This window comes from Leucopleurus acutus (assembly GCF_964270905.1).
Source record: "Leucopleurus acutus genome assembly, chromosome: 20".
Lineage (NCBI taxonomy): Eukaryota > Metazoa > Chordata > Mammalia > Artiodactyla > Delphinidae > Leucopleurus > Leucopleurus acutus.
This window is the reverse complement of record NC_139162.1, coordinates 57,424,441-57,546,336: the sequence shown is the minus strand read 5'-3', so window position 1 is coordinate 57,546,336 and position 121,896 is coordinate 57,424,441. Positions and strand designations below refer to the sequence as shown.

The window sequence follows — 121,896 nt, the reverse complement described above, 5'->3', positions numbered from 1 at the left end:
GGTGTGGTCTCATCAGTATTTACACATGGTGAAACATAACACGTTTTACACTTTACATATTCAGTTTATTTCATGTCACCATACCTTAATGAAGATGTTAAGAACTAAATGTTCCCTATGAAAATCCATATTTACCATTCCTCTTGGAAAGTCACATCTGCCAACTGTTCTGGTTCTAGCATATCCCTCTCCCCACAGTTTAGGGGGATGAGCCCTGCCTCAGTATCAGCAATGAAGTCCACATCCACTTCAGTCACTAGAAATGTTGGCTGGGTCAGAGAAGCCTGATCCCTGGATCTCTCATCAGTGCTGGGGTTCCTGCCTGTGCAGTGATGGCCATAACATCAACAGCCCAGGGAGGTACAGGAATCCACAAATCTTTAGATTATTTACTGTAACAGTGCATTGGCCGCAGGAGACTCAGACGTCTGAAGGTCCTGAGAATTTCTGTACGCTTTCATGCCATACAGCCAAAATCACATGGATGTTTATAGATGCCACTGTTAGAATAGACACACATCCTCTCACTAGCCACAGTCATCCCCACTCCATTATATCAGTGTTTCTGTACCAACTATGATTCCTACCTTGCCCTAAAGGGCTAAAGCCTTCCAGTCAATGATACTTGCCTATGAGACTCTGGACATCAGGGACTGGCTCCTGTACAGGTCCAGGAGACAGAAATCCCTCAAAAGTGCTGGGGAATATGGGATATTCCCTAGGAACAAAGGACCCAATTCATGTTGCTTCCACAAGCACTGGAGATTTCCACACCAACTGTGCCCTCCTCAGAATGAACTCTAGGCTCACAGGAAATCCTGACTTCTAAGCCACAGGATTAGGTGCATAAAGCTCTTCAGACTTTTCTAGCAAGCCTTGGGCAACAATGCAAACTAGGCCAGACTAGACTGAGAGCTGTTCTCTACCACCCTGCTGTCCCTTCTGAGGCACATAACATTGGTGTCAACATAAGGTGTTCCTCCCTTCATGTCAGTAAAACCCAATTTTTTCTCAATCCATTAGACACAGTGAACTGACCTCCCATGAGTAAAGACTGCCACAGCAGGCCTTTATCACTGCACAAACTAGAGTAGCACAGACAGGGAGTTCCAAAGTTGGGTGACTTGGGAGCAAGACAAATAAGTCACAGCTATCATGTGACAGTCAACATTGTCCAGGAAGAAGTGAAATCTTGTCTGGAAATCTCCAGTAGACTCTGGTCCTTTCGGCCAGACCTAGATCATGGTCACTCAGTACCCAGTCATGGGGAAGGAAATGAGGACCTTCTGTGCACTCAGAACATTCACAATCCCCTAGAGGGATCAGGAGAGACAGCACAGGGCTCCACCTTTGCTGAGCATATTGGAGTAACTGACAGACACTGTGGGAACTTAACAGCAATGAGATGGCTTCCACCACAGGCACTGGCAGTGATATAACTGTCAAGAGCCCTGGACAGTTGAGGAAGTGCAATGCACCTCATGAGAGCTTCTCACCTATGTGGTACTTATCGGGAATCTCCCCGGGGTGGATGTACGATTGTACAAGGTTGACCTGCTGGCTCCCTCACAAAGGGCACTCACAGAGCTCTTCTCTGGTGTGAGTCCTAATACTTTGAACAAGGATACAGCACATTTTCTGCATTCATAAGGCCTTTCTCTAGTGTGAACCTTCTGGCTGCTAAACAAGTGTAACAGATGCAGCTAAAGGGCCATCAAAACTGTTGCATTCATGAGGCCCTTTGCCAGTGTGAACTTTCTGGTGCCGAACAAGATGGGAGCTTCTGCTATAGGCTTTCCCACATTCACTGCACACGTAAGGCTTCTCTCCAGTGTGAACCCTCTGGTGAAGGATGAGGCTAGAGTTGCGGCTAAAGAATTTCCCACATTCACTGCACTCATAAGGCCTCGCTCCAGTGTGGACTTTCTTGTGCTGAACAAGGTGGGAGCTACTAATGTAGGCTTTCCCACATTCACTACACACATAAGGCCTTGCTCCACTGTGAACCCTCTGGTGTAGAATGAGGCTAGAGTTGTGGCTAAAGCATTTCCCACATTCACTGCACTCATAAGGCTTCGCTCCAGTGTGAATTCTCTGATGCACAATGAGGTTGGAGCTATGGCTAAAGAATTTTCCACATTCGCCACACTCATAAGGCCTTTCTCCAGTGTGGATTTTCCGGTGCTGTACAAGCGTGTCTTTACGGCTGAAGGCCTTTCCACACTCACTGCACTCATAAGGCCTTGCTCCAGTGTGAATTATCTGGTGCTGAACAAGTGTGTCTTTGCAGCCAAAAGCCTTCCCACATTTGCCACACACATAAGACCTTGCTCCTGTGTGGACTCTCCTATGTTTAATGAGGCTGGAGTTATGGCTAAAGAATTTTCCACATTCTATGCACTCGTAAGGCCTTGCCCCAGTGTGAATTCTCCAGTGCTCAATAAGGTGAGAGCTTTGGCTAAAGAATTTCCCACATTCACTGCACTCATAAGGCCTTTCTCCAGTATGAAATCTCTGGTGCTGAACAAGTGTGTCTTTACGGCTAAAGGCTTTTCCACATTCAGTGCACTTATAAGGCCTTTCTCCGGTGTGAATTCTCTGGTGCTGAACAAGGTGGGAGCTTCTGCTGTAGGCTTTTCCACATTCGCTGCAGTCATAAGACCTTTCTCCAGTGTGGACTCTCTGGTGTTGTACAAGCGTGTCTTTGCGGCTGAAGGCCTTCCCACATTCACTGCATGTATATTGTCTTTTCCCATTGTGAAATTTCTGGTGGGTTTTTAGGTGAGACAGGTGAATGAAGGCCTCTCCACATTCCTTACACACATGTGATGTTTCTCCACTATGAATTTTTGTATGATGAATAAGAACTGATTTCTCCTTGGACAGATTTCCACATGGTAGGCACCTAAAAGCTCGCACTTCAGCCTGAGTTATCTGGTTGTCAAGGAGAGTGAAGGTGTTCAGGAACGTTTTCCCATTGTCACTGCAATTGAGAAGCATCAGTTCATCATGGTCTCCCTGGTGTCGCCCGAGTCTGGAGCTTTGTGGAAAAGGCTCCATGAACTCAGCCTTTTTGCATGGACTCATTCCATTGTAAGTGCTTTGGTACTGGAACAGGTCAGAGCTACCTGGCAAGTCCATCCCTTCCTCCCTGCAAGTAAAAGGTCTCCCTAACATGTGGACAGCACAGCTCTTCACAAGTGAGGCCCCATCATCACCCCTTCTGACAGGATTCTTCCCACTATATTGCTTCTGGTGCTGATAAAAGTTTTCACTGAACAGGAATCCTTGCCCACAGGGGTCACATGTGTACAGTTTCTGTGCAGGGCATGATCCCTGGTGTTCAGCCAGGTGCAAAATGTCTTTCAAGAGTGGGTCACATATCTCACACGGCTGGGCTTTCTGGATAAATGGACATGACTCAGGAGTCCTGACCTCTGACACTCCTTCTACAAAAACGCTCTGCTCAGAAGGGGCCTCCTCATTGTCTGCTTCACACCAACAACCTGAAATCAAAGAAATTCTAGTGAAGGACATGTTGACTTCGGTGGGAAGCAGCAACTCCATCACATAGGTATGTGTGACACACCAATGAATGAGTCCATTGGCTTTTGGCAGGATGAGGGAGCCAGGATCAGGAAGGGCTCACAGTCATGGGCCTCTAAAGATCACAGTATGAAGGAACTCTAACGATGGGTAAAGACACAATGATGTTGGACAGTACTGGAAGTAGAGGCGAGGTCTCCAACTCACTCCTCTACAAAAGCGTTTCAGCAGGGCCTCAGCTGCTGGTGTCAGGTGAGCTCTGTGCAGAAAGCTGTGTCCAGGCCCAGGAAAATCTGATTGCAAGTAAGTAGCTGGTTCTTAAGGACTACATATGGATATGTGCACAACTCATGACACTTTATAGTAGCCAGTGTTGCTGAGCACTGCGGATGGAGAATGAGTGAGAGACATGGAGGCCAGAGAGGTGGGGAAACAGCCAAGGGATGGAAGACAGAAATGTCAAGTGCCAAGAACGGGGAAGGAAAGGGAGAAGTGAGGTACTGCTATGTGCCTTGGCAAGAAAACACTGGTGAACACAAAGCAGGTTGATGGTACGATGTGAACCCAGCCCTAAGATCGCTCTCTTTCAGCTCCCATGCAGCAGGGCCAGGCCCTCTCTGGCCTCTCTCACTGTGGCTGGAGTCATGGCTCCCTGTCAGGAACCCGGGGCTTCCTGTCCCTCTCCAACTGGAAAACTACATGTGATCAGGAAGATGGAAGTTGTAAAAAAATCATAGGGCAGATGGGTGGCCCAGGTAGACCCATTCCACAGAGAAGAAGAGAATATGTTTTTAAAAAAGGAGAGAGAGAAAAACCCGAAGGAGGATTTGGCGGAACACCCCTGTGTCTGCCACAAGCAGTGACCATGTCAGTACCTACAATTCCTGGCATAGTCATGCCCCAGGAAATCTAAGCCAGAGGACAGGGGCAGAACATGGACGCAGAGGCATCATGGATCTGGAAGTGCCCAACCGAGGCAGAATCTGTGAAGCAGAGTGAAAGAGCCCTGAACTCCTAACCTGATCCTGAAAGACTTTGGGCAGAGGTGTTGGGACTGCTCAGCGAGGGAGGGGACACCACACACGGCCCAGCCTCGGCACCCACAGTGCCTACTCTGGGAACCAAAGAAGGGAAGGAGAAGAGTCACTGATCTGGCTGGACCGAAAGACCTGCCCCAAGGGAAGTGGGGAAAAAGCAAACCCCAAGGACACTGGAGCGGGCATGAGGGCCTGTGGAAGGCAGCCTCTCCGATGGCCCCCAAGAATGCCTACCTCCCAGTATTCCTGCCCCTGTGTAGGCCACTTCCCTTGACCATAGGTGGGACTGACTGACCCATTTGAATAGGGCAAAAATGATGGGATCATTTTCTCCAAGTCAGGTTAGAAAAAGACCAGTCATCATCCTGGACATTCTCTCTCGCACACTTGCTCAGAGAAGGCACGTTATGAGGTGCACTACATGTTATGAGGTGCACTACAGAAAGACCACCATGACAAGGAACCGAGGGAAGCCTCTGACCAACAGCCAGTTGGAACTAATTCTCACAGTTCAACAAGCCGCAAGAAACTACATCTTGGAAACACAAAACATGAGTGAATTTGTAAGTGGATTCTTCCTGAGAATGGCCTTCAGATGAGAACACAGGTTTGGCTGACAGCTTGACTGAAACCTCATGAGAGACCCTGAGCCAAAAGCACCCAGGTAAGCTGTGACGAGCGAGGTTCCTGATACACTGAAAGTTACATAACGCATTTTAATTGTTTTAAGTCACTAGCTTTTGGAGTAATTTGCCATGTACCAATAGATAACTGAAACAGGGACTTACCCAGCGAGGCCAGAAGTGCAAAGTTCTCCAGCATCACATCACGGTACAGGAGTCTCTGAGCTTCCTCAAGGAGCTCCCACTCTTCCCGGGAGAAGTACACGAACACATCCTCGAAGGTCACACAGCCCTGCCACGATGGGGACAATTGAGCCCACGGACAACAGGACTCCCCAGTCTACCCATTAACCTATCCCACCCCGGTCCTCCCCAGCCTCCCAATTCAGAGGCAATACTAGGCCTTGACACAACTATTGCCTGCTCTCTCCTGTCCCTCTGATCACTGTGTGCAGCCCAGAGCAGAACCAGGCAGGTGGGCAGATATATATTATATAAGCTATGGGTCTTGCATGAAGGGCACAAAACACTCTCCTGCTGGCATCCTCAAGAACATGCCTCCCAGAAACAACTAAGGCCATCAGGTCACACTCCTCCCAACATGTGTCACTCTGAACCACACTTTCCTCATATCTGGGACCACACCCCATTAACACTGACAAACTTCTGATCCACAACATATGCACCTCCAAGGCAACCCCCACTCCTGAAGCCACTCTGCATACAGTATCCAGGAAGTACTCATGTCTTTATGACAGGCACCACTGCCACCCAGGTGCCTGAGCACGATGCCAAGTCCTCAGGACCCAGTTTCCACTTTCTTTGCCACCATCAACACTTATGTGGACTATTGTAGTAAGCTCCTCCCTCATGCCCACACTCCATTCTCAATTAGACAGCAGCCAGAGGGAGCCTGTTAAGATCCGATTCAGAGCATCTCTCTTCTGCTCCAAATCGTCAATGTTTTTCAACACCATCAGAATAGAAACCCAGCTCCTCAGCCTGCCATTCTTGCCTGACTCCTGGCCCTTTTCCCAACAGACATAATGAAGACCTGTGGTTCCTTGAGGACTCCCAACTCAATCTTACCTCCAAGCATTTACACATGCTGTTCCTGGGTCTAATACACCCTTCCAGTCCTCATCCCATTGGCTACCAGAAGCAGGAACCTCTTCATATAACTGTTGGCTTAGATTCAGGATACTGGGCTATAAAGGACCCCTCCTTTAAGGCCCCCAGACTCAAGTGCAGGGAGAGGGACAGGTGAAGAGTCCCAGTATCTCACTATGTCTCATCAGAAAATCTCCAACGACCCTAGTTTAAAAACATATACAAAATCCATACACCTCTCTAACCTCCACTGCCACCACTCTGGTCCACCCACCATCAACACTCACCTGGACTATTGCAGTAGACTCCATCCTGGTCTCCCTGCCCACCCTCAGGCTTCCCCAATCTTTCCACTCTGCTACAAGAGGAAGCCTGTTAACACCTATGTCAGATCACCTCCCTTCTCTGTTACAAAATTTCTATGGCTCCCGCCACCACAGAAAAGAGGCCGAGCTCCTCAGGCTGCCATTCCAGGCCTGATCCCTGACTGCCTGCTCTCTATTCTCAACAAACATAACAGAGACCTGTGGTTTCCTGAACACTCCTAATTCATTCTCACCTTCAAGTGTTTGTACCAGATGGCTCCTGGGCCTTGGAAACCATTTCACGCCTCACCCCATCAACACTGGGAATGGGAAACTCGCCACATATCCACCGTCAAGGACCGCCCTTCACGGCCTTTATACTCAAGAGAAGGGAGCGATGAAGGCGAAGTGCTGAAAGCCCTAGAACACACCATCCCTTACACCTGAAGCGGTGAGGGCTCGAGGGACCCTCCACTCACCTGAGCCCGGTCCATAAGCGTCGCGGCCGCCATGGGATCCTCTGAGCAGAACCGGGTCGAGAAACTGGCGACTGGAGCGGGCTCTGCGGGAGCAGCCGAACGCCCACCCCACACTGGGCGAAGTGGCCTCGGGACGACTATCGCACTCAGAGCCCCAGGCTCCCCCTTGTAAAAAGGCGCTCAGGCTCAGGGTGCCGCCTCTGGAAGCGGACGAGGACGGAGGGCGGGTGCGAAGGCCTCGGGAAGAGCGCAGCCCCAGCTGACACCTCCGCGCAAGGCGGCCCGTAACACGACGGGGACCATGGATCCTAACAACGGCGCGGAGGGAGGTCCTATCCTTTCTACTGTCCTTCCCGGTTAGCTTCCGAAGAGCCGCACGGAAGGCGGACCCCAGCCAGGCCTCCCAGCCTCCACAGCCACTCTAGACAGCCCTGGCGCAAGCAAAAGACGTCACCGCCGCGACGCCGGAAGTCCCGCCTCTGCCGGCAGGGGCGTCAGGAAACGTCCATCTTCCGGACTGTCATTAGCGCAGCACGGATGCGCCGGGCACAGACTTATGGGTAAAGGAATTTGTGTCCTCCATCCAAGCAGGTAAGGGGTACTTTTCCGGCTCTCCCCGACCGCAGTGCGGAGGCAGGTAGAGGGAGAAAGGTCGGGGAGGAATTGGGTCGCGGAGGGCCAGAGCTCTTCTTAAAGGCGACGCGTCCAGATTTCCGTGGTCACCTGTGACAAAGCCGCGTCCTCCGCCGTCTCCAGCAGGTGGACCATTCTTTCATCCTGGGAGAACTGCTTCACCTCCGAGTTTTGGGGACTGAGATTTAAATTGAACGATGAAGGGAATTCCCTGGCCCTCCAGTGGTTAGGACTCCACGTTTCCAGTTCGGGGGCGTGAGTTTGACCCCTGGTCGGGGGAACTAAGATCCCGCAAACCGCGCGGGCCGGCCAAAAAAATAATTGAATAATTAATATCCCTCCTGCGGTCTTCGGGTAGTAACATATGGTCCTCCTATTCCTTGCTACCCAAAATTGGGTTAGCAGCACTTGTGAACTTACTGAAAATGCAAGTTCTCGGATCCAACCTACACCTTCCGACACAGAAACCCCCCGGAGGTGGGAGCTCTTATTAAAAGTCATGACCACCTCCCTCCCCCAAAGTACGACAACTAAAATGGAAAAATACTACAACCTACCTCATGGGAAGTGAGATGAAACATGCTTAGCACAAGGCCTGCTGCTAAATACACACAAGCTATTATTGTTATTATTCATCATCTCCACAAGTTTCTCACATATACAGCTATAGGAGGATGTCAGAGGCCTCTCTTTGCAGAATCACTGATCACGTTTTTTAAAACAGAAAATACAATCACTCCCTGAGTCAGCAAGTAGCGTTATAGATAATGGTAAAAATTTTGCATAGAGCACACCTGTATACCTGTAGGTTCATTCTACTTTTTTTTTTTAAAACATTAGATGAAGAAGTCTTGTCAAAGGGATGCATTTTTACAGACCGTATGATTCAAATTAGAACTATGAAGACTAATTGCTCTTAGGCTTAAGTGGGCAGTGGAGTTAACACAGTTTCATATCATGGTATACTTCATAAGATGACATCATAGTTCATGTCTAATTCACAAGAACAAAGACTCAAACTCCTCCTGCCTTCCCCTCTAACTCTCAGGGCAGGCAGACCTAGGTACAAATGTATGATCATGACATGGTCCAGTCTGATATCTAGTGGCTCAAGGTCACCAGGTCTGGTCCTCCTTCTCTTCAGCTCCCAAAGGAGCAATAATTCGTGGGGAGGTGTGAAAACTGGAAACAGTGAGGTCCAAAGAGGCAACCCCAGGAAGGAACATAAATGAGAAGATAAACTGAAGACACATTATTCACAATCACTCCTGCCCATTTCCATTGGCCAAAATTTATTTGCATGGTCCCAAATTAAATAAGGGAAGCTGGGACATGATTGTCCTCTTAGGTGTCCAGGAGGAGAAACAGTATTGGTGAATGACTAGCCAGTTTCTAACACAATCCTTGATTTGATCACCAGACACCCATTTTTTATTCATCTTCTACATTCTACACTCTTACACCCTCATTCATGTGACCAGATCATAATTTGTTTAAGCATGTTCCCATTTATGGTTGAGTGAGTTGTTTCAACCTCTTGGCTGTTATCAATAAAGTTGTTATAAACCTTCATGTATATATATTTTGGAGAAAAAAAAATGCCCTAATTTCTAATGGGTATACGCTTAGAATTGGAGTTGCTTGGTTATAATATATACATATGTTGAAATTTAATGGTAATCTTGACACATAAGAGTTAAAACTGAAATTAATGAAAGCACTGTGAGAATTAATTGGCATGTGGAATTTACAGTAGAGACTGTTGGATATATTATCATCATTTGTAAATTGTGTGCTATGCATCCTTTATGTCTGTAAACTTTGTAATGAATTTGTGTAATCTGTGTGCACTTTCTTCTTAAGAGCAAGTGTTAAACATTTATTATCACATTCCTGTGTGTACAGATCTGATTATCTGCATTTGGGAACGCCTGTATAATTGTGTATGTGACCGAGTGAGCTCTTGTGTGTCTCTCTGGATGGCTATACCTATTTATGTATGACCATTTGTACATCTGCTTCTGTCAACATGGCTGTGCAAAGGTGTCTACCTTTGGCTCTGTACATGGAGCCCTCTCTCAATGTACCTGTTTCCGCTGTCCCTGTGATCTCCTGTGTAGTCTTTCTGTGTGTCTAGGAGTTTCTTTCTCTGTGTCTCCATACTCTTTCTGCATGCCTGTGCCCGTGTCTGCACGTACATGTTTGTGCCAATGGGTGCATCTGCCTTTTGCCCATGCATGTCCCTGTGAGCACCGTTCTTGGTATGTATGGGATTTGTGTGCACACGTGTCTGGGTGTCTATGTCTGTTTTCATGTGTGTGTGTCTTTAGTTAATATAAATATATCCTCTCTATTCTGTTTGTGTCCTGGTGGGAATTTGTGTGTGCATCTGCATGGATTTTGTGTCCCACATATGTGTCTGTGCACATCTGCCGATTCATTTTTGGGGAGTCCTATGTGTGATGGTCCTGTAGAGTCCACTCCTGGTCTATACATGTCCCACGGCGTGTCTGGGTGTGCCCTGCGTGTGCCTCCCTCTAGGTGCCTATGCTGACCCCATGTCCCTTGTTCTGCCCTAGCCCAGTCACCATAAGGGGACCTCTTAGTGCCACTCAGGCTCTGCAAGCAGTTGGGCACTCCTGGAACAGGGTGTCTGCTGGGATATCTGTGCCCTCAGCTTGTCCCAACTCAGAATTCACCTGTTCTGAGAGGCCTCTCTGACCAGTCCCCAGGCCCTGGCCTCAGAGTTCCCTACACTGAACTTTCAATTTCTCAAGTGCCTCAGGATCACTCCCACACCCCCATCACTGCACAGGATGTTCCCTCTGCCTAGAACTCTGTGTGTGGTGCTGATCTGTATTACAGGTTTAAATTATATGCCATGGAAGGGGTTATGACTGGAAGGGGGAAAGCAGAGTTCAGGGGGATCCTGGGGGCCAGGCTGCTGGTCTGGCACTCACCTCTGAACTCTGGGTTTCTCCTGTTGAATATTGTTCACCTAAAAGAAAGACTGCCATATATTGCTCCAGCAAAGATTGGCTTACTCAGGGTCAGCTGAGAATTGTAACTTGGAGTCTGCAACCATGGCGAGCCACCAGGCAAGGACCTGCACAGCAAAGGTAGAACACTTTTATAGAGGTAAAAAGTAAATTAAGAGGGCTGTAGTAAAGAAAGAGTCGAGGGCTTTTCACTGGCTGAGTCCTTGCCAAGAAAGAGGAGGAGTTTTTCTTCTTCCTGTTGAGCTCTGCTGTCAGTTGCAGGGTGTGAGAGTTTCCCCTGCTGGCCTCCTTTTTTTTTTTTTTAATGTTTTATTTTATTTTATTTTTTTTTTTTGGCTGTGCCACATGGCTTGTGAGATCTTAGTTCTCAGACCAGGGATGGAACCTGGGCCCTGGCAGTGAAAGCGCCGAGTCTTAACCACTGGACCGCCAGGGAATTCCCTCCTGACTCTATTTAACCTAGGTTTTTATTTACTATTTTTTACAATATAAACAAGTTCACAGAACACCAACATCAGTCAGGGCCACTCAGTGACCATGATGAAATGAGACAATGACAAAACCACCCTATCATCATATCTGAGCAAAGACAACCAGAGTCCTGTGCAAACAAGCAGATAGCCCCCTCTCCTGGGTAACATGAGTGACAGCTACATCTTCCAGTAGCTGCTGCTTTAGTGCCCCTGCCTTGTAAATAACAAATTTCAGGATATCTGATCATAAAACCAACTCCGTTTCCTGACAGCATCCAGTTCAGACCAAAGCTCCATTTCCTTAAACTCTTCTCCAAATCACTGAACACAAGCCCAGAGCCTAGAAAATGTCCTAACACCTTCATACTGAGGGCCCCACATTTCCCACGGTGTGGTAACCCACACTGCAGCACACCAATAAACCTCACTGCTCCACCACAGATGTCAGACATGTTCCTGGTGCTGGACGCACTAGCACCACATATCTGCAGACCCGAATGACCCCCAAACTCCAGACTGCACATCCAACTAGATCGACCTTTCCTCTTAGATGTCTGACACGCATCTCAAACTGCACGAGTACAACCCAACTCATCTCTCCCTGCCCTGCTCTCACTACCCACCCCTCTCCCCTCTACGGCTGCAGTGACTGTCAACTGGTTCCTGCACCAGACAATGCTCTTGTCAGTCTGTGTTGACACCTGTTACCTTTGCTGGAGATGTTCTTCTGCGACTCCAACCCTGCCTGGGGGTCCTGCATCATTCAGGGGTCTCCACATCAAGCTCTTCCTTCTTTCTAATTTGCTTCCTAAGCTTTAGTTCAATGTCCATCTTCCCATTTTACACACAAGAACACTGAACCCCGAGGATAAGTGACAAGACCAAGGTCATGTGGTTGGGGATAGGCATGGTGGAGACAGGCTGCAACCCCAATCAATCCCAACTCCAAACTCTGAAGGAAATAAAAACAGGTTTTTAAAGAGATATATGCACTTCCATGTTTATTGTAGTTCACAATAGCCGGGATATGGAAACAACCTAAGTGTCCATCAATGGATGAATGGATAAAAATGTATATATACCTACAATGGAATACTACTACTCAGCCTTGAGAAAAAAGGAAATTCTGCCATTTTCGACAACACAGATGGACCTTGAGGATGTTATGCTAAGTGAGATATGTCAGACAGAGAAAGACAAATACCGTACAATATCCCTTATATGTGGAATCTAAAAAAACAAAACCAAAAACTGAACTGGAAAACAGTAGAATGACGTTTACCAAAGGCTGGAGGTGGGTGAGGGGATGGGAGAGGTGATGATGTTTAAGGGTACCTACTTACAACTAATAATTCCTGGAGATGTAATATAAAGTACAGGAGTACAGACAACAAAACAGCATTATAAACATTAAACTTGCCAAGAGACAAGATCTTATTTGTTCCCACCACTAGAAGAAATGATACTTCTGTGGCACAACAGAGGCTAAGGCTACAATGGCACTCATACTGCAATATAAATGTATCGAATTAAATATGTTGTACATTCTTAAACTTACACACCGTTATGTCAATTATATCTCAATAATTAATGAATAAATTAAAATATGAAAATGAAGCCTTAAATGGTTTTAAGCGGTACACTAAAATGTACCCATTCATAAGTGTGTCCTTATCTCCTTAGATCTAATTTTAAACAACATTCTTAGTATCCTAATTTCTTTTAAGTTTTAAATGCTTCATAATTCAAGGCTTCACATAAGACAATATTTTGTAACAAATAAATATTTGCAGGGCTGTTCTCAAGTGTCCAGCTCTCCAGCTCTCCTGGCATGGCATGGCAGACAGTGCATATGTAGTAATTTAGGTGTTTGCCTCTCAAACACTGCTCCTCCCCTGCCACTCAAAACAACAAAAAACAACCAATAAATTGTCACAAGTTTGTCAGGAAAACTGGAAAGAAGTCATAAATATATTTCTTTTCCTGTTACATCTACTTCTTTTCTTCTTCCTCCCTTGTTTTTGTCTTTTAAATATTCCTGTGGTTGCTTTTTCAGTGTATACTAAGGGTAGAGCTATAGCTGAAGATTTTTGAAATTGCACAATAGTCACTGGTTCTCTCTCCTTTATAAATTCTCAGGTGCAAAGTCCTAGGATGGGTCCATTTCCAGTATGACTCTTTAGATGACAATAAGTGATGATTGGCCTCAGAAGATTTTCTCACAGCAATGACACTTACATGGTTTCTCTTTGGTATAATTTCTCAGAGTAAGACGTTTCCTCTGGTCAGATGATTTTCCTTAGGAGTTACATTCGAAAGGTCTTTCCCCAGTATGAGTTCTCTGATATCACAATAAGTCCACTTGTGAAAGGCTTTCCCCCATCTCTTACGCTCATATGGTTTCTCCCCAGAATGAATACTTCGAGGCTTGGTGAAGGATGAACGAAGGCTGAAGGACTGTCCACATTCACTATATTCATGGGGTTTCTCCTCAGTGTGATGCTTCATGTGTTGAGTCAGGGAAGAGCTGTTGTGAAAGGCTCTCTGATATTCTTACACTCAAAGGGTTTCTGTCCATTGTGGATCCTATTAGGCCAGATAGAAAAGGGTGAATGAAGGCCTTTCCACATTCATTGCACTCAGGGATCCTCTCCTGTGAGAACCCTCATATGATGAGTGAATAAAACAGCTGTCAAAAAGGGTTTACCCGCATACTTTGCATTCGAAGTGACTTTTTCTGGAGTGGGAAATATTATTTGGGACAAAAACAGACCTGACACAAGAGACTTTCCCACATTCTTTGCATTCATAAGGCTTCTCCTCAGTGTGAATCTGTTGTAGCTGCATGAGCTCTGACCTGCAGTTGAAGGCCTTCCCACAGTGGAAGCAGTCACGTGGTTCTGCTAAGCATAAATCCTCATGAGTTGACCGAGGTCTGCCCTCTTGAGAAAGGCACGTCAACGTTTGTTAAACCATTTCCCACATTTCTTCCACTTGCAGCGATTCTTCCCTGCATAGATCATGGAAGCTTTACCTGGTCCATGTTGAGTTCTGTTCATGAAAAGCATCTCCCGGAGGATTGCTCTAGTAAAACTCCTGAGTGCAGATTATCATCTGTCCTCACACCATTGTGTTCAGAGCTCATCCTCCGGAGAAAACTCTCCTTGTGGGAAACTGTCCCTGGGTTCTTCCTGCAGTTCTAATGGCCCTCACTGTTTCCTGGTTTGCCCCCAACAGAGAGTTAAAGAATCAAATGACCCTGGAGCAACATTCCCTCCATGAGGGCAGCTAAGAAGCTTTATGGCCTGAGGTTGTGCCTTCTGGCCTAACGGGAATCCAATACCCAAAAGGGCCTATTAGTGAGGACAGCAGAGAATAAGCTCCCAACACTCCGGTGTGGCTTCTCCCCACTGTGAGGGGTCAGGTGCTGGCCAAGAAGTTCTTCTGACCCTCCCTGCAAGTGAAGGCCTTCTCTGATACACTGGATCTGCAGCACTTCACAAACGAGGCCTGGATTTTCTCTTCTGAAGACTCCACTCCACTGCTTCTGCATCCAGTCAAGGTTTAAACTATACAAAAAGTCTCTCCTCCATGATTCACATGTTGGGAGTATGAGTGCTGCCCAGATGGTGTTCCCTGTGGCTCAGCCAGGTGCAAAAATGTCTTTCAAGACTGGGCCACACATGTCACAGGGGTGAGCCTTTCGGGTGGAAGGATCTGCCTTGGGAGTTCTCATGTGTGACACTCTCACAGAAACTCCCTGCTCAGAAGGTGCAGCCACATCCTCCACTCCATGCCAACAACCTGAAAAAAGATGAATGCTGGTGAAGTCCATGTTCAGTTGGTAGCAAATGGCATCCAGTAACAAATATGTGTCTGATACAACTGGCAACTAGTCTATCTATGGGACTATGGGCATCATAGGGGACCCAGAATCAGGATGAGGAAGGGCTGCTGTGTGCTGTGGGCCTCTAAAGCTTAAAGAATGAAGGACAGGTTTTCCTGGTGGCGCAGTGGCTGAGAGTCCACCTGCCGATGCAGGGGACACGGGTTCGTGTCCCAGTCCGGGAAGATCCCACATGCCGCAGAGCGGCTGGACCCGTGAGCCATGGCTGCTGGGCCTGCGCGTCCAGAGCCTGTGCTCCGCAACGGGAGAGGCCACAACAGTGAGAGGCCCACATACCGCAAAAAAGAAAAAAGAAAAGAATGAAGGAAACCTTGCAGGAGAGGATACCAGGATGGGATACAGTGTGAGCAAGAGAGGCATGCTCTCTGAATGACACTTTGCAAATGATCTCCCAGCAAGGCTCCTGGTTCCTTGTGACAGGTGAGTGCTATGAAAAAGGGTCTAGCCAGGACCAGAAAAATCTGGCCAGATAGAACATTTAGTGTTCAAGGAAAATTTAAGGATATGTGCACATCTCGTGACACGTTAAAAGAAACCCAGTGCTGTAGAGTTCCGCATGGAGCAGCAAGAGAAGAGCAGATAAGATGTGCGACTAGAAAGGGGGGTGGGACTAACAGGTACCTAAGGTCAGAGTAAAAGTGACAAATGAGCAAGGCATCAAAATTGGGGAAGGAAAAGTGGGATAAGTTTCGCCACTGGTGTTGCCACCTAAACACTAGTAGACATGGCACAAAGTGCTGGTATAAAGTGAAGCCAGCCCTGGGCTTCCCTGGTGGCACAGTGGTTAAGAATCTGCCTGCCAGTGAAGGGGACACAGGTTTGAGCCCTGGTCTGGGAAGATCCCACATGCCGTGGAGCAACTAAGCCTGTGCACCACAACTACTGAGCCTGCACTCTAGAGCCCACGAGTCACAGCTACTGAGCCCACATGCTGCAACTACTGAAGTTCGTGCTCCACAGCAAGAGAAGCCACTGCAAGGAGAAGCCCATGCACCGCAAGGAAGAGTAGCCCCTGCTCGCCGCAGCAACGAACCCAACACAGCCAAAAATAAATAAATAAAATAAATAAATTTCTAAAAATATAAATAAATAAATAATAAAATAAAATAAAGTGAAGCCAGCCCTGATTCCCGCATCTTCTGCTCACCAGGCCTAGGCCTCCTCCAGGTCTTCTCTGCTGTGACTGGAGCCACGTCTACCTTCTCAGGCACCCTGGGCTCCCCTCTGGCTCCAGCTGGGTGGCTCCATGAGACCTGGAAACCGCAAGTCCTGATGGGAAGGAAGAGCTGGTGAGTGGTCAACACTGACCCAGGGAGACACTCTCTGCAGAGAAGATAATTAAATACTAAAAAAAGAATCTTGGAAGAGGGCTTACAGGAAGAGCTCAGTGTTCACCACAAGGAGTAACAATATCAGTGCCTGCAATTCCATGTCAGACCTTGGAAAATTAGAGGAAGGAGGCAGAACTTGGGCCAGGGATTTGGACAGACACCTAGCCAAGGAGCGGCCAGGCCATCTGGAATCTCTGGGGCAGAGGGGAAGACTGCAAGACTTCTCACCCCCAAATTCTTCATCTCAAAGCTTTGGGGCAGGACAGGTTGGTGGTGCACATCGCCCAGCCCTGATACTCACACTACTTACCCCAGGGAACCAAGGAAAGAAGCCGTGCCATGACAGAACTGTGAGACAGAACTGTCCCTTGAGAAAAACAAAAACCAGCCCAGGAAACTGGGAATCATGTCCTTGTTAACTCCCTCCTGCTGAGTGTTGGCTGGACCTAAAAATTACTTTCTAATGAATAGAATATGGCAAAAACGATGAGATGGCACTTGCGAGATTAGGTGATAAAAATACCAGTTTCTATCTTGGATGCTGTTTCTTGCTCATTATCATGGCTATCAGCTGCCTTGTTGTGACCTGCTTATGGAGAAGACAACATGGCAAGAAACTGTGGGAGGGTTCTGGCCAGCAGCCAACAAGGAAATGACTAGTCTAACCAGGTGAGCTTTCAGATCAGATGGCAGCCCTGGGCAGCTTGCCAGCAAGGTCATGAAAGACCCTGAGCTAGGGGTATCCAAGCAGGATATGCCTGATTCCTGACCAAAACCAACTGTGAGATAAACGTTTGTCTTTCCAATGCACTTAGCTTTGGAGTAATTTGCCATGTAGCAACACATAACTAAAACAGAGACTTACCCAGTGATGACACAAGTGCAAAGTTCTCCAGCATCACATCACGGTACAGGAGTCTCTGAGCTTCCTCAAGGAGCTCCCACTCCTCCCGGGAGAAGTACACGAACACATCCTCGAAGGTCACACAGCCCTGCCACGATGGGGACAGTTGAGCTCATGGACAACAGGACTCCCCAGTCTACCCACTCACCTAATCCCCTCACCCCGTCCCTCTCCTCCCCGGCCTCCCAGCTCAGAGGCGATGCCAGGCTTGGCACCACTAGTGCCTGCTCTCTCCTCATGTCCCTCTGATTACTGTGTCCAGCCCAGAGCAAAACCAGGCACGCGGGCAGACAAAATACTATCTCAGCTGAGTATGGCATGACAGACCTCAAACACTCTCCTGCCAGCCAGTCCTCCTGGTGTCATCCAGAGCCCGAGGCACAACTACACTTAGGCTCAGCCTTCCCCCACAAGCCCCCAGGACTTGGGCCTTAAGGCTGTCTGTTCACCCTCCTCCCCGGTCTCCCTGCCTCCTCCCTCACTTCCACAGTCTCCACTGTGCAGCCAGAGGAAAGCTTTCCAATGAATTATGCGTTAAATCACCTCCACCTTCTGTCCAAACTTTCAGAAGGGAGGTCTAGCTCCTCGGGCTGCCATTCCAGGCCTGACTTCTGCCCGGCTGCTCTGTTCCCTGATCACTCCCAACTCAGTCTCACCGAGTATTTGCACATGCACTAGGACACCGTTCTGATATTTACTCCCTTGTTTGCCAGTACAGGAAACTATGCATAAAATCCTTGGTCTGAATTCAGTACCCTGCGCCACAAGTGACTCCCTCCAGAGACTCCACGACCAAGAGAACTGGGAGAAGAAAAGGCAGAGTCCCAGGACACCATCAGCTATCGCAAGGGGCGGGGACCATGAGGGTGTGGCCCTGGGTGACCCTCCACTCACCTGCGCTGGATTCATCAGTGCTGCTGCACCTGCCACAGCCAAAGGACCCAGTGGGCTGAATGGGGCCCTGAGAGGCGGGAGACCAGGGCGGAGTCACCTCGGGCTGCGTGTCACACTCCGAATCTCGCTATGAAATGTCAAACGCTCGAAAGGCCCAGGCCGCCGCCTTCGGGGGCCCTGTCAACGGAGCGCGTGAGAAGACCCGGGAAACCGTGAGGTCCTGGCAGGGCCTGGCAAACACGAGGCGCGAAGTCGCCTGTCCCACGGACGGGGACACAGTGTCACAGTGAAGGAGCCGGGGCTGGGGGCGTCACGGCTCAGACAAGGTGCGGAGATAGCCCCCGGCACCCCGCTCTCCTTCCCCGTCCTGCCCTAGAGATGCGGCCCCAGTGCAGCGCTCGAGTCCACGTGGCCGCCGTCCAACCAGCACCCGCTCACGGACGGATGTTCTCCTGCAGCGAGGCCGGAAGTCCCGCCCCGAAGCCGAAGGAAACGCCCCACTCCTAGGTCGTGATTGGCCTAAGGCTGGGGGCGGTAGCGCCGGTGGCATCCACTTTTGGGTTACGTAGTTAACGCCCAGCCTGTGCCCACGCGCGTGCGCCATTTCCCTTCTCCATGGCGACGGCCCAGCGGCACCGCGGGAAGAGACTGGGAAATAATTTAGCTCCAGGAATCCTCATACGGGGTGGGGCGGGGCTTCGCTTCCTTTTAAAGAAAAGTGCCCAGATTTCCGTAGGCCTGGGGGTAATGCCCCGCCCTCCCTAATCGTGCCACCGCAGGACCTGGGAACCTGTTAGCAATGCAAGCTCTGGGGCCTTACCCAGACCTAGAGAATCAGAAACCCTGGGGACGGGGCTCAGCACTCTCTGCTTTCAGGAATCCTGGTACCGCTCATTCAAGTTTAAGAACCATGGCTCTACTGTGACTAGAATGGGAAATACTAAGTCCCTCGTGGTTATTTACATAAAAAGTGCCTATCTCATAGTTCATGCTCAGTAAATAAGAACGATTATTATTACTGTCATTAGCATTAACATCACAATGCTTTCACGTACAGGGCTTGGGAGGATAAGTCAGGGATACCTCTTTGCAGGATCCTTGGCGTTATTTGTGAAAAAGCAATGATTCTTTGACGTGGCAAGTAGCCTCATAGGCATTGATTAAACGCTTTACATAAAATCATACATTTGTATGTACTACTTGGCATATTTATTTCTTAAAGAGCACCGCAGGAAGGGTTTGTTTTTTTTGCCATGCCGAGTGCCATGCAGGATCTTTGTTGCCCGACCAGAGATTGAAGCCGAGCCCTCTGCACTAGAAGCGCAGAGTCCTAACCACTGGACCACCATGGAAGTCCAGGACGGCTTCTTAAACTACAGGTAGGCATGATGCCCAAAGAGTTGCATCATTACAAATAAAGCCACATGATTCAGATCTTCAGAACATCAGGACTAACTGTCCTCAGGTCTAACTGGAGTGGAGCTGATATGGTTTCATGTTTGTGACATAAGATGACATGTCATCTAGTTCACAGTAACTGGGGCCTCCCTCTCCCTCTCCTGTCCTCCCCTTGACCTTCAGGACAGGTAGACCCAGGTACAAATATGTGATCAGGAGATGGCCCAGCTTGAAGCTTAGAGGTTTTTCAGGTCATCAGGTCCTGTCCTCATCAAAACACCATCAACCCATCTCCTGAACCTACAGTACGCAATGGAGCAATAAATCCTGGGGAGGTGTGAAATCTAGAACCACTGAGGAGATTCCCAGAATGGTGCACAAATGCAAGAACAGTTAAGACACACATTCACAATCAATTCTGCCTGTATTCAACTGGCCATGTCTCATTCACATGGTCCCAAAGTTAACTGTAAAGAAAGCGGAGACACGCTGTCCTCCCAGGTATCCAGAAAGAGAAAATTGGGGTTGTTAGTCATCTAGTCAGTTTATGTCACAATCCATCAACCTGGTCACCAGATACATATTATTTCTCCTATGCATTCTACACTGTCATCCTTTTATTATTCCAACAACTCAAAACCCCATCTAATGACTAAGCCCATCTCACCGTTACAATTTCTAGGGTGTGTTGTTCTTTGTATCAGGTTCAAGTACTGTTCCTTAACACCAGGAAACTATCAACACAAAATAAATCGTCTCCACTCACACCTAACATATAGTGGGGTCAGGGACATAATGGAAGGACATGTGAAGGTGCTGAAGAAATAACCACCAACACAGATTTCTATACTCAACAAAAGTGTTTTTCAAAACAGAGCACGAAATATGAGAATCATAATAGAAAACTAACCCACACAAAATGAATCCTAAGGTTAAATTTAAGGCCAGAGGAAAGTGATCCCAGGTGAGAAGTCTGCAGTGACAGAAGGAATGAAGATCCAAGAGAAGGATGCACGTGTGAATCAATACAATTGATTCATTATCTGTGTAAAACATGAAAAACATCTCCTTGTTGAGAACAATAAAACTACCATGCAGGGGCTTCCCTGGTGGTGCAGTGGTTGAGAGTCCGCCTGCCGATGCAGGGGACACGGGTTCGTGCCCCTGTCCGGGAAGATCCCTATATGCCACGGAGCGGCTGGCCCCGTGAGCCATGGCCGCTAAGCCTGTGCATCCAGAGCCTGTGCTCCACAACGGGAGAGGCCACAACAGAGAGAGGCCCGCGTACCGCAAAAAACAAAACAAAACAAAACAAAAAAACCTACCATGCAATCCTCAATAATATCCCTTACATCGTGCAAAAGGAGGGTAATGGTATTAACTCTATACTTTTTTGTGTTAAAGACATTATAATTTTTAGCTTAAGCAATAATAAAATAGGAGTATATACATTCCCAACTAAAAGCGAAGTTTAGAATGTAAATATTCTACACAAAATTTTAAAAGAATGTATATAAGACACAGAACTGAAGTAAAGATAAGCACACAACAGGCAGATGCATCATACAGGAAATGTATATGGAATAAATGTTTGAATTAGTAGTCAGTAGTTTTCAGTGGGTTGAAAAATATACAGCAATATTCAGTTTATAAGTCACAGTTCGAAGATATGTTACAGAAATAAAGCAAATAAAAATTTGGAAAATATATACAATTATTAAACAAAAACATAAAAATGTGTATTTGTATCTGAAAAATAGATACAAGGAAGAAAATAGCAGGAAGACATTATACTTTAAAATTTGTACACAATTTTAAACATCAATTCAATTTACATAAAACAATTTTACTATAAGAATAAAGAGTTAAATCTATAAACAAATTAGAATATTTTAATGTTATCTCAGTAATTAATTTTTATAAGGCAGGAATAACGTTGGTTATGTTCTGTTAGATTCATACACCAAAATGCATAAATCTGACCTAACAGATACATATAGAACTGCATACACCAACTGCAGGATGTTTGCTTTTTAGCACAAACTGAATATAGGTAAAACTGACAATATATAGGACCATAAAAAAAAAAATCTCTAACTTGCATAGAATGTAATAAAACAGAGACTGAAATAAAACAGGACAGAGAATAGAAACAGAAGATGTGATTGAAAACATTTAAAGATATAGGACCACAAAAAAATTCTTTAACTTACATAGAATGAAATAAAACGGAGAATGAAATAAAACAGGACAGACGTTAGTAACAGAAGATGTGAATGAAAACATTTAAAGATGTGCTTGGAAATTAAGGTATGAAATACGAAATAATCCATGCCTGAAAGAAGCAAAGATAATCAGAACTGGAGAACATGTTTTTTGAAAATAATGACATCCCCAATGCCAATTTGATGGGCTTTTTGGGGTTGTTTTCTTTGTTTGTTTTTGCGGTACACGGGCCTCTCACTGCTGTGACCTCTCCCGTTGCGGAGTGCTCTGGACGCGCAGGCCCAACAGCCATGGCTCACGGGCGCAGCCGCTCCGCGGCATGTGGGATCTTCCCAGACTGGGGCACGAACCCGTGTCCCCTGCATCAGCAGGCGGACTCTCAACCACTGCGCCACCAGGGAAGACCTGATAGGGCTTTTATAAGCAGTATAATGGACAGCAGTCCAGTAAGTTAGGAGAAATAGATGGGATCTGCCCTTGTCTGGAGAATATGGGCTTGGGCTGGTCACCTGGCTTCTCTGCACCTCAGTTTTCTAATCATTAAATTGAAGGGGTCTCTATGGTCCTTTAAAGTGTTCAAGCCCTATTATTCAAAGCATAACCTTGTTTTTAAATTATTATAGGATATTCAACTTGAGACTTCGCTTTACAATGTTTGAGAACTAATGACATCCCTATATATTCTCATGAGATGCAATTAATAAATTACATTAAAAGGAATCTCCAGGCCCAAATGGTTTCACCAGAGAATTCTACCAAACATTTAGAGAAGAAATAAAACCAATTCCTCAAAATCTCATCCAGGTTGGGGGGGAGGGGGTGGGGGTGGGGGAACACTTCTTAGTTCATTTTGGGAGGCCAATATTACTCAGATACCAATAACAGTATAAAAATAAATAAATAAAATATAGACCAATATGCTCATGATTTTACACATAAAATTTCTCAACAAAACACTGGCAAAAGGAATGTGTGTATATATACACACACACATACATATCATTATATTCCATGTTCCATGACTGCAGGGATTACTGCAGAAATGCAAGGCTGGTTCAACATTCAAATCCAGTCAATCCATCATATCAACAGGCTACAGAAGAAAAGACATATGATCACATCAACTGAAGGAGAAAAGGCATCTGACAAAATTCAACACCTATTCATAATGAAAGCTCTTAGCAAATGAAGGAAACCTTCCAAACTAAAAAACATCTATATAAAAACCCACACTATCATCTTATTTAATGGTCAAGCAACACTGAACGCTTTCCCCTTAACATTAAGAACATGACAAGTGGGCTTCGCTGGTGGCACACTAGTTGAGAATCTTCCTGCTAATGCAGGAGACATGGGTTTGAGCCCTGGTCTGGGAAGATCCCATATGCCACAGAGCAACTAAGCCCATGTGCCACAACAACTGAGCCCGCCTGCCACAGCTACTGAAACCTGCATGCCTAGAGCCCGTGCTCCACAACAAGAGAAGCCACTACAATGAGAAGCCCGTGTACTGCAATGAAGAATAGCCCCCACTCGCCAGAACTAGGAAGAAGTCTGCATGCAGCAATGAAGACCCAATGCAGCCAAAAATAAATAAATTTATTAAAAAAAAAAGAATAAGACAAGTGTGTGCTCTTTCACCATTTCTATTCAACATTGAACAGGAAATTCTAGCTAGTAGAATAAAGACAGGAAAAGGAAATAAAACTGATACACATAAGGAAGAAGTAAGATGTTCACTATTCACTGATAACATTATTGCTTATGAAGAAAATCCTGATGAATCTACCAAAAAAAAAAAAAAAAAAAAAAACCCTGCTAGAACTAATAACTGAGTCCAGCAAGGGCACAGGATACAAGGTCAACATATAAAAATTAATATTTCCCTATAACAGTAATGATAATGAGCAAACTGAAATTAAAATCTCAATACCACATATAAAGACTCCAAGAAAAGGTGTATGGATGAAGATCTAACAAAATATGTTCAGAATCTGTAAGGTGAAAATTATAAAACACTAATGAAATAAATCAGAGAATCTAAATAAATGGAGAGACATACCATGTTCATGGAATGGAAGACTCAACATAATAAAGATGCCAAATCTCACCAAAATGATCCACAATGTATCATCTATAAAAAATCCCACAAGATGTTTTTAAAATATAGACAAACACATGATAAAATTTATATAGAAAACCAAAGGAAAAATTGACATGGAAAGCTAAATCAATTTTTAAAAACAATAAAGAAGATGGAATCACTTTACCCAATTTTAAGATTTAATGATAGCTACAGTATTCAAGATAATGTGTATTAGCAGAGGTTTAAATACCCAGATCAATGGGATAATATAAAGAACTCAGAAATAGACCAAAATGAATATGCCCAACTTATTTTTTACTAAGTTCACTTCAATGGAGGCAGGGCAGTCTTTTCCACGAATGGTACCAGAACAACTGAACATCCTGAGGCAAAAAACACAACCTAAACTTCACATGGTAATACAAAAATTAATTCAACATGGACTAGAGATTTAAATATAAAAGGTAAGGGCTTCCCTGGTGGCGCAGTGGTTGAGAGTCCGCCTGCCGATGCAGGGGACACAGGTTCCTGCCCCGGTCCGGGAAGATCCCACATGCCGCGGAGCAGCTGGGCCTGTGAGCCATGGCCACTGAGCCTGCGCGTCCGGAGCCTGTGCCCCGCAACGGGAGAGGCCACAACAGTGAGAGGCCCGCGTACCAAAAAAAAAAAAAAAAAAAAAAAAAAAAATATATATATATATATATATATATATATATATATATATATATATATATATATAAAAGGTAAAACTATAAGACTTTTAGGAGAAAATATTCAGAACCTAGAGCTTGCTGAAGACTTCTTAGACAAGACATGAAAAGCATGAAGAAGGGGCCTTCACAATAATGCCATGGATTAACATAACAAAAATGACTTGGCCTTCAATGGGAATACAAAACTAGACATGCGGTCATTTGAAAGGCCCTGAGGAGGGTTCAGAGTGAATGCATGATTATTTTTATGTCTTTCTGTACAGTATATTTCTTAACATGAAGGAATACTATCACGTTGCTCAAAAAAAAAAAAAAAAACCAAAAAACAAAACAAAAACAAAAAAACCCCAAACTCCAAAGAAGTGATTTCAAAATACCCTGACAAAAGATAATAGTCATTTAGTCATTATACTGGGACTAAGCCAATGGCAACAACTGTGGAACACACATGTACCTGCACCCACACATGCTCATATCATCTGTTAAAATTCTAGTCACTTTCCTTGACAGTGACTCTTCACACAATCTTTTGTAAGATTAAAAATGAGACTACCTCTCTGCATGTATCATTATCCTTTAGCTTAATTTAGCTATGTGTTTTATTTTGTTCTGGCTCTAATTCGACCTCTAGAAAGTCACTGAGGTGGACCTGAAGAAACCTCTCTAAGGAGGAATCAGAGGGAAGAACTGGGATTCATCTGGAAAGGTCGCACAGCTACACTGTCATTGTCACCCCACAGAAAAAAAAAGAATGAACAAGTAGATTAAGTATGAGTGTTGGGTGGTTAAGACACATGACACAGTATGTCCTCAAAAAATCAGTCTTAAATATGCAGTAAAACGGGCCCACTCATACATACATCTTTATCTCCTTAAATATGAAAGTATTTCATAAGTCAAGCCTTCATATTTCTCATAAAGACATATGCTACTCAAGGACAGAGACGATGTTGTAGAACAAAGTTGGCTTGCAGTAAATATTTTCAGACATACTCTCAACTAACTCTCCTGACACTGGACAGCAGGTGCATGTATATTCAAGACAAATAAAAGGAACAAGGCCCTCTGATCTCTGCAACAACACTCCCCTTGTCTCAACTAAACTAAGGAAGGGATGACAAGTTGCCACAGGCTCATCACTGAAATCTGAAAACTGTGTTTGCATTTTTCTCTTTTCTCGTCTCCTCCTCTTTTGTTTACAAATATCCCTGAGATAATTTTGTAGCGTAAGCTAAGGAGAAAGATGTGGCTGAGGGTTTTGCTAAGTGCACAATAAAGATTGGATCACTCTCCTGTGTGAATTTTCAGATACAGAATAAGTTTCTAGGCTGAGGCCATTTCTAAGATGACTCTAGATGACAACTGATATCCTGCAATAGCTTTTCTCATGGGGAAGAAAAATGAGAGGTTTCTCTTTGGTATGAATGATCAGATTCTGTGTAAGATGCTACCTCTGGCAAAAGATTTTCCTCAGTCGTTACATGCAAAAAGTCTTTCCCCAATAGGAGTTCTTGAAGACTGACTGAGGACTGCCCACTTGTGAAGGTTCTTCCCACATTTGTCACACTGACAGGGTTTCTCCCAGTATGAACCCTCTGATGCTGAGTGAGGGATGAGCTGCGACTGAAGGCCTTTCCACACTCACTGCACTCATAGGGCTTCTCTCCTGTGTGGATGACGGAGTGTCGAATGAGGCTTGTGCTCCAGCAGAAGGTTTTCCCACACTCGAGGCATTCATAGGGCTTCTCTCCACTGTGAATCCGCTGGTGCCTGGTGAGGCCTGACCTGCGGTTAAAGGCCTTCCTGCACTCCATGCACTCATAGGGCTTCTCTCCAGCATGGATGCTAATGTGTCGAATGAGGTCTTTCCTAGTGCTAAAAGCTTTCCCACATTCTTTGCACTCAAAAGGTTTTTCTCCAATATGGGCCCTTTTATGCAAGATAAAAGTATAGCAGTAGGTAAAGGCCTTTCCGCATTCAGTGCACACATAGGGCTTCTCTCCAGTGTGGATGATGGCATGTCGAATGAGGTTTGCCCTTTGGCAAAAGGCTTTGCCACATTCCATGCATTCATAGGGCTTCTCTCCACTGTGAATCCGCTGGTGTCTGGTGAGGTATGACCTACGGTTAAAGGCTTTCCCACACTCCATGCACTCATAAGGCTTCTCTTCAGTGTGGATGCTGAAGTGTCGAATGAGGTCTGACCGATTACTAAAGGCTTTCCCACATTCTTTGCATTCATAGGGTTTTTCTCCAGTGTGGGCTCTTTTATGTAAGATAAAAGTGGAACAGTGGGTAAAGGCCTTTCCACATTCACCGCACACATAGGGCTTCTCCCCGGTATGACTCCGCTGGTGCTGCTTGAGGTGTGACCTGCGGTAGAAGGCCTTCCCGCACTCAAGGCACTTGTATGGCTTCTCTCCAGTGTGGATGACATAGTGTTGGATGAGGTCTGTGCTGTCACAAAAGCCTTTCCCACATTCGTTGCATTCAAAGGGTCTCACTCCACTATGAATCTGCTGGTGCCAGGTGAGATGTGATCTGCGGTTGAAGGATTTCCCACACTCCACACACTCAAAGGGCTTCTCTCCCGTGTGGATGATGTAGTGTCGAAGGAAACCTGTCTTATCTCGAAAGGCTTTCCCACATTCTTTGCACACAAAGGGTTTTTCACCAGTGTGGCTTCTGTTATGTAAGACTAAATTGGAGCGGTGGGTGAAGGCCTTTCCACACTCACTGCACTTGTAAGGCTTCTCTCCAGTGTGAATCCGCTGGTGCCTCGTGAGGTGTGACCTGCGGTTGAAGGTCTTCCCGCACTCTGTGCACTCATAGGGCCTCTCCCTGGTGTGGATCATGTGGTGCTGGAGGAGGTGTGTGCTCTTAATAAAGGTTTTCCCACACTCTGTGCATTCATAGGGCTTCACGCCAGAGTGAATCTGCTCATGTCGAACAAGGAAGCAATTCTTGTTAAAAACCTTCCCACATTCCTCACACTTATAGAGGTGTTTCCCTTCATGTATCAAGGGTCCTTTCACTGGTCCACGTGAGTCACATTCATAAAGAATATCTCCTGGAAAGACTCGCTGCTGAACAATCCTTGAGTGAAGACCATCATGTGTCCCTAAACCACCATGTTCAGGGCTCATTTTCCCAGAGAGCTTCTCCCTCTGGGGGTCCATCCCTGGTCTCAAGTGGACTTCATGCATTTCCAGTGGCCCATCCTGATCCTTGGTTTGTCCCAACAGGGAGTCCCCTGAGGCTCGCTGAGTCAGTTGTTCCTGGGGTGAGACTTCCTCAGACAACGCCCGGTGAGAAGGGGTAGGCTCTGTGGTATCAGCTTTTGTGTTGCCACCTGAAGGGAATACAATACACAAAAGGCATATAAGTGATGGCAACACAGAAGAAACTAAATCACCATGTCAGTGAGAAGATGAAAATAGTGGCTCTGTACCTGCTGCGTTTTCAAATCTCTGAAACCCAGGTGTGCAATTTCTTTCTTTTTGGTTCTTAGATTCTTGAAAATTTTAGAGGGAAAACCCAAAGGGACAGCATGGACAGGGGACAGAATGTCTGGAGATGAGGGGCAGGTAGACAGAGGAATGAAGACACTGTGTGTGGTGAGTGCTCGAAGCCAGAACATCTCAAGGTGCTACAGGAAGCCAGCAAAGGGGCACCTAGTGCAGTAGGTGGGAGACAGGAAGAGGTCATGCAGGCTTCCCAGATGCAGCCAAACCTTCTGACGTATAGAGAAAATGGGAAGGCCCTTTCAGCCTTTGGAAATACAACGAACAAAGGCACAGAATCTTCCAGAATCAGGGAACTGCCGTGCATGAGAGGATAAGCTCCCAAGATGGGATTAGTGTCCTTACCAGAAAAGATACTAAGGAGCTTGCTTCTTTTCTCTGCCATGTGAGGACAGAATGAGAAGCCTGCCATCTGCACACCAAGGAGCAGGCCCTCATCAGATGCCAGATCTGCCAGCCCCTTGATCCTGGATTTCCCAGACTCCCGAACTGCGAGAAATAAACGTTTGTTACTTGAGCTGCCCACTCCGTGGCATTCTTGTTACAGCAGCCAGACTAAGACAGGATGGTATGAGTAATGTTCTCATTCTGGAGTTTGGTGATGTTAAGAATATTATTTTCAAAAAGAAACAAAGGAGCAAATAATTTAATTAATACATCAATTAATCAAGGTCATTGATTAATCAGTGATGACAATGTCCCCATAAAACCAAGGTTTATGATTAACTGAAACCCATACCTGAGGTCCACTAAACAAAAGTTAGAGGTCACATGAGTATTATGGTTAAGAACATGGTCTCTGACCACAAAAACCCTAGGCCCAAATTCCAAAAGAACACAATATTAGCTTTGTAGCATCTGGTAAGGCACTCAAATTCCATAGGCCTTCATTTTCCTCTTCTGAAAAATAAAGCTAAAAATAGAGCCCACCTTGTAGGACTGCTATGAGGATGAAGTGAAACACTACATATACCATGTTCTGGAGGGTGCCAGACACAGGGCAAAAAAGTCAATCAATTAGCTTTAATTTTTTATTATGGGTTAGTCCAATAATGTACACCTGGGACCTAACTAGGCAGCATGTAAATTGGAGGTGTGAGAATGAGAATGTGTGGATTAAACTTGGAGAGCATTTAAGAGTAAAGAGAATGAGCCATGAGATGCCCGATGAGCCAACATTCAAGTGATGACCAGAGAAGGAGAATGAAGGTCCAGTGAGAAGAGGGGCAAAGAATCCAAGAGGGTCAAATGCTCAAACACGACACAGTCTGGAAAGTCTGTCTTGCGTCCTGAGCTCATTTGGCATGGCGGTCAAGAGTGCTCGCTCTGGAGCAGAACAACTCGACTCAAATTCTGCCTGTACCCAGCCAGCTAATGTTGGACAAATTCTTAGCTGTTTCCTGTCTAAGCTTCCTTCTCTGAAAAACTGAGAGGCTCTCAGTTTCTGCCTCACAGGCTGTTGTGAAAGCTAAATGAGAAAATGTCTGTAAAGCACTGGGCACAGTGCCAGGTGTGTTCAGTAAATTGTGGTCCATTGCTCATGATCGTTTATGGTTGTGCTGTATTTGAAGATTAGGAGTAAAGCAGTGACCGTGTAAGGAAGAGTTTCAGTGCTGTGGTGCAGAGGAACCTCCCCCAGACCTCAAAGAGCAAAGAGAACATTACCAAGAGCTGCCAAGGATAGGGACAGATGGAGTCTTTCATAGATGAATGGTGGGGATGTTAAAGGGGGCAGACACTCTGCAGAACTGTCTGGCAGTTTCTATCAAAGCTGAGCATACAGCTACTCCATGACCTGACCTGCACACATACCAGAATGTATTCCTAACAGAAATCAGTGCTTACATGCACCAAAAAACATAACATGAATATTCTCAGCAGCATTAAGTTGAAAACAACAGGAGTGCCCATCAGGAGGGGAATGGATCAATGAAGGGCAATTTTTCAAGCAATGAGCTATTACGCCGTATTAAGAGTAAACAAATTCCAACCCCAGGTAACCACCTGAAAAGAATCTCAGACATGATGATCAAAAGAAGACACATATGACAGGCAGCATGCTATGGGGTTCAACAGTCAAAACGAATCGGTGCTGACAGTCTAAATAGGGGTTACCAAGCACAAGGGGCTATCGAGGGCGTGAGATCCCAATGAGATGCTGGAGATATTCTACATATTGACTGAGGTGGTGCTTACATGGGTTAAACATACCCAAGCATTCATGAAGTTAACCTCTTAAGATTTTTACACAACACAGGGTGTGAGTTACACCTCATTCAAAACGTGCAAGAAAATTTTAGTAAATGTGATGGACAGGACTCAAGTGTAGACATCTCTTGCAAGAATGAGACAGCTTCTCCAAGAAGATGGATTTTACAGGGAAAGTAGAGTCAATGTCAGTGTGAAGCCATTAGAGAGGCAGAAGCATTTTCTATTTACTTTCCCCGAATGTGAGGCAACTGAGCATATCTTTGTTACAAAAGAGGCAGAAAAGGTGAGAAGCAGCAGTTCCCTGAAAAGGTTTGGCCTAGACTCTGGTACATGAATTGGCCTTGGTCAGGGGTGAGAGCTCCTCTAGGGAGGTGAGGAGGTAAGCTACACATATGAGAGATTTAGATGAATGTAGAAGGGTTTAAGGATCAAGCAACACAAGGATACAGGCTCTATTTTCTTTTTTAAGATTTTTTTGATGTGGACCATTTTTAAAATCTTCATTGAATGTGTTACAATATCGCTTCTGCTTTATGTTTTGGTGTTTTGGCTGCGAGACATGCAGGATCTTATCTCCTCAACCAGGGATCGAACCTGCACCCTCTGCATTGGTAGACAAAGTCCCAACCACTGGACCGCCAGGGAAGTCCCACAAGCTCTACCTTCGACAGGAAAACGTGCTGAGGGCTCTGTGGCTGGGGGAGTGCTGAAAGTTGGGAACAAGATCTTGGTGGCTGCGGGGGCCACCGTGGGAGACAGGGCTGACTAGAGGCACAGAGGAGGTGTGGGGAGACCAGCCAGGAGTGTGCTGGCATCACCCAGGCAAAAGCTGAAAACCTGGACCGAGGTTGTGGGAGGGACATCTTCTCCTGGTGGTGGAGGTGACAGACTCAGGAGGCGTGCATGCAAAACGGACAGCATTTGGAGGGCTTGGTGGAGACGGGGGTGTTGAGGAGTTATCTGAGGCTGAACCCAGCCTTCTAACATGCACGGGAGGTGGGAGGAATGGGCAAGGTCAAAAGCCCCCTCTTAGGCATGTTGAGCATGAGGTGCCTTGAGGTTTAAGCAAACAGGAGGGATAGGAAGACTAGGGCGGAGGAGTGCTTCTGGGTGTCTGACTGACGCTCAGAGTGTGGGTGGATGGAGAAGGTGGGAAAGGGTAAGATAGAGAGCATAGTTGGAAAGGCCCTGTTTACTTGCAGTTCAGAAGGAAATATGAGATACTATCATTACTCACTAGCACTAATCCCATGATGTTAATAATACTAATAGCTTACTTTTGCTGAGCCACTCACTATGGGTCAGACCAAGCGAGAAGCAGTTTCATACATAATCTATTACATCCTCCAACCACCCAATGAGACAGAAACGATTATGACTACAATTTCTCAGGAACAGACTGAGTGTAACAGACCACACTAATCAAACCATTTCATTCCTTTCCTTGAAAACACTCAGCCTCCTATCCCAGCCCCAGGCACCAAATGACAAAGTCGAGTATCTTGTCAGTGGAATGTGAGTGGAAACAATGTGTTGCAAGTGGGTGTGACATTTTCCCTTCTCTGTTTTCCCTCTGCCAGCTGGAGGATGCCAGGAACCCTGAAGGTCCCACGTTGATGACAGAAGGTAGCTGAGTCCGTGAATAACTGTGTGATCAGAGCTTCCTACTGATCCGCATCATCCTTGGTTCAAGAAAAACACTTTTCGTGTGCTGAGCCATGGAGATTTTGGAATACACCTGTTAGAACAGCTAGGTTTACCTTGGCCAAACTTATATACAAAGGCACAACAGGATCATGGAACTTCCCCAGGGCCACAAGGCTATGTGGTGTGTCACACCTAGTTTTTAAGCCCAAGTACATGGAGCCGAGAGCCTGAACTTACCTGATATGCCCCACACCTCCCCAGGAGCAGTGGAGAGTGTTATAGGGTAGAAGGACCACAGGTTAAAAGTTTCCACAGATACCATGCCTCCAGAGAGGCCATGACAAGAAAATTCTCACAAATTTTATAGGCAATGGTCCGCCTGCTGTCTGCAACCTGCTGTGATGCCCGCTTGGCCAGCTGTTGGCACTTACCTGGGCAGGAACTTGGGGAGAGGCCTCTCTTCCACGTCTGTAACTCTGGGCTGTGCTCCAGTGGGTGGATCAGCTCTGGCTTGGGCAAAGGACATCCTGTTCACAGAGAAAAAAAGAGAACATGAGGATTTTGGTGAGAAGAAAGAAACCTCTCAACCCAGATTGGGACTGCAGGATTTGGAAGAGACCTCGGAATGCAGCTGCTCCCATCTAGGCAAACAAAATGCTGCAACTAGGAAACAAACTGTAAAACACCATCCTTTGTCCCTGAAGACTGTAGACATTAGTGCTGGCTGCACAGACAGCACCAACTCCCTTTGATCTCCATCCCACAGAACCCAGCACTGTTCAGACGTACCTCCTGAAGACGTTTTCTAATTCATTCAAGTCAGGGACCTCAACCTCCTGTGCATCAGCAACACCTGGGGTGCGCAGCTACCACCATAGAGCAGTTCAAACAAAATCTCTGGGAAGGGCCTGGGCATCAGATTTTAAATGCTCCCCAGGTGATAGTAGCCAACCTGGCAGGCTAAGAAGCCCTGGTCTCCATCATCCCACAAACGGCATCATCCGTATCTAAGGTAGGCAGGTGACCTACGACAGCTGCTCTGAGTAAAAAGAAAGCTTTATTTCAGGAAGGGCTGAGTGAGGCCCCTGCAGCTCCTGCCATCCAGAAGCATCTTGCGACTCCTGTGAGGGAACCAGCCTGAGCATCAGAACCAAGGAAGCAAAGAAACAGATACCTGGGTTGGCACCCCCAACCTGAAGCCAGCATCACCTCTGAGCTGCTTCTTTCAGGGTGTAGACTGTTTGAGCTGGTCTGTCATGTGTACCCAAACATATATCAACCGATGTGGGGGTAAAGACTGTAGATAAATCAATGGCAGGACCCGCACAGAAAGCGCATCTGCAGATCCTGAACCAAAGCTCAGGATTCGTTTGTCATCACTAAGCAAATGTTCACTCCTGTCTGCTACATGCTCAGCACGGGGCTCAGGGACAGGGCAGTGGAAAGCGAAGGAGTCTTTCTTCAGCTGTCAGGAGTCATGCTCCCTGCAACCACAGGGCCTTTGCACGTGCTGTCCCTTCTAACTGGAAGGCTGTTTTTTTCCCTACTTTGCTCGTTCTAGATTACTCTAATTCTTTGGGTCTCAGCTCAAATGTCACTTTCTGCGATTTCACTGAACTGTGGCTCCTGAGCCCAGGTGCTTCATCAATCTGCCATGTTGCCATGGAATTGTTAAATCCTAACAGTTAAGTCAAAACTAATATTTAGTCGACTTTTTGTTTCCAGTTCTGCCTGTAAGGAGATTCCAGGTCGCCACTCCATCCTAACAACAAGTGGCAAACTGAACAGACTGAAAAGTCAACAAGTCTTCTTGGATCAATAACAGAGGGGAGGAAACAAGGTAAACTGCTATCCCCAGGACTAGAGACACCGGGAATACAGTGAGTCACAGCTTACAAGAGCAGAGACTCATGAGCAGAAACTGCCACAGGAACCAGCGCCAGGATAGAAAACCTGAACGATAATGAATGGATTGGTGGAGGTTCAGTGCAGACAACCCTGACAGTAAAAAAAAACCTCCAGGGGATACAGTCACTATGAAATTTCTCTCCAGAAGCTCAACCAAGTTCCCACAAAAAATAGAAGAGAAAAATTCCCTTGGGCTTCTGGCAGGGGGGAAGGAAAAAGAACCAATTATGAAATATACCAGAGCACTCTCTTTAACCAGGCCTGTCCTCAGAAGAAACTAGTTAACCAGATCCTAAACTGCTGGGGTTTTATCAGAGCCTAAATGGCCTGGAAGAAGGGAAATACCCAACTCCAGTCAACTTTGGCCATCCTGTCCTACCTTAGTGGAGGAGATAAACACTTGTGATATTCACAGTCCAGAGGGATAGGCCCACTAAAAGACTGGGACCAAATCATAGAACTATAAGAACACTCTTTCCCTCCTGCCCTGCCACTACATTTTTTTTTTTAATTTATTTTATTTTTGGCTGTGTTGGGTCTTTGTTGCTGCACGTGGGCTTTCTCTAGTTGTGGTGAGCGGGGGCTACTCTTCGCGGCAGTGCACGGGCTTCTCATTGTGGTGGCTTCTCTTGTTGTGGAGCATGGGCTCTAGGTGCACAGGCTTCAGTAGTTGTGGCTTGCGGGTTCTAGAACACAGGCTTAGTAGTGGTGGCACACGGGCTCAGTAGTTGTGGTGCATGGGCTTAGTTGCTCCGCGGCATGTGGGCTCTTGCCAGATCAGGGCTCGAACCCGTGTCCCCTGCATTGGCAGGCAGATTCTTAACCACTGCACCACCAGGGAAGTCCTGCCCACCACATTCCTAAAGGCCTATTTACAGCAGTTACTTTTGCCTAATACATCATGGCCTATTTACAGCAGTTACTTTTGCCCAGTATATCATGTGCAGCTATCAAAAAAAATTATGAGTCACGCTAAAAGTCAAAGAACACAATTTGAAGAGACAGAGCAAGCATCAGAACCTGACATGTCAGGGATGCTGGAATTATCAGATCAGGGATTTTAAATGACACTGATTAATATGCTAAGGGCTTAATGAACAAAGTAGACAGCATGCAAAAACAGAGGAGGAATGTAAGCACATCGAAGGAAATCCTAATTAAGAACCAAAAAAAAAAAAATGCTACAGATCAAATAACACTGAAGAATGCCTCTGGTGGACTTATCAGTAGACTGGACACAGCTAAAGAAAGAATCTCTGAGTTTGAGAATATATCAATAGTAACCTTCAAAACTGAAAGCAAAGAGGACAAAGACTGAAAAAAACAATATCCAAGGACCATAGAACTATAAAAGGTGTAATATAAAATAATGCGAATTTAAAAGGAGAAAAAATAAGAAAAAGAAACAGAAGAAATACAGGAAATAATAATGACTGGGAATTTCCCAAAATTAATGTCAAACACCAAACCACAGATCCAGAAAGCCAAGAGAACACCAAGCATGATAAATGCCCACTACCCCCACCCCTGTCCCCCAACAAAAAAACCAAACAACCACACCTAGGCATGCCATTTAAAAACTACAGAAATTTGAAGATAAAGAAAAAATCCAGAAAGAAGACGAAGGTCAAAACAAAACAAAACATCTTACCTATACAGGAACAAAGACAAGAATTACATATGATTTCTCCTCAGAAATCACATAAGAGAGTTGAAAGATTTAAAGTGTTCAGAGAAAAACCTCATCAATCTTGAATTCCACACCCTGTGAAATTATCCTTCAAAACTGAAAGAGAAATAATTTCTCAAAGAAACAAAAATTGAGGGAATCTGTTGCCAGTAGACCTATCTTATAAGAAATGTTAAAATAACTTCTGTAGAGAGAAGGAAAATGATATAGGTCAGAAACTCAGATCTAAATATAGAAAGGAGGAATACTGCAGGAGGAATAAAAGAAGGTAAAGTTAAAACTTTTAGTTGTCTAACCAATCTAACAGGTAACATTGTGTTCAGAATAATAATAGTAATAATGTATTCAATTATGCTTATGTACATAGCTTACACACACTTATACATATACATACATACATATAAATGCTTATTTTTATATATGTATAAAATATATATTCCCATTATATATGCACTTACATAGTGAAACAAATGGCAGCAATGATATGAAGGATGGGAGGACAGAATTAAGATTATTTTGTTATAAGGTCTCATGTTACCAGTGAAGTGATATAGTGTTATTTGAAAGCAGACTTAGATTAGTTGCCCTTTGGCACATTATCATTTACATTAGCACTCCTACAAAATGAAATACTTAGGTATAAATCTAAGAAAATATGTACAAGATTTTTTTTTTTTTTTGTGGTACGCGGGCCTCTTACTGTTGTGGCCTCTCCCGTTGCGGATCACAGGCTCCGGACGTGCAGGCTCAGCGGCCATGGCTCACGGGCCTAGCCGCTCCGCGCCATGTGGGATCTTCCCGGACCGCGGCACGAACCCGTGTCCCCTGCATCGGCAGGCGGACTCTCAACCACTGCGCCACCAGGGAAGCCCATATGTACAAGATTTATATGAGAAACTCCACAAAGCTCTGATGAATGAAATCAAAGAACAAAATAAATGGAGAGAGATTTTATGTTCATGGATAAGAAAACTCAGTACTGTCAAGATGTCAATTCTTCCCAATTTGATCTATAGATTCAATGCAATACCAATCAAAATCTCAGCAAATCATTTTGTGGATATCCAAAACTGATTAAGTTTATATGGAGAGGCAAAAGACCCAGAAGAGCCAACACAATATTGAAGAAGAACAAAGTGGGAGGACTGACGCTAACCCAACCTCAAGACTTACAATAAAGTTATAGTAATGAAGACAGTGTGATGTTGGTGAAAGATCAATGGAACAGAATTGAAAGCCCAGAAATAGACCCACATAATACAGTCAACTGATCTTTGACAAAGGTACAAAAGCAATACAATAGCTAGCAAAGCTAGTTTTTTTAACAAACGGTGCTAGAACAACAGGACATCCACATATTAAAAAAAATTACCTAGACAGACCTTATACCCTTCACAAAAATTTACTCAAAATGGATCACAGATCTAAATGTAAAACACAAAACCATAAAATTCCTAGAAGATATTACAGGAGAAAACCTAGATGAGTATGGGTATGTGATAACTTTCTAGATACAACACCAAAGGCGTAATCCATGAAAGAAATGATTGATAAGCTGGACTTCATAAAAATTAAAAACTTCTGCTCTGCCAAAGGATGAGAAGACAAGCCACACAGTAGGAGAAAATATTTGCAAAAGACGTATCTGATAAAGGACAGTTATCCAAAATACACAAATATCTCTTAAAATTAGAAAGTAAGAAAACAAAAACGACCCAATTTTAAAATGAGCCAAATACCTTAACAGACACCTCACCAAAGACCTTAAAACACATCTCACCAAAGACAATATACACACAGCAAACAGGCATATGAAAAGATGCTCCACAGAATATATCATCAGAGAAATGCAAATTAAAACAAGATACTACTACATACCTATTAGAATGGTCAAGGGACTTCCCTGGTGGTGCAATGGTGAAGAATCCACCTGCCAATGCAGGGGACACAGGTTCGAGCCCTGGTCTGGGAAGATCCCACATGCCGCAGAGCAACTAAGCCCGTGAGCCACAACTACTGAGCCTGCACTCTAGAGCCCACATGCCACAACTACTGAGCCTGAGTGTCACAGCGACTGAAGCCCGCGGGCCTAGAGCCCATGCTCCGCAACAGGAGAAGCCACCGCAAAGAGAAGGCTGCACACCACAACAAGAGTAATCCACGCACCGCAACAAAGAGTAGCCCTTGCTCGCTGCAACTAGAGAAATCCCACACGCAGCAACGAAGATGCAAAGCAGTCATAAATAAATAAATATAAATGAAAGAAAAGAAGGGAGGGAGGGAGGGAGGAAGGAAGGTCAAAACGTGGAACACTGACAACACCAAATGCTAGCAAGGATGCGGAGCAGCAGGAACTCTCATTTAATGCTGGTGGGGATGCAAAATGATACCACCATTTTGAAGACAGTTTGGTGGGTTCTTAAAAAACTAAATATACCTTCACCATAGGATCCATCAATCACAGTTCTCGCTATTTACCCAAAGGTGCTGAACACTTATGTCCACATAAAAACCTGCACACGGATGTTTACAGCAGCTTTATTCATAATTGCCAAAACTTGGAAGCAACCAAGATGTTTGTTCTTCAGTAGGTAAATGGATAAACGATGGTAAATCTAGACAGTAAAATATTATTCAGCACTAAAAAGAAACATGCTATCAAGCCATGAAATGAGAAACAAATGCATATTACTAAGTGAAAGAAGCCAATCAAAAAGGTTACATACTCTATGATTCCAGCTATATGACATTCTGGAAAACACAAATGGAGACTGTAAAAAAGATCAGTGGTTGGTGAGGGGGCAAGGATGAATAGAGAGGACTCTTAGGGCAACAAAAAAATTCTGTATGATACTATGATGGATACATGTCATTATACATTTGTTCAAACCCATGGAGTGTACAACACCAAGAGTGAACCCTAATGTCAATTATGGACTTTGGGTGATCATGATGTGTCAGTGTAGATGAATTAACTGTAACAAATGTACCATTCTGGTGAGAATATTGAGAATGAGGGAGGGTATGCTCGTGTGGGGGGAGAGGGTATATGGGAAATCTCTATACTTACCTCAATTTTGCTGTGAACCTAAAACTGCTCAAAAAAAACCAAGTCTTAAAAAAATAATAACTATTTATAGGTATAACCATATTCCAGGGACTGTGCCAAGCAATTTAAATGCATAAAAAAAACTGAATTAAGTTTATGAACTAATTTAGAAATGAAATGACATACATATTTAAAATATTGAGTCTTTTCATTCAGGAACAAGGTAAATGTCTTCATGGATCTAAGTCTTTTTTAGGTCCTAAGCAAAATGTTATATTGACCTTCCTGTGGGCCTTGCATGAAAAATTCTATTTTAGGATTTCCTTATAGCACCCACATGAAGTACATATTGCAATAAGCACCATTTTATAGATGAAGAAACAGAGGCTCAGGCAGATAAAATGATTTGCTGAAACCATGGACACGATGAATGGCTGAGCCAAGATGAAAACCAAAGTCTAGTCATCTCTGGCATCTGGCATCTGTATTTAACTACAAAGCTACACAACACTGTTCCAGAAAATGCTGAGTCCAAGTGTAGGGTGATGACCATGACAACAAGGACGACGATGATATCACTAACAGTAGTGACAGCAGCAGGAGTCACAATTGCTAACCCTGCACACAGCCAGGCATCACCACGCACTATTCTGAGCCATTCACCCTCACGACAGACGTGTGAAGCAGGTACTATATTACTTCATGTGATACTATCTATGAGATAACTGACATACAGAAGCGTTCAGTAACCTGCCCAGGAACACACAGCTCATAAGCAGCAGAGCAGGTATCAGACACCAGGGGTCTAGCACCAGACCCTGACTCCCAAGTGCTACACGAAGAAGGAAACAGCAAACACTTCCCCATGGGAGTCAGCAGCCTCAGACCAAGTGGGCTGTGGTGGTGAGAGGGGGACATGAGCCGAGGAGTCAATCCTCAGGAAACAGGGCCAGAGGAAGGAGCAGACGTGGAGATGCCAGAATTCAGCATTTCATGAACTACTAAAAATAATAACTTGGGTTTGGAATCCCACACAGTGATTTGGTCAAATAGAGACATTTGCACGAACATCATATATCATTTACTCTAATCAACATTTCACAAAAGGACAGACAAAAAATGCAAAACAGAGCTGTTGACAACCAAGTTGTGCCTTTTAAGTTGAATGGATTAAGCTTTAGGAAGGACTCACAACAATGGCCCTATTTCCCTTACTTGTTGAGTACAGCGTGCTGGGAGAATTAAATGAGTACAGCATGAACAGAGAAACAAGATAAACATACAGCAAGAAACAGAGATGAGGAGTGAGTGGGCCTCAGAGAGCAAGGACTTAGTGACTACCTCCTTCTGCAAAATAGCTGCAGCAGAAAAAACCACTGTGAAAACAAAGTGACATGAGCAGGCCCACGAGAGAAGGCAGAACAAGAGACCCAGAAGCCAGGGCATAATCATGCTTCTCTAAGTCGCTATATCAGTCCCTCAAGGAGCTCAGCAGAAATTCCTACCTTTGGGTTCTGTGAGACACCTCCATTTCCTCCCAACACATACTTCTCCTTTGGCTGTGACCAAAGGCAAACTATGTTTCTTGTCCAACCCTCCCTAAGTGAGATACAAGGAGACCAGGCAGCAAGAGGTGAGTCCAGAAAATAACTGAAGCTGTGCGGAGGAGGGTAGATGGGCTACAGAGGGCTTCTCAACCACCAGGCCTGGAGCCAGAGGGTGGAATGAAGCAAGTGACAGGTCCCACATGGATTGGGAAGGCCTTACCCAGAGAGACCAGGAGCCCGCAGGTCTCCAGCATCACCTCCTGGTACAGGGTCCTCTGGGCGGGGTCCAGCTGCCCCCACTCCTCCTGGGTAAAAGTCACGGCCACGTCCTCATAAGTAACAATCATCTGGAAAGTCAAGCAGACGCAGTTGTGTTGGTCTTGGAGCTATTGATCGAATCAGAGCCCATCTCTCTCCATGGCAAAGATGCAGAGACCAAACAGCCCCTGAAGGCCGAGCTCTGTGCTGGATTCGAGGAGGCAGACACTGCTCTAGACTGATCACAGCAGTGTAGCCGACAGAAGCCTCCTAGGCAGGAGGCGACGGAGAATGACACGAGATCGGAACCCTCCCGCATGGACTGTGAGGCACAGAATGGTAAGGGTGCTAAGGTGTCAGACAAATGGGAAAGAATAATGACAACAAAACAATACCAATAATAATTACAGCAACAGTACCCCAGACCCACTGGTCCTCACTGTGTGCCTGCCTCGTGCTGAGGCATTTACATGTCTTGTTAAAGTGTCTGAAAGTCCCCAGCTCTTAAGTCCCACCCACTCTTGAGGTTTGAATCCTAAGTCCTAAAGTCAGCACTTGCCTGCTGTGTGAACTTGGGGGCCTCGTTTAATTTCTCTGAACGTTGATTTCTGAATCAATACAATGACTCTCACTGAGCAATAATAGTTATGAGAATTAAAGAAAAAAGAAACACTGGGTGACTGGCCACAGCCGGTGAGGTCAATGCCATTATCATCTTCATGTCAGTCAGGAGACCTGAGGCTCAGGGAGCTCTACCAGTTCGCCCAAAGTTTACATGGGTTGTGATCAGAGGCAGGATTTAAAAGCAGGTTCCTCTGGTCTGAGGTCTAACAGCATAACCATGACCCACTGGCAAAGTAAAACCACAGTTAATGAAGATGTGAAGCATTTTAAATAAATTTCCCAGTTATATTCATTTCAGCCACTGCTGAAAATAATTCTGCAGACGTGGGCAGAGGAGCAGATTCATCATCACCCACCTCACAGGAGAGTCACCTGAGGTGGTGGTACCTGCTTGGGAAGTGGCAGGGCCTGGACCAGCTCCTGCTGCCATGTGAACCTTGGAGACTCCCAGGGAGAATCCACAATGAGCCATCACTTCTTTTTTCTACCTGAGACCTGACAGCATGTATCCTGGAGGAAAGAATACTTCAGGGACCAGGGAATAGGAATTGCTGAGGACACTGGAGGCTGTAGCCAGGAGAACAACAGCCTTTGATTGGCCATGATGTCTGTCCTGGCTGAGCAGGATGGAACATTCAGCCAACGGCCACAACGTCTGGCCCTCCCAGGACACGTCTCAGCAGATGGGGGAGTAGGGAGGATTCTGGCAATCGCAAAAACCCTCTGGGGATTCCTTAAACAACTAATATACCTTTTATTTGGTCCACACTCTTCCGCATGCTGAAATGCCATGTCCTTGGTTCATGCCAAGACTGCCTACCGGAAGGAAGACTGCTTGGCTTGCAAAGTTTACTTTAGGTGTCACCTCCAGGCAACCCTCTCCACTGTTCGTAGAGAAGAGGGTAAAAATACAGGCTGTGGTGGCGACATACTGGTTGTTAGTTTCTGCTACTAAAGAACTGCAGTGAACTTGGGCAGGAAACTGAACTTCACTGAGTCTCAAGTTGTTCTTGTACAAAACAGTGATAATAAGAGAACTTAGCTCTGAAAAGGTGAGGATTACATGAGGTGATATATTATGCCTGTCGACCTGCTAACAGCAAGGACTCAATCGAGGCCGGCCGGCTATTACGGTTCTTTTCTCATTGTTTTCTCTTTGCTACCACAGCATCCTGGACAAATTCAACCAGGAATTTTGCCAGGTTCCCTACACAAAAATGCCAGAACACAGGCAATAGGAAGGGGCCATTTTAAGCTAACTGCTAGAAAAGTCCTCTCCAAATAGGAGACATCTGCGCAGAGGCCAGAAGGATGTGAGAGGGAAGTCCTGCAAAGATATAGGAACAGTGGGACTTCCCTGGCGGTCCAATGGTTGGGGCTCCATGCTTCCACTGCAGGGGGCTCAGGTTCGATTCCTGGTTGGAGAACTAAGATCCCCCAAGCCCTGCAGCATGGTCAAAAAAAAAAAAAAAAAGATACAGGAACAGTACTCCAGGCAAAGGCCAGTGCAAATATAAAGATTGGGGGCGGGGCGCGGGGACAGAGAACTTATGGTCAGGTTGGTGTGTCTGCAGAACAGTGAGCCAGGGAAGAACGGAAGGTCAGAGGAGGTCGGCCGGGAGGATGGGGAAGCTGGAATTCTAGAATTTTAAGTGTGACGGGAAGGAAGGAAGCATCATTCATCCTTCACGCACTGATGAAACACCTGTCGGAGACCCAAAACTGTGGTAAGACCGCGGATAAAATAACGAGTCAGCGCCACTTGTTGTAAGTAAACGACGAGGACAAAGAGAAACCCAATGGTTTACTTAGCCTCCAGCCTGCCCAGGAGCCCTCTCCGAACCAGCGGAGAAGCAGCAATGCCAGCAATATGGCCCACTCACCCGTGCCGGGTTCAACCACCCCGCCGCCATCACGGGACCGTGAGGAGAGAGCGGGGCCAGAGAGGCGGCTCCAGGATTCAGCCGCCCGCCTCCTGCCCAGAGCAGGGGGGTGAGGGGGTTGGGGTTGGGAGGGGTCACCTCGGCCGACGGTCGCACTCTGAGCCTCAGTTTCCCAGGCGCAAAATGCGCACGAGGCCCAGGCCGTCGTGTCAGAGCTGCGGGGACGGGGTCGGGGCCCCGGCAGGCGCTCACGGGACACTCCCGTTACGGAGGACCCGGGGCGAGTGTTGGGCTAGTACACCGACACGGAGGTAAGACACACCCTCCTCACTGGCCTGCCCAGCTCGGGGCTGGGAAACGCACCCGGCCCATCGCCACAGGACCCACAGCCCCGGAGGACCCAGCCGGCACAGATAGATGACGCAGCTTTCCAAATGGTCGGAGGTCCCACCCCCGCCGGCGCGGGCCGCAGGAAACCACCCCCGTCCTGAGCCATCACTGGCCCAGCATCGGCGCAAACACGCGGCGCTCAGCCTTCTGGGTAACGTAGTATTTTTTTCCCCTGCAAACAACCAGGTATGTGGAGCAACTTGCCTCAGAGCATCAGTGAAAGCAGTATTTCTGCACTCTCTCCTCAAACACCATGAATGGTCTCTATCGGTGGAAAAAGACTCCCAGACTCCCAGATTTTTTCTAGCAAGGAATGTGAAAAATGTGTCCTGACCCTGGAATTCTGTCACCTGCTCCTTCCTGTTCATCCCTAGTATCACTTTAAAGCTCACTGTGTAGAGCCCTGTAGGCCACTGTAAAGAAGTCATAATATGTTCCCTGTGTGTTCTAGAATATACCCAGGAATTAATTTGGTATGTTAATATACACAGAAATGGGAATGATTGTCATGAAGGAAGTAGTTTATGCTCACACATTCCTAGAAACAGGAGACAGGGCACATCACAAAGGGCCACGAGGGGAAGACCAGGATGGGTCAGGTCAGGAGGTAAGAGAGGTGAAGAAAGCATGGTCCACAGCTTTTATTGTGTTTTCAACAGGAAAGATAAGACAGGGTAGGATAAACAGTTTGGTATTGGCTAGTTTGAATACTGTCAACAGGCTTTGGAGCATACGGGCTGACTTATTTGCCCGGCACAGGCCCTTAGATGATGAGAAATATAGTCTCCTAAGTGTAAGAGTCAGAAAGAGGAGGGTTTCCGACTAGGGGCTTTGGGTTGCTTAATTTACACATGAAAGAAACAGCCCCTAAGAGTAGTTTGTTACCTCTAAGAATTGGCTAGTCCTGAAAGGGGCATTCTTGGGAATTTCCTGGCAGTCCAGTGGTTAGGACTTCATGATCTCACTGCTGAGGGCCCAGGTTCAATTCCTGGTTGGGAAACTAAGAGCCCACAAGCCACGCTGTGTATTTGGGGACCTCAATTATTTGTCTTTCGCCATTTTCAGAGGTGTGGGTCTATGAGAAGGGCATGTGGAACAATCTCTCTAAAATACCAATCCCACGGGAGATAACTGGGATCTTACTAACACCATCATCCCTTGAATACATGCTTTCTACTTGCTCGCCTGGACGGCCCCTCCTTGGAATTGCTCCTTGCTCTGTCCATGGCTCTCTACCTTGTTGCAACTCAAAGATCACATCTGGCTTGATGCACTGACACCCCGTTCTTTGGAAGTGACATAAAAATGGCCAATTGGGGCTTCCCTGATGGCACAGTGGTTAAGAATCCACCTGCCAATGCAGAGGACACGAGTTCAAGCCCTGGTCTGGGAAGATCCAACATGTCGCAGAGCAACTAAGTCCGTGCGCCGCAACTACTGAGCTTGCACTGTAGAGCCCGCGTGCCGCAACTACTGAGCCCGAGTGCCACAACTACTGAAGCCCGTGTGCCTAGAGCCCGTGCTCTGCAACAGAGAAGCCACCGCAATGAGAAGCCCGTGCACCTCAACAAAGAGAGCCCCCGCTTGCCGCAACTAGAGAAAGCCCACGTGCAGCAACGAGGACCCAAAGCAGCCACAAATAAATGTATATTTTTAAAAAAAAGACTAAAAAGGGGGGTGGGGCACAACAAAAAATATATGCTTAATACACGGATCTCCAAATTAAAAATCACAGCAGAGAGAAATTTCCTTCAAGTCATCCAGCTGGTTAGAACAAGGCCAGGAAGTGTAACCAGGTGGTCTGACTAGAGGGTCCATGCTCTTGACACTGCTCCAAGGAAGGGAAAATAGTGCCCATTTACAATTTAGCTTAGACCACTCAATTGTCAGGTGTGTAACATACTTGTGAACAGATCACAAATCTTTAACCCTCAAAACTCAAGGATGACGTCCTTGAGCATTCCAGAGGCACCTCAGCATCCGATAACTAAGACAGGAAAGGCAGTCTGCGGGCCAGAGTATGAGTACAAAGGGGAGAGGCAAATACTCCCCGAGACCAGATTCCTACAGATCTCCAGCATCACGTCTCTGTAGAGGGCCCTCCCAGCTGGACCAAATGCTCCCATACCATGTCAGTAAAACTCACAGACAGGTCCATGAACTTGACTAAGCCTGTAACAAACCCTTTAATCTCCAGTTATGCACATTTAATGATGTAGGAATTATTATGACCCCATGTTCTTTAATTTTTTTTGTTGAAGTCAAAGGCTACAAGTTTCAACAGTGGGAACAAAAAGTAAATGAGAAACTGTTGACACATGTGCAATGGAAATACACAGCATTGACCTGGTCGTTACATCTTTATACAAATAAAAACAAATAAAGGGAATATTTGCAAGTCAAACCACTGACGACATATCTAAATAGACACAGATTTATTGAGAGGCAAGATTCTTTCTCACAAGACATTCTCTATATTTTGTCATCACTAAATTAAGTCTTGACCACTATGTAAGAATTTCCACTCTGACATAACTGATTGTTTTCGTTACAGTGATTTACATGTATATAAACCTTCACCTCAAAGCTATGACTTATTTCTTGTTGTAGCAAACTGTATTTGTTAAAGAAATTTGAACTTCCTCAACATTTAGGTATCATTTAAGTCACTGTGAAGAAGAGTTAATATGGCATGCTATCATTTGAGCTTCAAAGTTTGCCCTTGGCTAAAGTTTGAGGCCTTAGATTTCGGGAGGCTTCCTATCATTCCCAGAAATGATGAATGGCTCAGTGCACCTATTGTTTGTGTAAACAAGGTGGCTTATGCTGCTAACCTGTTATGCTTCTGGAGGTCTAGAATTCTGTTATGCTCTAGACAGAGTGCCCAATAAAAATCATAGGCACTGAGGTTCTAATAAGTTTCCCTAGTAGACATTTCACACATGCAGTCATAATTCATTGACAGAACTTAAATTAAGCACTCAGAATTCCTAAAGCTTGTCCCTGGTTTCCTCTGGACTCCAGTCCTTGTATCTTTTCCCTTGACTGAGATTGCTTTGTATTCTTGTGCTGTCATAAACCTTCGATGTTCAGTATATGCTGAGTCCTTTGATGCTTCCTAGTAAGTCATAACCCTGGGTAGTCTTGAGGACTTTCAACACAGTCATTCCTTATGACTTTTAAAGTCTTATAGATCTGTCCATAAAAGCCCATATAGTTTCTCTTTGTGGTCAACATAAGTCATATACTGTGCCAACTATACACACAGCTTTGTGTAAACTCTGTGAGGGAGGCAAACATAAAAATACACTACTGTGTGGCCATTCACTAACACACATATATTGAGTGTCTACTGAGGAAAATAAAAACGTAAAGTGAACAGAATCAGACAGTGGCTGGCTGTGAGAATGATAAAAGAAAAATGGCTGTGAGGTGTCTGGCTTTGTCAACAAGATAGAAGATAGTGGAATTCACTGAGATTGTTTTTTCAGGCACCTCAAACACAATGTCTAAAACCAAATGCCAACCTTAGCCCTTTTCTACCTCCCTGCTTCCTCAGAGATTATCTATATTTCCTACAAAGTTACAAGAGATGATGCAACCACTGAAGACTGAGTTTGGTTTCTCACTCAAACTGAAAGGATGGCCAAGATGTACTATAAAATGAGAAAGGGGGTTACAGATCAAATGAGTATTATTTGATCCATTTTAGTAAAAATGAATAGTGATCAGGAAAACAAAGATTCATACTACAAGAAGGAATCTAGGAAAGTGATAAGGGTATGGACTCTGCAGCCAGCCTAAATGGCCTCCAATCCCTAATCTCATACGTTGTAATGACTGTACAATTTTGGGCAAAGTCCTTAATCTTTCTGTTCCTCAGTTTCCTGATTTGTAAAATGATGATAATATTACCTATCACATAGACTTGTTGCAAAGGTTAAGAGTTGATGTGTTTAAACATTCAAAACAATGGCTGATATACAGTAATACCACGTTTGCTTGCTCTTAGAATTATTATGGGTGCATCCTTATGGTGATGGTCTTGACCAAATGACACATGCATAAACTCAGTGTATATGAATACACAGAAGGTGTGGAAGTATGAACAGAGGGTAACAGACATGAGAAATATTCAACCTGGAGACACAGATTTGGGGGAACTCTGTAGATCACTGAGTATAAAATGCATTGAGTGGGAATTAACTCACTCATGGAACACATCACAAGTGAGAAAGCAATGGCCTTGGATGGACCCTAGGAAGCACATTGTTTAATACATGGGCTAAAGACACAGACTCTCTGAAGAAGGGTAAGAACTCACAGAAACCAGGAAAGGACCTTCAAGTCAGAGAGGTGGGCAGCAGTCCAACAGTGATGGGAGGGCGGGAGGAGGAGAGAGGACAAAAGGGAACTTTGTGAGACCTGCTTAAGCCAGGCAACCATGGTGGAGGTCATTCTTTAGTTGTCAGTGGAGCGAAAGGGACATGATGGGGTGAGGACAGGCAGTGGACAGAACAATCACACAGGGTGTATCTGTGAGAGAAAAGAGAAGGGCAGAACTCAATACACATGTAGGGCAGAAAGTGCTTGGGGGTGAGGAACACAGGTATAGATTGTGAGGACAGAAGGGGATTCAGAGGGAGAATTTAAAGACCAAGAAGTAGAGGCACAAAAGAAAGACAGTGGCCCTATACAAGTTAGGGAATATGGGAGAATGTGTTCAACAACAAAGAGGAAGACTGAACCTGGAAGACGAGTAGCCCATTCTCCTTTGAGGCTATAACAAGCCTTAGAGAGCTCAGAAATTTTATACACAAATCTTCCCTGGAGAACACAACTCTGAACAATCTGCAGGTTTCCCAGTTTTATTTTCTTGAGAAATATTTGTGGATAACAACACAGAAGATGGCAGGTCTTCCATTCCTCCAGATACTTCAGGATTTCTATTCCAGTATCAAGATAAACCACCAGAGAACCACTGACTTTGGACTACACAGTTTTGCTTGTTTTCTCAGAGTCCTTCTTTGGCATCATAAACTAGGCAAAGAAATAGAAGATGTGTAAAAGAACCAAACGGAAATCAGACAATTGAAAAATTCAAAAATCAAAACGAAAATTCACTGGATGAGCTCAATAGTATATTATATATGAGAGAGAAGGAATCAGTGAGCTCAAAGAGAAATCAATGGAAATTAATCAACGTGAGCAACAGAGAAAAGCAGACTGGGGGAAACAAAAAGATGGGAGCCTGAGAATCCTATGGAACAAGAACAAGAGAACAAAGGGCTGAAAAAACTATTTGAAGAATAACTAAAAAGTTCCCAAATTTGCCAAGTGGCATACACCACAAAATGTGAAAAGCTGAGCAAACACCAAACAGGACAAGCCCTCCAAATTTTATGGCAGGTTACGTCATAATCAAACTTCTGAACTCTATATACAAGGAAAAAACACTTTCAAAGCACTTGACATAAAGGATACATTACAGATAGGGAAATAATGAGTCAAATGGCAGCAGATTTCTCAACTGAAACAGATCAGATTTCCCATCTGGAAGACAGAAGGAAATTACTTACTTGCCTTTCAAGTACTAAAAGAAAAGAACTGCTGACCCTGAATCCTATATCCCACAAAAATATCCTTTGGGAATGAAGGAGACATAAAGACATTTTTAGATGAAGGAAAACAAAAACATTTTTACCAGAAAATCTGCAACAAAAGACAGGCTATAGATTTTCATGGGGCAAAAAATTTAAAAAGAAACTGTTAATGGAAGAAACTTGAGATTTCAAGAAGGAAGAACAATGTAATGAGTAAAAGTAGAAGTAAACAGACTGTGCTTCTTCTGAGTTTTGTAAAAATTGTTTGACAGTTGAAGCAAAAAGAACATCATCCAATATGGTGTTCAGTATATGAAAAGGAAATACTTAAGACAATTATATTAAAAGAATGGGGAATGTAAAGGTACCCAATGGAAGTACGGTTTCTACGTGTCAAAGTGCTAAAGTGTTGATACCGTAGGCTGTGATAAGTTATGTATGTACAATACAATACCTAGAGTAACCACTAAAATACAAGAGATACACTCAAAAACATCACAGATATATCAAGTGGAGTTCCTAACATTAAAGTAACCCACAAGAAGGCAAAACAAACAACAAAAAGTACCCCCTCAAAACCAAACAACAGAGCAAAACATCATAAAATGGTAGTTGTAAGCCCTAAAAATATCAATAATTATTTTAAACTTAAATGGCCTAAATATACCAATTTTAAAACAGAAATCAGTAAAATGGATATAAGAAAATGAGCCAAGTATATGCTATTCACAATATTCACATATTACATTACTTCAAATGTAACAATATAGATAAGGTTGAAAATAAAATTATGGAAAAATATAAACCATGCAAACATTAACCAAAAAACTCAATAGTAGCTATATTAATATCAGATAAAGTATACTTCAAAGCAAAAAATTTTAGAGGAGCAAAAAGAAAGCATAATGATAAAAGGGTTATTACACCAAGATGACACAGCAATCCTAAATGTGTATGCACCAAACAACAGAGCTTTGAAATACATGAAGTGAACACTGACAGAACTTAAAGGAGGAAGAGACAATTCTAGAATTAAACTGCAGGACTTCAACACCCCTTTCTCAGCTGTTGATAAAAATACAAGGCAGGAAATCAGCAGATATAGAAAATCTGAAAAACATCCTCAATGAACAGTATCTGGTACATACATATACAAACTCCACTCAATGACAGTAGGATACACACTCTTTTCAAGCAGCCTTACTGAACATTCATCAAATATCCTGGGTCATAAAACAAACCTCAAAAAATTTAAATAGCCAAATCAAACATAAAAGAAATCAGAAGAAAGCACAAAATACTCCAAACACTGGGAAATTAAACATCCTTCTAAATAATCCATGGGTTAGACAGTCTCGAATAAAGAAATATTTAGAACTGAATGAAATGTAATTAGAACATAAGACAAGAAGCTAAAACAGTACTGTGAGGGAAATTTATAGAACTTAATGCTTACATTAGTAAAGTGAAAAAAAACCCCTCAAATCAATAACCTAAGCACCCACCTCAAGAAACTGCAAAGGAAACTACTATCAAAGCAAGTAGAAGAAAGGATATAATAAAGACCAGAAAAAAATAATAATTCAGTGAAATTAGGAAAAGATAGAGGAAAAAATGATATAAAGTGCTGGTTCCTTGAAATAAAAAAATTGATAAATGTCTAAGAAGATTGACAAAGATAAAAGAGAGTTAACACATTTCCAATAATAGGAATAAAACAGGGACTATAAGTACAGATTCTGCTGCCATCAAAAGGATAATAAAGGAATACTTTAAACAAATAAGAAAATTTAGATGAAATGGGACAATTCCTAGAAAAAGATAAACTATAAAAACTTATCCAATATGAAATAGATACTCTGAATAGTTCTATACATATTAAATAAAATAAATACATAATTAAAAAGCATCCAAAAGAAAAATCTCCAGGACTAAATGGTTCACTGGAGAATGCTACCAAACATTAAAAGAACAAATAAAACCAATTCTATACAACACACTGTCTTGTGAATAATACAACACCTGTTAACACATGTTAGGAGGCCAGAATCACCTAGACACCAAAACCAAACAATGACAATTGAAAAAAATATATATAGAGAAAGAAAACTACATATCACTGTCACTCATGAAATTAGAAGAAAACTTCCTCAACAAAATACTAGCATATTTAATACTGTAATATAATATATAAAAATAATTATACTCCATGACCAAGTGGGGCTTATTCCAAGGATACAAGGCTGGTTCGACATTCAAATCTCAAATGAATGTAATACATCATATCAACAGGCTACAGAAGAAAAAACACAGGATTCTATCAATTGATTACAAAAAAAGCATTTGACAAAGTTCAACACTCATTCACAACAACAAAAAAACACAGTAAATTAGGAACATGGGAAACTTTCTAAACTTGATAAAGAAAACTCTATGAAGAAAACCTTACAACTAACACCATAGTTAATGATGAAAATCGGAATGTTTTTCCCCTAATATCAGGACCCAGGCAAGAACATGTTTTCTCACTACTAGTATTTAACATCATATTGGAAATCTTAGCTAGTGCAGTAGGACAAGAAAAGGAAATAACAGGTATACAGATGGGAAGAAGTAAAACTGTCTCTAATTGCAGATGATACTTCTATGTAGAAAATCCCAAGCATTCTATCAAAAGAAACAGCAAGGTTGCAGGATAACAAAATAACATGAAAAATATACATATTTCTGTATACTACCAAAGACTGTGTGGAAATTCAAAGTTTAAAAATCAATGCCATTTATAATTACTCAAAAAACAAAAACACCTGTATATAAATCTTAAAAACATTGTACAGGACCTATTACTGAAACTTATAAAATAGTAATGAAGTAAATCAAGCCATATCAAATAAATGTACAGACATAATGTTTTCATGAATTGGAAGACTCAAAACAGCAAAGAAAAAAAAAAAACAGCAAAGATGCCAACTCTCAACAAATAAATCTACCAATTTAACTTAATTTCTATCAAAATTCAATACAGCTTTTTTTTCTGGTAAAAACAGACAAGCTTATCCAAAATTTTACATGGAAATTCAAAGTAACGAGGAATGTTAATCAGTTTTAAATAAGAAGACTGAAGACAGAGGACTCACTTTACCCGATTAAAAGATTTACCACATAACTAGAGCAATTAGTAAACCAATAATAGTACAGGACCAAGAAAAAGTCTGAGTATTAGGTCTTTAAAACCACATGAAGAAAAGGTTTGTTTTTAAAGAATCAAAGCCTAAATAGTCTAAAATGGGTCAACAGAACGTGCCCATTCATATGTGTATTCTTATCTCCTTAAATATAAAGGCATTTGATGGCTCAAACCAAAAAATTAAGGTCTTAAGAATAGAGACAATGTTTTAGAACAAAGGAGATGTTCAATGAAAGTTTTCAGACCTGTCTAACTCTCTTTAAACTGGATAGCAATGAATGTATATACAAGACACATAGAGTCTAGGTTCTTTACCATGGAAACAAAACTATCCTCCTGCCAATTAACTAAGGAATCAATGACAAAGTGCCATAGCTTGGCAAGGAAGTCTGAAAGAAACATTTTGTAGTTCATTTTCTATTTTAAGTCTCTCCCTTCTTTTTTAAAAAAATTCCTGAGATAACACTGAAGTGTAAACTAAGAAGAAAGATGTAGCTGAAGGTTTTCCTAAGTGCATAATAACCACTGGGTCTCTCTCTTTGATGAATTCTCAGATGTAGAGTAAGGCTCTAGGTTGGGTCAATTTCCAATATGACTCTTTAAATGACAACTGATATCCTGCAATAGGTATTTTCACAGGGAAGAAAATTGTGGTGTTTCTCTTTGGTATGAATGATCAGATTCTGAGTAAGATGTTTCCTCTGGCAAAAGATTTTCCTCAGTGGTTACATGCAAAAAGTCTTTCCCCAATAGGAGTTCTTGAAGATTGACTGAGGATTGCCCACTTGTGAAGGTTCTTCCCACATCTGTCACGCTGACAGGGTTTCTCCCAGTATGAACCCTCTGATGCTGAGTGAGGGATGAGCTGCGACTGAAGGCCTTTCCACACTCACTGCACTCATAGGGCTTCTCTCCAGTGTGGATGATGGAGTGTCGAATGAGGTTTGTGCTCCAGCAGAAGGTTTTCCCACACTCGAGGCATTCATAGGGCTTCTCTCCACTGTGAATCCGCTGGTGCCTGGTGAGGCCTGACCTGCGGTTAAACGCCTTCCCACACTCCATGCACTCGTAGGGCTTCTCTCCAGTGTGGATGCTGAAGTGCCGAATGAGGTCTGCCCGATTGCTAAAGGCTTTCCCACATTCTTTGCACTCAAAAGGTTTCTCTCCAGTGTGGGCCCGTTTATGCAAGATAAAAGTGGAGCAGTGGGTGAAGGCCTTTCCACATTCAGTGCACACATAGGGCTTCTCCCCAGTGTGAATCCGCTGGTGCCTCTTGAGGTATGACCTGTGGTTGAAGGCCTTCCCACACTCGAGGCACTCAAAGGGCTTCTCCCCAGTGTGGATGACATAGTGGTGAATGAGGGCTGCGCTCTCACAGAAGGCTTTCCCACATTCACTGCATTCATAGGGCTTCTCCCCAGTGTGAATCTGCTGGTGCCACATGAGGTATGACCTGTGTTTAAAGACCTTGCCACATTCAAAGCACTCATACGGATTCTCACCACTGTGGATAATGTAGTGTCGAATGAAACCTGGCCTATCTCGGAAGGCTTTTCCACATTCTTTGCACACAAAGGGTTTTTCTCCAGTGTGGCTCCTGTTATGCAAAACAAAAGTGGAGCGGTGGGTGAAGGCCTTTCCACATTCATTGCATTTATAAGGCTTTTCTCCACTGTGAATCCGCTGGTGTTGTGTAAGGTGTGACTTGCGGTTGAAGGCCTTGCCACACTCCATGCACTTATAGGGCTTCTCCCCGGTGTGGACCATGTGGTGTTGAAGGAGATAAGTGCTCTTACTAAAGGTTTTCCCACACTCTGTGCATTCATAGGGCTTCACTCCAGAGTGAATCCTCTCATGTCGAGCAAGGAGGCGTTTCTTATTAAAAATTTTCCCACATTCGTTGCATTTAAAAATACTTTCCTCTTCCTGAATCATGAGATCATTACCAGATCCACATGAGTCATGGTCATAGACAGCACCTCCTGGAGGAACTGGCTCCTCTACAATCTTTGAACACACACCACCAGGTGTCCCTAAGCTGCCATATTCAGAGCTTGGTTTCCCAGGGAGCTTGCCCTTCTGGGGTTCTATCTCTGGTCTCAAGTATCCTTCTTGCATTTCCAGTGACCCTTCCTGATCATTGATTTGGCCCAACTGGGAGTCCTCTGAAACTCTTTGTATTAGTTGTTGCTGGAATAAGACTCCCTCAGACAGGGCTGGCTCACAAGTGGTAGGTTCTGTGGTCTTGGGCTTTCCTTTGTCACCTGAAAGAAATTCAATACACAAAAAGATCTGTTAATAATGCCAACATGGAAGAAAGAAAATCAGTATTTCAGTGAAAAAAATGAAGATGGAAATAGTGTCTCTGTGTCTGCCACGTTTCCCGACCTCTGAATCCCAGGATAACAATTTCTTTCTTTCCTGATCCTTGGACTGTTGACACCTTGCAAGGGAGACCCAGAGAACTAGCTGGGTGAGAGGACAGGGGGCTGGAAAAAGACATGGTCAATTCCAGACTGGATAGTTATGCAAATAAGTAACTCATCTGGGCTCACAGAGAGTTCATGGTGAAGAGATGACTCAGTGCAAAGCCTGAAAGCCCAACTATGTGATCAGAAGGTTGGGGTTTTAAGCCATAAGATAACAACTAGACCTCCAGAAACAGAAGGAGGGCAGGAGACTGAGTCATACAGGCACTGATTTAATCAGTTGTGCTTATGTAATGAGACTTGGTGAAATTCTTAGGTTGGCAACATTTCATGCATATATTGCCATACATCAATGCCAGGAGGCTAACAAGTCTGAGGACATAGTAGCTTATGTTTGGAACCTCTCCAAAATCTGTTCCTAAAAAACATCTGATGCAAACCTATTGGACAAAGAATTTACAACAACCATCTTAAAAAAGCTCAAGGAGCTAAAGGAAGACACAGAGAAAGTCAAGAAAACTAAGTAAAAACAAAATGGAAACATCAATACAAAAAAAAAACCTAAAAAGAAATGAAAAAAGGGAATTCCCTGGTGGTCCAGTGGTTAGGAGTCCATGCTCTCACTGTAGGGGGCCCAGGTTCGATCCCTGGTCAGGGAACTAAGATCCCACAAGCCATGTGGCGCGGCAAACAAAAAAAGAGAAAAGAAATTCAGGAGCAACAAGTTCAGTAACTAAAATGAAAAACTCATTAGAGGGATTCAAAGAAAAATTTGAGCAGGAAGAAGAAATAATCTGCAAACTTGAAGACAGGACAATGGAAAATATTGAGTCTAAGAAACAGAAAAAAAGAAAAGATTGAAAGATAGTGAGTAGAGCCTAAGGAACCTGTGATACACCCAATGAATCAACATACTCATTAGGGAAGTCCCAGAAAGAGGAGAGAGAAAGGGTCAGAGAGAATATTTGAAGAAATAGCGGAAAACTTCCCAAATTTGATGAAACATCCAAGAAGCTCAATGAATTCCAAGAAAAATAAAGAGACTCACACTGAGAAAATTACAATCAAACTTTTGAAAGCCAAAGATAGAGTATAGCAAGCATGAAGCAACTTGTTACATACAAGGGGCACTCAATAAGATTATCAGCAGATTTCTCATCAGAAACTTGGGAGGCCAGAAAGCAGTGGTTCAATATATTCAAGTGTAAAACGAACAAAAAGTGTCAAGTAAGAATCCTGTATCTGGCAAAGCTGTCCTTCAGAGGGGGGAAGAGGGACTTCCCTGGTGGTCGAGTGGTTAAGACTCCATGCTTCCAGGGCAGGGGGTGCGGGTTTGTCAGGGAATTAAAATCTCACATGCAGCTCAGCACGGCCCAAAAAAAAAAAAAAAAAAGTGAGGAAGAAATTAAGACATTCCTATATATGAAGGCTAAAGGAGTTTGTTACCACTAGATCTGCTCTGTAAGAAATTCTTAAGGGAAAATTCTTCCAGGGTGAAATGTAAGGACACTAGACAGTAATTCAAAGCTATACCAAGAAATAGAGATCCTGATAAAGGTAAATACATGGGCAATTATAAAAAGTATTACTTTGTAACTCCACTTTTTAAAAATATATATATGTGTGTGTGTGTGTGTTTGTGTGTGTGTGTATGTGTGTGTATATTTATTCATTTATTTATGGCTGTGTTGGGTCTTTGTTGCTGCACACGGGCTTTCTCTAGTGGCGAGGGGGGGCTACTCTTTGTTGCGGTGCATGGGCTTCTCATTTTAGTGGCTCCTCTTGTTGTGGAGCAGGGGCTCTAGGCACGCAGGCTTCAGTAGTTGTGGCAAGCGGGCTCAGTAGCTGTGGCACACGGGCTTAATGGCTCCGCAGCATGTGGGATCCTCCCGGATCAGGGCTCGAACCCTTGTCCCCTGCATTGGCAGGTGGATTCTTAACCACTGTGCCACCAGGGAAGTCCCGTGTAACTCCACTTTTTGTTTTTACATGGTTTAGAAGACTTTTTAAAATTGTTAATCTAAAGACTACTATTATTGTAACTTTAGTTTATAACTCCATGTGTAGTTTCCTACATAATTTAAGAGACTAATGCATTCAAAAGAATTAGTAGCTTAAGTTTCTAGGCATACAATATATAAAGATGTAACTTTGTGACACGAAAAACTGAAAGAAGAGATGACAGAGCTGTAAAGGATTTTTGTTTGTTACTGAAGTTAAGCTGGTATAAAATCAAATTAGTGTTAAAACTTTAATATGTTAGATGTCATTCCCATGGTAACCACAAATAGCTATAGAATTTAAAGTAATTCCAAAAAGGAATTTAAATGTTTCACTACAAAATATCAACACAAGACTATAACACAGGAAATGAGAAAGAAAAAAGCTATAATGCATATAGAAATCAAATATCAAAATGACAGAAGTCTCTCCATATCAGCAATTACTTTAAATGTAAATGGATTAAACTCTTCAATTAAAAGACAGAGATTATCAGAATTGATAAAAACACATGATCCAGAGACTTCCTTGGTGATCCAGTGGTTAAGAATCTGCCTTCCAATGTAGGCGACACGGGTTCGATCCTTGGTCTAAGGAACTAAGATCCCACATGCCTTGGGGCAACTAAGCCCTGGCACTGCAACTACTGAGCCTGCACGCCAGAACTAGAGAGCCCACATGTCGCAACTACACAGCCCACGCACTCTACTACAGAGCCCATGTGCTACAACTACTGAGCCCGCGAGCTCTGGAACTCATGTACCACAACTAGAGAGAAGGCCACACATTGCAACAAAGAGCCCACGTGCTGCAGCAAAAGATCCCATGTGCCACAACTAAGACCCCACGTAGCCAAAAATAAATAAATAAATATTAATTTCTTACAAAAACCCACAAGATCCAACTATATGCTTTCCAAAAGAGACTCACTTTAGATCCAAAGACACAAACAGATTGAAAGTCAGAGGATGGAAAAAGATATTCCATGCAAATACTAACCAAAAGAGAGCAGAGGTTTCTATATTAAAATCAGACAAGATAGGCTTTAAATCAAAAAAGATTACAAGTGACAATGAAGGACATTATATAAATAAAAGGTATAATACAGCAAGAAGATATTACAATTGTAAACATTTACATAATGACAGAAGATCAAAATACATGAAACAAAGAATGACAGAATGGAAGGGAGAAAGAGCACTACAACAACAGATGGAAACTTCAACGTCCCATTCTCAATAATGGAGAGAACAACCAGACAAAAGATAAGTAAAGAAACAGAGGACTTAAATAACGTAATAAACCAACTAGATCTAACAGATACATACAGAACATTTTACCCAACAACAATAGCATACACATTCTTCTCAAGTGTACATGGGACATTTTCCAGGGCAGACCATAGGTTAGGCCACAAATTAAGTCTCAACAGATTTAAAAAGATATCATACAGGGCTTCCCTGGTGGCGCAGTGGTTGAGAGTCCACCTGCCGATGTAGGGGACACGGGTTCGTGTCCCGGTCCGGGACAATCCCACATGCCGCAGAGCGGCTGGGCCCGTGGGCCATGACCACTGGGCCTGTGCGTCTGGAGCCTGTGCTCTGCAGCGGGAGAGGCCACAACAGTGAGAGGCCCGTGTATCACAAAAAAAAAAAAAAAAGATATCATACAAAGTATGATTTGTGTCTAATGAAAACAAAAACTTAACATACCAAAACTTACAGGATGCAGAGAAAGCAGTGTTAAGAGGGAGAGTTGTAGCTATAGATGCTTCCAGTAAAAAAAAAAGACCTCAAATCAACAACCTAACAACATAATTAAGTAGGAAAAGAAAAGCAAACTAAACCCATACCTAGCAGTAGGGAATATGAAAGATTAAAGATAAATAATACAGAGGACTTCCCTGGCAGTCCAGTGGTTAAGACTCTGCGCCCCCAATGCAGGGGGCACGGGTTTGATCCCTGGTCGGGGAACTAAGATCCTGCATTCTGTGGCCAGTTAAATAAACAAACGAATATTTTTAAAAAGGTAAATAGTGCAGAGAATAAAAAAATAGAGAAAAATCAGTGAAACAAAAAGTTAGTTATTTGCAAAGATCAACAAAATTGACAAACCTTTAGCTAGATGAACCAAGAAAAAAAAAAGATTCAAAATACTAAAATCCGGGATGAAAGTGGGGATATTACTTTTGATTCTATAGAAATCAAAACAGAGTATAAGAGAATACTGTGAAGAACTATACACCAACAAATTGGAAAACCTAGATGAAATGAACATATTCCTAGAAACACAAAACCTGTGAAGACCAGATCATGGAGAAATAGAAAATCTGAATAGACCTATAACTAAAAAGGGATTGAATTAATAATAAAATTCTCCCAACAAAGAAAAATCTTGGACTTGATGGCTTCACTGGTGAGTTCTAACCAAACATTTTTTAAGAAGAACTAAGACCAATCCTCAAACTCTTCCAGAAAACTAAAGTGGACAAAACACTTTTAAACTCATTCTGAGACAAGCATTACCCTAATAGCAAAGCCAAGTACACTACAAGAAAACTACAGAGCAATATCCTTTATGAACACTGATGCAAAAATCTTGAACAAAATATTAGCAAAACGAATTCAGCAACATATCGAAAGGAATATACACCATGACCAAATGCAGTTTATTCCTGTAACGTAAGGACAGTTCAACATATGAAAATTGATCAGCGTTAACACATCACATTAACAGAATGAAGGAAAAAGTCCACATGATAATCTCAAATGATGCAGTAAAAGTCTTTGACGAAATTCATGATAAAAAAAAAAAATCAATGATGAAAGTCTGAAAGCTTTTCCTCTAAGATCTGAAACAAGTTAAGGACATCTATTTTCACCACTTCTATTCAACACAATACTGGAAGTTCTAGACAGAGCAATTGGCAAGAAAGAGAAATCAAAAGCATCCAAACTGGAAAGGAAGAGGTAAAATTATCTTTGCTTGCAGATGGTAGTTTATTACATGTAAAAACCACAAAAACGTCACAAAATAACTGCTGAATAAATGAGTTCAGCAAAGTAGCAGGATACAAAGTCAACACACAAAAATCAGTTGCATTTATATACATGAATAATGAACAATCTGAAAATGAAATTACAAAACAGTTCTATTTACAATAGCATGAGAAAGAATACTTAGGAATTAATCAACGAAGTGAAACACTTGCACAATGAAAACTACAAAACATTGCTAAAAGAGTTAAAGATGATGTAAATAAACAGAAACACATACCATGTTCCCAATTTGGAAACCTAGTATTGTTAAGATATCAATACTACCCAAAGTGATCTACAGATTCAATGCAATCCCTATCAAAATCCCAGCAACATTTTTTTTTTAATCTTTTGGCTGCACCGCATGGCATGGGGGATCTTAGTTCCCCGATGACCGGGGATCAAACCTGCGCCCCCTGCATTGGAAGCCCAGAGACTTAACCACTGGACTGCCAGGGAAGTCCTCCAGCAAAATTTTTTGCAGAAATAAAAACAAATCCCCCCTAAAATCTATAGTGCATCTGAAGAGACCGTGAATAGCCAAAACACTCTTGAAAAAGAAGAACAAAGTTGAAGAACAGAAAATTCCCGATTTCAAAACTTACTACAAAACTACAATGATCAAATACAGTGTGCTACTGGCATAAAATCAAATAGACCAAGGGAATAGAATCGACAGCCCAGAAATAAACCCTCACATATATCATGAAATGATTTTTGACAAGGGTGCCAAAACCATTAAACGGGGGAAAAGACAGTGTTTACAACAAATGGTGCCGGGAAAACTGAATACCTACATGCAAAAGAATGAAATTGGACCCTTATCTAACATCATATACAAAAATTGACTCAAAATGGAGAGAAGGTACTTCCTTGGTGGTGCAGTGGTTGGGAGTCCGCCTGCCAGTGCAGGGGACATGGGTTCGAGCCCTGGTCCGGGAGGATCCAACATGCCGCAGAGCGGCTGGGCCCCCATGCGCCACAACTGCTGAGCCTGCGCTCTAGAGCCTGTGAGACACAACTACTGAGCTGGCATGCCTAGAGCCCGTGCTCCGCAACGAGGAGTAGCCCCCGCTCACCGCAACTAGAGAAAAGCCCATGAACAGCAACAAAGACCCAACGCAGCCAAAAATAAAATAAATAAATTTATTTTTAAAAAAAATGGAGAGAAGAAAACATAGGGCAAATGTGGCATGGCACTGGATTTGGCAAACATTTCTCAGATATGACACCAAAGGCACAGGCAACACAAGAAAAAATAGAAAAATTGTAGTTCATGAAAATTAGGAAAATTTGTGATCAAGACACTACCAACGGGGCTTCCCTGGTGGCGCAGCGGTTGAGAGTCCGCCTGCCGAGGCAGGGGACACGGGTTCGTGCCCCGGTCCGGGATGATCCCACATGCCGCAGAGCGGCTGGGCCCGTGAGCCATGGCCGCTGAGCCTGCGTGTCCGGAGCCTGTGTCCGCAATGGGAGAGGCCACAGCAGTGAGAGGCCTGCGTGCCGCAAAAAAAAAAAAAAAAAAAAAAAAAAAAGACACTACCAACGGAGTAAAAAGATAATCCAAAGAATGTGACAAAATATTTGCAAATCATAGATCTGAAAAGGGATTAATAATCAGAATATACAGAGAACTCAAACTTAACAAAACAAAAAAACAGCCTGATACAAAAATGGGCAAAGGACTTGAATAGACATTTCTTCAAAGATATACAAATGGCTAACAAGCACAAGAAAAGATGTTCAACATCACTAATCATTAGGGAAATGAAAATCAAAACTATAATGAGATACCATCTCACAACCATTAGGACAGCTATTATTGGAAAAAACAGAATAACAAATGTTGGTGAAGATGTGGAGAAACTGAAACTCTTGTGCACTGTTGGTAGGAATGCAAATTGGCACAGACTGTGGAAAACAGTATGGCAGTTCCTCAGAAAATTAAAAATGGAAATATTGATACTACATGATTCAGTAATTCCATTTCTTGTTATATGAATTCTTTCAATTCAAAAGAATTGAAATCAGGGTCTCAAAGACATTTGTACACCCATGTTCACAGCAGCATCATTCACAATAGCTAAAACATAGAAGCAACCCAAGTTTCCACCAAGGGATGAATGGATAAGTAAAATGTGAGACTGAGACACACACACACACACACACACAAGAATATTACTGAGCCTTAAAAGGGAATGACATTTTAACACATGCTACAACATGGATAAACCTTGAGGACGTTATGTTGAGTGAAATAAGCCAGTCACACACACAAAATAGTGTGTGACTCCATTTACATGAGGTACATAGAGTAGTCAAAAATCACGGACACAGAAAGATTGTGGTTGCCAGGGGCAGGGCATGGTAGGGACATAGGGGGATTACCGTATAATGGGCACAGAGTTTCAAATGATGAAGAGTTATGGAGAAGGCTGGTGGTGATAGCTGCACGACATTATGACTCTATTTAATACCACTCAATGTATACTTAAAAATGGCTAAGATGATATATTTTACACTATCTGCATTTTACCATACCCACAAAAAAAGATAACATGAGTAATGCACAAAGAATCCCTACAAATCAGAAAGAAAATGCAGGGCTTCCCTGGTGGCACAGTCTGCCTGCCAACACAGGGGACACGGGTTCGAGCCCTGGTCTGGGAAGATCCCACATGCCACATAGCCACTAAGCCTGTGTGCCACAACTATTGAGGCTGTACTCTAGAGGCCACAAGCCATAACTACTGAGCCTGCGTGCCTCAACTACTGAAGCCCGCACACCTAGAACTTGTGCTCCACAACAAGAGAAGCCACCGCAATCAGAAGGCCACACACCACAATAAAGAGTAGCCCCTGCTCGCCGCAACTAGAGAAAGCCTGCACGCAGCAACAAAGACCCAACGCAGCCAAAAATAAATAAATTTGTTAAAACACAAGAAAATGCAAACAAGTCAATAGAATAAAATAGATGTTTATCATGAAATGACATTTCAAAGAAGAAAACTTAATTCATAGATTGACTCACAATCATACGATAAGGTGCTAAAGTTCCTTATGAACAAAGGAAAAGCAAATCAAAACCATGTGGGATACAATTCTGTATTCACTTGATTGTCAAAAATTGAAGAGCCTTATAATACCAGGTATTGGTCAAGGTATGGGTTGAAGAAACCTCCATTCTTTCCTGGTGGAAGTGTAATTGGTTTAGCCCCTTTAGAACATAACAGGAATTATCTTGTAAACTTGAGAATTTGCACAGCCTATAATCCAACAATTTCACTCTAAGAAACATTAAAAGACAGCCTAAACATGAGCAAGATGACCAATATATACAAATGTTCTTGGCAGCACTGTGAGAGTGAAAAAATGTGAACAATTAAATGCTACAGACAATGGATGAATACAGTGTGAGACAGGAATATTTTTAATTTATTTTCTTCACTGTAAGGAACTTCAGCATATTTTTACTTTGAGCAGAGAAAAGGATAAAGTTATAAAACAAGCAGAATATAAGTGATGAAGGCACTTTCATGAAAAGCTATTTTCCAGATTCTGATGTCGGAACTGGCCATGCCCAGGGGCAAGACCTCTTCAACTAGGTGAAAAGAGAAGCTACAGGTTAAGAGAGTCCAAATGAGTGTGGAAGGGCTGAAGATCAAGCAATATGAGGCAGACTTTACTTTCAACATGAAAACTTGCTGACACATTAGTGGTCACATGCTGAGGCATCTGTGGCTACACCTGGGGTAGCTCATGCAGGACAGAGAGCTGACCAGAGGCATAAAGCAGATGTAAAGACCAGTTAGGGGAACTACTAGCATCCTGCAAGGAAAAGATGATGAGAGCTTGGACTCAGAATGTGGGGACAGATCTGATGGGAGGTGGTAGAAGTGACAGATTCAGGAGATGTACATGATGTAAAATGGACGGGATGTGGGAGGCAGCCGGATATGGGGGCCGATAGAGATGGAGGGGTGAGGATACAGTCTCTGGGGCTGTATCCAGTCTCCAACCTGCCTAGACGGCAGGACCGTGCACTCTAACTTGGGAGAGGAAGGAGTGAGCATCGTAACGGGTTCCTTGCCAGGCATGTTGACTGGGTGCCTCTGAGATATTCAGGTGGAGAAGGGCAGAGAGCAGAGGGCAGAGGCTCGGAACTGCCTCTCTGAGGGGCTGTCGACGGGCTGCACACAGACACTCGCAGGCTGGTGGGGCCGCCCGAGGGACTAGGAGGGAAAGAGCACGACTCTGCATGGGCTCCATCACCACACACGGCGGCCCCAGTGCCCTCAGCAGCCCAGATGTGGGGCACAGCAGGACAAATGTCACCGTCAGGTTTTACCAAACAGGAGGAGTAGGGAGACATGCAACAAGGGAAGGCTTCTTGAGTGTCTGGACGGACAGGGTGGGAAAGGGGAGGCAGAAGAGAGCTGGAGAGGAGCTGGGAGAGGAAGGAAGGTCCTTTTCCTCAGAGGTCAGAGGGAAACGTGAGATGCATTACTCATTACAATACAGGGACATGAATGACACCAACGGCTTACTTCCCACGAGCCACTGACTGCGGCGCAGACGCTTGTGCTAAGCGGTTTTATGCTTTAACGCGTTATATGACCACGTCCCCAACAACCCGGGGACGGAGCAACTATCAGGAACAGACTGAGCGCAGCAGACCACACTCGCCAAACCATCTGCTCCTCCACTTGGACACATGGCTCAGCCCCATCTCCCAGCCCCGTCCCCCGACTGTGGCCAAGCGCCTAGTGCCTATCAATGGAAGCGGGGGGGCTGGTGTTTGTGCGAGTCTTCCTTGCCCTCTCACTCTCCTCTGCCTGCTGCAGGAGGTCAGGACAACCTTCAAGCCACATGCTGACGGCAGAGTGGACCCGGGTTCCTGAACAGCTGTGTGATGCACAGTCACACGGACCGGGTGTGCCTCAGAAAAAGTGCTTCCAGGGACATTCCTGGTGGACCAGTGGTTAAGACTCCGAGCTTCCACTGCAGGGGTCACAGGTTCGACCCCTGGTCGGGGAACTAAGATCCTGCACGCTGCGAGGCATGGCAAAAGAAAGAAAGAAATACAAAAAAAGAACAAGTGCTGCCATATGCTGAGCACCAAGATGCTGGAGTCTGTCTGACATGGCAGCTAAGATTTAACTTAGTCAAACTTATATATACAAAAACACAAGGAGATCCCGAAGTTCACTAGGGCCACAGAGCTGGTGATCGGTGAAGCCCAGGCAGCTGGAGCCCAAGACAGCTTGAAGCCCAGGCAGCTTGAAGCTTGAAGCCCAGGCAGCTGGAGCCCAAGACACATCTCAGCTCATGCACCTCTATCCTCCAGGAGGACAGAGGGACCTGGGGTCAAAGGGCTCCGTGGCCTCCAGACCACCACAGAGGCCCGAACAAGACACTTCCCCAAGGAACCAGGGCCAGCGACCTTCCCCTGCAGGGTCTCCCAGCTGCCCAAACCTTGGCTCCTACCTGGACAGGTGCTTCGGGAGAGGTCTTTCTTCACTGTCCACAGCTCCTGCCCCTGCTCCAGTTGGTAGATCAGCTCAGATCTGGGAACAGGACACCCTGTTCATGGAGAAAGGAAGAAGACACTAGGATTTCTGTGAAAACAAAGAAAACCTCTCGATCTAGTGTGGGACTTCAGGATGTGGACAAGACCTCAGAATGAAGCTGCTCCCATGCATATACAAAATGCTGTACTGTGAACTGGAAACCAAAGACATGCCACACTGCCATGGAGTTTTTATTCCTAAGTCAAAAACTAACATATAGTGTATAATCGTAGTAAAAGGACTGTGTTCAAGCAACTTAAATGCATTACATCATTTCAAAATTGAAATAAATTTATGGAGTAATTTAAACAACTAACATATTTAAAATACTGACTCTTGGGAATTCCCTGGCGGTCCAGTGATTAGGACTCCGTGCTTCCACTGCAGGGGGCAATGGGTTCAATCCCTGCTGGGGAACTAAGATCCCGCAAGCTGTATCGTGCAGCCAAAAAAAAAGAAAATTGACTCTTTTCATTCAAAACAAGTTATGTGTCTTCATTGATCCAGTTCTTTTTTTAGAACCCAAGCAAAGTTTTGTATTGTTCTTCCTATAGGCCACAGAGGATTCTATCCTAGGGTTTCCTCACAGCCACAGAGGATTCTATCCTAGGGTTTCCTCACAGCATTCCCAGCAAGTACATATTGTGATCAGCACCATTTTTTAAAAAATTATAGTTCATTTACAATGTCAGATTAGTTTCAGGTGTACAGCAAAGTGATTCAGTGTATTTATATACACACACACACACATACACATATATACTTTTTCAGATTCTTTTCCATTATAGGTTATTATAACATATTGAATATATATAGTTCCTTGTGCTATACGGTAGAACCTTGTTGTTTATCTATTTTATATATGGTAGTGTGTATCTGTTGATCCCAAACTCCTAATTTATCCTTCACACCCCACCCCCCAACTTTGCTTACCATAAGTTTGTGTTCTATGTCTGTGAGTAGCCCTATTTTATAGATAAAAACCATACAGAAACCATGCTCAGGCAGATAATGTGATTTGCCAAAGAGGCCAGAATTGGTGAATGGCTGAGCCAATATGGAGCCCAGGTCTAGCCATCTCTGCTCTGTGTGCTGTTTTACCACAAGGCTACACAACAGTGTTCCAGAAGGTGCTGGATCCAGGCATGGGGATAATGAGACCCCTGAGGAGTAACAACGGTAGTGACGGCAGCAAGCTTCTCAACTGCTAACCTGCACGTAACCTGGTCACACGAGGCACAGTTCTGACCCCTTCCCATAAGTTAGCCATGTACCCTTGCTACGGCCCCGGCAAGTAGATACCATCTTACCCCATTTTACCAACGAGCACCCCAAGGCACAGACAGCTTCAGTAATTTGCCCAGGACCACAAGGTTTTAAGGAGCAGAGTGGGGACTGAACATAAGAGTCTGGCTCTGGAGCCTGGGCTCCCCAGCACTACACTAAGGAGGAAACAGCAAACACCCCTGAGTGGGGCCAGCATCCTGAGACCGAGTGCAGGGCAGTTGTGAGGCAGGGATGTGAGCACGAAGATTCACCCGTTGGGAACAGGGGCCGGGGTGGGTGGGGCAGACTCAGTGACCCTAGATTTCAGCGTTTCACGAACTACTAGAAAATAATAAAATTGAGAATCCTACACAGTGGTGTATGGTCACGGACATTTATAGAAACATCAAATAACATCTACTTTCATCAGTATTTCATAAAAGGATTGTTGCTTAAAATAAACCCACAGAGGAAGCTTCATCAATGAAAGTGTATGTTCTTTACTGGGTAAGTTCAGCTGTATGAGACTCAGTGCAGTAGCTGAGTTTTCCTGACTTTGCTAAGGACCAGGAGAGCATGAGAATCAAATGCGTGCCTGGAACAGGCCTGATAGGCAGTCAGTCCTCCAATGACCAGAGTGAGCTGTGACTAGCATTAACATTAATATTTTTCTTAAAAGTGACCCACTTTTTATTTTTCTTACATTCGTTCAAAAAGGGAATCCTCATTGTAAAAACAAAACAAAACAAAAGGGAATCCTGGGCTTCCCTGGTGGCGCAGTGGTTGAGAGTCCGCCTGCTGATGCAGGGGTCACGGGTTCGTGCCCCGGCCCGGGAAGACCCCACATGCCGCGGAGCGGCTGGGCCCGTGAGCCATGGCTGCTGAGCCTGCGCGTCCGGAGCCTGTGCTCCGCAATGGGAGAGGCCACAACAATGAGAGGCCCGCGTACCGCAAAAACAACAACAATAAAAACAAAAAGGGAATCCTGTTTAGCTCTGATAAACGGGAAACAGAAACCCAGAGTCACTTGAGTCGATGGCAGGTCAACCTGAAAAGGCAGCAATAAAATCCAAAGGATGGGGCTTCCCTGGTGGCGAAGTGGTTGAGAGTCCGCCTGCCGACGCAGGGGACACGGGTTCATGCCCCGGTCCGGGAAGATCCAACATGCCGCAGAGCGGCTGGGCCCGTGAGCCATGGCCTCTGAGCCTGCACGTCCGGAGCCTGTGCTCCGCAACGGGAGAGGCCACAACAGTGAGAGGCCCGCGTACCAAAAAAAACAAACAAAACAACAACAACAACAAAAAACTCCAAAGGGTGAGGTTAAGTGCCAGCGAGCTCATGCTGCTGCTCAGGGACGGGGCTCCCTCTGTTGAAAATGGGAAATTAGCAATAGTTGGGGTGGGGGTAGGTGTTCAGTACTGAACCCGGATTTTCACTACATAATCAGGGAGGACACAGAATAAAGGAATGGCTTCCTCGGGGTGTCTCTCAGTGTCCCTGGTGAAGTGTCCGTGAGCCTTCAGAAACAGGGTTTCTCAGCCTCTGTTCAGCTGACATTTAGATCCAGGCAATTCTTTGTTGAGGAGAAGGGGAGGGAGTACGTATGTCCTGTGCAGCATAAAGATGTGTAGAAGCGTTCCAGGTCTCCACTCAATAGATGCCTGTAGCATCTACATCCCAGTTGGGACAACCCAAATGTCTCCAGACATTGTCATGTGTCCTCTGGGGGACAACATCATCCTTGAATGAGAACCACTGGCTTACAAGGATATAAATAGGGTGACGGGAAAAAGCAACTGTGACAGGGGAGGGGCCTCCAAGAGATTTCGTGATCAGGAAACAGCTGGTGAGGAGGTGGTGACTGTGCTGAGAAGGGGTAGCCATGTGAAAAGCCCAAGCACACCCACACCCACCAGGCATAGAGAACAGCAACTGCAGAGGCCCGAGGCAAGTACGTTAAGTATGTGCACAGGAAATAGCAAGACACCAGCGTGATCAGAGCAGACTGAGCTCAGGGAAAGCATGGGGAGGAGAGTGAAGGGTCAGCAGGGCCAGATAGTGGACCTTCTTATTTTTAAAATTTTATTATAAAGTATCTAAATATGTCAAACGTTTCCTAATTTTGTGTAACCTCTTCTTATTAACACAGAATACAATCCCAATTCTCTAAAAACAGGCATGTCTTACCCTAAGCCCTGGATTTACAGCTCTCCTTTCCCTCAAACTGAGAGGTCTAAGTGATTATCCTCAGGCTGCTGTTTCTCCACCTCGGCTCTCTTGCCCTTGTGGGCTGGATCAACCTTTGTTGAATGGGGCTGTCTTGTCCATCCTCAGGTAGTAAGCAGCATCTCTGGACTCTAACCTGCTAGATGCCGGGACCACCCACACCCCAGGTGTGACAGTCAAATGTGGCTGCAGACTTCCAAATGTCTCCTGGGGACAAAACCAAGTACTGAGAAGCACAACTGTCTCAGCTTCACTCTCTTGGATCTTGGCCAGGACTCAGGGAACAAGAGACAATCATGAAGGCACAGGAGAACAGAAAAGCCCCATAACCGAGATCCTGTGGTTTAGAACAATACCTGTTGGCACTGAAGGCAAAAACCTCCCGAGGCCCCACCTGCCTCACCCTCTTCCTGGAGACCATCCCATCACTCACAGCCCTGTGGACTGGGTTGCAGGGGATACGTGAGCCAACCAGTCCCACCCAGTCAGCTCCCTGTCTGGAATGTGAAACAAGAACCTCAGACAGAGGCCAGTCTGTGCTGGGCACTGCGGTAGAGGCTCAGGGAAGTATGGGCTCAGGTGGCCACTCCTGCACTGCCTCCATCCCTGGAGCCCAGCAGCAGAGAAAGATAAAAAGAGAAACAATATAAGTATGCAAAAAAGTAGAAACAAGGTATCTTGGGGCCCCAGAGAGCAGGGACTGGGGTAGCCACTCCTGTCACAAACTTGCTGAGGCACAAAAGCCATTTTGAAAAGACAGAGACATGAACAAAGCCAGAGGGAAAACCGGGACAGGAGATCCAGAAGTCAGGGCATAATCCTGGTGGTTCCCAGTTCCTACATCAGTCCATCATATGGCCCAACAAGAAATTCTGCCTTTGGGCTCTGCAGAACACCCCTGTTTCCTTCCATCATTTTCTAGGAGCCAAAAAGGAACTTTATTCAAAGAGACACAGGGATAGTAGGCAGGAAGAGATGAATCTCAAAAATGACTGAAGTTGTGAGGAAAAGGGAGGAAGGGCTCCTGAGGCCGTCTTGACCAGCCAAGACAGAGCCAGAGTTTGGGATAAAGGAGGTGGCAGGTCCTCTGCACGGCAAAGTGGCAAGGCCTTACCCAGAGACACCAGAAGCCCACAGTTTTCCAGCATCACCTCCTGGTACAGGGTCCTCTGATCCAGGTCCAGCTGCCCCCACTCCTCCTGGGTAAAAGTCACAGCCACATCATCGAAGGTCACAGACACCTGGAATGTCAAACAGAGATAGTAGCATTAGCCTTGGGATGGTTGGATGGGATCAGAGCCCGTCTCTGCATCGCTGGTAAAGGTGCAGCAAGATCAAGGCCCTAATCACTGGGTACTTCCTCTGCACTGGGCTGAAGGGGAGTGGACAATGCTTTGGACATAATACAATACAGCTATACTTTGGAGATATTGGGGGTTTGGTTCCAGACCACTCCAATAAAGCCAGTCACATGATTTTTTTGGTTTCCAGGAGCATATAAAAGTTATATTTACACTATACTGCAGTCTATTAAGTGTACGATAGCGTTATGTCTAAAAAAATAATGTAGACACCTTAATTAAAAATTACTTTAGGGACTTCCCTGGTGGCGCAGTGGTTATGAATCCACCTGCCAAAGCAGGGGACACAGGTTTGATCCCTGGTCTGGGAAGATCCCACATGCCGCGGAGCAACCAAGCCCATGTGCCACAACTACTGAGTCTGCACTCTAGAGCCTGAGAGCCACAACTACTGAAGCCCGCACGCCTAGAGCCCATGCTCCACAACAAGAGAAGCCACCGCAGTGAGGAGCCCGCGCACTGCAACAAAGAGTAGCCCCCGCTTGCCACAACTAAAGAAAGCCCGTGCGCAGCAATGAACACCCAACGGAGCCAAAAAATTAAAAATTAAAAAAAAAAGTACTTTATTGCCACCTACTGTATAGCACAGGGAACTCTACTCAATGCTCTGTGGTGACCTAAATGAGAAGGAAATCCAAAAAAGAGGGGATATATGTATATGTATAGCTGAATCACTTTGCTGTACAGTATAAACTAACACAGTATTGTAAAGCAACTATACTCCAATAAAAATAAAATTTTAAAAAAGGAATAAACTGAAAAGCAAGAAGGAAAAAAAATTTTTTTAAGTACTTTATTTCTAAAAAATGCTACCCATCATCTTGAGCCTTCAAGTGAGCTGTAATCTTTTTGTGGGTGGAGGGTCTGAACTATTGTGAGAACTACCAAAATGTGACACAGAGACACGAGGTAAGTGAATGCTGAAACGCTTGCTGGACGCAGGGTTGCCACAAAACTTCAATCGTAAAAACACAGTATCTATGAAGTACAATACAGCGAGGTACGCCTATAGTGTAAGAGAGAGGAGCCTACTACGCAGGAGCCATTGGAAAATGACACAAGTCAATGGAAATGACATTGGAACTGTGAGATGCAGACAGAAAGGACTCTAGGATGTCAGAGGACTGAGTAAGTGATGATAATATCAATAACGTTAACAACAGCAGTACCTGAGCTTCACTGGTCCTACTACCTGCTGGTCCCCATGCTGAGTGCTTTATGTTGTCTCAAAGCAACTAAGTCCCTAGCTCTTAAGCCATCGTTTTCACCAGTATCTCCTGATTAAACACACTCCATACAGAGTTTTCCTTGTTAATGTTACTTCCACCATCATATTCTATACATTCTCCTCAATGTGAAATGTCCAGCAGATGCAGGACCACATCCCTATGTGACCAGAACCACTAAGTAAATATAAAAAATCCAGCCACTCCACTCTCAGATGAACAGCCCCACCAATGCAGATCTATCATTTAAATGCTCCAAGACATCGCCTCATGGTTTTTCACCTGCACTTTCAGTGCTCACATCTCTCTGCTTTCTAGCTTCATCCTAACAGCTTTCTTGAGTTAATATTTCAATTAAAGACCTAGAAATTCCTAATAAATTGACTGGTTCATACCTAGGAACCCTGCAATATTACTCATTTCTGGTACTGGATAAACTCATATTACTGGGCACATTTTGGGCAGGTAGGTAAGGATATTAAAATTAACTAGGGCTTCAACATTGACTACCAGATGATATACGTTTAATTAATCAAAACTCTCCGGCAAGTAATCCTACAGCATCCTCTATGATTGTTTAAGGGCGCACATATGGATGGCTTTCTCTGGTTGGTTTTAAGTTGGAAGTGGGGACAAGGATTAGGGAAAGGGTCAATTATTAATCAAGTCCTAGCCATTTGGGGCCGATGTTACATAAGTCACTGTTTCTCTTCCTGGACTGTCTCTAGAGATAGGAATCTGGCTTCTGGCAAGTCTTAGGCCGGGCTAGACTCCTGGGTTGTTGATTGTAGATAAGGGACTGGATTACGGGTCAGGTTGTTTGTCAAAGTTCTATTTTTATACGCGGTCTATTTTCCATTTGCATATTCAGTCTCGCATGTTCTAAGACTGGAAATAAAGTCAGTGACGAGCCAGCTCCACTGGTCGTACACAAACACAACTGCAAAGAGAAGTCTAGCGCCTCTCTTGACTTCCACCCTGCTCAGGAGCCCTCTCCGAACCAGAAGAGAAGCAGCAAGGCCAGAAACGTGGTCCACTCACCCGCGTCGGGTCCATCCACGCCGACGCCATCATGGGACCCTGAGGCGAGAGCGGGGCCCGTAGAGGCGGCGACAGAGGCGGGTACCGCGGGCTCAGCCGACCACCACCCGTTCCCTGCCCTGGGCTGGGTGGCCGATCGAGCGGAGGCTCTCCGCTCGCTCAAATGCGCGGAGGGGAGCCCTAGCCTCCTTTCTGCTCATTTGCGAAGAGCCGCACTAGAAGCGGCCACTGAACTGTTATCCCCTCCCCACAGCTGGCGTGGACGGAACAGTCGCGCGCTAATGACATCTACAGCCAATGGGGTCAGAAGTCCCTCCCCTGCGCAGGAAATACCCCCGCCCTGGGCCGTCATTGGTCCAGCGCCTGCTACAGACGCGCGGTGCACCGCCTTCTGGGTAATGTAGTTTTTTCTTAACAAACAACCGGCCTCGGAGCGCGTTCCAGAGCCGTTATTCCTCCATGTAAACGACTTAGGAGGCCCAGGGGTACTTCCCTGGCAGTCCAGTGATTAGGACTCCGCGCTTCCACTGCCCGGGACCTGGGTTCGATCCCTGGTGGGGGAATTAAGATCCCACAAGCTGGAAGGCACGGCAAAAAGAAAAAAAGAAAAAAGACTTAAGAGACCCAGAGCCCTGAAACAGACCCGCCTCTTCACAGGGGACACAACTTTGGGGAACCAAGGAGCACTGAAGGTGCAGGTGAAAAAACTATGAGCCAATGTCTTGGAGCATTTTTTTTTTTTTTTGGTTGCACACAGTGAAAGCGCGGAGTTTCAACCACTGGCCCGCCAGGGAATTCCCTTGGAGCATTTAAATGATGGATCTGCAATGGTAGGGCTGTTCATCTTAGAGTGGAGTGGCTGAATAGCTTGTATTTACTTAGTGGTTCTGGTCATATAGGAATGTGGTCCTGCATCTGCTGGACATTTCACATTGAGGAGAATGTATAGGATATGGTGGTGGAAGTAACATTAACAGGGTAAACTCTAAATGGAGTGTTTTTAGTCAGGAGACACAGTGGTGAAAAAGATGCCCAAAATGATCAGAAAACATGTTTGAGCTCCTCGCTGAGTAGTCTGGATGTTTACTCTGGTGCAGTCAAGCTTATTGTAAATGAAGGGAGCAGCTGCCACAAAAAACTGCAACAGGAGGATGTAGGGGAATGTTGGAAGAAAACTCCCAAAATTGCTGCAAGAAGAGCACATGATTTCAGAAGAGGTTGAAGATACATTTATTATCAGGGATGATTTATCCTGACGCAATAATATGACAACACCGCGTAAGTGCTAGTGAATTCATTTGAGAATTGGATGGCATTGATGTGCAGTGAAACATTTTATCTTGAAGATGGCACCATGTTGGATGTCAGTATAAAGAGAATGGACCTCTGGATTGATTAGTGTCCTGTTTTACAAATGACATACTCCTGAAAATATTGGGAAAGTGAGTTGAGTCTAGGAGCCACTGGGATAGGTGGTAGGTTATGCACCACCAGGGTGGTTATTTGCATAAAGTAGTAACTTGTTTTCAAGAAGAGTCGTTAAGTCACAAAACCTGCGGCCCAGGAAGGGCATCATTTTGGGCTGCTCTCATGGGAAACAGTTTCTACAGAAATAAAGATTCTAGGGACTTCCCTGGTAAGACTCTGTGCTGCCACTGCAGGGGGTGTGGGTTCAATCCCTGGTCGGGGAACTAAGATCCCGCATGCTGTGTGGTGCGACCAAAAATAAATAAATAAATAAAATAAAGATTCTACTCAATCACACAACAACTCATGCAACTATAAAGACCTGGTACAAAATGATTCAGCTTTTATTAATTAGCAAGATGCATCTTAAAAGAGAAGAAACAAAAGACAGAGTAGATACCAGAGCCAAGGGGGCTCCATGAGCAATCACAAAGGATTAGGGGTATACAGGGCTCAGGAAACCATTTGAGCAGATGGGGGAAGCACCCTCCGAGAGTGGGCCCGGACCCATGGGTGCTCCAAGATCTGGACCAAGGGCAACCGCTCCGAGGGCTGGTATCTGAGAAGCTTGGAGATCAAGTCCTGAGCCCCCAAAGGCATTGATGGGGGAAACCTTACATCTACCTGATGAGGCCACAGAAGAAAGGGAAGTATGGTTAATTTCCTTGGTCCATTCAAGGCACTGTTCGAGATCTTAGCAGACAATCTGTGTGTGTGCCCTGGGCTACGCAGGCCCACCAGCCCCCACTGACTAGCTCCCACATGAATGCCCAGAGTGTGGCCTTCCCACCTGGAGGATGCGTCTGTAGGTCTCATTATGGGAGGGGCTCTCAAAGGGCGGATTTCCCACCAGCAGCTCGTAGCAGAGCACTCCAATGCACCATAGATCCACCTTCTCATTGTATGTTCTCCCCTCAATCATTTCTGGGGGCAAGTAGTCCAGTGTCCCACACATTGTCCTTCTCCTAGAGGGCAGAGAAAGGAGCACTAAGCAGAGGATCAGTATAAGGGAAACTCCTTCCCCAGCTTTCAATGAGACAGGAGACCCTAGGAAATCCTGGCAGCCCTCTCCCAGGCACAGGAATTTGGAAACACCAAATTTCAATACAGATCAAGGTTTGAAGAAGGCAAGTACTGGGATCCACCAACTCCATATTTTAGAACTTTTTTTTTTTTTTGGAGGTGCTGCACGTCATGCAGGATCTTAGTTCTCCAACCAGGGATCAAACCCGTGCCCCCCTGCAGTGGAAGCACAGAGTCTTAACCACTGGACCGCCAGGGAAGTCCCTCCATATTTTAGAATTCTTCATACAATTATTTAGCTCACGATCCAGGATATTTTCACAAGGAGGATTTGGAACAAACTGATGGTACACCAAGAGGGACGAAGTAAATTAATTATGGTTTATTCATACAGTAAAATTCTGGAATTATGGAGCAATGGTTCTTAATTTATTTACATGGAAAGTTATTGGTAAAGTTATATGTTAACAGAGATTAATCTCTGTTAAATGGTTGAACCACATTCTTTCAGTCTACAAATACACATTAAATATAGGCATTTGAAAAAGGTAGTATTTAAATACAAACCTAGGCTTGTATCTGGATCTTACGTGTGAAATAAATCAAACTGGATCATTCTTAACCGGCACCCAGGGTGCCACCACCTGACCTACCTTAGAGAGGGGGTGTGCACAGACCAGCCAAAGTCTGCAATCTTCACCTCACCCCTGAACCCCAGCAGCAGGTTCTCCGGCTTAATATCCCTATGAATCACCTTCTTTTCATGGCAGTAGGTCAGAGCATCTGCCAACTCCTCCATTACCTGTGTGAGCAAAGAAAAAGCAGTCTGGAAATGGAGCTGGCCATGGGATGATTATTGCTGTGATTTCCCATCTGGAGCCCCCCAAAAATCTCTTGCTTCCTATTTCTAAGTCAGTTCCACTCATTTATTCAGTGAACTGCCATAGAGCCTTTCATGTTTCTTTCCATAAGGTAGCACACTTAGATTCTGTTGCTTACAACCAAAGAATCCAAACTTACACACACAATTTATTAATATTCTGGGGGTAATTAGGGTATCCAAATGTGAAGTTGTAGGATATAAGAGTCATTATATAAAATTTATAGACTGAAATTCAGAAATAAAGAAAAAAGCAATCTGGATACTCATGACCACCACAAGCAGTGACCCCCATCAGCCCATAGGAAACTCATGAACCCAAGCCCTCAGCCTCCCACCTCACCGTGGCTGTACGCTGTTCATCTAATGTGTGGCTCTTTTGCAGCTCCTTGTAGAGCTCACCCCTTGGAGCATATTCTAGAATCAGGTACATCCGGCGTGCATCATGGAAGTAGTTGTACAGGCGTAGGATATTGGGGTGTCTGCGCAACAGAAGGAGGAAGTGTCAAGACTCCTCCCTGAGGCCCAATTCATGATGCTATTACAAGTGACTGGTCACACAAGGGGCAAATTGTGCTGGGACCAGAATAGTAACAGCATGATCTGGAAGTTTGTGAGGGGAAAATGAAACAGGCATCAAGATTCTGATGTTTGACACAGGGAGCTTTACATGGTGTAACTGGAATGAACTGCAGAGAAAAAAATCTTCATAAAGCAATTATACTCCAATAAGGATGTTAAAAAAAAAATCTTCAAGGTGAAAGCAAAGGGCCTATTTGGGGGTAGTATTGGGGGAAATGATGAGTTCAGATGTCGGAGATGGAAGAGGAAACAGGAACAAGTGAAAAAAAGAACCTGTAACAGGAATCTCATACAGAGACTGTCCTTACTGTAGATGTGCCTGGATTTCAATTTCTCTGCGCAGCTGGTGTTCCAGTCCTTCCTTCTCTATCTGGGACTTGAAGAGGACTTTCAGGGCCACAATGAAATGGCTTTCCTTGAGCCGAGCCAGGTACACATTCCCAAATTTTCCCTTGCCGAGAGGACGCCCGATTTCAAAATCATCAATTGTGAGGCGCCGCCTGATAGGAGAGAAGGAAAAGAGTCTCCGTTTCGGAGGTGGGTGGAGAGTCAGGGAAACTTCATGCTCGCCTTCCTCTTTCACTTTACCCTCCCTGGGCCCCTTTCCCTTCTCAAGGGCCCTGTCAGGGTGTTTGGTCAATAACTGTCAGTCCCATGAGGCAACCTTCACACGTGGAGCTTGCTCTTCATCCCTCGGTCCCACTCCCCTTCCTTTTTCAGATACAAAACAAAAGCGCTCACATGGTTGGGATGCTGGGCATCGTTTGACCTGCTACAGCTACGGAAAAAAGAAAAGAGACGTCAACACTTTCTTCTGTGCACACCCACCCCCAACAACTGACACCAGGGCTTTCTTCTAAACCCTCTTTCTCTGGTCCTGGTACTTATCCCTTTCACCTGCGGGCTGCGCACTGCCCGACTTCATCAGTTTTCGGGAGGCTCACTAGACAAGATGGTGGTGAGGAGGACGCCTTCCTGAGCCCTGAGGAGCTGGGTGTCCAGGAAGGAGGTAACCCTCAGGCTGAGGCTCTTCCAGTCCCGACCCGCTCCCACGCAGCCTCGGGACAGTCACTGGGCGGGCACCGCCTGCGGGCTCCCCTGAGGCTCACCTGCGCACAGACCCACTACTGAATTAGATAAGATCCTGGACAACGCGGGCCAGGCCCTTTATACTTAGTGCTCTGGCCCCATTGGCTGAGCGGGTAGTTCCTGGTTGACTCCCACTGGTTGAAATGTCTGAGGCTTAGGCAGCGTGCCCAATAGAAGAGACAGGAATGAGAGCTCCCGCCCGTGGTTGCGGGGCGGGACTTAAGGCGCTGGGCCAATGAGAGGGCAGGGCGCAGAGACAGGAAGGCGGGAGCCGGGGCAGAAAGACACGAGAGGAGGGAGCGCCAGAAACCGGAAGGGGAGAGAGGGTGGAGGGGTGTGGAGAGTCTGTAATGCAAGAAGCCTGAATGAATGAGCAAACATATAAATCCGTGACTGAGTGACTGCTTTAACGAACTCAGTGACGTGACGGAGGTGTGACTGAATATAAACCAACCGTAGGAAGCTGCCGGGGTACGTTATGCAGTTGGCAAACTCCAGAACCACGTGCAGCCCAACTGGCCCCAGCTTGAAGGGCGTGTCCTATTCAGGCCGCTCCCCAGGGTCCTCCTCAGTCACTCGCTTATGTGAGGGTCACCACTGTGGAGCTCCCCGAAATTTGTGCCTCTGTCCCCCAGTATCCTGTGGCTTGTGTGCCCTCCCCCAATACACCTGCCTCCCCCAGCCCAGGACTGCCCGGGCCACTTGAAGTGGGGGCACGGACCACAGCTGCATTCAGCCCTCCTGTCTCATGTACTTACTACAGCACAGCTGATCCTTGAACAAGCGGGATGGGGCGGGGGTGGTATTTAAGGGTGCTGACCTTCAGCATATAACTTATGGTTGGCCCTCAGTGTTAACCACCAGGATTCTTGGACTCCCTAATCAATAGAAATTGATATGAGGCCTGAGGAGAAATTCAGGTAAGGCTTTATTGGGACTCCTGCAGCAGGAGGGAGAAAACAAGTAGCAGGTTCGCTGGCTCGCTCCCTGAAGCGGGGCAGGCTGGGCCCTTAACCGAGGTGAGCCCAGGGGTGGGGCTGGAGGGGTGGCTTAGGTAATCTGCCCACCTCCTTGGTGGTGCTGTGTGCAGGGGGCATGCACAGTACCGTTTTTGCTCCCAGTACCTTGTTTTTGCTCCTGGTACCCTGCTTCTGTTCCCAGCTCCTCAGAAGTGACAGTTGGGTTTTTGGTCTTTTTGTGTCTTGTTGCTCATAATTTGCCCCAATTGCACATGCACGCAGTTATTTTTAGTCCCTTACAGTTTCTTTGTATTTTGTTGCTGGAGATGTTTGTCCAGGTGCAAGCACTGCAGCAAATGGTCCCACGTCCCAGCTTGTCTTATCAGTATTTGAGATTCCTCCATATCGGCGGGTCTGCATCCAGGGAGGGGTTCAAACAACCCCAAGTGGTGCAGTGCTATAGCATTTACTATTGAAAAAAACCTGCCTTAAGTGGACCTAGGCAGTTCAACCCCTTTTGTTCAAGGGTCAAGTGTATTTGTTGGACCCAGTAATCAGTTTGCATTCTGGGTCTCAAATAGTAAAATCATCCCCCATATTTATTTGTTTGGCATACACAGAAATTTCAAAAACATTTGCAATTGAATTCTTTTAGACAGGTAATAGTGTGAATTGGTGGGGAAATTTAAAAAGGAAAAAATCTCCTCCAACTCAGAAAAACCTCTCCGAAAAGATAGTAGAGAAATAAAATAGTTTAATATTGTATAAGCATTAAACCAGAATGTGATGCACAGCACAGTTGCTAAGAGATTGCAAAGAATAAAACTCACCCTTTCATATAGCCAAACAGACACAACCCATTACGTACATTTTCAAACAATAATTAGTTCTCAAGTATTGACAGCACCATTTGTTACACATAGTTCATCCTAAATTTACCTGGTAATTGGGGTGACTATCTGCTGTTACATTGGCTTTCTAGAAGGGAAAACTAACTTCTCAATTCTTTATGACAGAGGTAGTTTTGCTACTTGGAGCAAGGTGCCTGTCAAAGTTAGGCTCCTACCCTCCCACAGAAGCTGGGATGTAGGGATGCTATCTCCTTTGATGTCTTCATTTCAAAGAGATGGATTCCTAGGTCTTTGAGAAAGACATTCCTGGGTTCGGAGTGTATTGGGGTGTTTGCAGAAAAGCAAGGCTAGTGTGGCTTAGAGCTGCATCTTCAGGGGTTAGAGTGGTATGAGGTAAGTTGGAGAGATAAAGGGAGGCAAATTGTGTAGAACTTTGTCAGCCATAGTAACGAGGTTCTAATATGCACCTGAACGTGTTCTAAAATGTACCTGTGGGGGACTTCCCTGGTGGTCCAGTGGTTAGGACTCTGCACTTTCATTGCTGAGGGCCTGAGTTCAATCCCTGGCTGGGGAACTAAGATCCCACAAGCCGTGCAGTGTGGCAAAAAGAAAGAAAAAAATAAGGACTTGCCCTTGACCAGCTCCAGGAAGACCACTTCTGAGTCCTTGGAATATCTTGACTAGTGAGAGTGATTTTTATGCTTACGCCTGTAGGTCCCACTGTATCATTATGACCAGATAATTTATGCTAACAATGTGACTCATGATGAAGGGTGGGCTTTGTATTGCCTAAGGCAGCACTACATCTTTGCCTTCTGCGGATCCTGAGTATCCATGGTAGGTCACTTAGGCGCTGCGAGCCTTGGTAAAGGAATCTGTGGACTCTGAAGCTTGGGTGACCTTCCTTTGTTGGCGATAACTGAACATGTTGTCACACATCTTTGCTGAAATTTGAGTCCCTGTGAACTGCACAGGGAGGGATCACCTGGAAGGGGTGCTTGGTTTCTCCCGGACTTTATTACACGTGCCTTCTCCCTTTGGTGATCTTGGTCTGTGTCTTTTTGTTGTAATAAACTGTCATCATGAGTATCACAGCTCTTCTGAGTCTAGTGAATCCTCCTAGCAAACCACCAAGCCTGAAGGTGGTCTTAGGCAGCAAAGAACCATGAAAGTTATGACCTAGGTGGGTATTCTCGTAAAGGCTTCCCTAGGGAAGTGCTATTTGAGGTGAGATGTGAAGGATAAGCACTCACTCACTAGCCAAAGTGGGTAAGGAAGAGCCCTACAGAAGGGGGGGAAATGAAAAGAAACGGAAACAGGAAGTGGAGAGAGAAGAGCAGTCAGACACGTGCAAGAGAAAAGGCAGTAAATTAGGCACATCCCTTACCAGGTAAGACCCCATGGACGGGCTATGTTAAGGATTCGGTTTTTATCCCAAGAGTTAAGGAAAGTCATGAAACACTTTAACGGTGTGTGTGTTGGGCAGGTAGCAGGGAGTGAGATGCATCATCTAATCTGAGTTTCATCTCTGGTTACACTGTGGAGAATGGATTGAAGAGGAAACGGGTAAAACAAGACCTAATTACTAAACAGAATTAGAGGTGATAAATGATGGTATTATGGTCTAGGAAGGAAGTGGTGGATTACAGAGAAGAGGATAGACTTGAGAGGCATTAAAGAGGCAAAACTGGCAACTTTGCATGTGGGGGATGAGGAAACAGAGGTAACCAGGCTGAGTAAGGGATTTTTTTTTTTTGGCCGTGCTGCGTGGCATGTGGAATCTTAGTTCCTCAACCAGGGATCAAACCTGTGCCCTCTGCAGTGGAAACCTGGAGTCTTAACTACTGGCCCGCCAGGGAAGTCCCCTGGGATTTCTATCCTTGGTAACCAAACAGTGCCATGTAGAGTAGAGGCAAGACTAAAAGTGGATCAGGGGCTTCCCTGGTGACGCAGTGGTTAAGAATCCGCTTGCCAATGCAGGGGACACGGGTTCGAGCCCTGGTCCGGGAAGATCCCACATGCCACCGAGCAACTAAGCCCGTGTGCCACAACTACTGAGCCTGCGCTCTAGAGTCCATGAGCCACAACTACTGAAGCCCGCATGCCTAGAGCCCATGCTCCACAGCAAGAGAAGCCACCGCAATGAGAAGCCCGTGCACTGCAATGAAGAGTAGCCCCCATTCACTGCAACTAGAGAAAGCCTACGCGCAGCAACAAAGACCCAACGCAGCCAAAAATAAATTTTAAAAACTTAATATTTGATTTAAAAATAAAAAAAATAAAGACATGGCCTTATCTCATTCTTTAAAAAAAATAAAAGTAGATCAGAATCAGGGAGAAGTGGAAGCCACTTTAGGAATCTTTAAAAAGTCAAGTGGAGAATGAGACATCTTTGAAACATCCAAGTGGGGACAGTAAGAAGAGAATCAGGGGTTCAGGTCTAGAGCTCCAATAAGTCAGGACTGGGAAAATAAATTTCAATTTGTTCAAAGTAAAGAAGATAACTGAAGCCAAGGGTGCAGATGAAGCCTTGGGAGAGACCACAGAGTGAGAAAAAGGCCTATGAAAAGTATTTAGAAATTTCAAAACTGAATGGGTGACTAGAAGTGGATGAGTTAGCAAGTTAGAAAAAAAGAAAAAGGGAGAGAGAAACCCAGGAGAGTGATGTTACAGAACCAAAGAAAAAGAGTATTTCAAGAATGGAGTGGTCAACGGGGTCAAGTTCAGTCTCAAGAAAGACAAGGGCTTAAATTTTTTTTCTTTTTTTTCGGTATGCGGGCCTCTCACTGTTGTGGCCTCTTCCGTTGCGGAGCACAGGCTCCGGACGCGCAGGCTCAGCGGCCATGGCTCACGAGCTTAGCTGCTCCGCGGCATGTGGGATCTTCCCGGACCGGGACACGAACCCGCGTCCCCTGCATGAGCAGGCGGACCCTCAACCATCGCGCCACCAGCGAAGCCCCAAGGGCTTAAATTTTATAAACATGGGAGTCACCACCAACCTTGCCCAGAGTGGTGTAGAGGGTGGGACTGTACCAAGGAGGTTCACAAGGTAGGGAGGCTTGAGAAGTGGAGAAAAATAGAAGAGGAGGTAATGGTGAAGTGCAATAATCGCAAGGAAAGGAAAATAGGTCCAAGGGGACTCCTCAGTTAAAGGGAGAGGGAGGAATAAAGAAGTGAGATGTGGGATAGAGAGTGGTGCCTGACACTCAAGGCCATGTGGGAGGACAAATCAGAAAGAGTGAAGGACAAAAGAACATGCAGATGAGAAGGAGGCTTTAGGCAGCTGAGATCACAGGCACAGCAAACATTGGGCAGACTACGACGGGGAAAATGTTGACGATTGCTTAAGTGATTTCAGGTTTCAAGGAGAGAGAAAGTGAGGAGAGCACATCAAATGTGTATGAAGATTTATACCTAAAATCAAGAGCATGAAATGGAACTAGAATGAGCAATAATAAGCAGAAAGGTTGAAAGACCACGTGGCTACAGATGCCATAAGGGACAAGGGAGGAAAGTGATGAGGATGCCTGTTAACCAGGAGGTGAACAAGAAAACAAATCATGTAGCAGGACTCGGGAGACGGCACACAGAAAGGCGTTTCTTCCTTCACGTCTCAGAAAGTTGGAATCATACAGGGAGACTATCTGAAGTTGTCATTAATGAATTTGTGGCCCCCAGTTAGCCACACTTGGTCACTGTCTGAAGTGTGAGACTTTGAGAAGGGAATCTGGAACCATCTTTCTAAAAGACAAACACCTGGGGGTGGAGGTAAGTGGCATCTTACTAACACCTTGGCCTGTCAAATACCTGCTTTCTATTTGCTCACCTGGACAGCCTCTCCTTGGCATTGTTCTTTCCTCTGTCCATGACTCTCCACACCGTTCCAATTTAAAGATTGCATCTGGCTGGGTGCACTGACACCCTGGTTTCTGGAAATGCCTGATTTGCTCTGTTATATTCCTAGTATTTATCCTCTCATTAACGCTTTCAGGCAGTTTTAAAATGTAGGATTTAGTATCCTGATATGAGGCCAACAGATGATTGCCGTTGAAGAAATACAGTTCTGTAAGATGAGGTCACGCCATGCTCCACAGGGTCACATGGGGACACACTAGTGTGGAGTCAGAGGCAAAAGGATGGAGGCGGAAGTGTAGGCAAAGACTGTGTTGTCATTTTCACTGGGAGCAGTGGGCCAGGGGAAGCAAGCAGGCTAAGTAGGTTTAGGATTAGCTAGCTGGGAATATTTCAGCACAGTTCAGAGTGCAGGGGCTGTCCTTAGTTTCCTGGGATCTAGGGAAGGGTCGTGAAGCATGAGAACTTGATAAAGGCAGTAGTAGTGGGGTCTGGACTCTGGAATGGCTGGTTTGCATTTAAAAGGCACACCCAGTGGGGAAAATTATCTGGAGGAATCAGCTAGCTCTAGGAGGAGCAGTCTCTACAGGATCAGCACGGTCCCAAATGTTAGAACTTCAGAATAAAAGCACATACTTTAACACATGGATATCCAAAACAAAGGGAAGGAGGAGTGGCCAGGAATTTTCTAAAAAGTCTTCCAGCAGGTAAGAACCAGGTCAGGAAGTACCAACGGGAAGTCAGACCACAGGGCCCATGGCACTGACACTGCTCTGAGGGAGGCAAAGTTGCCCATCTACCATTTAGACCTGTAACTGTGAGGTGTGTAACCTACCTGTGAGCAGATTACAAATCTTTAACCCTCAACTCTCAAGGATGACATCATTGAGCATTCCAGAGCCACACCACCCCCATCCCACTGAGACAGGAAAGGTCATCTGCAGGCCAGAGTGTGAGTACAAAGGGGAGAGGCACATACTCCCAGAGACCAGATTCCTGTAGGGGTCCAGCACCATGTCTCCAGCAAGGGCCCTCCCCGCTGGAGCCACCGGCTCCCACTCTCTCCAAGTGAAACTCACACATAGATCATGAAGGCGACTAAGCCTGAAACGAAGTCTTTAATTAAATCTTGTCAGGTGCACTGAATGATGCACATATTCCTTATTTCTCTCTTTGTTGAAGACAGAGGCAAACAGCATCAATAGCAGGAACAAAGAGACAAGAAATTGTTGACTTACGTGCTATAGGAACACACAGCATTGATCTGGCATTTACATCTTTATAGATAAGGGTAAGCAAGCAGTGGGTGTATTTGCAAGTCAGACCACTTGAAGCCATGTATCTGTATATATATACACACACAGAAATACATATATATTAGGTCTATACACATTTATATACATATATATGGCCTCAAGTGGTGTACATACATATACATACATATATTAATATTGGGAAGAGATAAGGAACTTTGTCACCAGACTGCCTCTGTACTTTGTCATCACTAAATTAAATCCTGGCTAGTTTGTTAAGTTCTACTTTGGCTGATTTTTTTTTTTACAACAATTTCACCTCAGAGTTATGACTCACTTTTTGTTGTAGGAAACTGTATTTGCTTAATGTTTGTTACAGAAGTCTGAATTAATCGGCATCTTAGTACCATTTAAGTCACTATGAAGACGTAACACAGCAGGCCTGAGACTGCTATTCTCTTGAGCTTGCAAGGTTCACCTCTACAAGGGCTGGGGTTTGGGACCTTAGATTTTGGGAGATTTCCCATCATTCCCACAAATGACGAGTGGCTCAGTGTGCCCAAGTTTTTTGTTTAACTGTGTGGCTTAATGCCAAAGATCTATCTATCCTTCTAGAGGTCTAGAATTTGGTATGTGCTAGAGTGTCCCCAAGAAACCCTGGGCACTGGGTCTCTAATTAGCTTCCCCAGTAGACATTTCAATCTATTGCTGTTAACTCCTTGATGGAGCTTAAATTAGGCCCGTCCTGTGTGACTTCCCTGAGACAGGACCACTGCAGATTGTCCCTGGTTTCCTCTGGACTTCAGTCCTTGTGCCTTTTCCCTTGGCTGAGTTTGCTTTGCACCGTTTTGGTGTAATAAAGCACAGCTGTTGACTGTAAAAATACGCAGAGTACTGTGAATCAGCAAATTACTGCAACTGAGGGTGGTCTTTGATGACCCAAAACAATCATTCATTATGACTATGATCTCGCCATAAAAGCTTGTGTAGATTTTCTTCAAGGTCAACATATGTTCTATACGGTGCCAACTATACACACAGCTTTGTGTAAACACTGTGAGGGAGCCAAACATTATAATATAAATCCCCTGCTGCATGTAGCCATTCACTAGAACACACATATACTGAGTGTCTACTAGGAAAAAAAGAACAGAATGGGACAGTGGCTGGATGTGGGTGATGATGAAAAAATGGCTGCAAAGTGTGTCTGGCTTGGGCAACAAGGCAGAAGACAGTAGGATTCACGGAGAATCCAGGCACCTTAAACACAACTCTGAACAATCTACAGGTCTCAGTTGTAAGATCTGTTCTCAGAAATTCTTGTGGATACCAGGCTTTTCATTTCTCCAGTTAATCTAGGATTTCTATCCCAACATCAAGATAAACCACCAGAGAACCATGACCTTGGACTATACAGTTTTGCCTGTTTTCTCAGAGTCCTTCTTTGGCATTATAAGCTAGGCAAAAATACAGAAGATGTATAAAAGAACCAAATGGAAATCAAACAACTGGAAAATTCAAAAACCAAAATGAAAACTCACTGGGTGAGCTCAATAGTAGATTATATACGAGACAGAAAGAAACCAGTGAGCTCAAAGGGAGATCAATGAAAGTTAATCAATGTGCGGAACAGAGAAAAACAGACTGGTGGAAACAAAAAGATGGGAGCCTGAGGGTCCTATGGAACAAGAATGTGAGAATTATCATTCACGTTACTGGAGTCCCTGAGAGGAGAAAAAGCGTGGGGTTGAAAAAATATTTGAAAAATAACTAAAAATCTCCCAAATTTGGCAAAGAGCATACACCACATGATTCAAAAAGCTGAGAAAAAACACCAAACAGGATAAACCCTAAAAATGCTATGCCAGGACACATCATAAACTGAATATTATAATAAAAAACACTTTGAAAGCACCTGACGGAAAGGATGCCTTTCAAATAGAGGAACAATGGGTTGAAAGGCAGGTTTCTCATCTGAAACCATGCTGGACAAAAGGAGATGGACAGAAGAAAAAATAGACATGTTTTCTTTTGTCCTAAAAGAACTGTGGACCCCAAGTCTTATGTCGCACAAAAATATCCTTCAGGAATGAAGTGAACATAAAGACATTTTTAGATGAAAAAAGAAAAGACATTTGTTAACAGCAGACATACCCTAGAAAAAAGGCCACAGGAAATTTGCCAAACAGAATGGAAATGTTAACAGAAGACTTGGGACTTCAAGAATGGAGAAACAACAATGGAATGGTAAAAGTAGAGGTAAACAGACTATGCTTCTCACGAATTTTGTTGGGGGGGGGGGAACTAAGTTGAGGCAAAAATTACAATATCCAATACAGTTCTCAGTATACAACGAGAAAATACAATTATATTAAGAATAGGGAATGTAGGTGAACCTAATGGAATCAAGGTTTCTATACATCAAAGTGCTAAAATGCTGGTAACAGTCTGTGATAAGTTATGTATACATAATACAATACGTAAAGAAAATTAAGATATATACTCAAAAACATTACAGATGTATCAAATGGAATTCTAAAAAATATTAAAATAACCCACAGGAAATGGGGTGGGGGAACCCAAATAATAAAAACTGGAAAACAAGAGGAATAATACAAAGGGAACACACACAAAAAAAAGATTAATAAAATGGTACAGTTAAGCTCTAACATATCAATAATTATTTTAAATTTAGATGATCTAAACCTACGAATTAAAAGTGGCATAATGGATTAAAAAAAAAAGTATGACCCCAACTACATGCTGTCACAAGAAACTTACTTCAAATATAATGATGTAGATGTTAAAAATAAAATTATGGAAAAATATAGACTACAAACATTAATTAAAAAAATGCAGTAGTGGGCTTCCCTGGTGGCACAGTGGTTGAGAGTCCTCCTGCCGATGCAGGGGACACGGGTTCATGCCCCGGTCCGGGAAGATCCCACATGCCGCGAAGCGGCTGGGCCCGTGAGCCATGGCTGCTGAGCCTGCCCGTCTGGAGCCCGTGCTCTGCAATGGGAGAGGCCACAACAGTGAGAAGCTCGCGTACCACAAAAAAAATAAAATAAAAATAAAAATGCAGTAGTGACTATACTAATATCAGATAAAGTATGCTTCAAAGGCAAGAAAATGAACCCTTTTATTATGATTAAAGGGTCAATACACCAAGATGACATAGCAATCCTATATGTGTATGCACCAAACAACAGAACTTTGAAATACATGAAGCAGAAACTTACAGAACTTGTAAGGAATAGACAATTTCTCAATTATACTTCCGGACTTCATCATCCCTCTCTCTGCAACGGACAGAAATACTACACAGAAAGTCAGCAAGGATGTAAAAAATCTGAGCAATAACCCCAACCAAGAGAATTGTGCAGACATTTGTAGAAACTTCACCCAGTAACAGCAGAATACACATTCGTTTCAAGAAGCCTTACAGAACAAGATATACCACACCCTGGGTCATAAAACAAACTTCAACAAATTTAAACAAACCAAACATGAAACAAGTAATAAATCAGTAACAAAAGATACCAGAAAATGCTCCAAACAGTAGGAAATGAAACAATATACTTCTGAATAATACATGGGTGTCAGAGGAAGTCTCTAAGGGAATCAAGGGATATTTAGAACTGAATAAATTGTAATGAAAACTTGTGGGATAAGGCTGGAACAGTGCTGAAGGAACTTTATAATACTTAATGATCCATTAGAAAAGAAAAAAAAAAGTTTCAAATCAATAATCTTAGCATCCCTCAAAAAATAAAAAGAGCAAAATACAACCAAAGCAAAGTAGAAGATATGATATCATAAAGACCTGAACAGAAATCAGTGAAATTAAGGACAGAAAGGTAAAGGGACTTCCCTGGCGGGCCAGTGGTTAAGACTCTGTGCTCTCAATGCAGGGGGCATAGGTTCGATCCCTGCGGGGAACTAAGATCCCACATGCTGCATGGTGTGATAAAAAAAAAAAACAAAATAAAACAAAAAAAAAACACCCAGAAAGGCAATAGAGAAAAATCAATAAAATAAAGTGCTGGTTCTTCAAAATGATCAGTAAAATTGGTATATGTCTAAGACTGACAATGATTAAAAAGAGAGGTGACATATTTCCAAAATCAGGAATAAAATGCGATATAAGTACAGACCCTGTTGCCATTAAAAAGATAATAAGGGAATACTCCCAACAAGTCTCCAAATAAGAAAAGTTAGATGAAATGAAACATTTCCTTGAAGAGGACCAACTATCCAATTTATCCAATATGAAAACAGATACTCTGAATAGTTCCATACTTATCAAATAATATGTAACTAAAAAGTATCCAGAAAATCTCCAGGCTCAAATGGTTCACTGGAGGATGTTATGAAACATTAAAACAACAATTAAAAACAATTACATAGTCTTCCTAAAAAACAGAACTTGGGAAGCCACTATCACCTTGACACCAAAACCAGACAATGACAGTAGTTAAAAACAAGCAAAGAATGACAACTACATATCATCAATCAAGAGATTATAGGAAAACCTGCTCAAAAAAAATAATCAAATGGAATGCTTTAATATATATTAAAAAATTTATACTCCACAACCAAGTGGGGTTTATTCCAAGGATGCAAGGCTGGTTTAATATTCAAAACTCAATGTAATACACTATATCAATAGGCTAAAGAATAAAAACCAGATGATCACATTAACTGATGGAGCTAAAGTATCTGACAAAATCCAACATTCATTCATGACAACAAAAATCTCAGCAAATTAACAGAGGGAAACTTTCTAGACTTGACAGGAAAACTCTATGGAAAAAAAACCACCTTACAACTAACATTGTACTTGATGAAAAACTGACCATTTTCCCCCTAATATCAGAAACCAGTCAAGGATGTCCTCTCTTACTACTCTTACTCAACATCATACTGAGAGTCCTAGCTAAGTGCATAAGAAAAAGAAATAATACGTATACAAATAGGAAGAAAGAAAACTATTTGCAGTTGACATTTCTATGCAGAAAATACCAAGGATTCTATCCAAAGAAATGGCTAGAAATAACTGAGTTCAGCCAAGGCTGCAAGATACTAAAATATCACCCCCCAGAACAATTATCTTTCTGTATGCTACTAAAGATTATGTGGAAATGAAAGTTTAAAACAATGCCAATAGGGAATTCCCTGGCAGTCCAGTGGTTAGGACTCCTCGCTTTCACTGTAGGGGGCCTGGGTTTTATCCCTGGTGGGAGAACTAAGATCCCACAAGCCTTGAGGCCAAAAAAAAAAAAAAGCCATTTACAAATCACTAAAAACAAAAAACCCCAACAACCTAGACATAAACCCTAAAAAAAATGTACAGAACCTGTATTGTTCAATATTACAAAATGGTAATGAAATATCAAGAATTACTTAGATACATGAAACACCATACCATGTACTGTGTTCATGGTGCTGCTTTTAAACAAACTGCTCTACAGGTTTAAATCAATTTCTATAAACACATGAGCAAGGTTTTTTTGCATCCTAAGATTTATATGGCAAGTCCAAGGAACTAGAAAGCGGAGTTAATTTAAATAATAAAAGTATTAACTTTACCCAATTTTAAGATTTACCGTATAGCTACAGAAATTAAACAACAGATTGAATCAATAAAAAGTCTGAATGTTTGGTGTTTAAAACCACCAAAAGAACCGTTTGTTTTTTAAAAAAACCAAAGCCTGAAACAGTCTTAACTGGTGCAATAAAACGTGCCCGTGTGTCATATGTTTATCTTTATCTACTTAAATACCTGGCTTCAAGTGTCTAACGCTCCCAATACTGGACAGCAACGAATGTATATATAAGACACATAAAGGGTCAAGGCCCTTTGCCTGTGAAATAACATTCCCCTCACCCCAAGTAAACTAAGGGATCCATGACAAAGTGCCATAACCTTGACAGAGAAGTCTCAAACTATGTTTGCATTTCATTTTTTCATCTAAGTTTCCACCTTCGTTTTATAAAAATTCCTGAGATAACACTACAGTGTAAACTAAGGGAAAAACGTAGCTAAAGTTTTCCTTAGTGCACAATAAACACTGGTCTCTCCCTCACAGATGAACTCTCAGATGTAGAGTAAGGCTCTAGGCTGGGTCAATTTCTACAATGCGTCTTTACACAACTACTGATGATCCGTGACAGGTTTTCTCACAGAGAAGATACTTGTGGGGTTTCTCTTTGGTATGTACGATCAGATGTCATGGTAGGTGTTTTCTCCTGCAAAAGATTTTCCTCAGTGTTTACATTCAAAAACTCTTTCCCCAACAGGAGTTCTCGGAGGGTGACTGAGGTTTGCCCACTGGTGAAGGTTCTTCCCACATCTGTCACACTGACAGGGTTTCTCCCAGTATGAATCCTTTGATGCTGAGTGAGGGATGAGCTACGACTGAAGGCCTTTCCACATTCACTGCACTTATAAGGCTTCTCTCCCGTGTGGATGATGGCATGTCGAATGAGGTTTGTGCTCCAGCAAAAGGACTTCCCACACTCCATGCATTCATAGGGCTTCTCTCCACTGTGAATCCGCTGGTGCCTGGTGAGGCCTGACCTGCGGTTGAAGGCCTTCCCACACTCCGTGCACTCAAAGGGCTTCTCCCCAGTGTGGATGCTGAAGTGCCGAATGAGGTCTTTCCTAGTGCTAAAGGCTTTTCCACATTCTTTGCACTCAAAAGGTTTCTCTCCAGTGTGGGCCCGTTTATGCAAGATAAAAGTGGAGCAGTGGGTGAAGGCCCTTCCACATTCAGTGCACACAAACGGCTTCTCCCCAGTGTGAATCCGCTGGTGCCTCTTGAGGTATGATCTGTGGTTGAAGGCCTTCCCACACTCGAGGCATTCAAAGGGCTTCTCCCCAGTGTGGATGACATAGTGGTGAATGAGGGCTGCGCTCTCACAGAAGGCTTTCCCACATTCACTGCATTCATAGGGCTTCTCCCCAGTGTGAGTCTGCTGGTGCCACACGAGGTATGACTTGTGTTTAAAGACCTTGCCACATTCAAAGCACTCATACGGATTCTCACCACTGTGAATGATGTGATGTCGAAGGAATCCTGGCCTATGTCGGAAGACTTGCCCACATTCTTTGCACACAAAGGGTTTTTCTCCAGTGTGTCTCCTCTTATGTAAGACAAAGTTGGAGCGGTGGGTGAAGGCCTTTCCACATTCATTGCACTTGTAAGGCTTCTCTCCAGTGTGAATCCGCTGGTGTTGTGTAAGGTAGGACCTGCGGTTGAAGGCCTTCCCGCACTCTGTGCACTCATAGGGCCTCTCCCCGGTGTGGATCATGTGGTGCTGGAGGAGGTGTGTGCTCTTAATAAAGGTTTTCCCACACTCTGTGCATTCATAGGGCTTCACACCAGAGTGAATCTTTTCATGTCCAGCAAGAAGGTGTTTCTTGTTAAAAACTTTCCCACATTCGCTGCATTTAAAGATACTTTCCTCTTCCTGAATCATGTGGTCATTACCAGATCCACATGAGTCTTGGTCATGGACAGCACCTCCTGCAGGGACCAGCTCCTCTACAATCCTTGAACACACACCACCAGCTGTCCCTAAGCTGCCATGTTCAGGACTCATTTTCTCAGGAAGCTTCTCCCTCTGGGGGTCCATCCCTGGTCCTAAGTGTCCTTCCTGCATTTCCAACACCCCATCCTGATCCTTGGTTTGTCCGAACTGGGAGTCCCCTGGGCCTCCTTGTATTAGTTCCTGGATAGAGGCTCCCTCAAATAGGGTTGGCTCACAAGTGGTAGGTTCTGTGGTCTTGGGTTTTCCTTTGTCAACTGAAAGAAACCCAATAAACAAGGCCCATTAGTAATACCAACAAGGAAGAAACAAAATCGGCATTTCAGTGAAAAAGATAAAGATGAAAACAGTGCCTCTGTGTCTGTTTTGCTACCTCTGAATCTCAACATTGTAACTTCTTTCTTTCTTGGTCATTAGACTGCTGACACCTTGAAAGCCGGACCCAGTAAGAGAGTCTGCAATGGACATAACGCCACAATTTCACAGGCTTGGCTGGACAGAGTAATAATGCCTCTGTGGGCTTTCAGTTTCCTTTAATCGAAGACATCCCATGTTGCGGTAAGAACACGAGGAAAAGGGAATTCCATAATGGTACAGTGGTTAGGACTCTGTGCTTTCACTGCCTGCCAGGCCCAGGTTCAATCCCTGGTGGGGGAACTACAATCCCGCAAGCCAAGTGGCACGGCTGGTAAAAAAAACAACAAAAAAAAACCCACTAGGAAAAGGCATCTAATGCAGCCCTGATAAAGGACAGGAAGTGTATAATGCCAATTCAACTATCTCCAAAGAGAAGTATGGTCCTTGCCCCAGCTCTAAGGAAGTAACCTGTAAACTGGGTATCTCCAGAGAGACAGGCATGTCTTTGTTGTTCATGGTGAGTCCCTAGGGATGTACATGATACTTTACGACAACAGATGACTCACTATGGGCCCCTAGATAGTTTATGCTGAAGAGATGACATTAGGTCTGGGTAAGGTCTGGGCACAGCAGAAAGACCAAACGTGTAATTAGAAAGCTGGGGCTTTGAACCATGAGTTATCAGCTGGATCTCTGGAAAGGGAAGAAGGGTGGAGACTGAGTCCCATGTACCATGACTCAATCAATCATGCTTCTGTAATGAAAACTCAACAAAAATCTGGATACCGAGGCTCTGGTGAGTTTCCTGGGTTGGCAACACTCCGTGCACATACTGCCAGATATCGATTCCAGGAGGTAACGAGACGCCGAAGACACGGAAGCTTCGTGTCTGGAACACCTCCGGCCCCTCTTCTACTCTGCATCTTTTGCCTGTAACAAACACGATTTGTGAGCATAACAGGTTTTAGGGAGTTTTGTGAGTCTCCTAGCAAATCACTGAACCTGAGGGTGGACTGGGAAACCCCTCGACTTGCAGATGGTTCACAACACCTGGGCAGACTTGGCAGTCCTGGAGTTCTGTATTTCTAACCTTGAGTTTGGCTAACTGTGTGCAGGAAGAGACCAGGGGAGTCCTACTGGCACCACTGGAGTTGCCACAGAGAGGAGGTGGGAAGGACACTATAGCCTTAGGACACAGAATGTACAAAGGCCCCCCAGGCCATGAGGATGGTATTGACAAGAATCCAGGGAAACTGATTCCCATGGTTTTGACTTGGGTTACAGTGAGGACTCCCAGGACAGGGCTCATAAGGCAGGAGGTGAGCAGGACTGGGATGGACACATTGGGTCTGTTATGCCCGAACAGTCTGGTGAAAAGACTAGAAAAATACACATGATCTAGATGGAGAAAATATTAATAGTTTACTTGAAAACATTAAAAAGGAGCTATACCAATGAAGAATTTAACGTGGGGGAGGTGAAATTGGAGAAAGATGGTCAAAAGGTACAAAATTCCAGTTTTAAGATACACAAGTCCTAGGGATGCAGTGTACAACTCAATAACTGTAGCTAACACTGCTGTATGCTATAAAGAAGCACTGTTAAGAGAGTAATCCTAAGAGTCCTCATCACAAGGAGAAATTTTTTTTTCCTTTTCTCTTTACTTTTTTTCCTATCTATATGGGTGTCAGCTGAACCTACTGTGGTAATCATTTCACAATATATGTAAATCAAACCATCAGGCTGTATGACTTAAAACTTATACAGAGGACTTCCCTGGTGGCACAGTGGTTAAGAACCCACCTGCCAATGCAAGGGACATGGGTTCGATCCCTGGTCCGGGAAAATCCCACATGCTGTGGAACAACTAAGCCCGTGCGCCACAACTACTGAGCCCGTTTGCCACAACTACTGAAGCCTGCGCGCCTAGAGCCCATGCTCTGCAACGAGAAGCCACCGCAATGAGAAGCCCGCACACTGCAACAAAGAGTAGCCCCAACTCGCCACAACTAGAGAAAGCCCGCACGCAGCAACGAAGACCCAACACAGCCAAAAAAATAAAATAAATAAAAATAAATAAATAAGACAAGCCTCTTAGATAGCCTCATCCACCAGAGGGCAGACAGCAGAAGCAAGAACTACAATCCTGCAGCCTGTGGAACAAAAACCATATTCACAGAAAGACACACAAGATGAAAAGGCGGAGGGCTATGTACCAGATGAAGGAACACGATAAAACCCCAGAAAAACAACAAAATGAAGTGGAGATAGGCAACCTTCCAGAAAAAGAATTCAGAATACTGATAGTGAAGATGATCCAGGACCTTGAAAAAAGAATGGAGGCAAAGATCGAAAAGGTGCAAGAAATGTTTAACAAAGACCTAGAAGAATTAAAGAACAAACAAACAGAGATGAACAATACAATAACTGAAATGAAAAATACACTAGAAGGAATCAACAGCAGGATAACTGAGGCAGAAGAACGGATAAGTGACCTGGAAGACAGAATGGTGGAATTCACTGCTGCAGAACAGAAGAAAAAAAAAAGAATGAAAAGAGATGAAGACAGCCTAAGAGACCTCTGGGACAACATTAAATGCAACAACATTTGCATTATAGGGGTCCCAGAAGGAGACGAGAGAGAGAAAGGACCAGAGAAAATATTTGAAGAGATTATAGTTGAAAACTTCCCTAACATGGGAAAGGAAATAGCCACCCAAGTCCAGGAAGCGCAGAGAGCCCCATACAGGATAAACCCAAGGAGAAACACATCAAGACACATAGCAATCAAACTGTCAAAAATTAAAGACAAAGAAAAATTATTGAAAGCAGCAAGGGAAAAACGACAAATAACATACAAGGGAACTCCCATAAGGTTAACAGCTGACTTCTCAGCAGAAACTCTACAAGCCAGAAGGGAGTGGAATGATATACTTAAAGTGATAAAAGGGAAGAACCTACAACCAAGATTACTCTACCTGGCAAAGATCTCATTCAGATTCAATGGAGAAATCAAAAGCTTTACAGACAAGCAAAAGCTAAGAGAATTCAGCACCACCAAACCGGCTCTACAACAAATGCTAAAGGAACTTCTCTAAGTGGGAAACACAAAAGAAAAGGACCTACAAAAACAAACAATTAAGAAAATGGTCATAGGAACATACATATTGAAAATTACCTTAAACGTGAATGGATTAAATGCTCCAACCAAAAGACACAGGCTTGCTGAATGGATACAAAAACAAGACCTGTATATATGCTGTCTACAAGAGACTCACTTCAGACCTAGGGACACATACAGAGTGAAAGTGAGGAGATGGAAAAAGATATTCCATGCAAATGGAAATCAAAAGACAGCTAGAGGGGGAAGGGTGAGCTGTGACAGGGCGAGAGAGAGTCATGGGCATATACACACTAACAAACGTAGTAAGGTAGATGGCTGGTGGGAAACGGCCACATGGCACAGGGATATTGGCTCGGTGCTTTGTGACGGCCTGGAGGGGTGGGATAGGGAGGGTGGGAGGGAGGGAGACGCAAGAGGGAAGACATATGGGAACATATGTTTATGTATGACTGATTCGCTTTGTTGTGGGGCAGAAACTAACACACAATTGTAAAGCAATTATACCCCAATAAAGATGTTAAAAAAAAAAAAGACAGCTAGAGTAGCAATACTCATATCAGATAAAATAGGCTTTAAAATAAATGTTAGAAGAGACAAGGAAGGACACTACATAATGAACAAGGGATCAATCCAAGAAAAAAATATAACAATTATAAATACATATGCACCCAACATAGGAGCACCTTAATACATAAGGCATCTGCTAACAGCTATAAAAGAGGAAATCAACAGTAACACAGTAATAGTGTGGGACTTTAACACCTCACTTACACCAATGGACAGATCATCCAAATAGAAAATTAATAAGGAAACACAAGCTTTAAATGACACAATAGACCAGATAGATTTGATATTTATAGGACATTCCATCCAAAAATAGCAGATTACACTTTCTTCTCAAGTGCACATGGAACATTCTCCAGGATAGATCACATCTTGGGTCACAAATCAAGCCTTGGTAAATTTAAGAAAACTGAAATCATATCAAGCATCTTTTCTGACCACAATGCTATGAGATTAGAAATCAGTTACAGAGAAAAAAACGTAAAAAACACAAACATATGGAAGCTAAACAGTACGTTACTAAATAACCAAGAGATCACTGAAGAAATCAAAGAGGAAATCAAAAAATACCTAGAGACAAATGACAATGAAAACACGAAGATCCAAAACCTATGCGATGCAGCAAAAGCAGTTCTAAGAAGGAGGTTTATAGCAATACAATACAAGCCTTCCTCAAGAAACAAGAAAAATCTCAAACAATCTAACCTTACACCTAAAGGAACTAGAGAAAGAAGAACAAACAACCCCCCCCAAAAAAAAGTTTGCAGAAGGAAAGAAATCATAAAGATCAGAGCAGAAATAAATGAAACAAAAACAAAGAAAACATTAGCAAAGATCAATGAAACTAAAAGCTGGTTCTTTGAGAAGATAAACAAAATTGATAAACCATTAGCCAGACTCATCAAAAAGAGGGAAAGGACTCAAATCAATAAAATTAGAAATGAAAAAGGATAAGTTACAACAAACACCGTAGAAATGCAAAGCATCCTAAGAGACTGCCTACAAGCAACTGTATGCCAATAAAATGGACAACCTGGAAGAAATGGACAAACTCCTAGAAAGGTACAACCTTCCAAGACTGAACCAGGAAGAAACAGAAAATATGAACAGACCAATCACAAGTAATGAAATCGAAACTGTGATTAAAAATCTTCCAACAAACAAAAGTCCAGGACCACATGGCTTCACAGGTGAATTCTATCAGTTAGAGAAGAGCTAACACCTATCCTTCTCAAACTCTTCCAAAAAATTGCAGAGGAAGGAACACTCCCAAACTCATTCTATGAGGCCACCATCACCCTGATACCAAAACCAGACAAAGATACCACAAAAAAAAAAGAAAATTACAGACCAATATCACTGATGAAATAGATGCAAAAATCCTCAACAAAATACTAGCAAACAGAGACTCTGGGATGGCTCACACCAAGGAGTACTTCCCTAAACTTCTGCTGTCAGTGTCCTTGTCCCCACGGTGAGCCACAGCCTCTCCCTGCCTCTGCAGGAGTCCCTCCAACACTAGAAGGATGGACCCCAACCTCCAAATTTGATTCATATGTTGAACCTGAAGACAGTTCACACACCAAGAGAATCTGACAGAACGTCATCACATGAGGGACTCCTGGTGAAATCAGTTTGTGGAAACAGACTAAATTTTCCGTATTGGATCAAGGATGGCAACACGTTATAAGAGCTGAACAAGGAAAGAAGACATGAGAGGAGGCTACAAAAGACAGACACTACTGGGATCACAATGAATCTGAGGTCACAAAACTCTACCCCATGCTGCTTCTGGGCCTTGGAGCTCCATGTTATTCTTCCAGCACACTACCTTCCATTTGTGATGAAGAATGCTACCCATCAGTATAAAGAAAAAAGGAGATGAGGGAACCGCATGGCCACCTAATGATGGTGGTCCTGAACCGAACATGCATCTCTCTGAAGTATGCCTGTTATCCCACCAATAAAAGAAGCCAGCATGACAGAAGTGGAAGCAAAAGAGATGTGAAAGTACAACCTTCAGAAATTATCTTGGGGAGAGAATTAACATTGAACACAGTAACTATAATTATGACGCACTGCAAAGTTTGACACTAGTAACCACCTAAACTTATCTCCCTCTCTTGATTTCTGCTCTTCCCCCAGCTCTTTAGTATTCTCTGTGTACTTCTTTTTTCATCTCCTTCAAGGTTTTACTAAGGGAACTTATAAATTGTCTCATTCCACCTCAAAAACAAAACACTAGCAAACAGAATCCAACAACACATTAAAAGGATCATAAAAAAATTAATTTAAAAAAGTAAAAAAACCCCAAAAAACTGTATTCCTATCTCACACTATACTCAAATTCTACCTCAGACCAAAAAGAGTTAAATATGTCAAGTGCCAAGCTTAGAACATCTTAGAATAAAACAAGAATATCTTTTTGATATTGGGGATAGAGCAGCATCTATAACTGATAAAAGTATCAAGAATGTACAAAAAAAATCCCTACAAACAAAAGGGAAACAAGGTAACAGAAACACAGGCATTTTCCATGAAATGACATTTCAAAGAAGTTGTTTCTCAGTATCCACAGCAGATTAACTGGTTCCAGAAACCCCCTGCTCAATACTAAAATCTGCAGATGCTCAAGTCCTTTATATAAAATGGTGGAGTATTTGCATATAACCTACACACATCCTCCTGTGTACCTTAAATCATCTCTAGATTGCTTATAATATCTAATACAATGTAAATGCTATATATTGATAAATAGTTGCCAGCACAAGGCAAATTCAAATTTTTTTTTTTTTAAATTTTTTTGGCTGCATTGGGCCTTTGTTGCTGCATGTGGGCTTTCTCTAGGTACGGCGTGCAGGCTTCTCATTGCGGTGGCTTCTCTTGTTGCAGAGCACAGGCTCTAGGTGCACGGGCTTCAGTAGTTGTGGCACGTGGGCTCAGCAGTTGTGGCTCACAGACTCTAGAGCGCAGGCTCAGTAGTTGTGGCACACGGGCTCAGCTGCTCGGTGGCATGGGGGATCTTCCCGGACCAGGGCTCGAACCCACGTCCCCTACAGTGGCAGGCAGATTCTTAACCACTGTGTCACCAGGGAAGCCCCAAATTCAAGTTTTGTTTTTTTGAACTTTCTGGTATTTTCTCTTCCCCCCAATGTTTTCAATCTGCGCTCAGTTGAATCTGCAGAGGCAGAACCTGCGGATACGAGGGGACAATTGTACAAATGGGCCTATAATCACATGATAAGGTGCTAAAGGTTGTGAATGAGGGAAATGCAAAGCAAGCTCACCTAAGATATAATTTTGTGTCAGTCTGTTAAGCAAAAATTGAGGAGCCTTACAGCATCAAGGACTGAACAGGACATAACTGGTGGAATCTGGAGAATTATAAATAGGTACATCCCTTTTAGAAAACATTATCACCTAAACTTGAAAATTTGCATAACCTATAATCCAACAATTTTACTCCGAGAAATAACAAAAGACAAGCCTAACCGTGTGCAAGATGACCAATATATATGAATGTTCTTGGCAGCACTGTTTGTGAGGGTGAAAAAATGTAAAAAATTAAATGCCTCAGAGAGTGGATGAATACAATATGAAACAGGAGCATTTTTTATTTGCTTCAAGTGTAAGAAACACGGGCACATTTTACCTTGAGCAGAGCAAGAATGAAATTGCTGAACAAGCAGAAAGTAAGTGAAGAAATAATTTCCCTAAAAGGTGTACTCTAGACTATGGTTCAACAACTGGCCATGGCCTGGGCCAAGACCTCTTCCACTAGGTGAAAGGAAAACTATAGACTGAGAGTCTATATGAGTCTATATGACTGAGAGTCTGAATGAGTGTGGAAGGGTAGAAGACCAAGCAAGACAAGGGGATAGATTTTTAACATGAAAACTTGCTGACACATGAGAGGTCACAGGCTGAGACACCTGTCCTGGGGAAGTGGTCACTGTGAGGATGGCCGGATGTAGGGGCCGATGGAGGTGGAGGGGTGAGGATACAGTCTCTGGGGCTGTATCCAGTCTCTAATCTGCTTGGATGGCAGGACCATGCACTCTAACTCGGGAGGGGAAGGAGTGAGCATCGTGACGGGTTCCTTGCCAGGCATGCTGACTGGGTGCCTCTGAGATATTCAGGTGGAGAAGGGCAGAGAGCAGAGGGCAGAGGCTCGGAACTGCCCCTCTGAGGGGCTGTCGACAGGCTGCACACAGGAACTGCCCCTGAGGGGCTGTCGACGGGCTGCACACAGACACTCACAGGCTGGTGGGGCCGCCCGAGGGACTAGGAGGGAAAGAGCACGACTCTGCATGGGCCCCATCACCACACATGGCGGCCCCAGTGCCCTCAGCAGCCCAGATGTGGGGCACAGCAGGACAAATGTCACCGTCAGGTTTTACCAAACAGGAGGAGTAGGGAGACATGCAACAAGGGAAGGCTTCTTGAGTGTCTGGACGGACAGGGTGGGAAAGGGGAGGCAGACGAGAGCTGGAGAGGAGCTGGGAGAGGAAGGAAGGCCCTTTTCGTCAGAGGTCAGAGGGAAACGTGAGATGCATTACTCATTACAATACAGGGACATGAATGACACCAACGGCTTACTTCCCACGAGCCACTGACTGCGGCGCAGACGCTGTGCTAAGCGGTTTTATGCTTTAACGCGTTATGTGACCACGTCCCCAACAACCCGGGGACGGAGCAACTATCAGGAACAGACTGAGCGCAGCAGACCACACTCGCCAAACCATCTGCTCCTCCACTTGGACACATGGCTCAGCCCCATCTCCCAGCCCCGTCCCCCGAGTGTGGCCAAGCGCCTAGTGCCTATCAATGGAAGCGGGGGGCTGGTGTTTGTGCGAGTCTTCCTTGCCCTCTCACTCTCCTCTGCCTGCTGCAGGAGGTAAGGACAACCTTCAAGCCACATGCTGACGGCAGAGTGGACCCAGGTTCCTGAACAGCTGTGTGATGCACAGTCACACGGACCGGGTGTGCCTCAGAAAAAGTGCTTCCAGGGACATCCCTGGTGGACCAGTGGTTAAGACTCCGAGCTTCCACTGCAGGGGTCACAGGTTCGACCCCTGGTAGGGGAACTAAGATCCTGCACGCTGCGAGGCATGGCAAAAGAAAGAAAGAAATACAAAAAAAGAACAAGTGCTTCCATATGCTGAGCACCAAGATGCTGGAGTCTGTCTGACATGGCAGCTAAGATTTAACTTAGTCAAACTTATATATACAAAAACACAAGGAGATCCCGAAGTTCACTAGGGCCACAGAGCTGGTGATCGGTGAAGCCCAGGCAGCTGGAGCCCAAGACACATCTCAGCTCATGCACCTCTATCCTCCAGGAGGACAGAGGGACCTGGGGTCAAAGGGCTCCGTGGCCTCCAGACCACCACAGAGGCCCGAACAAGATGCCTCCCCTAGGAACCAGGGCCAGCGACCTCCCCTTGCAGGGTCTCCCAGCTGCCCAAATCTTGGCTCCTACCTGGACAGGTGCTTCGGGAGAGGTCTTTCTTCACAGTCCACAGCTTCTGCCCCTGCTCCAGCTGGAAGATCAGCTCAAGTCTGGGAACAGGACACCCTGTTCATGGAGAAAGGAAGAAGACACTAGGATTTCTGTGAAAACAAAGAAAACCCCTCGATCTAGTGTGGGACTTCAGGATGTGGACAAGTCCTCAGAATGAAGCTGATTCCACCCACAGAAATCCTGACCTAGAACCTAGAAACCAAGGTCAAAAACACCAATGTTGCAGCTTCCTTGGTGGCGCAGTGGTTAAAAATCCACCTGCCAATGCAGGAGACACATGTTCAAGCCCTGGTCCGGGAAGATCCCACATGCCACGGAGCAACTAAGCCCCTGTGCCACAACTACTGAGCCTGCGAGCCACAACTACTGAGCCCGTGTGCTGCAACTACTGAAGCCCAAACGCCTAGAACCCGCGCTCCCAACAAGAGAAGCGCACAATGAGAAGCCTGGACACCAGAACGAAGAATAGCCCCCGCTCACCGCAACCAGAGAAAAGCCCGCATGCAACAACGAAGACCCAATGAAGCCAAAAAAAAAAAAAAAAACACCACCAATGTTGGGATCCAAAGACTTTAGACTGCAGTGCTGGTTGTGTAGACAACACCTATTCCCTTTGACCTCCACTGAACAGAGTTCCAACTCTATTCAGCTGCAGCCAAGAGACACAGAGAATATGACCGCCTCCTTCCGGAAGGTGTTTACTAATTAACCCAAGTGAATTTCAACCACCTGTGCATTAAAATCTCCTGAGATGTCTGGTTCACATCCAACTGAAACCAAATAGGGACTTCCCTGGTGGCACAGTGGTTAAAGAATCCGCCTGCCAATGCAGGGGACACAGGCTCAAGCCCTGGTCTGGGAAGATCCCACATGCCACGGAGAAACTAAGCCCGTGCACCACAATTACTGAGCCCGTGTGCCACAACTACTGAAGCCCACGCACCTAGAGCCCATGCTCCGCAACAAGAGAAGCCACCACAGTGAGAAGCCTGCACACCACAACTAAGATTAGCCCCCACTCGCTGCAACTAAAAAAAAGTCTGTGAGTAACAACGACCCAATGCAGCCAAAAATAAATAAATTTATTAAAAAAAAAAAAAAGAGAGCAAGAAACCAAATCTCTGCAGATGAGGCCTGGATACCTACAGATTTAAAGAAACCACCCCAGATTCTGGCATCAAGGGAGGGCTGAAAACTCTGGTTTCCACCAACTTGCAGGTGACCTACACCAGCCCTCTGGAGGAGAGAGCTCTAGTCCAGGATGGCTGAGTGAGGGGACCGGCCAGTGCTGTAGTCCTGCAGCAGCCTGGGTCGCCTGTGAGGGAACCTGCCCGAGGCCCTAGACCAGGAAGAAGCAGACAACTGGGCTGGCACCCACCAACCCGGTAGCCAGCCCCACCTCTGAGCTTCCTACTGGTGAGATAATAAATTTCCTCCAGGGTGAAGACTGAGACGGTCTGTCACATACAGCCAAACACAGATGCAGGGGAAAGACACACAGACTCGGCAGGAAGTCGACGGCAGAGGTGCCAGGACTCGCCGACAGCTTCTCTGTCACGTCCAGGGTTCATCAGTCATCACTTAGCAATGTGCTCTCCTGTGTGCTCCGTGCTCAGCACGGGGCTCAGCGACAGCGACCAAGACCTCCCTTCAGCTATCAGGAGTCACGTTCCCTAGGACCTCAGGGCCTTTGCACATGCTGGCCCTTCCCCCTGGAAGGCTGTTCTCTACCCACCTTGCTTCTTCCAGCTACTTCTCTTTGGGTCTCAGCTCAAGTGTCACTCCCTGAGAAGAGTCTGCTCAACAGTGGCTGAGTGCACATGCTTAACCAATCCACCACGTCACTATGAACTTTTAACCTTAATAATAATTGAAAAGTTAACATTTATAGGGTGTTACCATATCCCAGGGACTGTACCAAGCAATTTAAATGCATTATGTTGTTTAAAATGGATGAAATAATTTAAAGAACTCACATATTTAAAATAATGACTCTTTTCAGTCAAAGTAAAGTATGTCTCCATTGAGCTAAGTCTTTTTTTAGATACCCAGCAAAATTCTGAAGAGCGCTCCTCCTGTCTAGGTCCGCAAGGGCTGTGAGTCCCTAGCTGCCACCTGATCTGGGAAGAGACAGAGCACTTAGTCTGTCTCGCCATTATCAACACACCAAGTTTCTGGGCTGGTGACCCCGGGGCAACCAGGTAACTGGCTACTGCCTAACGCCGAGAGCTGGAGAGGAGCTCCATAGACGGTTGGGATTCAAGTGTGATCGGTAGACGGTTGGGATTCAAGTGTGATCAACTGAGCCAACAACACTGAAGTCCGTGGGGGGCTGCTCAACTGAGCTGCCCACCACCCTATGAGAGACTGATGGCACTGCCTGCCCTCTGAGGGCACACCTGGCCAGAGTCCAGGCACTGGTCCCTGGAGCAAAACAGGGATGCGAGTGGCATAGGGCACCCCCCTCACACATGCCATGGCACAGAAGAGGCTTAGACTGCTTCACAGGCAAACCTTGCCATAGCTGCTTGCCTTACTGTTGTTGCAGTTTGCCCCAACCACGTAGCAGATAAGAGATCCCATCTCTGCAGACTGCTAGTTCAACGTATAATGGGGGGAGAGAAACAAAGGAATAAGGAATATTGTTTTTGCTGCCCTTTGAGACACCTGAGGATGTTTCTCAACCTACTCCAGATTGTGTAAGCCCGGCCAGTGTGTCCGGCACTCGTGAGTGCTGCTGCAGACCAGCACGTGGAGAGCTCTTCCTCAACACCAAACTGTCACCCCGTCAGGACACTGCCACCACCACTGCTGTCCTGAGGCATGAGCCCCAGCCCCTCCCTAGAAAGGCAGGCTGCCACTCACAGTGGTTGCCACTTGGGACTGCTAAGAGCCTACCAGGTAAATACCCAAATAAAAGAAAGAAAAATGGTGGTGGTGGGGGCAGAAAGGTGACCACCCCACCCCCCAAAAAAGATTTTGTTTGGAGGCAGAAAAAAAAGGAGTGGGGAGGAAGGGGCTCGTTATGCTGTGGACCAGGGCCATCCAGGGGAGAGGCTGCATCTTGGAGGCCCCAGGCCCCTCCGCCCTTTCCTCTCCTCAGCAGGAGACAAACTAAAACTAAAAACCAGGGTTTTAAATGGCTGAAAAGCTCAAAAGGAAGAAAGAAGGGAAGGGGGCACATTATTAACCTTACATATCAAGCAAACGCCAGGTCTAGCAAACATAATACTGGTTCTAGACTACTTATTGATTTATAAGCAGTAACAACAATAAAAAACCTTAGATAACAGAGAGAGAGAATAAAAATTTAAATAACATACAACATATAACTAAGTTAGAACTCTGTCTATACTGACCCAATTGGAAATCCAAAATTTATATACTAAAATTTATATAATTATCATATAATAACTACATATGGTATAACAAAATTTATATATTAAAAAAATTTTATCACCAAAACAAAACAGAGCACTGATTGGTTTGTCTGACTCCACAACACAGATTTTAAATTATCTTTAGAATTTGCTAAAATGCACCAACTGACAAAACTTCATGAATTTAATACTGGGGCTCAAATCATAGTTATACCTGGGGATCCCACTAAAATGAAACACTCTACTCCACCACTGTAAAAAGTACCTAAATATTAAAGAGAAAAAATAGGTATATCTCACTTTGACTGTAGTTTTACCTGAATTTCCTATAGCCCTAGTACCCACTGTCCTAAAGTATCCCATATTGGGCATAGATGCTCTGACACAATACACAATTAAAATAATTTTTTGGCACTTACAAATTAATTGGCTTGATAAAATGGGACCCTACAGACCCGAGTTAAAATAATAATTCAGCCCAATGTAAGTTGAAAAGGGGCCTTTGGGGAATAAAACTTTTATATAAGACCTAATTAATCAAGGGGTGGTGATCCCCACTGCTTCTCCACGTTGACAGCCCAGCTGTGCGTGTTCTTAAACCTAAAAAAACACAGGGCACCTCGCTGTGAGTTACTGCAATCTTAATGCAGTGGTCCCATCTGTTAGGGTTCCTGTTACTGACTGAATTGTGTCTCCCTAAACTGCATGTGTTAAACCCTAATCCCCAGTGTGATCCTATATGGACTTAGGGCCTTTAAGGAGGTAGTTAAGGTTAAATGAGGTCATGGGGTGGGGCCCTGATCTGGTAGGACCCATATACTTTTAAGAGGAAGAGAAGGCCTCTCCAAGCCAGATGAAAAGTCAGGTAAGGACACAGCAAGAAGGTGGCCAGCAAGAGATCCTTATCAGCAACTGAACTGGGACTTCCAGCCTCCAGAACTGTGCAAAAATAAAGCTGCTGTTTAACCACACAGTAATGGCAGCCTGAGCTGACTAACAAGATCCACACACCCAATACCCAGTATTATTAGAACCCGGTAATTACTCTTCAATTACAGATCTGGCTAACGTGTTCTGCTGGTGTGTATTTTGACAGCCTCTCAACCTCGGTTTGCCTTCGCTCTGAAGGCAAATAGGACTCCTTCCCAGGCTGCCCCATGGGGCGGCTCAACAGCTCTGCCAACACCCACACCCTCTGCAGCCAAGACCTCAGCTGCACCCACCCACCTCTCTCCAGGAGCACAGGCGATGTTACATCAATGACAGCCTCGTCTAAGGAGATTCATTTGACACGCTTGTGACAGTGAGTCCAAAACCTTTTAATCCTTTGGGGACTAGTTTTAGATAAAAAATACTATTTAGTATTACTTTGGGTCTGGTGGCCACAAATTCCTCATTTATTTATTTACTCTCCCTGATGCTGATACTTGCAAATCAGCCCAACTTAAATGGAACTCCCTCCAACAAAAGCTCTAAAATCTGCTCAAAATACTGTTAAATAGCCAGTCCCATCAGTGTCCTCAGAGACTCCTTCACCAAAGAGGCTTTGACAACCTCTTCTCACACCTCCTCGAGTTTCTGAATCACCTACCAGGGCCACAGATGCCCAAGGGCTTCTGATGTAACAGACTGTCCCCTCAGCCTGGTACTATATGCTACTAAAACAACAACTAACTATACACAAGGCTCTCCGGATAATGAAGGCTGTTGCAGACCCCAAGCCACTGACCGCCACACCCAGCTGCCCATCAAGCTTTGGATCATGGCAACAGCACATCACAAGTTCAGCACAGCTCCTGAGGCCCCAGGACAGGATGGAACCCAACTTGGGCCCTCTGACATATTCCTCTTGTAGGACAAGGTGGGTCCTTGCCAGATGCTGTGGTGCTGGAGGAGGGCACCTCTCCCCACAGCCCTTGGCTACCTGGGGAGCACCTTGGGATTAAGTGAGTGAACAGTTGTGGGAGTTTGTGGATCTCTTACATCCACAGCACATGATGGAGCTCAGCAGATTGATGCTGCTTTCTATCCTGTAGCCAGAATGTCCAAATAAAAAATGGGATCTAAGAAACATTTCTTGGTCTATTCAGGGGGTCATCTTAGTACTAGATGCCCTGATCAACAAACGGCCTCCTCTTCACATTCATTATAAACTGTTGGGCCATTGCTTAAAAACTGCCTCCTTCAGGGTAAAGAAACTCTCGTCTCACCAACACCCCAAAAGTAAGTAAGTCAAAATCACATGTCCTTACATTTATAAAGGCCACAACGATAGGCCTTGCCAGGAAGCTCCTACTCCCTTTGGAATTACAGACATTACTGACAATAACCAAGATACACATTTCACTTCTCAAATTACACAATGCTGGGCTCTGGAGAGAGGTAGTCAATAGAGCTTCATGGCCCCAATAGGCCCCAAATAGCTGGTTTAACTGAAAAACATAACAATTTCCTTAAACAGCTCCTTTTCAAACTCCAGTCTGACAAACAAACCCCTCATTGGGCCTCTATCTCACCCCTTAGCCTTAATTCAAGGCTCCTTGAATCACATACCTTTAAAAATGTCCCACTGCCCTTTCCTACTCTGGAAGGGAATGTGCCTCACCTCTATGTACACAAAGACTCGTTCTACAGGAGGCCATTCACACTGTCTCCCCTGCAGTTACACACAGAGCTTCCCATCATCCCATGAGGCTGGAGACCAGAAGGAGGGAGCACACGCTCCCAGCACCCATTAGCCACGGACTGCCCCACAGGCCAGGCAGCTGGTCACCTGATATGGAATCCATTTGCCCTGAACTTCAAAACAAAACAAAACAAACAAACCAAACCTTGAAGAACAGCCATATGGCATTCTGGTAACTGTTGCTCTTACTATAACTGGTCTGGGTACTTTCACTGGTTTATAAGTCAGAGGCCTGAACCCTCTGAGGAAGCCACTGTTTCAACCAAACACGGCAAATACTGAGGCCCACATCAAGTCAAGTGTGTACGTACCCACTTGCAAAGGATACCCTGCCCCACGTCCCAGACCAAGACCTCACTGATGAAGATGACTTCAGCTGGGGACACGAAAACCTTCACCCCAGCAGATACCCATGGACTTCCTCTCCTAAGACAGAAATCAGACCTGGGACCTTTTTGCTTTCTTCTATTAGGGATTCTATCATGTTCCTGAGCTGCTGTCTGTGACCCTGGTATATGCCTCAATCTGCCAAAAGGGAAATCTCCAATTTATAGCTGGTTGGTCAGGACAGGTTGTGAGGACTTGTGACTGACATCTGAAGTGGGTGGGTGGGAGGTGGAGGGGCTGTCTATGGGACTGAATCCTTAATAACCTGTGGAGTCTGTGCTAACTCCAGGTAGTTAGGGTCAGAATTGCCTGGTATGGAAAACCCAGAAGTGTTATGAGAAGAAAGGATTTTGTTGGTTTGTTTTTTAATTAATTAATTAATTAATTAGTGGCTGCATTGGGTCTTCATTGCACATGGGCTTTCTCTAGTTGCAGCGAGTGGGGGGCTACTCTCCGTGGCGGTGCGCGGGCTTCTCATTGCAGTGGCTTCTCTTGTTACAGAGCATGGGCGCTAGGCACGCACGTTACAGTAGCTGTGGCACATGGGCTCAGTAGTTGTGGCTCGCGGGCTCTAGAGCACAGGCTCAGTAGTCGTGGTGCACGGGCTTAGCTGGTCCTCAGCATGTGGGATCTTCCCGGACCAGGCTCGAACCTGTGTTTCCTGCATTGGCAGGCAGGTTCTTAACCACTGCACCACCAGGAAGTCCCATGTTTGTTTATTTTTTACAAATACCACACTAACATGCACACACAAAGCCATATTTTTAGCACACCTTATAACTCCTGAAAGATTCTCTTAAACACTCCCCAAATTACATATCGATTTTCTTGGCTAATGCTACATAAATGGGAAACTTAGTTATGAGCCTGCCTGCAAGGACTTCCTATATCTCTACTTATATTCTTCTTTTTCATTCTCAAAATGGTTTTCTATACTCTACAAGACAACTTATGCCATACCTTCTAAAACTCTCCACTATTATCCCCCAAAGTTTCCTTAATATGATGTGAAATATCAGAGCACACCTTTCATGTGCAAACCAAACAATCCAAAACTACACCCTTGCCCACCTCTTTAAACCTCGCACACCAGGCCACTATTCCTCCTGCCTTAACTCAAGCAGATCCAGGTTCCAGACAATTAGGGATACCCCTAGTGCCCCAAAGCCTGTTGGAATTATTCAAATCTCACAGATACTAATTAATACAGTGGGGACCCTGTGACAATTTCAATGAGTGGAGCATGAATAGTGCCTGAACAGTCCTGACACCTGGTCAGGGCTCAGGGTACCTGCACAGTGACAGTTATCAATTGCTTATTAAAAGTGACCCACTTAATAAATGTTTTCTTAGGTTTCTTCAAAAAGGGAATCCCGCATTACTCTGATAAATGGGAAACCCAGGGTCACTTCCGTTGATGGCAGGTCACCATGAAAAAAATGCAGAAGTGAAATCAAAACAGTGTTCTTAAGTTCCAGAGAGCTCAGCTGCCTGCTGCTCAGGGCTCCTGGCCTAAGGCTACTGCCTCTGTTGACAAGGGGAAAATAGCAACAGTTGCAGGCGTAGGGAGTGTGGGGAAGGCAGAGAAGCTATGTTAGGAGGGAGCACTAAACCCAGACTTCCCGTCAAACACAGTCAGGAGGCAGGAAGAGAAGAAATGATGGAATGGTTACATCAGGCTGTATCGCAATGCCAGCTGAACAAGTGTCCCTGCACTCTCAGAAACAGGGTTTCTCAAGCTGACATGATAATTTAGGTCAAGATAATTCTTTGTTGGAAAGGTGGGGAGGAGCCCATCCTGCGAATTATAAGGATGGTATAGGATCCACGTGCAGATTGTAATAACCAAAACTATCTCCAGATGTTGCTGAGTTTCCTCTGGGGAGCAACATCATCTCTGGTTGAGAACCACTTTTATGGTTATAAATAGAATGATGAGAGAAAGTGAGAGGGATGGGTGGACACTCCATGAAGTCTGGTGGTCAGAACACAGCTGGTGAGGAGGTGGCAACTGGGCTGAGAAGGGGCAGCCATGTCAAAAGCCAAAATGGAGACGGCAGACAGCAGAAGCAAGAAGAAATACAATTCTGCACCCTGTGGAAGGAAAACCACATTCACAGAAAGATAAAATGAAAAAGCAGAGACAGGACTTTGTACCAGATGAAGGAAGAAGATAAAACCCCAGAAAAATAACTAAATGAAGTGGAGATAGGCAATCTTCCAGAAAAAGAATTCAGAATAATGACAGTGAAGATGATGCAGGACCTCGGAAAAAGAATGGAGGCAAAGTTCGAAAAGATGCAAGAAATATTTAACAAAGACCCAGAAGAATTAAAGAACAAACAAACAGATGAACAATAAAATAACTAAAATACAGAATACACTAGAAGGAGTCAATAGCAGAATAACTGAGGCAGGAGAATGGATAAGTGACCTGGAAGACAGAATGGTGGAATTCACTGCTGCGGAACAGAAGAAAGAAAAAAGATGAAAGGAAATGACGACAGCTTAAGAGACCTCTGGGACAACATTAAATGCAACAACATTCATATTATAGGGGTCCCAGAAGGAGAAGAGAGGGAAAAAGGACCCGAGAAAATATTTGAAGAGATTATAGTTGAAACCTTCCCCTAACCTAGGAAAGGAAATAGCCACCCAAGTCCAAGAAGTGCAGAGAGTCCCAGGCAGGATAAACCCAAGGAGAAAAACGCCAAGACCCATAGTAATCAAACTGACAAAAATTAAAGACAAAGAAAAATTATTGAAAGCAACAAAAGAAAAACAACAAATAACATACAAGGGAACTCCCATAAGGTTAACAGCTGACTTCTCAGCAGAAACTCTACAAGCCAAAGGGAGTGGCATAATATATTTAAAGTGATAAAAGAGAAGAATCTACAACCAAGGTTACTTTACCTGGCAAGGATCTCATTCAGATTCCAAGGAGAAATCAAAAGCTTTACAGACAAGCAAAAGCTAGGAGAATTCAGCACCACCAAACCAGCTATACAACAAATACTAAAGGAACTTCGCTCAGTGGGAAACACAAGAGAAGAAAAGGACCTACAAAAACAAACCCATAACAATTAAGAAAATGGTAACAGGAACATACACATCAATAATTACCTTAAATGTGAATGGGTTAAATGCTCCAACCAAAAGACAGAGGCTCACTGAATGGATACAAAAACAAGACCCATATATATGCTGTCTATGAGACCCACTTCAGACCTAGGGACACATAAGACTGAAGAGGGGATGGAAAAAGATATTACAAGCAAATGGAAATGAAAAGACAGCTGGAGTAGCAATACTCATATCAAATAAAATAGATTTTAAAATAAAGAACGTTTCAAGAGAAAAGGAAGGACACTACATAATGACCAAGAAATCAATCCAAGAAGGAGATGTAACAATTATAAATATATACGCACCCAACGTAGGAGCACCTCAATACGTAAGAGCACCTCAATACGTAAGGCAAATGCTAACAGCTATAAAAGAGGAATTAGACAGTAACACAATAATAGTGGGGCCTTTAACACCTCATTTACACCAACGGACAGACCACCCAAACAGAAAATAAGGAAACACAAGCTTTAAATGACACAGTAGACCAGACAGATTTAATTGATATTCATAGGACATTCCATCCCAAAACAGCAGATTACTTTCTTCTCAAGTGCACACGGAACATTCTCCAGGATAGATCACATCTTGGGTGACAAATCAAGCCTCAGTAAATTCAAGAAAATTTAAATCATATCAAGCATCTTTTCCGACCACAACGCTATGAGATTTTCAATTACAGGGGAAAAAACGTAAAAAAAAAAAAAAAACATGGAGGCTAAACAACACGTTACTAAATAACCAAGAGATCACTGAAGAAATTGAAGAAGAACTCAAAAAATACCTAGAGACAAATTACAACGAAAACACGACAATCCAAAACCTATGGGATGCAGCAAAAGCAGTTCTAAGAGAGAAGTTTATAGCAATACAAGCCTACCTCAGGAACAAGAAAAATTTCAAACAATCTAAACTTCACCTAAAGGAACTAGAGAATAAAGAACAAAACCCAAAGTTAGTAGAAGGAAAGAAATCATAAAGATCAGAGCAGAAAAAAATGAAAAAGAAAACAATAGCAAAGATCAATAAAACTAAAAGCTGGTTCTTTGAGAAGATAAACAAAATTGATAAACCATTAGCCAGACTCATCAAGAAAAAGAGGGAGAGGACTCAAATCAATAAAACTAGAAATGAAAAAGAAGTTACAACAGACACCACAGAAATACAAAGCATCCTAAGAGACTACCAACAAGCAACTGTATGCCAATAAAATGGACAACCTGGAAGAAATGGACAAACTCTTAGAAAGGTATAACCTTCCAAGACTGAACCAGGAAGAAATAGAAAATATGAACAGACCAATCACAGTAATGAAATTGAAACTGTGATTAAAAATCTTCCAACAAACAAAAGTCCAGGACCACATGGCTTCACAGGTAAATTCTATCAAACATTTAGAGAAGAGCTAACACCCATCCTTCTCAAACTCTTCCAAAAAATTGCAGAGGAAGGAACACTCCCAAACTCATTCTATGAGGCCACCATCACCCTGATACCAAAACCAGACAAAGATACCACAAAAAAAGAAAATTACAGACCAATATCACTGATGAATATAGATGTAAAAATCCTCAACAAAATACTAGCAAACAGAATCTAACAATACATTAAAAGGATCATACACCATGATCAAGTGGGATTTATCCCAGGGATGCAAGGATTCTTCAACATATGCAAAACAATCAATGTGATACACCATGTTAACAAGTTGAAGATTAAAAACCATATGATCATCTCAATAGATGCAGAAAAAGCTTCTGACAAAATTCAACATCCATTTATGATAAAAGCTCTCCAGAAGTGGGTATAGAGGGAACCTACCTCAATAAAATCCATATACAACAAACAGCAAACATCATTCTCAACAGTGAAAAACTGAAAGCATTTCCTCTAAGATCAGGAACAAGACAAGGATGTCCACTCTCGCCACTACTATTCAATATAATTTTGGAAGTCCTAGCCACGGCAATCAGAGAAGAAAAACAAAAGGAATACAACTTGGAAAAGAAGAAGTAAAACTGTCACTGTCTGCAGATGACATGATACTATACATAGAGAATCCTAAAGATGCCACCAGAAAACTACTAGAGCCCATCAATGAATTTGGTAAAGTTGCAGGATACAAAATTAATGCACAGAAATCTCTTGCATTCCTATACATTAATGATGAAAAATCTGAAAGAGAAATTAAGGAAACACTCCCATTTACCACTGCAACAAAAAGAATAAAATACCTAGGAATAAACCTACCTAGGGAGACAAAAGACCTGTATGCAGAAAACTATAAGACACTGATGAAGGAAATTAAAGATTACACAAACAGATGGAGAGATACACCATGTTCTTGGATTGGAAAAATCAATATTGTGAAAATGACTATACTACCCAAAGCAATCCACAGATTAAATGCAATCCCTATCAAATTACCAATGGCATTTTTTACAGAACTAGAACAAAAAAATCTTAAAATTTGTATGGAGACACAAAAGACCCTGAATAGCCAAAGCAGTCTTGAGGGAAAAAAAACGGAGCTGGAGGAATCAGACTCCAGACTATACTGGACCTCAGACTATACTACAAAGTTACAGTGATCAAGACAATATGGTACTGGTACAAAAACAGAACAATAGATCAATGCAACAGGATAGAAAGGCCCAGAGATAAACCCACCTATGGTCAACTAATCTATGACAAAGGAGGCAAGGATATACAATGGAGAAAAGACAGTGTCTTCAGTAAGTGGTGCTGGGAAAACTGGACAGCTACATGTAGAAGAATGAAACTAGAACACTCCCTAACACCACACACAAAAATAAACTCAAAATGGATTAGAGACCTAAATGTAAGACTGGACACTATAAAACTCTTAGAGGAAAACATAGGAAGAACATTCTTTGACATAAATCACAACAAGATCTTTTTTGATCCACCTTCTAGAGTAATGGAAATAAAAACAAAAATAAACAAATGGGACCTAATGAAACTTAAAAGCTTTTGCAAAGCAAAGGCAACTACAAACAGACGAAAAGACAACCCTCAGAATGGGAGAAAATACTTGCAAACAAATCAATGGACAAAGGATTAATCTCCAAAATATATAAACAGTTCAAGCAGCTCAATATTAAAAAAACAAACAACACAATCAAAAAATGGGCAGAAGACCTAAACAGACATTTCTCCAAAGAAGACGTACAGATGGCCAAGAAGCACATGAAAAGCTACTCAACATCACTAATTATTAGAGAAATGCAAGTCAAAACTACAAGGAGGTATCACCTCATACCAGTTAGAATGCTCATCATAAGAAAATCTACAAACAAGTGCTGGAGAGGCTGTGGAGAAAAGGGAACCCTCTTGCACTGTTGGTGGGAATGTAAATTGATACAGCCACTATGGAGAACGGTACGGAGGTTCCTTAAAAAACTAAAAACAGAACTACCATATGACCCAGCAATCCCACTACTGGGCATATACCCAGAGAAAACCATAATTCAGAAAGACACATGCACCCCAATGTTCACTGCAGCACTATTTACAATAGCCAGGTCATGGAAGCAACCTAAATGCCCATCGACAGACTGATGGATAAAGAAGATGTGGTACATATATACAATGGAATACTACTCAGCCATAAAAAGGAACGAAATTGGGTCATTTGCAGAGACACGGAGGGATCTAGAGACTGTCATACTGAGTGAAGTAAGTCAGAAAGAGAAAAACAAATATCGTATATTAACGTATACATGTGGAACCTAGAAAAATGGTACAGATGAACCAGTTTGCAAGGCAGAAACTGAGACACAGGTGTAGAGAACAAACGTATGGACACCAAGGGGGGAAAGCGGCGGGGGGGGGGGGCGGGGGCAGGGGCGTTGGTGGTGGTGTGATGAATTGGGAGATTGAGATTGACGTATATACATTAATATGTATAAAATGGATAACTAATAAGAACCTGCTGTGTAAAAAATATATATAGAATTAAATTTTAAAGTTCAGAAAAAAAGGGCTTCCCTGGTGGCACAGTGGTTGGGAGTCTGCCTGCCGATGCAGGGGACGCAGGTTCGTACCCTGGTCCAGGAGGATCCCATGTGCCGCGGAGCAGCTGGGCCCGTAAGCCATGGCCGCTGAGCCTGCACATCGGGAGCCTGTGCTCCGCAACGGGAAAGACCACAACAGTGAGAAGCCCGCGTACCGCAAAAAAAAAAAAAAATCAGAAAAAAGAAAAGAAAAGAAGAGCCAAAATGCCCAAGCACACTCACCAGGCACAGAGAACAGCAAGTGGAGAGGCCCAAGGCAAGTATGTTAAGTCTGTGCACAGGAAACAGCAAGACGCTGGCATGACCAGAGCAGACTGAACTCAGGGAAAAGTGTGAGGAGGTGAGTGAAGGGTCAGCAGGGTCAGATAATGGGCCTTCTTATTTTTAAAATTTTGTTATAAAATATCTAAATATGTCAAACGTTTCCTAATTTTGTGTAACCTCTTCTCATTAACACAGAATACAATCCCAATTCTCTAAAAACAGGCATGTCTTACCCTATGCCCTGGATTTACAGCTCTCCTTTCCCTCAAACTGAGAGGTCTAAAGTGATTATCCTCAGGCTGCTGTTTCTCCACCTTGGCTCTCTTGGCTGTGTGGGCTGGATCAACCTTTGTTGAATGGGGCTGTCTTGTCCATCCTCAGGTACTAAGCAGCATCTCTGGACTTCTAACCTGCTAGATGCCGGGACCACCCACACCCCAGGTGTGACAGTCAAATGTGGCTGCAGACTGCCAAATGTCACCTGGGGATAAAACCGCCAAGTACTGAGAAGCACTACTCTCTCAGCTTCTCTCTCTTGGACTAGCAGAGGATCTTGGCCAGGACTCAGGGAACAAGAGACAATCATGAAGGCACAGGAGAACAGAAAAGCCCCATAACCGAGATCCTGTGGTTTAGAACAGTACCTGTTGGCACTGAAGGCAAAAACCTCCCAAGGCCCCACCTGCCTCACCCTCTTCCTGGAGACCATCCCATCACTCACAGCCCTGTGGACTGGGTTGCAGGGGATACATGAGCCAACCAGTCCCACCCAGTCAGCTCCCTGTCTGGAATGTGAAACAAGAACCTCAGACTGAGGCCAGTCTGTGCTGGGCACTGGGGTAGAGGCTCAGGGAAGTATGGGCTCAGGTGGCTACTACTGCCTCAGGGACAACCCCCTAGAGCCCAGCAGTAGAAAAAGAAAAAAGAAACAATGTTAAGTATGCAAAGAAGTAAAAACAAGGCATCTGGGGGCCACAGAGAGCAGGGACTGGGGTGGCCACTCCTGCCACAAACTTGCTGAGACACAAAAGCCATTCTGAAAAAACAGACATGAGCAAAGCTAAAGGGAGAAGTCAGGACAAGAGATCCAGAAGCTGGCATACTCCTGGTAGTTCCCAGTCCTTATTTCAGTCCCATGTGGCCCAACTGGAAATTCTGCCTTTGGGTTCTGAAGAACACCCCCATTTCCTTCCACCACCTTTTAGGAGCCAAAGGGGAACTGTTTCTTGCTCAAAGAAACACAGAGATAGCAGGCAAGAAAAGATGAATCTCAAAAATGACTGAAGCTGTAGGGGAGAGGGTAAGCTTCTTGATCAGCCGGGCATGGAGCCAGAGCATGTCTGACAAAGAGATAGCAGGTCCTCTGCATGGCAGAGCGGCAAGGCCTTACCCAGAGACACCAAGAGCCTGCAGTTTTCCAGCATCACCTCCTGGTACAGGGTCCTCTGAGCCGGGTCCAGCTGCCTCCACTCTTCCTGGGTAAAAGTCACGGCCACATCATCGAAAGTCACAGACACCTGTCAAATAGAGGTAGTAGTGCTGACCCTGGGGCTGTTGGATGGGATCAGAGCTTGTTTCTGGAAGGCTGTTAAAGGTGCAGAGAGATCAAGACCCTAACCACTTAGCACCTCCTGAGGGCCAAGCTCTAGGCTGGGCTGAAGTGGAAGTGGACAATGTTTTGGACATAATACAGTAGTGTAAGAAAGAAAGTCACACAAGACAATAGAAAGTCACACAAAACAATGGAAAGTCACACAAGACAATGGAAGTGATGTGTGGGCTGTCAGATGCAAACAGGAGAGGCTGTAGGACCTCAGAGGAATGAATAAATAATGATAATAACAGTATCAATAATGGTAACAACAACAGTACCTGAGCCTCCCTGGTCCTGCTAGCTGCCTGCCCCATGGTGAGGGCTTCACTTCCTGGTTAAAGTGACTAAAAGTCCCCAGTTCTTTCTTCACTCTCTTGTTAACATCCAAACTCTTGAACCCAACACTTAACAGCTGTGTTACCTCGGAGACATCACTTCATCTCTCTGAGCCTTGGTTTCTGGATCAATACAACAATAGTTCCCACTTCACTAATATCAGTTGTGAGATTTAGACAGAAATTATTCAATGTTCGGTGTGCTTGGGGATTTTCATTAATTGTCCCACAGCCCCTGAGGTAAACATCTCCATGCCAGCCGATGACCCGAGACTAAGGGAGCTCCACCAAATCCACCAAGAGTCTTGTGTCTTACAAACGAGGAGCAAGATTTTAACACAGTTAACCCTGATACACGGTCTAATAAAGTAACCCGACACGCTTCCATCATCAAAATGAATACCTAATGACGAAGTTGTGAAGCATTTACACCAATTTTTGCTGTTAAGTCCATTTCATCACGCCTGAAAATATTCCTGTGAACATGCACAGAGAAACACAGCCTTCATCATTGACCTCCCTGGTGAGACCCCTGAAGGGGTGGAACTACCTGGGTAATGGCAGGGCCCGGACCAGCTTCCCACACCCTCCTGAGTCTCCGAGACTCCGGGGAGGTTCCACAATGAACCATTAGCCGCTTCCTTCCTGAACCCTGACAGCACTTAGCCCTACGCCAGGAATACTTCAGGACCAGAGAGCACAAATGTCTAAAGATAACACTGGCTTTGGCCATGAGACTGGCCACAACGTCTGACCTGGCTGAAGGTGAGTGGAACATTCGACAACAGACTACAGGACCTCGCCCTCCCAAGACACGTCTTAACATCTAGGAGGCACCATGGCAACCTCACAGGCCCTCATGGGCCTTGTCAAACAACCAATATACCTTGGCTTTGTCCATGCGCTTATCTCTCCCTCCATTTCCCAAGGCCACCGGTTGGAGAAAGGCGGGGGCGGGGTGGGGGCAAGGTACATCCCTGAAGCACATGGCGGAGTTCGGGATTTACTATGATGGAAACCCCTGAAGGATACATCACTCATTTTTCCACAACTTACTGAGCATGTGTCAGAGACCCAACAGCTTTTAGGACCAAGGATAAATTAAGTAGCAAAGCAGCTCCACACGCCAGAGCACACGACCGCGAAGACAAACCCAGGGGATGCCTCCCTTCCGGAACCGTCTCCGCCCTCGGAGAGAAGCAGCTTCGCAACCAGCGTCCACTCACCTGTGTCTTGTGGGTCGGCGCCGCCGCCATGATGGGGCCCTGCGTTCCAGCTACGCTGGGAGAGGCGAGCACCGGGCGGCCTGTTGCTCCTCGCCTCCGCCCCGCCTTGGCCGGGCGACCTCGGCTGACAGCCGCTCTCCGAGAAAAAGGCGCACCAGACCTGGCGCCGCCCTCGGGAACTGCGGGGACGAAGGGCGGGTGCTGAAGGCCCGGAGAGGCCATGGCCCGGCGGGCGACCAGTGCACACGCCCGTTTAGGGAGTCACGGCCCGTTCCAAGGCACGAAAGGAAGTCCCATCCCCCTTTCCTGCTGAGTCCCCACAAAATGCCCTAGTAGCCACGCAGGCCAGCTCTCGGCACCTAAAAGCCAGCCAGAAGCGAAAGGCTGAGGCAAATGGCGTCCTCTGAGAGAAACCGGAAGTCCCGCCCACGTACGTGCGCCGCAGGAAACGCCTCTACGACTGGCCGTCATTGGCCAGCGACCTCCTCAGACGCACAATGCACACCTCTGGGTAATGTAGTCTCCCCTAGATTCGCAGAAGTGAGGAGCGCCTTAACTGGGGGGAGGGAGTGGGGCGGAGGGAGGGGGAGGGAGTGGGGCGGAGGGAGGGGTAAGGGGAGGGTCTTCCTCCACCTAAGAGCCACAGGAGGAGCTGAGCGCCGGCCCAGACCTGTTTCTTAACGGTGGGTTCAAGTGGAGAGGACTAGGCAGTGAGGGCGAGAGCGTCCATGCTGTGCCTCAGGGAAACTGAGGCTTGGAATGCTGGGACAGTCGCCCAGGGCGGTGCAAAGGGTGTAGGGCTGTGACTAAGCTCGCAGCCCGCATAGTGATTTTCCCCCCTTCCCCTCCTTACGCCTTCCCAGATCCTCTTCTTTTTTTTAGGTCCCCAAACAGGGACCCAACCGGGATCCACAGAAGTGAAAGCACGGAGTCCTAACCACTGGACTGCCAGGGAATCCCCAAGAGCCTCTTCTTGAAACCTAGCAGGGCCCTGTGGAGCCTCCTCCCACCCCTACCCCCCAAGCCTCTCTGCGTCCCCTACTTCTTGTCTGTGGAAAAAGCTTTAGCGGACTAGGCCTCCCTCAGTTCCAAAGAGTGGGCTCAAACAGTTAATTATTTAAGGGGCAGCAATGGGAACAAAGAAGAGGCATTCAAGGAGGGAAGGGGATAATAACTAAAGCAATAAGTCAACCTTTGGGATGGGGTCACAAGACCATAGTTCTCCTTAAGGAAAACAGTTAACAATGTCTGATGCATGTTCTTAAGTTGTTTTTATAGAACCCAGACTCCCACCAGGTGGAAACTGCTGACCTCAAACACATCAGAAGCTAGGCTGGTTGGAATCAGAAAACTGATGGTGAGATTCCTGAAACACCACCCTGCTACCTCACCACCAACCGATCAGAAAATTGTCCATGAGCTGATCTTGCATCCTAGGACCCTCTCCCCTAACAGTCTTTAAAAACCCTTTCCTGAAGCCATTAGGGTGTTCAGATCTTTATGAGCATGAACTGCCTGTTCTCCTTGCTTGGCACCCTGCAATAAATGCTATACTTTCCTTCACCACAACCCAGTGTCAATAGATTGGCTTTGCTATGCATGGAGTGAATGAACCCGAGTTTGGTTTGGTAGCATTCTAGGGGAACAGATTTTTAAAAAGTAGCTTCCCTGGTGGTCCAGTGAGTAAGACTGGGCCCACTTACCCAGTGGGTAAGACTCCGTGCTCCCAATGCAGGGGGCCTGGGTTTAGTCCCTGGTCAGGGAACTAGATCTTACATGCATGCTGCAACTAAGAGTCCACATGCTGCAACTAAGACCTGGCGCAGCCAAAATAAAATAAATAAATAAATAAATATTTTTAAAAGTCTTTAAAAAAAAAAAGTAGCTTAAAAATTCTCCTGAGGAGGAAACCAGAAGTCCCATCTTGATACACAAGCACACTTGTCTACTGCACCCTCCTGAGTCTTCTTTGGCCCAGAGCCTCCTTCATATGTAGTTGGCCTAGATCACCTGAGGAATGGATTTTCCATCCCCTGGGATGGGGAAGCCACATGTGGAGGAGACTTGGAGGGAAACTCAAGACTCCAGTTTTAAGCATGGTCAATTTGAAATGTTTATGAGACTACAAAGTATGTGTCACTTAATCATTTCAACCTATGACTGAACATTAGGAGAGAGTTCAAGCTTGGATATATAAATTTGAGAGTTGTTAGTTTACACTGTTATTTCAAGTCATGACTAGATGAGACTGTCAAGGGAATGAGTGTAGTCTGGAGAAGAAAATGATCAGAGCATGAACACTGGACCAGCCTGACTTCATTAAGTGGCTGATGACAGGAAACCAACAAACTCATGTCAGAGCTTCTAATGTCCACCCAGAGATATAATAGGGAATTTTAGAAGTCCTCATTGATGATTTTTTTTCATAACTGTGGAGCTGAAAGAGTAAAACGCACTTTTTTTTTTTTTTTTTTTTTGCGGTACGCGGGCCTCTCACTGTTGTGGCCTCTCCCGTTGCGGAGCACAGGCTCCAGACGCACAGGCTCAGCGGCCACGGCTCACGGGCCCAGCCGCTCCGTGGCATGTGGGATCTTCCCGGACCGGGGCACGAACCCGTGTCCCCTGCATCGGCAGGTGGACTCTCAACCACTGCACTGCCAGGGAAGCCCGTAAAACGCACTTTTCATGATTTCAGTGTGCATACACATTGAGAAATGGAATCAGAGAGTGCAGAAAATGCCCTTAAGGGATTTAATTTTTTTTAAGATGAGAGAGAAGTATAGTGACAAGATGTTAATTAGGTCAAAGGAATGAAGAGTGTATGACATGAGTCAGTTCTGCAGAGAACTAGTAGGATTTACATATTTATAAACATTTATGTGTGTATATATATGTATATGCAATATATAAATAAAATATATTATATATATATGAGATTTATTTCAAGGAATTGACTTATGCAGTTGTGGGGCCTGGCAAGTCCAAAATCCATGGGGTAGAGGACAGGCTGGAAACTCTGTAGCCAGAACTAATTCTGCAGTCTTGAGGCTGAATTTCTTCCTCAGGGAAACCTTACTTTTCCTCTTAAGGCCTTTCAACTGATTGGATAAGGCCCAACCACTTAATCAAAATAGAATCCTTTGCTTAAAGTCAACTGATTGTAGATGTTGAGCACATCTACAAAATACCTTCACAGCAACACCCTAGATTAGTGTTTGATCCAATAACTGAGTAGTATAGCCTAGTCCAATTTACACATAAAACAAGCCATCACATTCCACTCCTTGTCAACTTGGCACCCATACATACTACCTAAAGCCAGACTTAATCTCCAGATGAAGACATGCTTCTGCCTAATCAGATCAAATCCAGTACTGATCCATTGTTATGATGGATCCTATTACATATGGTGGATTACATATGATGAATGTAATGT

At 44.4% G+C, this 121,896-nt stretch overlaps 5 protein-coding genes across 9 annotated transcripts; all 5 read right to left on the bottom strand.

Annotated features, from left to right (window-relative positions):
* Nucleotides 1–1,680: 1,680 nt before the first annotated feature.
* Nucleotides 1,681–7,451, bottom strand: ZNF304 (zinc finger protein 304; the record flags this gene model as incomplete). The annotated part of the gene is made up of 3 exons (XM_082861958.1): nt 7,101–7,451; nt 5,372–5,498; nt 1,681–3,506 (listed from the first exon to the last, which is right to left on the bottom strand). The coding sequence occupies exons 1-3, from the start codon at nt 7,131–7,133 to the stop codon at nt 1,681–1,683; spliced, it is 1,986 nt and encodes a 661-aa protein (XP_082718084.1). The 5' UTR covers nt 7,134–7,451.
* Nucleotides 7,452–24,736: 17,285 nt separating this feature from the next.
* LOC309976566 (uncharacterized protein) lies at nt 24,737–43,104 on the bottom strand. 3 transcript variants are annotated; one of them, XM_082862220.1, is made up of 4 exons: nt 43,006–43,104; nt 40,461–40,587; nt 32,478–32,573; nt 24,737–28,016 (listed from the first exon to the last, which is right to left on the bottom strand). In XM_082862220.1, the coding sequence occupies exons 1-4, from the start codon at nt 43,033–43,035 to the stop codon at nt 26,050–26,052; spliced, it is 2,220 nt and encodes a 739-aa protein (XP_082718346.1). In that variant the 5' UTR covers nt 43,036–43,104; the 3' UTR covers nt 24,737–26,049. The 3 variants fall into 3 exon arrangements, with proteins under 3 accessions (XP_082718346.1, XP_082718347.1, XP_082718348.1); XM_082862221.1 differs by lacking the exon at nt 43,006–43,104 and adding an exon at nt 41,874–42,151; XM_082862222.1 differs by lacking the exons at nt 32,478–32,573; nt 40,461–40,587; nt 43,006–43,104 and adding an exon at nt 28,534–28,630.
* An 8,851-nt stretch (nt 43,105–51,955) lies between these two features.
* LOC309976744 (uncharacterized protein) lies at nt 51,956–72,606 on the bottom strand. 2 transcript variants are annotated; one of them, XM_082862503.1, is made up of 4 exons: nt 72,344–72,606; nt 69,830–69,956; nt 65,141–65,236; nt 51,956–54,449 (listed from the first exon to the last, which is right to left on the bottom strand). In XM_082862503.1, the coding sequence occupies exons 1-4, from the start codon at nt 72,374–72,376 to the stop codon at nt 52,819–52,821; spliced, it is 1,887 nt and encodes a 628-aa protein (XP_082718629.1). In that variant the 5' UTR covers nt 72,377–72,606; the 3' UTR covers nt 51,956–52,818. The 2 variants fall into 2 exon arrangements, with proteins under 2 accessions (XP_082718629.1, XP_082718630.1); XM_082862504.1 differs by lacking the exon at nt 65,141–65,236.
* Nucleotides 72,607–74,160: 1,554 nt separating this feature from the next.
* AURKC (aurora kinase C) lies at nt 74,161–77,411 on the bottom strand. Its single transcript, XM_082862147.1, has 7 exons — nt 77,193–77,411; nt 77,037–77,073; nt 76,604–76,795; nt 76,057–76,195; nt 75,487–75,635; nt 74,601–74,775; nt 74,161–74,434 (listed from the first exon to the last, which is right to left on the bottom strand). Exons 1-7 carry the CDS (start codon nt 77,218–77,220, stop codon nt 74,264–74,266), a joined length of 891 nt encoding a protein of 296 aa, XP_082718273.1. The 5' UTR covers nt 77,221–77,411; the 3' UTR covers nt 74,161–74,263.
* Nucleotides 77,412–84,154: 6,743 nt separating this feature from the next.
* On the bottom strand, nt 84,155–118,859 carry LOC309976657 (uncharacterized protein). Of its 2 annotated transcripts, XM_082862377.1 has the most exons (5): nt 118,461–118,859; nt 116,696–116,822; nt 101,381–101,476; nt 92,997–93,140; nt 84,155–92,110 (listed from the first exon to the last, which is right to left on the bottom strand). In XM_082862377.1, exons 1-5 carry the CDS (start codon nt 118,680–118,682, stop codon nt 90,483–90,485), a joined length of 2,217 nt encoding a protein of 738 aa, XP_082718503.1. In that variant the 5' UTR covers nt 118,683–118,859; the 3' UTR covers nt 84,155–90,482. The 2 variants fall into 2 exon arrangements, with proteins under 2 accessions (XP_082718503.1, XP_082718504.1); XM_082862378.1 differs by lacking the exon at nt 101,381–101,476.
* Between the last annotated feature and the right edge of the window lie 3,037 nt (nt 118,860–121,896).

What these genes read in the sequence shown, in the direction of transcription:
- LOC309976566 (XM_082862220.1), bottom strand. Translation starts at nt 43,035, where the DNA reads ATGGCGGCGGGGTGGTTGAACCCGGCACGG. An exon ending in GGTGGTTGAACCCGGCACGG is followed by an intron (nt 40,588 to 43,005) that starts GTGAGTGGGCCA and finishes TTGACTTTCCAG; the next exon opens with ATGATTGTTACTTATGAGGA. An exon ending in CTCCCCAAGTTCCTGCCCAG is followed by an intron (nt 28,017 to 32,477) that starts GTAAGTGCCAAC and finishes TATTCCCTTCAG; the next exon opens with GTGGCAACACAAAAGCTGAT.
- AURKC (XM_082862147.1), bottom strand. Translation starts at nt 77,220, where the DNA reads ATGAAGTCGGGCAGTGCGCAGCCCGCAG. An exon ending in ATGAACAGCGTACAGCCACG is followed by an intron (nt 75,636 to 76,056) that starts GTGAGGTGGGAG and finishes TTGCTCACACAG; the next exon opens with GTAATGGAGGAGTTGGCAGA. An exon ending in CCTACAGACGCATCCTCCAG is followed by an intron (nt 74,435 to 74,600) that starts GTGGGAAGGCCA and finishes TGGCCTCATCAG; the next exon opens with GTAGATGTAAGGTTTCCCCC.
- LOC309976657 (XM_082862377.1), bottom strand. Translation starts at nt 118,682, where the DNA reads ATGGCCTCTCCGGGCCTTCAGCACCCGCCCTTCGTCCCCGCAGTTCCC. An exon ending in CGCCGACCCACAAGACACAG is followed by an intron (nt 116,823 to 118,460) that starts GTGAGTGGACGC and finishes TCTATTTGACAG; the next exon opens with GTGTCTGTGACTTTCGATGA. An exon ending in GGAAACTCACCAGAGCCTCG is followed by an intron (nt 92,111 to 92,996) that starts GTATCCAGATTT and finishes GGTTTCTTTCAG; the next exon opens with TTGACAAAGGAAAACCCAAG.
- LOC309976744 (XM_082862503.1), bottom strand. Translation starts at nt 72,376, where the DNA reads ATGATGGCGTCGGCGTGGATGGACCCGACGCGG. An exon ending in CGTGGATGGACCCGACGCGG is followed by an intron (nt 69,957 to 72,343) that starts GTGAGTGGACCA and finishes TTGACATTCCAG; the next exon opens with GTGTCTGTGACCTTCGATGA. An exon ending in CTCCCGAAGCACCTGTCCAG is followed by an intron (nt 54,450 to 65,140) that starts GTAGGAGCCAAG and finishes AATTTCTTTCAG; the next exon opens with GTGACAAAGGAAAGCCCAAG.